Here is a 131,723-nt window from a genome sequence, read left to right as displayed (position 1 = left end):
TTTGTGAAGTATTCTCTGCATTTTCCTCATGCTTTTAGTGTGATCTCTAATTGCCTCTGTTAATCTAGCCAGTTCAATGTACTCTAACAGTTTGTCTTGCCATTCCTTTTCTGTTGGCACAATTCCCCCCCCCCCCCCAGTTTTTAGCAATAAGAGGTCTTTAAGCAGAGGTTGGGTTCCCATCCGTCAGGGACTCTATAGCTGAGATTCCTGCATTGCAGGGGGTTGGACTAGATGACCACAGGCTCCCCTCCAACTCTACAATTCCATGATTTTATAACTCAAAGGTGGCAAAATGTCTTGGGTTAGCCCTGCTTCTCAGGTGAAACTGTTAAGGAATTAGTGGAAAGAGAGGCAGGTTTTAATGAGAGGACCAACTTTCTCTGGGGAGGGTCTCAACATCCAGGCAAGTCCCCTGAAATATACTCGGAGTCGAGAGTGGATTTCATGCTCTTCATTCAGCTCATAGTGGTGAGGGGGAATGGAAGTTCCCCCAGAATGTCTGCTTTATATACATTATTTACACAATGGGCCCCAAGTGATTGGCTCATTCCGGGATTCTCCTGTAGGCCAATCAGGTTGCGGATTCACTTCCACCTGGAGCTGGATTGGGTGGGTCCTGTGGGCCAATCAGACTGCTGCATTCTGAATCCTGTTGTTCTAGGACCAATCAGACTGCTGCATTCTGGACCCTATTGTTCTAGGACCAATCAGACTGCTGCATTCTGGACCCTATTGTTCTAGGACCAATCAGACTGCTGCATTCGGAATCCTGTTGTTCTAGGACCAATCAGACTGCTGCATTCTGAATCCTGTTGTTCTAGGACCAATCAGACTGCTGCATTCTGAAACCTATTGTTCTAGGACCAATCAGACTGCTGCATTCTGGAACCTATTGTTCTAGGACCAATCAGACTGCTGCATTCTGAATCTTATTGTTCTAGGACCAATCAGACCCTATTGTTCTACGACCAATCAGACTGCTGCATTCTGAATCCTATTGTTCTACGACCAATCAGACTGCTGCCTTTTGGATCCTATTCAACTCAGTACATAACACCCCCAAAACCTTCACTCTCTTCAAATGCGTTGGCTAATTACCAGTTAAACGGAGCCCAGCTTCGCCCCCCCCCCCCGCAGGCTGGCTAGGATTTCTACGTACAGCTGCTCCTCAAGGCTCAATAGCAGCGATTGTCCCTGCCTGACATTTTAAGTCTTTCCAGCTGCAATTGCACAAAAAAGAAAAAAAAAAACGCCAGAAAAATGACACCAATTACATAAAAACAGGGAGGGGACGCAGCAAGATTTAAGTTTCTCTTATTCAACCCAGCTCCTCCCTCTCCCCTTCCTATTCCCGCAGGGGCCGAAGATTTTGCAGCTGGGGGAGACTCTGGGAAGCTGGGCCTTGACTCATTGTGGCTTGATTTCATAATGCATCAGACGTTCCTATACCAAAGACACATGTGCAGAAGTGCTGAGCCCCGGCCACGGGCGTTCCCCGAAACCTCTCCAGTCCCTCTCGGATCCTAGCCAGCATGCTGGTTCATGAGTTTTGGGTTGTCTGGAAATTCTGTTTACTTTGAAACTAGGAGTCAAAGGCGGCGATTCCATGCGTGCACTGACTTCTCAGGAATCATGCTGAGAATTTTGCTGCAGAAAAAAGAGGGGGAAAGATTCCTGATCCTCAAATTTCAGGTGCCTACTTAGTTCTGCAAATCCAGCAAGCTGCCTACCTGTTTATGGTGCTCCCAGAGAGCAGGAGCCAGAAGGCTTATATATCACTGCTTCCAGACCCTCCAAGTACAGTGGTACCTCGGGTTACATACGCTTCAGGTTACAGACTCAGCTGACCCAGAAATAGTACTTCGGGTTAAGAACTTTGTTTCAGGATGAGAACAGAAATTGTGCTCCGGCGGCACGGTGGCAGCAGCAGGCCCCATTAGCTAACGTGGTACCTCAGGTTAAGAACAGTTTCAGGTTAAGAACGGACCTCTGGAACGAATTAAGTACTTAACCCGAGGTACCACTATATCCCTATTTTCCAGGGACATCCCTGATTTAGAGAAGCTGTCCCAGTTTCTGATTTGATCCTGAAATTGTCCCGCTTTTCCATAGAACATGGGTAGGCAAACTAAGGCCCGGGGGCCGGATCTGGCCCAATTGCCTTCTAAATACTGCCTGCAGACAATCCGGGAATCAGTGTGTTTTTCCATGAGTAGAATGTGCCCTTTTATTTTAAATGCATCTCTGGTTTATTTGTGGGGCCTGCCTGGTGTTTTTACATGAGTAGAATGTGTCCTTTTATTTAAAATGCATCTCTGGGTTATTTGTGGGGCATAGGAATTCGTTCATTTCCCCCCAAAAAATATAGTCCGGCGCCCCACAAGGTCTGAGGGACAGTGGACCGGTCCCCTGCTGAAAAAGTTTGCTGACCCCTCCCTTAGGATGTCCCTATTTTCATTGGAGAAATGTTGGAGGGTATGGAGTTATCAGACCCCTGAGCCGTCTGAAGGCAATCCTGTATAGGGAAGGTTTTTTAAAAAATGTTCAATATTTAGTTATGTTTTTATATATGTTGGAAGCTGCCCAGAGTGGATGGGGCAACCCAGTAAGATGTGTGGGGCATAAATAGTAACATTATCATTATGGAATAGAACGTCCTTATTTTCATCAGAGAAACATGTGAGGATATGTATGGCCTCGGTCCAGTATATCTGAAGGAGCGGCTCCACCCCCATTGTTCTGCCCGGACGCTGAGGTCCAGCTCCGAGGGCCTTCTGGCGGTTCCCTCACTGCGAGAAGCCAAGTTACAGGGAACCAGGCAGAGGGCCTTCTCGGTGGTGGTGCCCGCCCTGTGGAACACCCTCCCACCAGGTGTCAAAGAGAACAACAACTACCAGACTTTTAGAAGACATCTGAAGGCAGGCCTGTTTAGGGAAGCATTACTGTATTTTAATACTTTGTTGGAAGCTGCCCAGAGTAGGCGGGGTATAAATAAATTATTATTATTATTATTATTATTATTATTATTATTATTATTATTATTATCTGCTGAATAAGAACTGTCTGCAGGTGATCAGCCAAGATGTGCACATCTTCTCATCTGAGGTTCCCGCTCTCTTAAAATACCAGCTTGGTGTTTATTTATTTACCGTATTTTTCGCTCTATAGGACACACTTTTTCCCCTCCAAAAATTAAGGGGAAATGTGTGTGCGTCCTATGGAGTGAATGCAGGCTCCTTGGCTTCAGCGATAGCAACGCAAAGCCACTGAAGCGCAGAGGGAGTGCTCCCTCCGTGCTCCGGAGGCTTCGCGTTGCTTTCGCTGAAGCCTGGAGAGCGAGAGGGCTTGGTGCACACCAACCCCTCTGGCTCTCCAGGCTTCAGGGATAGCCGCCTGAAGCCTCCGGAGCTCAGCGTGAGTTCCCGCTGCGCTCCAAAGGCTTCGGGTTCAGCAAAAGAATTCGCGCTGCGCTCTGAAGGCTTCAGGGATCTTTGAGGCTGGCAGTGAGGGAAAGCAGCGCTTCCTTTCGTCAGCCCCAAAGAGCAGGTCGAAAGGAACCCGAAGCCTCCGGAGCCCAGTGGGAACTCCCGCCGCGCTCCTGAGGCTTCGGGTTGCCTTCACTGAAGCCTGGAGAGCGAGAGGGCTCAGTGCACAGCGACCCCTCTCACTCTCCAGGCTTCCAAGGTAGCCGTCTGAAGCCTCCAAAGTGCAGCGGGAACTCCCACTGCGCTCCAGAGGCTTCGGGTGAACGCACCTTGACCGCACAGAATGCACCTTGTTTTAGAGGGGAAGAACAAGAAGAAAAAAAAAAAATCCTCTCCTCTCCGTTCCTCCTGCCGCTTCACTGAAGGGGTGCTGAGCAGAGAGGGGGAGAATTTTTTCCCCTTGTTCTCCCCCTCTAAAACAAGGTGCGTCCTATGGTCGGGTGCGTCCTAAAGAGCAAAAAATACGGTAATCCCCATTCTTTAAACTTTTACTTATTTGTCGGCAACATTTTTTCATCCTGCCCATCGTGTACATTGATCCCAGGGCCTTTTGCAAGCTTTAAACAAACAAACATAGAAATGCATAACATCAGAAATGAGCCTGAGGATAAAGGAGCCATCATTTTTGTACTAAGAAGAACGGACATCTGGTAACCATTCCCTCTTTGGGATCTAGGACTTCAATCCCGAAGCTGATAAGCCTGGTTTGTTTTATTAACCTGCCTTCAGAGTCGTCATCATGACCAAGCCACTTTGCCACTTTGAATCTGGTTTCATAACACATGTCTTTGGGAATTGTAGACAGCAGCATTCTCTTAGTACAAAGGGCAGAAACTGATATTGGAGGCACAGTTTTCTGCATCCCGAGAACGTCTGGTTTTAAAGAAAATATTATTTCAAAAGGCAACTTTCCCTAAGAAAAGGGGTGTGGAACGATGATGCCATGTTTTATGACCGATCCATTATTAAGTCCAGGGCAATATTTCAGAAAGCCCACAGTTAATCAAAGTCCAATTCTTCTCAGTAGATGGTAAGGACAATTAGTGCCTGAAAGGAAGAGTAAAAATCTAATTGCCATTCTGTGCGAGGGAAGGAACCAAAACATAAAATTCAGTGTCTATTTGGCTTGCATCTGCCTGTAGATTATTTCAGAAATTCCCAGGCTCTCTAAATACAGCAGACGTTTGTGAGCAACATTTGGAAACTTCCTCGTTGTTTGACGTAATGAGTTTCTTGATCTTCTAGGGTTTTGAGAGGTACTGTTTGAGAACAAAAATGGGGACATCAGTATACCCCCATCATTCTGCCCGGACCCTGAGGTCCAGCTCCGAGGGCCTTCTGGCGGTTCCCTCCCTGTGAGATGCAACGCTAAAGGGAACAAGGCAGAGGGCCTTCTCGGTAGTGGCACCTGCCCTGTGGAACGCCCTCCCATCAGATGTCAAGGAGATAAACAACTACCTTACATTTAGAGGACATCTGAAGGCAGCCCTGTTCAGGGAAGTTTTTAATGTGTGACATTTTGATGTATTTTTATTCTTTGTTGGAAGCCACCCAGAGTGGCTGGGGAAACCCAGCCAGATGGGCGGGGTACAAATAAAATAATAATAATAATAATAATAATAATAATAATAATAATAATAATAATATACAGTGGTATCTCGGGTTAAGTACTTAATTCGTTCCGGAGTTCCTTTCTTAACCTGAAACTGCTCTTAACCTGAGGTACCACTTTAGCTAATGGGGCCTCCTGCTGCTGCCGTGCAGTTTCTGTTCTCATCCTGAAGCAAAGTTCTTAACGTGAGGTACTATTTCTGGGTTAGCGGAGTCTGTAACCTGAAGCGCATGTAACCTGAAGTGTATGTAACCTGCGGTACCATTGTATTTGCTTAGGAGATAAGGAGGGGATTGGGGCCAGTATCCATTGCTCCTTAACCTCAGAAAAGCTCTGTTTTCCTTCATTCACTGCAGGGCTGTCTTAAGCATATCTGGCGCTGTGGTGCCAGAGTTGTCGACCTTTTTACGGTGCTGACGGCAGCTTTGCAGGGCTGGAGGAGGCGGGCGGCAGCTGGAGGACGGGAAAAGTGGCGCTGCTTCAGCGAGGTGGGCGAGCTCATGCCGGGAGGCGTCGCACGCAGCCTCCGCCTCTTCCCTGGTGCCCTCCAGAACTTGGCACCCTGGTGCCCCGCGCCACTTGCCTCTATGGGCAAGACGCCCCCGATCCACTGTCTTTTGGGATGTCACCAGACGGGGCCAACTTCACATTTCTGCAGCTGTCAGGGCTAAAAACACGACCTCATGACCAAGTCCCGGCTCAAGGCTGCTGCTTGGGAGTTGCAGTATTGTCAAATTTGCTCCTATCCTGCTGCTTATTGTGACAGAAGTGTTGGAACGTTCCTTTTGTATGCTTCGGAATAGCAGCTGCTGGAAACTGGGGAGACGTTTGCTGCATTTAGGTCCTGTTCATGGGTTTCCCATGGGCATGTGGCTGGCCACTGTGAAAACACGATGCGGGCCTGTTAGAGGGTTTTTTTTCACTGGTGGCAGATGACAGAGACTGTGACACCATGAGACACCGGTGTAAAACCAAAGCCAAATAAAGGGTTTATTTCAAAACAACTAACAGCAAAGCTTGTGGGTGTTTTTCCTGTAGGCAGAGTTCAAACTGCAGCTTTTCTCCTTTTGTAGCCATGGCCAGCTGCAACCAATCAGCCCAGAGCTCACAGAAACTGTTCTTAAAGGTACAAACATTCAATTTATTATAGATCATTTCCCATGAGAAATTGTATCCCATTCTGGGTAGTAAAGGTAAAGGGACCCCTGACCATTAGGTCCAGTCGCGGACGACTCTGGGGTTGTGGCGCTCATCTCGCTTTATTGGCCGAGGGAGCCGGCATACAGTTTCCGGGTCATGTGGCCAGCAGGACTAAGCCACTTCTGGCGAACCAGAGCAGCGCACGGAAATGCCGTTTGCCTTCCCGTCGGAGTGGTATCTATTTATCTACTTGCACTTTGACGTGCTTTCGAAAGGCAATCTGTGGGAAACTTGATGGCTCTTTGTTCTGATTCAGTAGGGAAACAAAGGTTTTCCCAGGAACAAAAACCCCACATATTCAGACATGGAACTTTAAAGCTCAGATGTGTGGCTAGAAACATGGCAAAAAAAGCCCCTGGCCTGATCCTGCAGGGCTTATGTTCTTATACATCCTTGTTCTGCAGGACACACACTAGTAAACTGGATAACCCTTATGGAAAAGAGGAGGCGGCAGAGAATTGCCGATGCCTCACCAGGGCAGGAGGCGGGCAGGTGTGGAGGACTCCCTGGTCCTGAATGGGGTAACTGTGCCACTGAAGGACCAGGTGTGGAGCCTGGGAGTCATGCTGGATTCACAGCTGTCCTTGGAGGCGCAGGTCAATTCTGTGTCCAGGGCAGCTGTCTACCAGCTCCATCTGGTACGCAGGCTGAGACCCTCCCTGCCCGCGGACTGTCTCGCCAGAGTGGTGCATGCTCTAGTTATCTCCTGCTTGGAGTACTGCAATGTGCTCTACGTGGGGCTACCTTTGAAGGTGACCCGGAAACTACAACTAATCTAAAATGAGGCAGCTAGACTGGTGACTTGGGGCGGCCCCCAGGACCACATAACACCAGTCTTGAAAGACCCACATTGGCTCCCAGTACGTTTCTGAGCACAATTTAAAGTGTTGGTGCTGACCTTTAAAGCCTTAAACGGCCTCAGCCCAGTAGACCTGAAGGAGCGTCTCCAACCCCATTGTTCAGCCTGGACACTGAGGTCTAGCGTCGAGGGCCTTCTGGTGGTTCCTTCCATGCAAGAAGCGAAATTACAGGGAACCAGGCAGAGGGCCTTCTTGGTAGTGCGCCTGCCCTGTGGAACTCCTTCCCACCAGATGTCAAAGGAAAAAACAACTACAGTGGTACCTCAGGTTAAGAACTTAATTCATTCTGGAGGTCCGTCCTTAACCTGAAACTGTTCTTAACCTGGGGTACCACTTTAGCTAATGGGGCCTCCTGCTGCTGCCGCGCCGCTGGAGCACGATTTCTGTTCTCATCCTGAAGCAAAGTTTTTAACCAGAGGTACTATTTCTGGGATAGTGGAGTCTGTAAACTGAAGCGTTTGTAACCCGAGGTACCACTGTACCAGACTTTTAGAAGACATCTGAAGGCAGCCCTGTTTAGGGAAGCTTTTAATATCTGAAGGACTATTGTATTTTAATATTTTGTTGGAAGCCACCCAGAGTGGCTGGGGAAATCCAGCCAGATGGGTGGGGTATAAATAAATTATTATTATTATTATTATTATTATTATTATTATTATTATTATTATTATTATTATTATCTTCATGCACCGTCCCGAGGCAGAAGGCGGCAGCTGTCACCAGCCTCTGACTGGATCTCAAGACAAATTGGCCCAGGTTGTGTGGTACTTCCTAGAGATTAGCTGGTTCCCTTCTTGAATGGCCAGCAAACCTTGAGATAAATAAACAAATCCTTTTAGAAGCTTCCTTTAAGCAGGCTTTGGATGTAAAGGAAACTCGTGAGACGATATCTCCGGTAATCCAAAAATCACTGAGGCATGGGCTCCTTTTGTAATCTGAGCCGCAGCAAATAAATGCGAGCGATGTACTGGTTGGGCTGGAATCTGGTTGACAAATAGTGCTGGTATTTGAGCCTAGGCGATACATTTTCCAAATACATAGTGTCCTTGCTTCAGTCCGAGGTAAAAATCTGCAGGAGTCCCTCCCCCCGTTCAGTTTTTTTTTTTTTTTTCTCTTAAAACCTCATTAGTTTGGTTATTCACCCATTCAGGCGGTGTTATAGATTTTGGAGAAAGACGCCCTAAACCTTAGAAAGTAATAAACGGTAGCATTTTGTTTAATTGGGATATGGATGAAAGTACCAGCTGCTAGGCCAGACAAGGAACTCCTGGCTTGGCTTCTGCAAACCAGCTTGGCTGGCCTAGCCAAAAGCAAATTTCTTAACATGACCAAAGGGGTCATACGAGAGACAGATGTTGCCAGGTGTGTTTGTTTGAAGTGACAGAAAGAGAGAGTTTTTGAGCAAGGGGTGCTGAGAAGAAGAAAAATACAAAAATTCCTTCCCGTAGCACCTTAAGAGACCAACCACGTTTGTTATTGGTATGAGCTTTCGTGTGTATGCACACTTCTTTAGATACCAAAGCTCATACCAATAAGAAACTTAGTTGGTCTCTAAGGTGCTACTGGAAGGAATTTTTTTTATTTTGTTTCGACTACGGCAGACCAACACGGCTACCTACCTGTAACTAGCCCTAAAACAGCAATTTAACACGAATTTTACTATCTAAGGAGACCGTTGATCCATAAAATGAAAGCAATAATCAATGTAAAGGTAAAGGTAAAGGGACCCCTGACCATTAGCGGTTTGAATCCCCGCGACAGGGTGAGCTCCCATTGCTCAGTCCCTGCTCCTGCTGTTGTAAATAAAAATATGCCCTTTTCCCTTATGGGGTATCCAAGAGCCCATATAGAGTCCTTACATAGGTTCCCTATTGGTAGGAGAAAATAACAGAGGCCAACCAGAGAATATTGAGAAGCAAAGCAGCTAGTAAGCTTGATCTTTATTGATCTGTTGCAACAGGGTACTCCCCTCACACGCAGGAGAGGAGGAGGACCCAGAACAATGGCGTGCAAGGCCTTATAAAGACTTTTGAAATTGCCACCCTGTAGATCAAGACCACCCCCAGAAACATTATGCATTCATCACAGAAGGGGTGTAACCTAAGACCACCCCTCAGATACATCCCACCTACATCACAGAAATTTAAATGTTGTTTTTCTCTTGTCCTTGTTTATCTCCTGTCTGGCAGGTTACTTGATTGGATTGCCTGGGGAGCCTGGCCATTCTTTTGTAGTGGTAAAATACTTATTTCCTGGGCCAGGTCACAGGCTCACACCTTTATTCAAACACAGATTAAGACAGGATTCGTGAAGGAAGAGACAATGGGGAGGCTTTTCCATTTTGACCATGCAGAGAAACATTTGCTCAGTTTAGGAATCAAAATGGTTCCAGGTTGGCTTTCCTGTGCTGATCTATGTACGTGTGGTTATGAACATTGCCATATATCTAAGACCATAACATTCCTATCACACTGCCAACCTAGCAGTTCGAAAGCACATCAAAGTGCAAGTAGATAAATAAGTACTGCTCCGGTGGTAAGGTAAATGGCGTTTCCGTGCGCTGCTCTGGTTTGCCAGAAGCGGCTTAGTCCTGCTGGCCACATGACCCAGAAGCTGTACGCCGGCTCCCTCAGCCAATGAAGCGAGATGAGCACCACAACCCCAGAGTCGGTCACGACTGGACCTAACAGTCAGGGGTCCCTTTACCTTTACCTTACCATAGCCCTCCAACATTTTCCCAATGCAAATAGGGACGTCCTAAGGAAAAGCGGGACATTCTGGGATCAAATCAGAAACTGGGATGGCTTCTGTAAATTTGGGACTGTCTCTGGGCAAGAAAAAGCAGCTAACGAATAATAATAATATTTTTTTGTAAACCGCGTTGAGTTGTTTTTAAAAAAACAATCAAGTGGTATATAATTTTTATGAAATAAATAAACAGAATATTTCAATAACGGCTGTAAATTTTTTCACTTGGTTTTCAAGAGTGCAGTTTTGTTTTGTTTTTTTATTGCCAGTCATGGTTCCTGCCCCTGCCTCCCCCGCCCCTTTTCAAACCCCAGGCCTGGTTCTCATCTTGCATGGGGAAATGGTTTGGCTGGTGGTTACCTCGGTTAAGTAAATGATTTCTTCCAGCCCAGATGATTGGCTGCTGCAGCATTTAGCAGAGCGTCCAACAGCTCTGCTGAGAATAATCCCCTCCTCCTCCTTCTTACTGTTGGAACAGCCCAAATGAAAATGTTAACTTGCTCCAGCTCATGAACAAACACGTGCTCACAGTGGAACATTGTGCCATCAGCCAAAAGAGAAGGAAATTAATCCCCAAGCCAGTTGACGGCTCGAAAAGCGTCATTCGGTGAAGTACTGATCTGCCAAACATGTGGCAGTGATTTCATTTTGCTTCCGCAAATCTGGCCTTTCTCACAATACTTTTAAAAATCACATCCATTGCCCACCTTTCTTCCAGGGAATTCACGGCGGTGAACGTGGTTTTCCCCTTTCTTCATTTGATCTCCAGAACAGTCCTGCGAGGTAGGTTAGGCTGAGAGGGACTTCTCGGTGGTGGCGCCTGCCCTGTGGAACACCCTCCCATCAGATGTCAAAGAGAAAACAACCACCAGACTTTTAGAAGGCAGTATACCTGAAGGAGCATCTCCACCTCCATCGTTCTGCCTGGACACTGAGGTCTAGCACCAAGGGCCTTCTGGTGGTTCCCTCTCTGCGAGAAGCCAAGTTACCCCAGGGAACCAGGCAGAGGGCCTTCTTGGTAGTGGCACCCACCCTGTGGAACGCCCTTCCACCAGATGTCAAAGAGAAAAACAACCACCAGACTTTTAGAAGACATCTGAAGGCAGCCCTGTTTAGGGAAGCTTTTAATGTTTGATGCACTATTGTATTTTAATATTTTGTTGGAAGCTGCCCAGAGTGGCTGGGGAAACCCATCCAGATGGGCGGGGTATAAATATATTATTATTATTATTATTATTATTATTATTATTATTATTAGTCTTGTGTGTGCATTTTCAGAAGCCCTTGGCTGTCATTTTCTCATGCTGGAGCAGCCTAAAGGGAGACTCTGGACCTTATGTTCCTGACTCCACAATGCGGTTCTCGGTGATCAATAACGCATCTATTCAGAGCCTGTATCATTTTAATTCAACGGGCACGTTTTGAGGGCCTATTGTCCCGATGAAATATCGCCGGCTTCCCAGGTGACGTGCCTCATTAGACATATTCACAAGTCCCCCTCAAAAACGAAAACACCAGCCACCGGCTTAGAAAACAGAAAATGTGCCCCCAAGCGTCAAAAGCCAAAATGGCCCAAGAACCAAGTTAGGTAGCATAGCATGACAATTTGTCCAGGGAACTTTGTGCCAGAATCAGAAAGAGCCTGAGCTTTGATCGAGATAGTCAAGTATTGTTTTTAAAAAATGAAAATAAGCCACCAACAAGCGCCAGACTCTGGTCTATTGTTGGAATCAAAGTGACTTTCCGTTCAGATTCTTGACCCCTGACCAGAGCGATCAGCTGGTCAAGCGGGGAACAAGGGCTTGTGGGGCCCCCGGAAAGGTCAGTATAGGCCACCATCAATCACCCGCGCTCTCCTAGAGGCTGCCTTACATGTCAATTGATGAAGTAATGACTATTTAAGGCACCATTTCTCTTTGAAGTCGGGCGAGACAGGCGAGGGCCAGGAAGCGATGGAAGGGCTTTGCAGGGCTTTGGCTAAATCTGGAATGCTTCGTTTTCTGAACACGTGGGGTGGGATCAGATGCTTCCCCTGTACAGTGTGCGAAATCCGCGCAGGAGACGCTCGGACGAGGTGCGAGAGGCATCTTGCGTATGCGCCGACAACGCCCGCACCCTCGCAATGGGTGGGCGAGACTGATTTATCTCCCTCTCAGTGTTGCTCTCCTTTCCCCCCTCTGGGCGCTTCCAGGCTGTCCCTATTTTTGCGCAGAATTCTAACGCGCATCGGCAAAGGCAAGTTGTGCGGTTAAAGTCGGCTCAGAGCTCCTGCGCAACAAACCCGCTCCTCCACCCAAAGGGTGGGCTTTTTTGGTGGTAAGGAAGGTGGCGAATGTTGCAGGAACACCCACCCCCCCCCAAAATCATTCAGTTTGTACAAACACGACACACACACACACACACACACACACACACACACACACGGCGCTTCTGTCATAAATTCATAGAAAATCACCCGTACATCGGATCTGTACTGTTCCACTTTTGTTTTACACCATGAAGGAAGGATTATCAAAGGGGGGAGACTTGACACAAGGCAGCCAACACGTCTGCAGCGAGCCCTACCCAGTTGGCATGCCAACCTTGATGGTCCTAGACAGAAGATCCTTACACTCACAAAGGACCCGCATATGGAAGTGGATTCAGTACGGACTGAAACATAGGACAGTGACCAGCCCTTCCCTCTGGGGGCAGGAAACAGCGAACTCCTCTTTGTCCTCAGGAATGTAATTTTGGGGAGGGGGAAAGGAGGAACCGGACAGGTGATAAGACACTCAGGTTAGCACCACAACTCCTCCCTGAACCCCTCCTCTTTGTGATGTGTCAATGATGTAGTCATGATGTAGTCTTAGGGGTGTAGCGTGGGGGATTGTTGTTGTTTAGTCGTGTCCAACTCTTCGTGACCCCCTGGACCAGAGCATGCCAGGGACTCCTGTCTTTCACTGCCTCCCGCAGTTTGGTCAAACTCATGCTGGTAGCTTCGAGAACACTGTCCAACCATCTCATCCTCTGTCGTCCCCTTCTCCTTGTGCCCTCCATCTTCCCCAACATCAGGGTCTTTTCCAGGGAGTCTTCTCTTCTCATGAGGTGGCCAAAGTCCTGGAGCCTCAGCTTCAGGATCTGTCCTTCCAGTGAGCACTCAGGGCTGATTTCTTTCAGAATGGAGAGGTTTGATCTTCTTGCAGTCCATGGGACTCTCAAGAGTCTCCTCCAGCACCAGAATTCAAAAGCATCCATTCTTCGGCGATCAGCCTTCTTTATGGTCCAGCTCTCTCAACCATAAAAAAAAACCATAAAAAGTTGGGTTCTCTTTTGTCCGGGGCTTCCATCTTGTTCCACCATGTGGCAGGTGGGAGTCCTGTCGCAACAGTCTTCAATTAAGACCAAGCCTACAAGCTGCTATTTTGCTCTGGTATTCCTGGCTGGTGTCCTTGTTTTTTGTCCAAGGGAGCCCTCAGATTTCTCCGTTAACATGAGGAAACATGCTAGAAAACATGGGGGTTATTTATTTCGTCTATATGCCTCCTTTCTCTCTCTCAAAGGAGCTCCCCTTCCTTGTTTAACCCCCACAACAACTCTGAGAGGTGGGTCGGGCTGAGAGATACAGCGGCTGACCCCCAAGGTCAAACCCAGTGAGCTTTATGTCTGAGCGGGAGAGTTGAACCCAGGTCTACCCAGTCCTGAGCTGACACTCTAAGAAACAGAACTTGAGCTCCACTTCTAAATACAGAGGCCTGCTGGCAAGAAAAAAGAATACTATGGTGATAAGGCTTCCTCGAGAGTCGGTGTTGAAAACAAAGGACTGTCAAGAAGACCGGCAGAGAGAAACTAAGAGAGGGCTAAATGCCTCAGGCGTTTGGGACACAGGATAGAATAGCTGTACTGACGGACATTGGGTTTAGGGACCACAACCGGGAAAGGGAGGGGGGGACTTGGAAATCCAAAGGGTGTTAAAATATAATTTGTTCAGATCTTGTTTATATGTTTATTTTTTGTAACCTTTATGGAAGGTGGGAAAATCGCGGAAGGGAGATTTGGGTCGACTTTAGGAATAAGGTTTAAAATTAACCCCAAAGTGGTCTTTCTTTTTAGATTAAATAGATATAAGATTTTAAATAAGTATTTGTTGAGCGGACAAAAATGAAGTTATAATACAGAAGGGGGAGGTGTGAGGAGGTCGGGGAAATAAGGTTCAAGAAAGAAAGGATCGGAATTATACTTGTTTGTTTGTTTGTTTGTGTATGTTTGTATGTTGGTTTGTGTTTATGTGTCTATAATTGGAAACCTCAATAAATATTATATCTAAAAAAAAAAAGAAAAAAAAAGAGCTGACACTCTAACCTCTGCACCACACTTGATACAAGATCATCTCACCTCCCTGCAAAGGAGACAGAATGAATGATGAATGAACAGGTCAGCTGCAAGCAGTCTCTTTCCTCTAAAAAGGGTAAACCATTAGGTCCAGTTGTGGTCAACTCTGGGGTTGCGGCGCTTTATTGGCCGAGAGAACCGGCGTACAGCTTCCAGCAGCGTACAAATAAATTATTATTATTATTATTATTATTCCTTGTTTTTTGACATATGCTGAATCACCACCTCTTTGCCAGGGATCGAACCTGCGACCTTCTGCATGCAAAGCAGTTGCTCTACCATTGAGCCACAACTTCCCCCCTAGCCTTGAACACAATCCTTTCCCCTGCATTTCTCTGAAATTCATCAATGAGTTACCAAGCAGCTTCCAGGCAGGTGGGATCCAGTCCTTCATTTCCCCCAGAGAACGGTTGATCTAGGTTCGGATGCCTTCCCCCAAGTCCACCATAGCTGTCAGCTTTTCCCTTTTCTTGTGAGGAATCCTATTCGGAATAAGGGAATTTCCCTTTAAAAAAAGGGGAAAGTTGACAGCTATGAAGTCCACAGGTGACAGCGATGCAGAACGCTTACTGGACGCATGTGTGCATCTCTTTTCCAACCCCAACAAATTGCGCCCAAGGGAACACCCAGCTGTTTAACAATCGTTGTGAGTCATGCTCACTCGCAGCTCACATGTGCATTTAACTGATCCAGGAACCCTTCCAACAGTTTACATGTAATAAAACAGCTTATCTGATGCCGTTGTGTTTTCCTGTTGTTTGGCAACAGCCTGGAGCCGTGTCTCCTCCAGAAGATGTTGGCTCGCTGCTCCTTCTCTGCAAGCTGTGGGAAATTCGTGACACAGTGATCAGAATACTGGGAGAGCACCAGGGAGGTCAAGGGTCAAGCCCCTGTTTATCCATAAAACTCAATGGGTGGCCATCTGTTTGCCTCTCTTTCCCTCTCCTCTCCTGATATAATTTTTCCCTAGCAAAGAATTTGAGCCAACTTAGGCCCATATAATGGCTTACAAAAGAAAGACACAGTGCCCAGAACTGGTCAGAGACGTTTGCAGAAAAGGAGGGTGAGGAGGAAGCGTGGACAAGGAGTTGAAGGTGTAAATTGGGGTGCAAAGGCTGCAGAGAGAATAATTGGGTGCACTCTTCTCACCTTGGATCAAATCTATGCTTCCAGGTGCCATAAGAAAGCTGCAGAGATAGCGCAGGATAGTGCACACCCCTCTTAAGCTTCTCTTTCAGCTCTTTCAATCTCTTTCAGCTTCTGCCTTCTGGAAGAAGGTACAGGGTTATAAAGGCCAGGACTAGCCGCCTGAGAAACAGTTTCTAACCAAATGTGATTTTGGTTTTAAACGCAGTGTAAGGTAGTCTCTTTGGGAGTAAAGGTAAAGGGACCCCTGACCGTTAGGTCAGAGGTTGCGGCGCTCATCTCGCTTTTTTGGCCGAGGGAGCCGGCGTACAGCTTCCGGGCCATGTGGCCAGCATGACTAAGCCGCTTCTGGCAAACCAGAGCAGTGCACGGAAACGCCGTTTACCTTCCCGCCGGAGCGGTACCTATTTACCTACATGCACTTTGATGTGCTTTCAAACTGCTAGGTTGGCAAGAGCAGGGACTGAACAACGGGAGCTCACCCTGTCGTGGGGATTCGAACCACCAACCTTCTGATCGGCAAATCCTAGGCTATGTGGTTTAGACCACAGCGCCACCCACGAGTATATTGTATTTAATTATGGGATATCAGAGTTTTTAGGGGGTTAACCAGGCTGGGATGGCTGGGATAGCAGGCTTGTTGGTTTTTGAATGTCTGAAGTAGATTTTTTTCAATTTCGTTGTTCTGTATGGGACAATGACGACAAACATTATCGTATTGTATCATATCGTAAAGGAGTGCATAAAAAGCTTCAGAAATGGCTGCTGGGCATCATAGCTTTGCTATGCCTTCACAGCTGGAGGCAGCGACACTTCTGAACTCTTCTGATGTTCTTAAATGGGGTTGGGAAGTAGTTGAAGGAGACAGGAAGGGGAAGTTCTATGGCAGGGGTCAGCAAACTTACTGCGCCTCCGGCCGGTGTCTCCAGCGCCAATCGCACGGTGGGGGCCGGAGGGTGGGGTAGCGCATGCCCATACGCGTGTACACACGCTATTTCTGGTGCACTACCGGGTCGGAGGAGCACCGTAAATAATAATAATAATAATAATAATAATATATATATATATATATATATATATATATATATATATATATATATAAAATTTATACCCCGCCCATCTGGTTGGGTTTCCCCATCCACTCTGGGTGGCTTCCAACAGAACACTAAAATACAATAATCTATTAAACATTAAAAGCTACCGTAAACAGGGCTGCCTTCAGATGTCCTCTAAAAGTCTGGTAGTTATTTTTCTCTTTGACATCTGGTGGGAGGGCGTTCCACAGGGCAGGCGCCACTACCAAGAAGGCCCTCTGCCTGGTTCCCTGTAACTTGGCTTCTCGCAGCGAGGGAACTGCCAAAAGGCCCTTGGTGCTAGACCTCAGTGTCCGGGCAGAATGATGGGGGTGGAGACGCTCCTTCAGGTATACTGGACTGAGGCCGTTTAGGCCTTCAAAGGTCAGCACCAACACTTTGAATTGTGCTCGGATACATACTGGGAGCCAGTGTAGGTCTTTCAAGACTGGTGTTATATAGTCTCGGCGGCCACTCCCAGTCACCAGCTTATGTGAATGTGCACGGACCTCCTCCGACCCAGATGTGCACCAGAAATAACGCTTGCACATGCACAAATAACACTTGTGCATGCGCACAAGCTATTTCCAGTGCTCCCCCGACCCGGAAGTGGGCAGCCGTGCAGCGCAGCGCTGGTAAGAGCAGGCAGTGGGGGTTACCGCTGGCCGGATTAACGAGTCCCAAGAAGAAGAAGAAGAAGAAGAAGAAGAAGAAGAAGAGGAGGAGGAGGAGGAGTTTGGATTTGATATCCCGCTTTATCACTACCCGAAGGACTCTTAATGTGGCTAACATTCTCCTTTCCCTTCCTCCCCCACAACAAACGCTCTGTGAGATGAGTGGGGCTGAGAGACTTCAGAGAAGTGTGACTGGCCCAAGGTCACCCAGCAGCTGCATGTGGAGGAGCAGGGAAGCGAACCCGGTTCACCAGATTACGAGACCACTGCTCTTAACCACTATACCACACTGGCTCTCAGTGAGGGCCTTATGTGGCCTGCGGACCTTAGTTTGGGACTGCTGTTCTAGGGGATTAATGTGGGGGAATTGTAGTTGGTTGGCAAATGGCATGAGCAGAGGTGCAGCCCCTAGTACATGAGTTTGACCAAACTGCGGGAGGCAGTGGAAGACAGGAGTGCCTGGCATGCTCTGGTCCAGGGGGTCACGAAGAGTCGGACACGACTAAACAACAACAAGAAGAAAAACGAGAGGGAGAGAGAGACTGCATTTGGTTTCCAGGCCTGCAGCTGTCAACCCCTAGCATTTAATCTGAGAATCCTATGGCACTGGGCAATTAATGAGGATCAAAGAATGCAGCTAAGAGAATAGTGAAGGCTAGCAAACTACTTCTAATCCACCAAGCAAGACTTGAGAGACCCCTTGCTTCTCCCCACCCCCACCCCTTTGGCTCCTGCAAACGCCCTCCAGAAATTCCTCTAGCAAAAATGACCATCTAAGAAGTAAACTGGAATCTCCGCCCGAATTATGTCAGAGCAGTCTACTAAGGGACCGAGCGCCACCTCGTGCTTGAAAGGAGAAATACCAGCAGATGATAATCACATGTCAAAAGGTTGCTGAAAGAACCGGCACGGTGTGAATGTGTCTATGGGTACTTTATTATCACATTTTTGTATTACATTAGATTGTTATAAGGTGTACATTCTTTGTTTCTTCAGCTTGTAAACCGCCTTGGGTCTTGTAAGATAGAAAAGCGGTATACAAATTAAAAGTGATGATAATGATGATTGTTATAAGAATTTTAAGGTCATATATTTAAAAAATTAAATGTTCATAACTGGATATATAAACCACATGTCTGAAACCCCATAGAAAAGGTCCTGAACAAATTGACCTCAAATATTTCTCTGCAAGGTCAAAGTGGGAAACCTCCTCATTGTCTCTTTCATCACAAATCCTGTCTTAAGGGCACATTCAAGATATGAAGAAGGTGTGAATCTGTGACCTAGATTCAGGAATTAAGTAGTTATAATATTTTGGAAATGCTAATAAATATTCATTAAAAAAGAGAGAGAGTGGCCAAAACCCAGATAATGCAATCAGGTAACTTGCCAGACAGGTGATAAACGAAGCACTCAGATTTCTGTTGTAGACCGCCTTTTCTGTGATGTATGCATCATGTTTCTGGGGGTGGTCTTGGACTCCAGGGCGGGCAATTTAAAATGTCTATATAAGGGTGGCCACACCTTGTTTCGGGGTCCTCCTCCTTCTCCTGCTTGTGAGGGGAGCACCTGTTGCAACAGTTAATAAAAATCATGCTTGCTGGCTGCTTTGCTTCTCAATATTTTCTGGTTGGTATCTGTTATTTTCTCCTACCGAAAGAGATCCTACAAAAGGACTCTATATGGGCTCTTAGGTACCCCATAAGGGAAAAGGAGCAGTTTTTCTTACTTATATAAATGATGATACACTAACAAATGCCATTGGCTTTTCGGTTGGAGGACGGAGGGGAGAAGAGGTTTCGGTGTGGGGAGGGCAGGGGCTCTCTGCAAAAACTCAAAGGCTAACCTTGGCCGTATCTAGGATTAAAATGCCAGAAAAAGCAGTGTAGTTTAACAGCACTGGTTGTGTTTGCATTATGCAGACCAGGGAATCGCCAGAGATATCGGTTCTTTGTCTAGAAAGAAATAGCCTGCTGGCCATGTGTATCTTATATCAAAAAAGTTTGTTGATGGCACCCTGTGTGTTTCCAGTTTCAGAGTCTCCAAAATCCTGGGAACAATGTGTGCCTCTAATCTTCTTTTCTTTGTTCATCCAGATTCTCAAATCAACAACGGCTTATGCATTTAATATCCTTTCTCCCTGGGGACAACCGCTAAATTCTCTGGGTCTAATGATTCCACTCCAATTTAGACGCCACATCAAATATTTTCCTCTAACATTCCCAATTGTAGACTATGGGTGTGTTGTTGTTTTTTTAAGGAAAACACCCAGCCCCTTGAATTGTGGAAGCTCACCCTTAACATGAACAAAAAGGCCGACCATATACTTTGTGGACTGGGAAGTAAGTCCCACTGAACTGAATGGGATACTAAACACGGATAGGGTTGTACTCTGAGTGCTTTAAAAAAAAAAAATTAATTAAGGACAAATTAGAAAACATACATATTTACAACAAAAGAAAATACAAAAGAAAAAGAAAATAGATATAACCAAGGAAAAAAGTAGAGAATACTTTGTCTTTTTTCATATTTACAGTTATTTATACCTCTGTAAAATGCTATTCACAATAAAGGAGTGAAATGAAAGATAAGATAGAAAAAAGAAGAAAAGAACAAACAAACAAAATAAAGAAGTAAAAGAAAAAGATCATAAGTGAAATTTTTTTAAAGTAGATAAGTATTCACTATACATAGCCGTTTCCCATCTATATTTATATTCAATTGTATAATTTCATCTTGTCCTTAGCTACCCTAAATAAAGTGGTTTTTTTAAAAGACTTCCACCATTTGTCTCATGCGTTTTTAATAATCCATTTGTCAGATCCTCTATTTTTCATATTTTCTCTTTGGATTTCCTTGATGTCTCACTTTGTATTTTTTATATTACGCACAAGATTATTCTAAACACAACCAGATTTTTGTAGTTGAGCCCTGGTTTTGTAAATAATCATTTAAGAACTCCCATTGCTTCATAACCGTAGTTTTGGATTTTCTCCTTATTATATCCATCAGTTTTGCTAGTTCTAGGTACTCGCAAAGGTTCCCCAACCATTCTCTTCTTGTTGGGATGCTGTCTTCTTTCCAGTAGCTAGCAATCAAAATTCTTGCCGCTGTTGCCGCGCATAGAAATAAGTTAGTTTTTTTCTGAGTGCTTTTGTTAAGTATCTGTCGAAACGGAATTTCAAAAGTCAAATATACTCAGAGTCGAGAGTGGATTTCATGCTCTTTATTCAGCTCATAGTGGTGAGGAGGGATGAAAGTTTCCCCAAAGTATCTGCTTTATATACATTATTTACACAATGGGCTGCACGGGATTGGCTAATTGCCGAATTCTCCTGTAGGCCAATCAGGTTGTGGATTCACTTCCACCTGGAGCTGGATTGGGTGGCTCCTGCAGACCAATCATACCGCTGCATTGTTCTAGGACCAATCAGACTGCTGAATTTGGATCCTATTGTTCTAGGACCAATCAGACTGCTGCATTTTGGATCCTATTCAACTCAGTACATAACAGAAAGTGAGGACGATGTAACGTTTCATCATTTTTATTTGTAATTGGCAGCAGTCGTTCCATCAGGCAGCAGCAGAGGGCGATGGGTCCTACAGGTCCTCTCCAACTTCTCTCCTGAAAGAGCCATTCCACCAGGCTATGGGATATCTCTAGATTGTTGGCACATCCATCGGTCTCAAGAGATAATGGAGGGCGCCTCCTGTAAACAGACTGCTGTGTTAGCAGCAGCAAAGTGGCCTCTCTGGGGCGCAAGCTGGGGCAGTGTGTCTGGAGGTCCCAGGCTGCCCAGGAAACAAGACCCCACTGTCTTCCCAGAGATATTTGTAAGGTGCTCTGGGAGCCTTTTTCTGTCTGAAGAGTGGAATGAAAATGCTAATAATAATTTGAATCCTCAATTTTTCTCTCTCTTCACAATTTGGCTTCATTTTCTCTCTTCCAGATTACCTCTGCCATCTCTCTCTGCCTGAAAATGAAGTAAATTAATTTTTTTTTTAAATAATCTTTATTAATTTTACAACATAAACAAAAAACAGACAAACATAACACGACTTCCCCAAACCTCCCCTTCACTGCATCCTTATTTTAAATTTTTTTAGCAATCCTTCATCCCTTTTTATATTTAATTCTCTTTAAAGCTTTTTTTAAATTTCAATTTTTACAGCTGTAATTCTTTATATCCAATCCCTTGACATCTTAACATTCCGAAATTTTACAACAATTTTTAAGATAGATTTTGAATTTTTTCCAGTCTTCTTCCACTGTCTCTCTCCTCTGGTCACGGATTCTGCCGGTCATCTCTGCCAGTCCCATAAATTCAGTCACCTTGGTCTGCCATTCTTCCAGAGTAGGTAATTCTTTAGTCTTCCAATACTTCGCCAAAAGAATTCTTGCTGCTGTTGTTGCGTACATAAAGAATGTTCTATCTTTCTTTGGAACCATTTGGCCTACCATGCCCAAGAGAAAAGCCTCTGGTTTTGAAGTAAATTAATTAATTAACAACAACAACAACTTATTATTTATACACCGCTCATCTGTCTGGGTTTCCCCCGCCACTCTGAGTGGCTCCCAACAGCATATTAAAAACACACACACAAAAAATCAAACATAAAAAACGTTCCTAAACAGGGCTGCCTTCAGATGTCTTCTAAAAGTCAGGTAGTTGTTTATTTCCTTGACATCTGGCCGGAGGGCGTTCCACAGGGCGGGCTGTCTAGGTTTGTCATTGCTTTTCTCCCAAGAAGCAGGCATCTTTTAATTTCGTGGCTGCTGTCACCATCTGCAGTGATCATGGAGCCCAAGAAAGTAAAATCTCTCACTGCCTCCATTTCTTCCCCTTCTATTTGCCAGGAGGTGATGGGACCAGTGGCCATGATCTTCGTTTTTTTGATGTTGAGCTTCAAACCATATTTTGCGCTCTCCTCTTTCACCCTCATTAAGAGGTTCTTTAATTCCTCCTCACTTTCTGTCAATGAAGTTGTGTCATCTGCATATCTGAGGTTGTTGATATTTCTTCCGGCAATCTCAATTCTGGCTTGGGATTCATCCAGCCCAGCCTTTCACATGATGAATTCTGCAGATAAGTTAAATAAGCAGGGAGACAATATATTTTTTTCTTTAAAAAAATAATATTTATTAAAGTTTTAAAGGTTACAAAAAGAAAAAGAAAAAGAAGAAACACCAAGTTAAACACAAACTTAACAACACATCACAATAAGAAAAAAAAGAATAAAAAAAGAAAAAATAATAATTATAAAACACAGAAAAATAGAAAAATAGAAACAACGAACCTTCCCATAACTTATCTTTCATTTGCTTGTTTCCTTGACCTCCTCGCGCCTCCCTTTTTTGTATTCTAGTTCGGTTAGCTATTTCAGCAAATCCTTTCCATCCTTCCCAATTTTTATCCAATAATTTATCTTAATATAATGTAACTTTACCTTTCCTCCTTTCATCCATTAACAATCTATTTTTACTTAGTCCTTTATAATATTTCTTCTAATGCCACATAACTTCATTCCAGCATCCTTCTAACATTCCTTAATTTTACAATGTTTCTGTAAATAAACTTTAAATTTCTTCCAATCTTCTTCCACTGACTCTTCTCCCTGGTCTCGGATTCTGCCAGTCATTTCCGCCAGTTCCATCTAGTCCATCACCTTCATCTGCCATTCTTCCCGGGTGGGTGGATCTTGTGTCTTCCAGTACTTTGTAATAAGTATTCTTGCTGCTGTTGTAGCATACATAAAGAAAGTTCTATCCTTCTTTGGCACCAGTTGACCAACCATGCCCAGGAAAAATGCCTCTGGTTTCTTCAGAAAAGTATATTTAAATACCTTTTTCATTTCATTATAGATCATTTCCCAGAAAGTCTTAATCCTTGGGCATGTCCACCAAAGGTGAAAGAATGTACCTTCAGTCTCTTTACATTTCCAACATTTATTATCGGGCAAATGATAAATTTTTGCAAGCTTGACTGGTGTCATGTACCACCTGTATATCATTTTCATTATATTCTCTCTTAAGGCATTGCATGCCGTGAACTTCATACCTGTGGAGCAGGGAGACAATATACAGCCTTGTCGTACTCCTTTCCCCTCCACCAATGTTGCCCTTCAATTAAAAAATAATCAGGGTGGTAGGTCAGACTGCCCCAAAGTGACCCAGTGGGCTTCATGTCTGAGTGGCGATTTGAACCCTGGTCTCAATCCAGGTCGTAGAACAGCACCCTAACGACTACACCACACTGAATTTAGGACCCATTTTTCAGTGCCTCTCTTGCTTTCCTTCATCTTGGCTCTGTGCGAGAGGCTGATGTTGCAAATGTGGAAAACAGGCTAGGAAGAGGAAACGGCTGTTACTCAGGAGGACAAGTTTAGACTTGCTTGTGCTTCAGCTATCAATTGTAATCAAACTCCAGCAAAAACTGCTGAGCGCAGAACCTTAAGCGGCAGGACCTAGGGGCCCACTTCCCCAGCCCTTTTCTTTTTAAATAGACCTTCTATGCAAGAAGCACTTTTCATTATCAAATCACATAACCAGCTGGAAAATTAGCCTTTCAGGAGTCCTTAAGCACCTGCTTCTGTTTAATGAGAAAAAACTGGCCCAGTCATCCCTGCAGAAGCTATTAAGCATCCCACAGCAATGTGGGCAGAAGGGGATTATTTCATTCCCTGCTCCCTTTCTTGTAACTCCTAAGTGCAGTTCATTTATTTAGGGTCTAGTATGGTTTCAGGTTGGATGGGGGACCGTGTGTTGAGATTTCTGCATCTCACGGGCTTGGACTACAGGTCCCTCAATAATTCCATAATTTTATATCCCACCTTTTCCCCAAGCTGGGATTCAAGGCAGCTCCCAGTGTTTAAACCAGGCTTCCTGAACCTTTTCCCCCCAGGTGTTTTTGGCCTACAACTCCCATGACCCCTAGCTAGCAGGACCAGTGGTCAGGGATGATGGGAATTGTAGTCTCAAAACTTCTGGAGGGATGAGGTTGAGGAAGCCTGGTTTAAAGTATCATAAAGGTAAAGGTACCCCTGACCGTTAGGTCCAGTCACGGACGACTCTGGGGTTGCAGTGCTCTATAGGCTGAGGGAGCCAGCGTTTGTCTGCAGACAGCTTGACTAAGCTGCTTCTGGCAAGCCAGAGCAGCGCATGGAAATGGCGTTTACCTTCCCGCCGGAGCGGTACCTATTTATCTACTTGCACTTTGACGTGCTTTCGAACTGCTAGGTTGGCAGGAGCAGGGACCAAGCAACGGGAGCTCACCCCGTCGCGGGGATTCGAACCGCCGACCTTCTGATCAGCAAGTCCTAGGCTCTGTGGTTTAACCCACAGCGCCACCCTTAAAGCATCACACAAAGTAATAAAAAAAAAGCTAGTTTGAAACAACAACAACAACAACAACAACAACAACAACAACAACAACAATTATTATTTATTATTTCTACCCCACCCATCTGGCTGAGTCTCAGCATCAGAAGCACATTTAGAACCACCAGGCAAAAACTTTCCTTTTTAACCAGGCTTTTCGTTGATTTGATAGACATTCTATGCCCTTTTAAAATGGGTGTGTGTGTGGGGGGGCGGGTTATTGGGTTGTTTTTGATATTTTGATTTTATTCTGTGAACCGCCCTGAGACCTCTGGGTATAGGGCAGTTTAATAATAATAATAATAATAATAATAATAATAATAATAATAATAGAACCAGCAATTAAAATGCAGTTTTGCCCTGAACAGCAGCCCATTGATCAGCATTGCTTGTACCTTAGTTTCCAAAGCCCTATCTGGACAGGAAGGTCTTAGCCTGCTGGTGGAAGGATAACAAAGAGGGAGCCAAGCTCACCTCTCTTGGGAGGGAATTCCACAATTTTGGAGCAACTACAGAAAAGGCTCCGCCTTGTGTCACCACCAGCCGTGCTTCTGATGGTGATGGGACTGAGAGAAGGTGCTAATCCAAGGATCTTAGCACCCAGGCAGGTTCATATAGGGAGATACAAGCCTGGGCCAAAGCCAGTTATCTGCCTAAATGTTTCCCCTCAAGTCAGTGAAACATCTGTACAATGTTAGGGCTGCACATCTGCACATAGAACCTGCATAACATAAAGTTAGCAGCCTTTTCCCTGACCCCTTCCCCTCTTACAGCTTGGTATGTAAACTGCTTTGCAAGTTTAAAAACCAGGCACAGGGCCTTCTTGGTGGTGTCACCCACCCTGTGGAACGCCCTCCCATCAGATGTCAAGGAAATAAACAACTATATGAGTTTTAGAAACCATCTGAAGGCAGGCTTGTTTAGGGAAGTTTTAAATGTTTGATGTTTTATTGTGTTTTTAATATTCTGTTGGGAGCTGTGCAGAGTGGCTGGGGAAACCCAGTCAGATGGATGGGGTATAAATAATATATTATTATTATAAATCATATAAGTGGCATAGAAGTTTTATGAAACAAACACACAAACAACCTTGGTATTACATGAAAGCATTTGTGAGCTTTTCACTGCCGCAGCCAGGATGCTGGTGTAAAAGGACTTTCGGTCTGGTCCTCTGAGACCCCTGTTATTTGTTTGATAAGATTTACACTGCTGGATTGTAAAAACAGCAACAACCTCAAAGTGGTTTACAACCCCCCCCCCCCATAAAATACACACAAAAAACCCATCTATTAAAACTTTAGCAAAAGCAATTTTAAGCTTTCAAAAAGAAAAGACTGAGAATAGATTGAAACTCCCATTGACTTTCTAAACATCTGGGTTGTTGTTGTTGTTGTTGTTTAGTCGTTTAGTCGTGTCCGACTCTTCGTGACCCCATGGACCAGAGCACGCCAGGCACTCCTGTCTTCCACTACCTCCCGCAGTTTGGTCAAACTCATGCTGGCAGCTTCGAGAACACTGTCCAACCATCTCGTCCTCTGCCGTCCCCTTCTCCTTGTGCCCTCGTTCTTTCCCAACATCAGGGTCTTTTCCAGGGAGTCTTCTCTTCTCATGAGGTGGCCAAAGTATTGGAGCCTCAGCTTCAGGATCTTCCTTTCAGTGAGCACTCAGGGCTGATTTCCTTCAGAATGGATAGGTTTGATCTTCTTGCTGTCCATGGGACTCTCAAGAGTCTCCTCCAGCACCATAATTCAAAAACATCTTTGTCTAAACAAAGATGGTTTTACCTGGCACTGAAAAGAGTACCGTAAAGACCTTTTCCTGATTCAATAGGCAGGGAATATAGGTGCTGAAACACTAAAAGATCAAGTTCTAACAAACGGATATGTGGTAACAGTGGAAGCTGTAGCATTTTGGGGATAAGGCGATCTCATAGGTAAACTGGTCCAAAATTGTTTGAGGCTTTATGTACTAATCGCATGGGTAGGCAAACTAAGGCCCGGGGGCTGGATCCGGCCCAATCGCCTTCTCAATCTGGCCTGTGGATGGTCCGGGAATCAGCGTGTTTTTACATGAGTAGAATGTGTGCTTTTATTTAAAATGCATCTCTGGTTTATTTGTGGGGTATATGAATTCGTTCATTTCCCCCCCAAAATATAGTCCGGTCCCCCACAAGGTCTGAGGGACAGTGGACCAGCCCCCTGCTGAAAATGTTTGCTGACCCCTGACTAACAATAATGCCTTGAACCTGGCTCCGTAGCAAATCAGGACCCAGTGCAGATCTCTGAGCACAGGTGTTACGGTCAAAGCTGAGATCCCAAACGCCTCCGTTTTGGAATGTTTCGGCTCCCGAATGCCAAAAACCCGGAAGTAAATGTTCCAGTTTTCGAACGTTTTTCGGAAGCCAAATGTCTGACACGGCTTCCGTTTGAGTGCAGGAAGCTCCTGCAACCATTAGAAGCCGCACCTCAGTTGTCAAACATTTCAGAAGCCAAATGGGCTTCCTGAACGGATTATATTCAACAATAAGGTTTGACTGTGTATGTTAACAAGGTGTGTCAGCAATCGTGCTGCAGCATTCTGCCCTAACTGCAGCTTCTGGAGGGAAACTCCCCATAGGGAGGAATATTCTTAAGTGTGCTATTTTGTTTAGTCGTGTCCGACTCTTTGTGACCCCCTGGACCAGAACACACCCGGCACTCCTGTCTTCCACTCATGCTGGTAGCTTCAAGAACACTGTCCCACCATCTCGTCCTCTGTCGTCCCCTTCTCCTTGTGCCCTCCATCTTTCCCAACATCAGGGTCTTTTCCAGGGAGTCTTCTCTTCTCATGAGGTGCCCAAAGTCTTGGAGCCTCAGCTTCAGGATCTGTCCTTCCAGTGAGCACTCAGGGCTGATTTCCTTCAGAATGGAGAGGTTTGACCTTCTTGCAGTCCATGGGACTCTCAAGAGTCTCCTCCAGCACCAGAATTCAAAAGCATCAATTCAAAAGTGTGCTATACTTCCCGCTAAATTCACTCTGAATCCATGTCCCCAACACCAGGGCCTTGATCTCTCTGGATTTGCATTGCCCTCCCAGCTCTGCAACAAAACCCACATTGTACGAATCGAAATCCTCTTAACCCAAGTAAGAGAGGTTTAACATGCTCTTCCTGCAATTGCAGTCATGGCGGGCACCTCCGATATGGAGCTGGGACGTGTTTTCACAGAGGAACGGCTGCTCACAAGTGTTGCCTCACTCGCTGATAGATGGAGTTGGGATTTAAGATGCTGCTTTGCATTTGGGGCTACTTTGAGACACACAGGTTGGTGGCAGCCTCCCAAAGGCGAACAACTTTGAAACGAGAGCAGTGCCTTTCATTTGATAATTCGCTACCAAGAGCATTAGTTAGCCTGCTGTCTAAGCAGTTCCAATTAGGAATCCTAAGGGAGGAACTCTCCTTGGTGCTGAACGTGCCATTTTCTATAACCAACTTCAGGGCAACTGTCTGTGCCTCTTCTGGCAGTTGAGGACTGGTTATTTCATTCGTAAATGAATTTTCTTCAAGCTGTAAGAAAAACCAAGGGCTTCCACTGAGCCTGCCGTTGTGAAGTATCTCCCTCGAACTCTGTGTTGGCTGCGTTGTGGTGGTCAGTAATGTCAGTAACTACATTCAACTGAGCCGGTAAGTCGATTCCATGTGGTTTTCTTGTAGATAAATGAAATGTAGATTGAGGAAGCAGACCAACTGCAAATGACCAAATACAGCCTTGTTCTCCATAGTCCTGATCTCCAAAACCTGCCTGTGATAAAACTGATCCAAAATGGTCCATTAGAGCTTGCTTGATCAAACAGTCAAGAAACAGTTGTTTGGGAGAGGATAGCTGCTCTTATTTTTGTGGGCATCGTGATGTGAAGTTGGAAACTGCACTCATCATCTTGAGGGCTTGCTAGAAAGATGATCTGAAATAATATCTCTGTAAAACCCACAGAGCAACAGTTTCCCCATCCACACAGATAGCTGAAGATCTCTTTGAAAATAAGAGATGGTCGCTGAAAATGGTTTATTTCCATGACTAGCCCACCCCTATGGTAAGTTCCCGGGCCAATACCAATATCACTTTGCCTCATTCAGTTTCTACAGCCTGGAGCAATGGGCTGGAATATAACAAAGAGGATATTTTTGCTGAACATACAGAAGAACTTGCTGGTGGTGCGAGCTTATAAGAGTGGGGTGGATTTTTGACGTAGACACTGAAGGGCCTCAGGTCAAGGATGCTGTAGAAGATTTCCTGAATGTGCAGGTGTCATTAGCACTTTTTTTGGGGGGGGGTAAAAAATGAGGTGCCGGTACTTGATGAAAGTGCTGCAGGTGTCAGCATGAAATGGTTGCCATGGGCATAAAAAAAAGAGGTGATAGATAGGGCAGATAATCAAAGCTGGAGAACTATATAGAAGAATTGTACATTGAAAATGTTGACTGTAAGAATAAAAGATTTTTTATATGTATAAATTAGTTTGGAAATGGTATTTAACACCACTCAGGTTAAATCAAATAAACAAGGAATATTTGGTGTTATGTTGGAGGGGATGCCAGGAAACAGGGAATTATGTTCACATGTGGTGGGGGTGTAAATATGTACAATTTTTCTGGCAAAGGGTGTTTAAGGAGATAACAGAAATCACTGGGTTAAAGCTGACCGAAAGTCCAGATACAGATAGGTAGCCGTGTTGGTCTGCCATGGTCAAAACAAAATAAAAAAATTCCTTCCAGTAGCACCTTAAAGACCAACTGAGTTAGTTCTAGGTATGAGCTTTCGTGTGCATGCACACTTCTTCAGATACACTGAAACAGAAGTCACCGGACCTTTCTATATAGTGAGAAGGTGGGGAGGGGTATTACTCAGAAGGGTGGTGGGAATGGGTGATTGGCAGATAGCTGCGATGAGCCTGTTGACGACTCTTAACGACTGCAATAGGTCTAACAGGAAAAAGCAAGGGGTGAGAAGGTGAAAAATGGCTTTGTCATGTATAATGAGATAAGAATCCAATGTCTTTGTTCAAACCAGGTCTCTCCATAGTTTTAAGTTTGGTGATAAGTTGCAATTCAGCAGCTTCTCTTTCCAGTCTATAGGTAGCATTATTATCAATTTATGATGGGGTGGAAGGTTCACAGGCTATGAAGGACTTGCTCACAAATTTATTGACAGCCGCACAAATTACTATAGCTAGGAAGTGGAAGGAGCAAGCGGAATATAAAATGGAAGAATGGTATGAAGAGGTGTGGGATTTATTTATCACAAGAAACTAGGGCCCTTGTGGGATTTGACATCTTTCCGCAGGGCCTGCAAGACAGAGCTGTTCCACCAGGCCTTTGGTCAGGGCACAGCCTGACTCCCTCCTTTGGCAATATTCACAGAACTCTAGCCCAATGGTTGCCATCAATTTGATTTGAATTAATTTTATAATGAATGATTTTAGAATGTTGTACTATTTTATTGTTGTTAGCCACCCTGAGCCCGGCTTCGGCTGGGGAGGGCAGGATATAAATAAAATTTATTATTATTATTATTATTCATAATAAATTAACATGTGGCATTAAGGTAGGACGGGGAATGTGCAGGAGGAATGATTTGGAGGAGATATGGAAGGTGTTTGTAGAATCAGTACTGTTGAAACGGAAAAGGGGTCAAACCATCGCAAGAGGTGTTGAAATTATGGGAGGTTGGATAGTTACAATGGAATGGTCTCAGCAGTGAGGTGCAGGTGTTTATTCTTATTTATTTATGATGATTACTTTGCCAAAAGAAATAGAAAATAGAAAAAAAGAGGTGGTGGTCCTTACCTCACAGAATCTTTCTGTGGTGGTTCCCCATTTGTGGACGTTTTCCCCAGGGATGTCCTGCGGGCAAGACATATATTCTGCCACTGAGCTACAGTCCTTTCTGCATCACACCTGGAGAGAATCGACCCATTCCACTTGTGATGTGCGTCCTCAGTTGACAAACCAGGTAGCCCCAAAGACCTTCACTTGCCACCCTCTCTGGCACCCTATCTGCACAATGTTGTTGTTGTTTAGTCGTTTAGTCGTGTCTGACTCTTCGTGACCCCCTGGACCAGAGCACGCCAGGCACTCCTGTCTTCCACTGCCTCCCGCAGTTTGGTCAGACTCATGCTGGTAGCTTCGAGAACACTATCCAACCATGTTGTCCTCTGTCGTCCCCTTCTCCTTGTGCCCTCCATCTTTCCCAACATCAGGGTCTTTTCCAGGGAGTCTTCTCTTCTCATGAGGTGGCCAAAGTCTTGGAGCCTCAGCTTCAGGATCTGTCCTTCCAGTGAGCACTCAGGGCTGATTTCCTTCAGAATGGAGAGGTTTGATCTTCTTGCAGTCCATGGGACTCTCAAGAGTCTCCTCCATATATTGTCCATTTCGGGTCACCCAGCTACTGCCACAGTGTGCTTTTTCTTGACAGATCAAGATGGACAGGTGACAACAAATGCTGCAAGGTTTTCAGCTGGGGCAATCAGAATAAGATCCTCTGTTTGACTACAGTGGTACCTCTGGTTACGTACTTAATTCGTTCTGGAGGTCCGTTCTGAACCTGAAACTGCTCTTAACCTGAAGCACCACTTTAGCTAATGGGGCCTCCTGCTGCCGCCGTGTGATTTCTATTCTCATCCTGAAGCAAAGTTCTTAACCCGAGGTACTATTTCTGGGCTAGCGGAGTTTGTAACCTGAAGCGTATGTAACCTGAAGCGTCTGTAACGCAAGGTACCACTGTATTGATTCAAAACCCTAAAATGTACAGTGGATGCTCGGGTTGTAAACGTGATCCGTGCATGATGCACGTTTGCAACCTGCAGCATTCACAACCCACAGCTGCGCATGTGCAGGTTGCAATTTGGTGCTTCTGCGCATGCACAAAGCGCAATTTAGTTTCAGTGGTCCATAACCCAAAAAAACACAACCTGAAGCGTCTGTAACCCGAGGTATGACTGTATTTTGTATAACTGACTTTTTATTTCTATTCTTTGTCTATTGTATTGTTGTTTCATTGGTATGGCCGATGGCTGACACAAGAAGAAGAGAAGAGTTTGGATTTGATATCCCGCTTTATCACTACCCTAAGGAGTCTCAAAGCGGCTAACATTCTCCTTTCCCTTCCTCCCCCACCACAAACCCTCTGTGAGGTGAGTGGGGCTGAGAGACTTCAGAGAAGTGTGACTGGCCCAAGGTCACCCAGCAGCTGCATGTGGAGGAGTGGGGAAGCGAACCCGGTTCCCCAGATTACGAGTCTACCGCTCTTAACCACTACACCACACTGGCTCCTAGATGCATAAATAAAGATTCATTCATTCATTCTTCACTTGCCACTAATCAGCCAGGAGACGATGGCCATTTCGTTGCAAAGTTCAACCTGCTTCATCTCAGACGTCTCAAGGTGCGCAAGACTACAGCCATGTACAATTCCACTGCCCTGCAAGATTGCTGTGGGGCTGTGGTGGGCGGCTCTTGGCTTGGCCCTGCTCCCTCTCCCAATATATTGCGCAGCCTTTAACGTCGGCCTGGTGGGACCTTGGACCTGCGACCCCTTCTTCTCCAAGGCTTTCCCCCAAGTTGCTGCGAAGCTTGCTATGGAGCGGATAAGGAAGGACCCATCTGTTAACTCTCCCCATCAGCTGGACTGCACGTTATGCGAAGAAGGCTGCCAAACTTCTAAAGCCTTGGCTGGATTCATTGGCTATGAAAAGCACCTGTCAGCTTTCATAGGTCCCCTGAATCCAGGCTACTGCGCCGCAGCCTCCCTGCTTGGCAGGAGCTGGAACAAAGCTGTGTTTTCCTGGGCCTGCGTCAGCGATGAATTGGACAGCCCAGGCTACCACCCTACTTTTGTAAGAACGTTGCCCTCTCCGCCGGGGATCCTTCTCTCCGTGTTGAAATATTTCAGCTGGGCTCATGTCGGCATCGTCTCTTCCCAAGAGGAGCTTTGGAGGGACACAGCTAACAAGTTGGCAATGGCACTGAGGAACCGGGGGCTCCGGGTGGGTGTCGTCACCTCGATGGGGAGAGGAGATGGAGATGCTGAAGGAACTTGGGCCAAGATCCAAGCTGCTGGTGACATTAAAGGTAAGGAGGGTGAGAACAAGCATTTGGCCCGGCGGGAATAGAGGAGGTTTCAGGGCGCTTGCAGACTGTCACAGTTTTGGGTGGGATTCAACAACTGTTTTACTTGCAGAAGACATCTGAAGGCAACCCTGTTTAGGGAAGTTTTTAATGTTTGATGTTTTATTGTGTTTTAAATATTCTGTTGGGAGCTGCCCAGAGTGGCTGGGGAAACCCAACCAGATGGATGTGGTATGTATGTATGTATGTATGTATGTATGTATGTATGTAAAGGTAAATGGACCCCTGACCATTAGGTCCAGTCATGACCGACTCTGGGGTTGTGGCGCTCATCTCGCTTTACTGGCCAAGGGAGCTGGTGTACAGCTTCCGGGTTGTGTGGCCAGCAGGACTAAGCCACTTCTGGTGAACCAGAGCAGCGCATGGAAACGCTGTTTACCTTCCCGCCGGAACAGTACCTATTTATCTACTTGCATTTTGATGTGCTTTCGAACTGCTAGGCTGGCAGGAGCAGGGACCGAGCAATGGGAACTTACCCCGTCGTGGGGATTTGAACCACCAACCTTCTGATCGGCAAGTCCTGGGCTCTGTGGTTTAACCCACAGCGCCACCCGCGTCCCGTATGTATGTATGTATAAATAAATAAATTATTACTGATGTAGAACAGAATGTCCCTATATTTATCTGAGGAATGTTGGAGGGTATGTTAGATAGACCTTTAATTTGACCCATTAAGGCTCTTCTGTTATGACAGAAATAATCCTGGGCTGCCTTATGTACCTTATACAGCTCTTGTAAGGACCATGATGTTTTACCTCCTCTGTTGGGAGTCATTATACCTGGGCCTTTGGTTTGATTCAGCAGCCTGGCTATTCTTAAAACAACTCTTTGATTTCTGTGCCGCAGTTATCATTTTGTGCATGCATTCAGCTCTCATCGGAGGAGAGGATCAGGCTACCTTGCTTACGAAGGCCCAAGAAATGGGTCTGGCTGACGGCAGATACGTCTTCCTGCCGTACGACACGTTGTTCTACAGCCTCCCATACCGAAACCACTCCTACTTCATTCTGGAAAACGACCGCTCCTTCCGGGAAGCCTACGACGCAGTGTTAACCATTACTTTGCAGTCCGGGGAGAAAACGTTTTATGAGGCGTTCGAGGCAGCGAAACGAAGGGGCGAAATCCCTCTCGATCTGGAACCTGAGCAGGTCAGGACTGCATAGAGCAGAAGGCTTTCATTTTGCTCCAAATAATAATAATAATAATAATAATAATAATAATAATAATTTATTCATACCCCATCCAGCTGGCTGGGTTTCCAGCAAAACATTAAATACAATAATTCATCAAATATTAAAAGTGTCCCTAAACAAGACTGCCTTCAGATGTCTTCTAACAGTCAAATAAGGTTGTTTATTTCCTTGACATCTGATGGGAGGATGTTCCACAGGGAGGGTGCCACCACCGAGAAGGCCCTCTGCCTGGTTCCCTGTAACTTGGCTTCTCGTAATGAGGGAACCTCCAGAAGGCCCTCGGCGCTGGACCTCAGTGTCCGGGCCGAACGATGGGAGTGGAGACGCTCCTTCAGGTCTACTGGGCTGAGGCCCTTTAGGGCTTTAAAAGTCAGCACCAACACTTTGAATTGTGCCCATAAACGTAAAGCTAAATAACATCCTGCACCCATCGTAATCATTCACGCTTGCCTTTTTCTGTAATCCACCTCCACATTATAACTGTAGAAATGCACTTGGCGGAGAGGAAGGGAGGACCAAAACCCAGGTGTCTTTGGCTGTGATCCACCTACTAAGGATTTTCCTGTCTTCTACCCCCACCAGACACAACTGACCACCACAGAAGTGATTTGTAGAATGAAAGGAAGGTCCCTTGCAAACCTGCTTTGGGCAACCTCGCAATAAGCACAGCAAAAAACCTTGCACTCCATTCAGGAGATACAGGAACATGAAATTTATTATGGTCAGAGACCAACTTGAGAAACACAAATGGAACCACAATCCCAATAGCAAAACAAACATTTAAAACAATATACAGCAATGGCTTTTAAGTTTAGAAGTGTGATAGGCATATAAACACATAAAAACTTTAAAATAGACTACCTTAGAGAAATGACCCAAAGTCGCCCGTGGATCCGGGTTTGGGAATTTTCTTAACAAACTAGATTGAATTGGGGGATGGTCTGCACCTACAGATCTGTGCACAGAATCTGCTTTTTCATCAAATTTGTGATCATCTAATAAATCATCATTTAATCTCCATCTAAAAGAGATTTGGCTTTCTTTTTGAAATTCCATAGTCAGGGAATTATGGTCTGAAAAGGTTCTGGGATTGATATCAATTTTTTTGACTCTTGTTTCCAATTCTTTGGAAATCCATACAGAGTCTATTCTGTACCTGCAGAATCTGGTGACATTCTGGGTCATCTTGTGGTTTTTGCGTAACAGGAGAAGATGGAATTTTTGCTTTACTGGGAGGTCAGCAAGCCTCACCATTCAGGAGATATTCTCTGTGCTTCCATAATTTTTGAACGCATTGGCTTTCCCCAATAATTAACCAAGAATGGCTGGAAGCCATTTCCAACACAGCACGTTGGCTTAGCTCCTTTTCCTTTCCCAAATAGGCAACATTTGGAGTCAGGTGGGAGAGTCGGGAAGCTGGATTTCTTTATTTCATAAAATATCTCCCCCATCCTTCACTTGCTCTCTCCTCCCCTTACTGGGCATTTGTGGAAGCAAAAGTCAGCTAAATGATATGATGGATGTCAGCTCTACTTTGCCTCTGAGCCGGACCATTTCCCAGGTTTTGGTAGGCGCTAAAAACCTGCTGTCTTTTCCAGGTCTCTCCACTCTTCGGCACCATCTATGACGCCATTTACCTGGTCGCAAAAGCTTTAGCCAAGGCCCATCAACAGGGAGCGACTGAGGTCTCGGGGGAAACGTTGACTCAGCATGTCAGAAACCTCGACTTTGCTGGGTTCAACCGCAGGGTAGAGGCTGACAGCAAAGGAAAACCTCTGGCCCAATATATCGTCCTGGACACAGACGGTAGAGGGGGCCATTTCTTCCCTACCTACTTGCTGGTGGCGTCCTCTGGCTTGGTACAACCCCTGGAAAGGGCAATACACTTTCCTGGAGGAAGCCCACCCCCAGCTGATTCCAGCTGTTGGTTCGATCCAGATGTTCCCTGCATCAGAGGTAAGTGGTGCCCGTATCGCCCATATCTAACATTCTTGCACTTTGTTGATACTCCATGTATCCATGTATCATTTTTACTACGTCTCTGGAGATATTTCAAACCATATAATATTTTTATACACACATAACTTCCCACCCCTCCTTTCCTGATGTTTATTTTTATTGCTCCGTTCCCCCCCTCTATAATTTTTAATTGAATTTTCTGTTTTACAATTTAGAATACTCATTTAAACATCCTTAAAATATCAGTGACTTCCCTTCTTCTCTTTCCGTGGTTCATTTTGCATAACATAAATCCCTGCATATTTTACATAAGCTAAAACCATTCAGTATTCCATTACAGTGGTACCTTGGGTTAAGAACTTAATTCGTTCCGGAGGTCCGTTCTTAACCCGAAACTTTTCTTAACCTGAAGCACCACTTTAGCTAATGGGGCCTCCTGCTGCCACCATGCCACCGCCACACGATTTCTATTCTCATCCTGAAGCAAAGTTCTTAACCCGAGGTACTATTTCTGGGTTAGCGGAGTCTGTAACCTGAAGCGTCTATAACCTGAGGTACCACTGTATTACATCCATCAAAACTTATTTACACTGTTGAATTTATCTTAATGATGCCCACATTTTCAAATAAACACAATTTCCCTCCATATATTCAACAAACGTTTTCCAATCTTCTTTAAACATATGTTCTTCTTGTTCTCTTATTCTATGTGTTAGGTCCAAAAGCTGCACATATTCCATCAGTTTCTGTTGCCATTCTTCTTTAGTCTTTCCATTTGGGGGCTAACAGAACATGGGCTGCAGTAGTGGCATACATAAACAGCCTTTTTATTACCCCCTTTTATCAGCTGTTTTAAAATACATACGTTTTTATTATCAGAGCCCGACAAGCAGGTCTGTTGAGTAGTCTCTCACCCTGGAATTTTTTACCTTAACAAGACGATCTTCTGGGGGCCGTGTACCAGAGGTGGGTGCCCGGACACTGAGGTCCAGCTCCGAGGGCCTTCTGGCAGTTCCCTCGCTGTGAGAAGCCAAGTTACAGGGAATCAGGCAGAGGGCCTTCTCGGTGGTGGCACACACCCTGTGGAACGCCCTCCCACCAGATGTCAAAGAAAAAAACAACTACCAGACTTTTAGAAGACATCTGAAGGCAGCCCTGTTTAGGGAAGCTTTTAATGTTTAATAGGTTATTCTATTTTAGTGTTTTGTTGGAAACCGCCCAGAGTGGCTGGGGAAACCCAGCCAGATGGGCGGGGAATAAATAATAAATTATTATTATTATTATTATTATTATTATTATTATTATTATTAGGACAGAGGCAAAAGTGGGTGGAGCAAGGAAGGTCAAACTTACCTGTTTGTTGTTGTTAAATGCATTGTCCAGCCTTCCCCAGCAGGTGTCACAACGGTTTCAACCATTTAAAGATCAGTATTTAAAAACATTTGAAACAAATATAGAGGCTTTATCTCAGATCTTGGACACATTTCTAGTCAGGCAAAAACACTCAAGGGGTGGCACGGAGCAGGGCTCAGGGGTTGTATAGCCTAGTGAGATTCTCGAGGGCCAAATAGAGAGGGCTGGGGGCCACATTTAGCCTTCAGGTCCTGAGTCCCTCTGCCTCGCCCAATTACAGATAGGTAGCCGTGTTGGTCTGAAGAAGTGTGCATGCACACGAAAGCTCATACCAAGAACTGACTTAGTTGGTCTTTAAGGTGCTACTGGAAGGAATTTGTTTTGTTTTGCCTCGCCCAAGTTTACAATACAGTGGTACCTCGGGTTAAGCACTTAATTCGTTCCGGAGGTCCGTTCTTAACCTGAAGACCACTTTAACTAATGGGGCCTCCTACTGCCGCCGTGCCGCCGGAGCACGATTTCTGTTCTCATCCTGAAGCAACGTTCTTAACCCGAGGTAATATTTCTGGGTTAGCGGAGTCTGTAACCTGAAGCGTCTGTAACCCGAGGTACCACTGTAAAGCAGATCTGGGGTATTTGAGGTGTAGATCTCCTCGCTGCTGACGGCTGTTGTGTATTTATGCTGGCTTCTGGCAATTAGAAATGGCCTGGGGAATACTTGGCTTATCCTATTAAGAAAAGAAAAGGAACTTAATATAATTGTTGTTTCCAAAGACAAAGGTGGCAGTCAAGAAACTGGGAGTGGCGCATAGTTCTTCCCTGGGGAGGGGGGGAGGGGGGGACAAATGACTTTCAGGCATTTTGTTTGCAGCTAAAGTTGGGGCGTGGGACACAGGTGGCGTTGTGGGTTAAACCACAGAGCCTAGGACCTGCCGATCAGAAGGTCAGCAGTTTGAATCCCTGCAATGGGGTGAGCTCCCGTTGCTCGGTCCCAGCTCCTGTCAGCCCAGCAATTCGAAAGCACATCAAAGTGCAAGTAGATAAATAGGTACCACTGCGGCAGGAAGGTAAACGACATTTTCGTGCTCTGCTCTGGTTCGCCAGAAGAGGCTTAGTCATGCTGGCCACATGACCTGGAAGCTGTACGCCGGCTCCCTCGGCCACTAAAGCGAGATGAGCGCCGCAACCCCAGAGTCGGTCACGACTGGACCTAATGGTCAGGGGCCCCTTTACCTTTAAAGTTGGGGCAAAAGTTAACGCCTGAACCTCCAGAGAGGGATTGCAGGGTCTGCAGGCAGAGAGGAGCCAGCTTCTGTCCTTGGCATTGCCAGGTAAAAGGATCTCCAGGGGGCAAGCGCTAGGCAAGACCGCTGCTTGAGAGGTTGCCAGCCAGAGTAGGCAATGCTTGCAATTATTATTCATTTATTAATGAATAATGAGACACCCCAAAGCTATTTGCAATACCTTCCAAGGAGCTCCTTGTGGTGCACATGGTTCTCCTCCCCATTTCAACCTCACAGCAACCCTGCGAGGCAGTCTAGGCGAAGAGATGGCAACTGGCCCAAGGTCAGCTTCATGGCTGAGTGTGGATTTCAACCCTGGTCTCCCAGGTCCTAGTCCAACACTCTAACCATTACACCACACTGTAGTAAGACAATCCCTGCCCTTGGGCTAAAAAAATCTAAAAAGGTACGGCACACGAGGAAAGAGGTGTGGGGAGGGTAGAGGAAAAAGTAAAGAGCAAGCTTCTTAAAGTCACAGTTTTTAGAATGACCACCTGGGATGGAAACAGTTCATGTAGCCCTGCCTTGACCCATCTCTTGTCCCTGTTACTTGTCTAGGTCTGGAGCCTCCCGTCGTGGTATTGATCCTGCTGCCGCCACTCACCCTTCTGCTCTTCGGGATGTGCCTGGCATACTTGATCAGGTAAGAGCTTTTTCTTCTCTTTCTAGTTTTGAAGAAGGCCTCTGCCTAGCTCACTGGTCAGGAGGCAAAAGCTTTGCGCCCTGACTCAGCTGACCAGCTCATCATAACATTTGAGCCATGATCTGAGGCAGGGTGGGGGGAAAACATTTTCTGATCCCAAGGGCCAAATTCCCTTCTGGGTGACCTTCTGAGGACCACATATCAGTGATGGGAGGGGCCAGAGTCAAAAGTGGGTGGGGTAATATATATAAGTGGGTGAGGTAATATATATTACTTTTGCACAGCAGACTCGCTTCTACACACACTTACACATGCCCCTCTGAAGGAATGGACGACCTTGGCTGTTCCAGTGGAGTTGGGATGATATGTCTGGGTCTTATCTTACCACACTCTGACGCCGCACAGACCTAGTCCGGCAACAGCGCCAGAGTGTGTTCTTGGAGTTGGTGACCTCTTGCTCCAAGATAAGAATATAGGAACAGGAATACCCTTTTATGGTCAGAAGTACAGGAAGGAAAACCCTTTTATGGTTAAGAGTACCGGAGCAGGAACATCTGTGATGTCAACCTTCGTGCACAAGCTGACGTGCCTGGATTCCTGGGGAAGGGGGGAGAGGGTGCCTGGAGGATATATATACTGCATGAAATTTCTCATTTCTTTGGACTTGCTGTGGACTGACCACACAAGTGCCTTTCTGCTGCTCCAGAGAGCAGAAATAAAGAACTCTTTCTCTGAACCAACCCTCGGTGTCATTTGACTTCCTTCCTCCCGTCTGGGAGCAACGCAAAGCCCACCAATTGGTAAAGTCTAATAAGGCTATACCTCTATTCTCCATCGAGACAAGCAAGAGGCATTGCCAGAGGTCAGGGATACCTTTCACTCAGGCAAAGCACTCCTGGAGGGTGCAAAGCTGTTGGAGAGAAAGATTTGGGAAAGAGATCCTTATTCTCTTGCAGCAGAGTTAGCGCAATGGCAATTGCTCCAAGAACATTAAAACCTGGTTAGATTTACATCTGCCCTCATCCATCTTTAAGCAAATGTTTCCCACAAAAATACTTAGGCTAGAATAAATCACAGACACGTAGCTTTGCGAGTAAGTGAATGCTTTACTCAGAGTTTCCGGAAGTTACCGAAAACAAGTCTCTATCCAAAGGCAGTAAATAAAAAAGAAAAAGGTTGCAAGTGCCCCTCCTTTTTTTGCAGTACTTGGTTTCCTTACAAAAAAGCACATGTAGTCTTTGGGTTAGCAAAGATGCAGGCTATACAATCTCTCTTCTGGATAGATTCAGTTCACTTGGTTTTTCCTGCAGCTGGGAGCCATTGACTGCATGTCTCCTTCTTTGCTTATTCCAGGAAGCACAAAGAGAAAGACAGATTGGGGGGGGGGGGCAGAGCCTGCTGAGAACCTGTAAAGCCACACCCACCTGCAACCTGATCTCTGGGCTCAGGTTAACTCTTTCATGCACACAAGTGTGAATCAGTAACTGTATGTAACAACAGAATCAGAGCCAATGAGGGGTGTCGCCTGAGGTGAGAGGGATAGTTGTCCTAGGGATATTTCTTCCTCATCCCTAGATACATGCATGATTAATAATAACGAGCTTTGTAAATTTATTATTATACAGGTAAAACTCGAAAAATTAGAATATCGTGGAAAAGTTCACTGATTTCAGGAATTCAACTTAAAAGGTGAAACTAACATATGAGATTGACTCATGGCATGCAAAGCGAGATATGCTTCTACTTCTCAGAGGTCCAATCTTGCTCTATTTGCAATCCTTGTTTTGCTGATTTCATTGAATATTCTAATTTTCTGAGATGGTTAATTTGGGGTTTTCATCAGCTGTACGCCATGATCATCACAATGATAACAAAGAAAGACTTAGCATATCTCGCTTTGCATGTCACGAGTCTATCTCATATATGAGTGTCACCTTTTAAGTTGAATTACAGAAATCAAGAAACTTTCCCATGATATTCTAATTTTTCGAGTTTCACCTGTAGAACAAATCAAGGCTTGACATATCTCACTTTGCATGTCATGAGTCTATCTCATATATTAGTTTCACCTTTGAAGTTGAATTAGTGAAAGAAAGGAACTATTCCACGATATTCTAATTTTTCGAGTTAGTCTACAGGCCTATAACCACAGGTCTCAGGGTGGTTAACAAGATTAAACCACAATATAAAAACATAAGTTAGATAATTTAACAGATGCAAAACAGGTTCTCAGCTTTGGCTGGCCATCCATATTCACATAGAATATCCATCTTGGTACAAACTTTGCGATCCACTCTAGCACAGAGTTCATTCAGGCTCCATTTGGTTTCCACGGCTCCTTTCAACCCAGCCATAGGCAGGAATCCACTCCATGTTTTGTCGACTGTCTATTCTGAGTCTACAGTCTTCAGTCTCACAAAGGGAGAGTTACTGGGAGGTCTAATTGGTTAATGACTGCAGACCTTGGGAAATAAATTGTGCTAACTAAGTGTTACGCGTGGAACAATTATGACATGCCAGGTGTTCAAAATCCTCTGACAATTCAGGAGTTCACCGATTTCCTGCTTAGCGCTAAGAAAAATAAGAGCGCTGAATCATTAACACATTAAGGTGAGCAAGCGCCCAGATCCAGTTCGTCATACTTCCAATGTTTGGCATTGGCCCTAAAATGGTCTAGGCCAGGGTGATGTTGTTGGGCTATAGCAGGGTTTCCCAAACGTGGGTCTCCAGCTTGTTCTGGACTACAACTCCCATCATCCTTAGCTAGCAGGACCAGTGGTCAGGGATGATAGGATTTGTAGTCCAAAAACAGCTCGAGACCAAAACTTCACTATGACATCCATCTGCATCCCTACTTTTGTACGAGGTCCCTGGTAGGTAATTATTATTATTATTATTATTATTATTATTATTATTATTATTATTATTATTATTATATTTTTTTTATTTATTTATTTATTTATTTATTTATTTATTTATTTATTTATTTATACATACCCTGCCCATCTGGCTGGGTTACCCCAGCCACTCTGGGTGGCTTCCAGCAGAATATTAAAATACAATAACCTATTAAACATTAAAAGCTTCCCTAAACAGGACTGCCTTCAGATGTCTTCTAAAAGTCTGGAAGTTGTTTTTCTCTTTGACCTCTGGTGGGAGGGCGTTCCACAGGGTGGGTGACACTACCAAGAAGGCCCTCTGCCTGGTTCCCTGTAACTTGGCTTCTCACAGGGAGGGAACCGCCAGAAGGCCCTCGGCGCTGGATCTCAGTGTCAGGGCAGAACGATGGGGGTGGAAACGCTCCTTCAGGTCTACTGGACCAAGGCTGTTTAGGGCTTTAAAGGTCAGCACCAACACTTTGAATTGTGCTCAGAAATGTACTGGGAGCCAGTGTAGGTCTTTCAAGACCAGTGTTATGTGGTCTCGGCGGCCACTCCCAGTCATCAGTCTAGCTGCTGCATTCTGGATTAGTTGTAGTTTCCGGGTCACCTTCAAAGGTAGCCCCACGTAGAGCGCATGGCAGTAGTCCAAGCGGGAGATAACTAGATCATGCACCACTGTGGCGAGGCAGTCTGTGGGAAGGGAGGGTCTCAGCCTGCGTACCAGATGGATGCGTACAAGAAAGAGCTTTCAGGTGTCACAAGAGTCTTCATTCCCAGCTGAAGAAAAACCTCTGGAGGACATAGGGTAGAGGAAGCTGTTGTAGAGGATGTTTGTTTGTTTGTTTGGGGGGGGCAAACTTGGATTCCCAACAAGACATCCCAGAACTGATGAGAGATAGACGATTGCAACAGCACAGCTTGATTGTATAGCCTGCATCAGTTTATCTGAGCAGTGTTGTGTGGGCCACTGACTGATAAAATTTAGCAGGTTTATTGAAACTGTGATTGACAGTGGTACCTTGGCTCTCAAACTTAATCTATTCCAGAAGTCTGTTCCAAAACCAAAGCGTTCCAAAACCAAGCGCGCTTTCCCATAGAAAGTAATGCAAAACAAAGCAACCCCAAAGCAGCAATTTTGCATGAATTTTACTATCTAACAAGACCATCGATCCATAAAATGAAAGCAATAATCAATGTGCTGTACTATAAAATCAGATTGATTATATTCTCTGCAGCCAAAGATGGAGAAGCTCTATACAGTCAGCAAAAACAAGACCTGGAGCTGACTGTGGCTCAGATCATCAGCTTCTTATAGCAAAATTCAAGCTTAAACTGAAGAAAGTAGGAAAAACCACTGGGCCGGTAAGATACAATCTAAGTCAAATCCCTTATGAATACACAGTGGAAGTGAGGAACAGGTTTAAGGATTTAGATTTGTTGGACAGAGTGCCTGAAGAACTATGGGTGGATGCTCGTAACATTATACAGGAGGCAGCAACGAAAACCATCCCAATGAAAAGGAAATGCAAGAAAGCAAAGTGGCTGTCCAATGAGGCCTTACAAATAGCGGGGGAGAGAAGGCAAGCAAAATGCAAGGGAGATAGTGAAAGATACAGGAAATTGAATGCAGATTTCCAAAGAATAGCAAGGAGAGACATGAAGACCTTCTTAAACAAGCAATGCAAAGAAATAGAGGAAAGCAATAGAATGGGAAGAACCAGAGATCTGTTCAAGAAAATTGGAGATATGAAAGGAACATTTCGTACAAAGATTTCCATAATAAAGGACAAAAGTGGAAAGGACCTAACAGAAGCAGAAGACATCAAGAAGAGGTGGCAAGAATACACAGAGGAATTATACCAGAAAGAAATGGATGTCTCATATACCCCAGGTAGTGTGGTTGCTGACCTTGAGCCAGACATCCTGGAGAGTGAAGTCAAATGGGCCTTAGAAAGCACTGCAAATAACAAGGCCAGTGGAAGTGATGGTATTCCAGCTGAACTATTTAAAATTTTAAAAGATGATGCTGTTAAGGTGCTACACTCAATATGCCAGCAAGTTTGGAAAACTCAGCAGTGGCCAGAAGATTGGAGAAGATCAGTCTACATCCCAATCCCAAAGAAGGGCAGTGCCAAAGAATGCTCCAACTACCGCACAATTGCACTCATTTCACACGCTAGCAAGGTTATGCTTAAAATTCTACAAGGAAGGCTCAAGCAGTATGTGGACCGAGAACTCCCAGAAGTGCAAGCTGGATTTAGAAGAGGCAGAGGAACCAGAGACCAAATTGCAAATATGCGCTGGATTATGGAGAAAGCTAGAGAGTTCCAGAATGACATTTACTTCTGCTTCATTGACTATGCGAAAGCATTTGACTGTGTCGAACATGGCAAACTATGGCAAGTTCTTAAAGAAATGGGAGTGCCTGATCACCTCATCTGTCTCCTGAGAAATCTCTATGTGGGACAAGAAGCTACAGTTAGAACTGGATATGGAACAACTGATTGGTTCAAAATTGGGAAAGGAGTACGACAAGGCTGCATTTTGTCTCCCTGCTTATTTAACTTATATGCAGAATTCATCATGCGAAAGGCTGGGCTGGATGAATCCCTAGCCGGAATTAAGATTGCCGGAAGAAATATCAACAACCTCAGATATGCAGATGACACAACCTTGATGGCAGAAAGTGAGGAGGAATTAAAGAACCTTTTATTGAGGGTGAAAGAGGAGAGCGCAAAATATGGTCTGAAGCTCAACATCAAAAAAACGAAGATTCCCAACACCACTGGTCCCATCACCTCCTGGCAAATAGAAGGGGAAGAAATGGAGGCAGTGAGAGATTTTACTTTCTTGGGCTCCATGATCACTGCAGATGGTGACAGCAGCCACGAAATTAAAAGACACCTGCTTCTTGGGAGAAGGGCAATGACAGGCCTAGACAGCATCTTGAGAAGTAGAGACATCACCTTGCCAACAATGGTTTGCATAGTTAAAGCCGTGGTTTTCCCAGTAGCGATGTATGGAAGTGAGAGCTGGACCATAAAGAAGGCTGATCGCCGAAGAATTGATGCTTTTGAATTCTGGTGCTGGAGGAGACTCATGAGAGTCCCATGGACTGCAAAAAGATCAAACCTATCCATTCTGAAGGAAATCAGCCCTGAGTGCTCACTGGAAGGACAGATTGTGAAGCTGAGGCTCCAGTACTTTGGCCACCTCATGAGAAGAGAAGACTCCCTGGAGAAGACCCTGATGTTGGGAAAGATGGAGGGCACAAGGAGAAGGGGATGACAGAGGACGAGATGGTTGGATAGTGTTCTCGAGGTTACCAGCATGAGTCTGATCAAACTGCGGGAGGCAGTGGAGGACAGGAGTGCCTGGCATTCTCTGGTCCATGGGGTCACGAAGAGTCGGACACGACTAAACGACTAAACAACAACAACAACAAGTACTATAAAATGAAGAAGACAGTATTGTAGATGATAAAAATTAAAATTATTCTTTCTTCTTACATGCACTGATGATAGTCATTGTTTGGATGGGGGGCTTTCATCCATTTCTGCAGTCAATCAATCAATCAATCAATCAATCAATCAATCAATCATTAGCTGAACTGGGTTCCACACAGTCACAAAAACAAATGAACAGGGGAAAACCTCAAAAACAAAAATGCAAAATTAATAGCAGAAACAAAAGCACCAAACTTAATTGGTTCCAGAAGTCGGATTGACTTCCGAAATGTTTGAAAACCAAGGCGCAGCTTCTGACTGGTGCAGGCACCCTGGAAACAATAGCCTACAGCTGCATCGGACGTTCAGCTTCCAAAAAAAAAGTTTGAAAACCAGAACGCTTATTTCCAGGCTTTTGGCATTTGGGAACCAAGGTGTTGTTCGAGAACCAAGGAAGTAGTAGCAGTAATAATAATAATAATAATAATAATAATAATAATAATAATAATAATTTATTATTTATACCCCGCCCATCTGGCTGGGTCTCCCCAGCCACCCTGGGCAGCTTCCAACAGAATATTAAAATACAATAACCTATTAAACATTAAAAGCTTCCCTAAACAGGGCTGCCTTCAGATACCTTCTAAAAGTTTGGTAGTTGTTGTTCTCTTTGACATCTGATGGGAGGGTGTTCCACAGCGCGGGTGCCACCACCAAGAAGGCCCTCTGCCTGGTTCCCTGTAACCTCACTTCTTGCAGCGAGGGAACCGCCAGAAGGCCCTCGGTGCTGGACATCAGGGTACCACTGTATTTCCCACAAAAACCCCATGGGTGTTTCTCCAGGGGAAGGGATTTCCAATTTTACCTACACGATTTGCTTCGATGGAAATTTGGAACGATCCGAGATACTCCAATGCTTAACCAAGAACTGAAATTGTCTGGAAATGCGGGGGCAAGCTCTCTGAGGCTGGTGCCATGTGAAGATCAAACACCTATTTAGGGATGGGGTTTGGGATGAGCTTTATTTATTCCAGAATTTATCTGTTTTGCAAAATCTGTACACCACTTGATTTGTAAAAAAAAATGCAAAGTGGTTTGTGGTGGTGGTGATGGAGCAATTAATGTCTGCTTGAAAGACACTGTACTTATATTAACTGAATCCAAATGTTTCCATCGAAAAGTACAATTTAAAAGGGGGGGATGCTTTAATTATATGCTTGTGGAGGAGAAGAGGACTGAGCAGTGATTCATGCTGGGGTGCAACAGCCTGGCCCAGGACTCCCCCAGGACTGATAATTTAGCTGGGCTTAGACAGCATCTTAAAAAGCAGAGACATCACCTTGCCAGCAAAAGTCCATATAGTTAAAGCTCTGGTTTTCCCAGTAGTGATGTATGGAAGTGAGAGCTGGACCATAAAGAAGGATGATCGCCGAAGAATGGATGCTTTTGAATTCTCGTGCTGGAGGAGACTCTTGAGAGTCCCATGGACTGCAAGAAAATCAAATCTATCCATTCTAAAGGAAATCAGCCCTGAGTGCTCACTGGAAGGACAGATCCTGAAGCTGAGGCTCCAAGACTTTGGCTACCTCATGAGAAGATAAGACTCCCTGGAAAAGACCCTGATGCTGGGAAAGATGGAGGGCACAAGGAGAAGGGGACGACAGAGGACGAGATGGTTGGACAGTGTTCTCGAAGCTACCAGCATGAGTTTGACCAAACTGCGTGAGGCAGTGGAAGACAGGAGTGCCTGGCGTGCTCTGGTCCAGGGGGTCACGAAGAGTCGGACACGACTAAATGACTAAACAACAAAGTGCATTGTGAGTGCTCCAATGATAAAATCATCCCCGATGCAGCCAAGTTAACTTCCCCCAGCAGAGTCAGATTCGACTGAGGCAAGTCCAAGAAGGGAGACTCAGGCTGGGGTGCGACATGAAGGTCTTCTGGGAAATGATATATAATGAGCTGAAAAAGGTATTTAAGTATACCTTCACTAAGAAACCAGAGGCCTTCCTTCTGGGTATTGTCGGCCAGAAGGTGTTAAAGAAGGACCGAACATTTTTTATGTATGCAACAACGGCAGCAAGGATACTCATCGCAAAAAACTGGAAAACTCAAGATCTACCCACACTGGAAGAGTGGCAGATGCAACTGATGGACTATATGCAACTGGCCGAGATGACTGGCAGAATCCGTGACCTGGGAGAAGAGAAGATGGAGGAAGACTGGGAGAAATTCAAGAAGTATCTACAAAAACATTGTAATTTGGTTGAATGCTAAGAAGGATGCTAGATTATAAAAAACTGGCCACCACTAAATTAGATTTGAAATTTGAAATGAAAAAAAAAAAAAAAAGGCTGGGGTGCGACAGGCAACCTTCTCTAAGCGTGGATAATTCTGCTGCACCAAAAGTAATACAGTGAACATGCCTGCCTAACATGAATAGCTTGGGAGTTACAGAGAGCCAGTTTTGGGGTTGGTTGAATGACCCGGTTGCACCCATGATGGAGGAATGACAAAGTTTCCCTTCCTAGGCTGATTGGAAGGAAAAAAGTGGATCACGCAGAGACAAGTCGGGCAGCCTCCTCTCCAAGGGATTAATTTGGACCCAGAGAGGGTTGGGGTTTTTCGGGGCTGGAGTCAGTCGCAGGTCAGTAATAAAGGAAGGAAATCTCCGTTGTCAATGAAATTAACTCTTTATTCAAGGAACAGCAACATGAAATTAAAAGATGCCTGCTCCTTGGGAAAAAAGCAATGACAAACCTAGACAGAATGTTAAAAAGCAGAGACAACACCTTGCCGACAAAGGTCTGTATAGTTAAAGCTATGGTTTTCCCAGTAGTGATTTATGGAAGTGAGAGCTGGATCATTAAGAAGGCTGATCGCCAAAGAATGGATGCTTTTGAATTATGGTGCTGGAGGAGATACTTGAGAGTCCCATGGACTGCAAGAAAATCAAATCTATCCATTCTGAAGGAAATCAGCCCTGAGTGCTCACTGGAAGGACAGATCCTGAAGCTGAGGCTCCAATACTTTGGCCACCTCATGAGAAGAGAAGACTCCCTGGAAAAGACCCTGATGTTGGGAAAGATGGAGGGCACAAGGAGAAGGGGACGACAGAGAATGAGATGGTTGGACAGTGTTCTCAAGGCTACCAGCATGAGTTTGACCAAACTGCGTGAGGCAGTGGAAGACAGGAGTGCCTGGCGTGCTCTGGTCCTGGGGGTCACGAAGAGTCAGACATAACTAAACGACTAAACAACAACATTCAAGGAACATACAACTCGGCTTAGTGGTCTCAGCAACACCCCTATGGAGCAGTTGCCAGGATTGAAGGTCTCTGCCTTCCACCCTTCTAAGGCTCCTCCTCTCCCGGAAGTTTCCCAAGCAGTCTCAAACTGTTTCTGTGCGCCCCTGACCTTCTCATTACTCTGCAAATTTTTGGAGACCAGGGTGTGGGCGCTTGTTACAGCAGGAGAGAGAGGCGATACAATAATCTTTATTGTCATTGTCCCATACAGAACAACGAAATTGAAAAGAAATCTACATAAGGCATTCAAAACCAATAAGCCTGCTATCCCAGCTATCCCAACCTAGTTAGCCCTCTAAAAACTCTGATACCCCATTTTTAAAATACAATATACTCCCATAGAGACTACCTTACCCCGTGCTTAAAACCAAAATCGCATTTGGATAGAAACTGTTTCTCAGGCGGTTAGTCCTGGCCTTTATGACCCTGTACCTTCTTCCAGAAGGCAGAAGCTGAAATAGATCATTTCCGGGGTGTGTACTATCCTGCTCTATCTCTGCAGCTTTCTTATGGCACCTGGAAGCATAGATTTGATCCAAGGTGGGAAGAGTGCACCCAATTATTCTCTCCGCAGTCTTTAAAACCCTGGACAGCATTGTTTTCCCCCGGACCGTGCAGCTCCCTGGATTTTCCAGCAGTCCCTTGACCCCCTTCTGTTTCAGCATCAGAGTCTGAACTGCTTTCTGTCACAGGCTCTTCCTGCTCACTAAACCCTGTTTCCCCATCAGCATCAAGGATCTCTTCCCAATCTTCCACTTCTGACCTCTCCTCAATGCCCCACCTTCCTTCTCTGGGGGTTTCCTGGGGGGGGGGGGATTCCACGGCTGGTGCCTCCCACTACTCCTCGTCTTCCAGCCAGTATCTGACAGTGAGTGCCTTTAATTCATTAAAGGATCATGGTACAGAAATACGCCTTTGCGTGAAGCTTGGGAAATCACGGTCCAGACGGTCTCCCGCCTTGTCCAGCCACCCCCGGCGATGGTTACGAAATGTAGGGTGTGTGCAGAAGGTGTTGCTGTTGTTGCAGCTGTTGCTTCTTGGCCCAGGAATGGTGCGTGCTTCTTCAGAGTGAGGGTGGTCCGGCCAGCATGCCAGAAAGAGTCTTGCTTCCAGAGTCAATACAATGCAGATCAGATGCTCTCTGGGAAACCACGAAATCACGTTCTGATTTACAGGAGGGATCAGGGCCTTGCAGAGCCAGGCAGAGGCCCGGGCCAGGTAGATAATGTGCCCCCCTTTTTTTACCCTGGGGATAACTGAAGTCTTATAAATAGGTAAGTATATAAATAATTTTCACAAAATTATGCTGACAAATAATTTTATTTCAAGGCTTGAACCATATCGGCATATAAAGACAAAATGGAAAATATAGATATACAATAGTGCTTTCTAAAAATACATAGGGAAAAGGATTGTGAATATGCTGGCTGAGGCCCCCTTTGGAATCGGAGGCCCGGGCCAAGTGGCCCATATGGCCCCCCCCCCCTCTGTCTGGGCCTGGGAGGGAAGAAGAAGAAGAGTTTGGATTTGATATCCCACTTTATCACTACCCGAAGGAGTCTCAAAGCGGCTAACATTCTCCTTTCCCTTCCTCCCCCACAACAAACACTCTGTGAGGTGAGTGAGGCTGAGAGACTTCAGAGAAGTGTGACTAGCCCAAGGTCACCTAGCAGCTGCATGTGGAGGAGCGGGGCAGCGTACCCGGTTCCCCAGATTACGAGTCCACTGCTCTTAACCACTACACCACACTGGGATAACCCGCCAGCCTTCCACATGCACCAAGATGGCCAAAGCTGTCCTAAGACCTTCTGACATCTCCACATTCATTCATTTTGGTCCTTATAGCCTGCTCAAGTGAATGAGCCAGATATCTTCATCAGCCACGGGTGGAGGCGAAATTGATCTGGGTTATGTAATTGGGTGACTGGCTTTTGGATTTGATTTACGAATTGAGATAATGACATGAGGTAGGTAGGAGCCCGCCACTCCCACTGAGTCTCTTGGGCTTGCTGATTGGAAGGTCAGCGGTTTGAATCCCCGGGACGGGATGAGCTCCTGTTGCTTGGTCCCAGCTTCTGCCAACTTAGCAGTTTGAAAAGCACACCAGAGTGAGTAGGTAAAATAGGTACTCAGAGCTGTCTTTTCCATTTGGCTGAGTGGTGCCGTGCACTGCAGCACCCGCCCAGCAGGGGCACCCAGCAGTGGGTCTTACTTACTTACTTACTTACTTACTTACATCAGGAATGAGCCAGCTCCAAGCGAAGGTTTGCAGTCAACTGCAGAAAGCAGCCAGGAACAGGGAGACTCAGGCATTAGTCAGGCAGGGGAGAGCCGGCAGCTGCAGACTCCGGCTCTTCCTGAGTGAGCTGATAAGGCAGTAGCTGAGAGCAAGCTAGAACACAGCCAAAGCTCACAGGAAGCACAAAAAGGCGTGAAGAGCCTCTCAGAAGAAGAAGAGGCTGGATCTGATCCACTCAGTCTGAAGAGTTGGCAATGGGAGGTCTGTTAGATAGGAAGCAAAACAAGAGATGTAAGGGTCATAAGTTCAATATCTTCTGTCATCTCTGGAAGGAGTCTTCAGAAGGGTCATGTTGAGTAATGATGCCGGAGGCTTGGTTGAAGCCGTCCAAAGCTATCTGTTTTGTTTTGTTTTTGCAATAAATCCTCCTTTTTAATTACCTACGCTTACTGTGTTATCAAGTGGGGAACCTGGACACCTGACACTTACTTACTTACTCACTTACTTATTTACTTTATTTTTTTCCAGTATTTATGTACCGCTTTTCACCAAAGAAAGACCTCAAAGTCCACCCAACCCCAGCTGAAAGGTGGTTACCCCGAATTATAGACTCTGTTCACCCCAAGGGTTCCATAATTTGACTGGGCCACCTGCCTACCAGACACCTTCCAGCAGACGCAATGTGAAGTTGACGTGATTTGCTACGATCTGTATAGATGGTTACAAAATATAACGATGCTCTCCTGGCTCCTTTTCAGGCACAGCGCCCTCTATCGCCAAGTCATCAAAGGGCCTAAGAAGTTACTGCTGACTCTGGATGACCTCACTTTCGTCAACGCCAAACTCAGCAGAATGGTAGGCAATCCAAGTCATGGAACAGCTGGCCCTGATTTTGCACCTAAGCGAAATCTGTTCATGGGGAGGAGTTTCCTCCCACCATTTTTCATTACACCGTCACAGGAGCTCCTTCTCATGAGTTATCTTTTCAGCTAAGTGTTAACTGCACATATTTTTTATAGCAAAGCAAAAATTGCAAATCCTGCAAGATTTTCCACTTGGGAGCCATTGGGCTTCTGGCAGCTGCCATCACCCATGGCAAGAGTTCCTGAGAGCTGAAATATTTCAGTTGGTTGTTCCACAGATTTAGTAAACAAAGCTGTGGTGAAGTTGGAATGGGATAACTGAGTTTTTTGGTCATTTCTTGATAAGCCATTGTCAAGATATCTGGGGGCAGTCCCACCATATGTGGGAAAAGTGCCTTTCCCCCCCACAGCTTCTCCAACAATTCTGAGAAGATTGTGGTGTCATATGGGCAGTTTGCATGGGGGGGGGAGTAGGTGGGTAGACTGACCCTCTGAGGAACTCTTGTCATGGATGATGGCAGCTGCCAGAAGTCCAATGGCTCCCAAGTGGAAAATCTTGCAGGATTTGCAACTTTTGCTTTGCTATAAAAATATGTGCAGTTAACATTTAGCTGAAAAGATAACACTGAGCCTCTTGGGCTTGCCGATCAGAAGGTCAGCGGTTCAAATCCCCGCGATGGAGTGAACTCCCGTTGCCCTGTCCCAGCTCCTGCCAACCTAGCATTTCGAAAGCAGGCCAGTGCAAGTAGATAAATAGGTACCACTGCGGCAGGAAGGTAAACGGCGTTTCCGTGCGCTCTGGTTTCCGTCACAGTGTTCCGTTGTGCCAGAAGTGGTTTAGTCATGCTGGGCACATCACCTAGAAACCTGTCTGTGGACAAACGCTGGCTCCCTCAGCCCAAAAGCAAGATGAGCTCCGCAACCCCAGAGTCGCATTTGACTGGACTTAACTGTCCAGGGGTCCTTTTCTGCACTAGAAATCATGACACTTTGAGGTGGGAGAAACGTTGACTAGCCATCTGACTTGCCATTGTGTCAACACTGAATCTGAACGAGATGTTCAGCCTTGATCAGTAGGATGTGCTCCTTGATTCGTCCCTGGCTGTGTTTCCTACTCACAGAGACTGGTGGTGGATAGCCTGAGCGATTCTAAGAGCAACTTGGAAGGTCGAAGCCTGAGATCTGCAACACATTCTTTGTCGGTGAAAAGCTCAACTGTGACATACGAATCTTCCAATGTAGCAATATACAAGGTAGTGGAACACTGATTAAATCTAGCCGTTCTTGGATTTTAAGGGGGTGGGTGTATCAGGATCCCCAAGTGATGCTGTTAAGACATATTTTTTTAAATGACATAGAATGACCCTAGAAATGCATTAGTCCCTCCAAATGGCCATAGAACAATGGGTATAAAATTATGACTGGTGAGGAATAGAATCGTAGAATTTTAGGGTTGGAAGGGACCATGAGGATAATCTAGTTCAACCTCCAGCAATGCTGGAATCATGTGATCCCAGGCAATCAGGAACCACATACTAGTCACGACGTCTTTCCCAGCGAAACTTGCAGCCCGTTTGTAGACGCTGCCTGGTTGCTGGGTAGCAAGGTAACACTCATCCAAGGGGGAAGGGGAGATTATGAAGGGAAACAATGTTTAGGTTGAGGGATGGGAGACCTTCTCTGTGGGGACTTTTTTAGGTTTCAGAAGGCCATCTGTCATGGGTGCTTTAGTTGAGTTTCCTGCATTACAAGAGGGTTTGACTAGATGACCCTAGGGGTTCCTTCTAACTCTGCAGTTCTATGGTTCTGTGAATTGGCTATTTGCTGAGCCATGTGGTGTAGTGGTTAAGAGTGGTGGACTTGTAATCTGGTAAACAGGGTTCGCTTCCCTGCTCCTCCACCTGTTGGGTGACCCTGGGCTAGTCACACTTCTCTGAAGTCTCTCAGCCTCACTCACCTCACAGAGTGTTTGTTGTGGGGGAGGAAGGGAAAGGAGAATGTTAGCCACTTAGGGTAGTGATAAAGTGGGATATCAAATCCAAACACCTCCTCCTCCTCCTCCTCCTCCTCCTCCTCCTCCTCCTCCTCCTTCTTCTTCTTCTTCTTCTTCTTCTTCTTCTTCTTCTTCTCATCAATGATTCTAGCTAATCAGAGATCCAAAACGAACACTCTTTTAGACATTCCACCACGATATCTAGGAAAACAATTTTGATTTTGATATATTGTCAAGCAACAACCCCCCTGTTTTCAAATCAGCCCTTAACCATTTGGAATTTGTGAAATCTGGAAACATGCAGCGTGTGAATCTGAATCATGACGTTTTGTAAACATTGCAAAGGGGTGCATACTTGTGTCTCAATTCTAGAATTAGCCTAGGGCCTTTCTTAATCATTTACTGACACCTTTTCTGGCCAGGGCGACTGGGTATGGCTGAAGAAACTGGAATCTGGAGCAACCAGTGACCTGAGACAGAGGACTGCCAGCTTGTTAAGCCAGGTAGGGATTGTTATTGAGCAAATGGTGACTCACATGTATACACGGAAATGCGTATTTTCTGTGTCTCTTCTGTGGCTGCTCTTAAGAAGGTTCATATAACACTTTCCTTCAATGCTTTGAAAAAAATGCATAAGGAGGAGTGACAGGATTAGTCCCACTCCCAGTAATGATGCATGCCATGTCTTTGCCCACCCTGCCCCGGCTGCTCACAGTGGTAACACTTCCACCCAGTCTGTGCATTCAGCCAGTGTGCAAAACACCTCTATGTGCATTCTGGTATCCATGCTTAGAGCTCCTCTAGCCCAACCACAAGGGAAAACTCTGAGCTCTTTGCCACATGGAGCCAATGCATGGATGGCAGGGGGGAGTGTCTGCTGCAGTGGCAGCAGAAGGTGTTGTCATGGAGCTAGCCTACATGTCCTTCATCCTTTTGTGTGCTGTTTCCCACTAAAAGAACACCATACCCTCTACCCCTATACTATGCAGAACTGAGTTTTAAACACCTCAAAACAGCAGAATGTTCATAAATATTCCACTGCTTCAGTTGAGCCAATGGCTAGGGAGATCTCATTCCAATAAACTGAAATAAGAACACCCACACATAATGTTGTTGTTTAGTCGTTTAGTCGTGTCCGACTCTTCGTGACCCCCTAGACCAGAGCACGCCAGGCACTCCTGTCTTCCACTGCCTCCCGCAGTTTGGTCAAACTCATGCTGGTAGCTTCAAGAACACTGTCCAACCATCTCGTCCTCTGTCGTCCCCTTCTCCTTGTGCCCTCCATCTTTCCCAACATCAGGGTCTTTTCCAGGGAGTCTTCTCTTCTCATGAGGTAGCCAAAGTCTTGGAGCCTCAGCTTCAGGATCTGTCCTTCCAGTGAGCACTCAGGGCTGATTTCCTTTAGAATGGATCGGTTTGATCTTCTTGCAGTCCATGGGACTCTTAAGAGTCTCCTCCAGCACCATAATTCAAAAGCATCAATTCTTCGGCGATCAGCCTTATTTATGGTCCTGCTCTCACTTCCATACATCGCTACTGGGAAAACCATAGCTTTAACTATACGGACCTTTGTTGGCAAGGTGATGGCTCTGCTTTTTAAGATGCAATGGCATTTTCAGAAGCTGCAGGTTATTTTACAGTCAACACTTTCAATGGGGCAAACCCAGCATCTTATTTACTTTATTTTTATCTCTCTGCCCAATTTAACAGCTCCAAAACATTACCCAAGCCCATCTTTGAATTCACAATTAACTATAGAGATGGGTCTTAGAGGAGGTCCATGCTGCAGTCACTTGACCTGGTCTACTGAGAGCAGCAAAGAGGGCAGCCAGCCTTTAATCTGTGTCGTGACCACTCAAGTTTATCATTTGCCATAAGCAGACAGTGGGACTAACTTTCAATTTTCTGTCGGATGATTGCATTGTTATCTTGTGTTGCTTTGGTTCAGTTGCATTATGCATTGCTGATTTTCTAAAATGGGAAGGTGGGAAGCAAGTGGAATAAACAACAAAATAAATACCACATGGAACTCCAGAAGTGCCCTTAAAAGTTTGCAGAATAATTGTGGAGCATACTGCATCCTTGCAGTCTTCATATCTGACATGTTGATACGTATATTTTGCTTGTGGGCATCTCAACCTGAGTATTAAAGAAAAGAAAGTCAGAGATCCCCAATCTCTCTTGCAATTTGCTCCTTGTGTCCCCAGATGAAGGATGTACGCCATGAAAATGTGAACCCATTTTTAGGCCTTTTATCTGATGGGGGTCTCTCTGCCATCGTGATGGAGTTTTGCTCCAGAGGGAGCCTAGAGGATTTGTTGCAAAACACAAACATAAAGCTGGACTGGATGTTCAAATCATCTCTTCTGATGGACTTAATTAAAGTAAGTTCTCTCCCTATCTTCTCTTTAAAAGACATCTGAAGGCAGCCCTGTTTAGGGAAGTTTTTAATATTTAATGCTGTATTGTTTTTAACACTTGATTGGAAGCCGCCCAGAGTGGCTGGGGAAACTCAGCCAGATGGGCGGGGTATAAATAATAAATAATAAATAATAAATAATAAATAATAAATAATAAATAATAAATAATAAATAATAAATAATAAATAATAAACAATAAACAATAAACAATAAACAATAAACAATAAACAATAAACAATAAACAATAAATAATAAATAATAAATAATAAATAAATTATTATTATTATTATTGTTGTTGTTGTTGTTGTTATTGTTATTGTTATTATTTTTATTATTGGGATAAAAAGGAAGGATGAAACCCTGTTCTATCAAAAATGCAAAATTGAACACAATGGGTCATACAAAGGGAGAGAATCTTTGCAGTCATATTGTTCTCAGCTCTGAAAATGAGCCTTGGGTTCTGGCCAGATCCTTGGAAGACTTAAAAAGGTCCTTTATGCAGAGTCAACTCAAGACATTTTGAGTTTTATCCAACTAAGTCCTGCTTTTAGTAGATGCTTTCAGTGGAATTCAACGTCAGGCTTCGGTAATTGTTCCATTCCCCTTTCCCTTCCTTGCACACTATTCTGAGGGTTCCTCTGCCCCTCCAGGGGGCGCAGGTGGGTAGAGAAATAGGGAAAGCCCCATTGCACTAGTGGAAATTCTTGCTCTGGTTTCCGCTAGTGCACTGGGTTAATTAACTCTGGCCCATTGGAATTAATGGATCTAAGTTATTCATGTCCACTCATTTCAGTGGGTCCCTCTGAGTATGACTAATTTTGGATAAAAGCCTTTGTATCCAAAGGTCATGAGTGCCAGTTAAATCACACTGGTGGCCAGTGTGGTGTAGTGGTTAAGAGCGGTAGACTCATAATCTGGGGAACCGGGTTCGCTTCCCCGCTCCTCCACATGCAGCTGCTGGGTGACCTTGGACTAGTCACACTTATTTGAAGTCTCTCAGCCCCACTCACCTCACAGAGTGTTTGTTGTGGGGGAGGAAGGGAAAGGAGAATATTAGCTGCTTTGAGACTCCTTCGGGTAGTGATAAAGCGGGATATCAAATCCAAACTCTTTTTCTTCTTCTTCTGTCAAAGGAAGAACACCCTGCTATGCATCGTGGGGACGGATGAACCGCAGGCTAATTTATGGGGTGTCTCAGAGGTCTGTAGCACACATAGCGTATTTTTTGCTCTATATGATGCACTTTCCCCCCTCCAAAACTTAAGGGGAAATGTGTGTGCGTCCTAAAGAGCGAATGCAGGCTGCACGGCTAAACCCAAAGCCAGAACAGCGAGACGGAGCACTGCGGAGCGCTCCGTCTCGCTGTTCTAGCTTGCGGACGGCTGCGCAAAGCCTCTGCAGGGCAGCAGGGTGCCTTCACCCCATTGTCCTGCAGAGGCTACAAAGGCTGTACGAAGGTGGGAGGAAGGCTGCAACACCAGTCCCACAAGCTCGGGGGGCAGCAGGAAGGCGCGCGACGCCTTCGCGCTGCTCCCTGACCTGGTTTTGAGGCTGGCAGTGGGGAAAAGCAGCGCTTCCCCCTCCAGCCCCCAAAACCAGGTCGAAAGGAACCGAAGGCCTCCAGAGCCCAGTGGGAACTCCCGCTGCGCTCCGGAGGCTTCGGGTGAATGCATCTTGAACGCACAGAACGCACCTTGTTTTAGAGGGGGAGAACAAGAGGGATTTTTTTTTTCCTGTTCTCCCCCTCCTATGCGTCCTATAGAGCGAAAATTAGGGTACCTCTGATCTCCAACAGTGGGAAATGGCCAAGGAGGAATCACTGATGGGCTGCCAAGACTGAGCCCCTAGACAATTGCCCCAAAGTCCTGTCTTGATCGCACCAGGGCAACTTCAAGGAGGCTAGGTCGGTCCATGGCAGGGAGGGTAGCTCTGTCTCGAGAGATTAGCCCAAACAGCTACAAATGGAAACTACAAGCTAAACACAGTGAAATTGCAATCACTAGCTTTCACCATCAAGCCCTGAATCTCACCGGCAGAGAATGCTGGACCAGGCAGGTCTTTAACCGGGGTTTATGTTCCTCGGCTCTGGCGATGCCCAGACTGAAGCACTTGATCCCTTTCCTTTTCAGGGAATGAAATATTTGCACCATCAGGAGATCCCCCACGGACGTCTCAAGTCCCGCAACTGTGTTGTGGACGGGCGGTTTATGTTGAAGATCACCGACTACAGCTATGGCGAGCTCCTGGCAGCACTGAGTGACCTAGGGGTTCAGCCCCCGGCAGAAGGTAAGAATTACCCGTATTTTTCGCTCTATAAAACGCACCAGACCACAACACACACCTAGTTTTTGGAGGAGGAAAACAAGAAAAAAATATATTCTGAATCTCAGAAGCCAGAACAGCAAGAGGGATCGCTGTGCAGTGAAAGCAGCAATCCCTCTTGCTGTTCTGGCTTCTGGGATAGCTGCGCAGCCTGCATTCGCTCCATAAGACTTACTTTTTAGGAGGGAAAAAGTGAGTCTTATAGAGCAAAAAATACGGTAATTGTCATGCTCTGTATGTTTGTGGTTTTGACCTTGGAAAGGGTCCAGAAACCTCAGCTGATGCAAAATGATGCTGCCCATCCATAATAATAATAATAATAATAATAATAATAATAATAATAATAATAATACTTTATTTATACCCCGCCAATCTGGCTATGTTTCCCCAGCCACTCTGGGCGGCTTCCAACAGAATATTAAAATACAATAGTCTATTAAACATTAAAAGCTTCCCTAAACAAGGCTGCCTTCAGATGTCTTCTAAAAGTTTGGTAATTGTTTTTCTCTTTTTTAAAAAAATGATATTTATTAAAGTTTAACAATAAAAACATACACAAACAAAAAACAAAAAGAAACAAGTATAATTTCAATCCTTATTTTCTTAAACCTAATTTCCCCGACCTCCTCATACCTCCCCCTTCTGTATTCTAATTTCATTATCTAATCAGCAAATCCATTCCCTTATTTCCCATAGTTTTTAATAATTCTGTTCTTTTTCCATAATCAACACCCCTGAAAACCACATAATTTTTAAACCCATGTCAATTCTAGCCTTCATTAATTTTATAATATTTATTAAGATAGTCTTTAAATTTCTTCCAATCTTCTTCCACTGTCTCTTTCTCCTGGTCTCGGATTCTGCCAGTCATCTCTGCCAGTCCCATGTAGTCTGTCATCTTCATCTGCCATTCTTCCAGAGTGGGTAAATCTGATGTCTTCCAATACTTTGCAATAAGTAATTGTTTTTCTCTTTGACATCTGGTGGGAGGGCGGGTGCCACCACCGAGAAGGCCCTCTGCCTGGTTCCCTGTAACTTGGCTTCTTGCAGCGAGGGAACTGCCAGAAGGCCCTCGGCGCTGGACCTCAGTGTCCGGGCAGAACTATGGGGATGGAGATGCTCCTTCAGGTCTACTGGGCCGAGGCCAGTATATAACCCTAGTTCTATCTGCATTGCTTTGCACTTCTTACCCACTGATTTTGAGGCTCAATTCAAGGTGTTCGTTTTCCCCTTAATAGCTCAAAATCAAGGGCACAGAACCTTTTTTTAGCCTGGGGGTGACATCCTCTTCTGAGCAGCCTTCCAAGGGCCACACACCAGTGAAGGGTGGGGCCAGAGGCACAAGTTGGTGGAGAAAGGAATATAAATGTCATCAGCTGATTTCTACAAACGCACTCCTCTTTGTCCTGCACCCAGGCAAACAAGGGCTTTTTTTTTCAGAGTTCAGTGACATATTGAAGTCAAGGCAAAAACACTCAAGGTGAGTGTGAAGCAAAGCCGGTGATGGATGTAGGCTGAGGTGAGAAGTCGTGGTCTGGGGACACTATCAAGGGCCAGGAGGAGAGGTCCAAAGGGCCACATTTGCCCCCTGGTTCTGAGGTTCGCCACCCAGCCCTGATTTCGCTTAGGATCTGGAACCTTAAAGGATCACTTTCTCTTCTCGGCCCCCTTCCGCAGGCTCTCTTTGACCTCTGAGGTCAGGCCTCCCCGTCAGCTGAGGAACAGGGCCTTTTTGGTGGTGGCACAGACAGCCTGACTTTCCCACCCTAGAAAGTCCTGCAGGGACCCATCACTGTACGGCTAGTTAGGGCGGCCTTTGGGAGAGGCTGAGCCAATAATCAGACTACTGATTCATTTATCTAACTCAGTGGTTCTCAAAGGGTGTGGCAAGAATTATTATTTTTTTTTAGAACCACTGATCTGACTGCTTATTCAAGTACTGCAATGTGTCATGTTGCTTGGCAATTTTTTGTTTCTGTGTTGTTAACAGCTCTGAGTTCACCTGAAAGAACTCAGTCCCTAGGATTCTTTAAGGAAGCCATGACAGTAAACATTTGGGGGGTAAAACTTAATGAAATTCTTCAGTGCAGATAGGGACTTAGTCTCTAATAGTGTCAAGAGACTTCACTACTTGCAGTCTAACACAGTGGTCCTTCCTGCAAGCCATAATAATAATAATAATAATAATAATAATAATAATAATAATACCAATCATAATAAATTTTATTTATACCCCGCCTTCCCCAGCCAATACTGAGCTCAGGGTGGCTAACACCAGGTATAGAAACAATTGATTAAAATGCAGCTTAACAACAAGATTAAAATGCAACATTAAAATGCAGCCTCATTTCAGTAGAAACCCAAATCAAAAACTTTTTGGGGGATGAAAATGTCAAATCTTCACCAAAGCCAACTATCCAGACTGGTCCTACGTGGGCCAGAAAAAACCAGGGAAGTCCCCAAATGGGAGTTCCATCACAGAAGGAGAAAAGAGAAAGGAAAGAGGGGAAGGCGATCAAGTTGATTCTGGATAAATTTATCTTTTTTCCTCCCAGAATTGCTCTGGACAGCTCCCGAGATATTGAGAAATCCAGCGATGTCCCCGAAAGGCACCATAAAAGGAGACGTCTATAGTTTTTCTATTATCCTTCAAGAAGTTGTTCTTCGGGGGCCCCCATACTGCATGTCTGAAATGTCAGCTGAAGGTGAGCATGATCCGCTCCTCCAGCCCCGGTATTTGAATGTGTGCAGCAAAATAGAATCAAACACACGCATTTGATTTGGCCGGCCAGTGTTGAAGACTAGGCTAGATACTTGTCAGTCTGCATTTCTTAGTGCAGAAAGTATTGATCTGATGTCTAGAGATCTTTCCTATTCTACTTAATTCAAGAGGGTTCTGGAAGCTTCTCTCTGTGAAAGAAACAAGCAGGAAGTTCCTGACGTTTGGGTTATTCCTTCCGAGAAGCTGAGTACAGCTGCTTTAAACTGGTTCTCTTATCTCTTCTGTTAGGTGATGCTGACTATAAAAGTAAGGCCAGAAGGAGCCTGGGTTTCACTCGTTCTTTTTCTATCTCTTTTCCTTCTGGTGTGGTGTTCTGTACAAAGTACGCTTAGTGTTAAGGTTTAGACTTATTATAAGTTATTGCAAGTTTCAGTTAAGTCTGCTGAAACTGGATTTCTTATGGACAGGGCCAATCCTGAATGTATTGGATTTGTGACCATGATGCTCATTTGCCTTCAGTAGCAGTAAAGCTCTGCTGGATGGAATATCAATTGCCTCTGGTCTACAGGTGAAACTCAAAAAATTAGAATATCATGGAAAAGTTCCTTTCTTTCACTAATTCAATTTCAAAGGTGAAACTAATATATGAGATAGACTCATGACATGCAAAGTGAGATCTGTCAAGCCTTTTTTTTGTTCTACAGGTGAAACTCGAAAAATTAAAATATTGTGGGAAAGTTTCTTGATTTCTGTAATTCAACTTAAAAGGTGAAACACATATATGAGATAGACTCATGACATGCAAAGCGAGATATGCTAAGCCTTTCTTTGTTATAATTGTGATGATCATGGCGTACAGCTGATGAAAACCCCAAATGAACCATCTCAGAAAATTAGAATATTCAATGAAATCAGCAAAACAAGGATTGCAAATAGAGCAAGATTGGACCTCTGAGAAGTAGAAGCAGATCTCGCTTTGCATGCCATGAGTCGATCTCATATGTTAGTTTCACCTTTTAAGTTGAATTACTGAAATCAACGAACTTTTCCATGATATTCTATTTTTTCGAGTTTCACCTGTATTTTTTGGGAATCCTGCAACATGTTTAAGTTTTTATTCTGCTGACTAGACATTGGAATCTGTTCTGGGTCAATGCTGAGTAGAAGTTCAATGACAATACTGATCCAAAAGAGGCAGTTTTATTTTGTTTGCACGAGGTGGTGCACTCATTGGTAGGGGTGCAGAACTGGATCAGGCCAGTCAACCAGATCCTTGTGCCCCCAGCACTCATGGGTCGACTCCGACAAGTGGACGCAGCCACCCACCTGTCAATTACTTTACATCATTATGACAACATGGGATGACTTCAAAGGTGGTGGTGGCAAGGAAAAAATATTCTAAGGAGGAAGATCTAGTTTTGGGACAATACTATTTGGTGAGATAGTTGTAAGGGACTGGGGGGTGGGGTACCAGGCTAGGGCATGCTGTCATTGTGAAACCCTCTCCTTGCTCCAGAAATCATCCGCAAACTGAAGAAGCCTCCGCCGTTGTATCGCCCGAGTGTTTCTCCAGAAAATGCCCCTCTGGAATGCATTCAGCTCATGAAACAGTGCTGGAGTGAGAGACCAGATCGAAGGCCAAGCTTTGATGAGATCTTTCAAGAGGTCATTCCTTGTTCCCATTCCATCAGGCTTATGCAGTTAAGAATGCATCTTTCTATAATAGCTGATTTCTGAGTTTAATATTTTGGGGTGGTTTTCATTCTACAGTAATACCTTGGTTCTCAAATGGCTTAGCTGCCTAACAAATCGGCTCTCGAACACCAAACCTGGAAGTACCGTATTTTCCCCTCTATTTTTCCCTCTACTTCAAACCTGGAAGTACCATATTTTTCCCTCTATAGGACGCACTTTTCCCCCTCCAAAAATGAAGGGGAAATGTGTGTGCGTCCTATGGAGCGAATGCAGGCTCCTTGGCTTCAGCGATAGCAACGCAAAGCCTCCGAAGCGCAGAGGTGCTTTTGCTGAAGCCTGGAGAGCGAGAGGGGTCGAGGCGCACTGACCCCTCTCGCTCTCCAGGCTTCAGGGATAGACGCCTGAAGCCTTTGGAGCGCAGCGCAATTTCCCGCCAGCTTCAGCAGAGAGGGAGAGCTGCACAGCGCCCCTTCAGCGAAGCGGGAGGAGAAATGGAAGGGGCTCCGTTTCTCCTGCCGCTTCGCTGAAGGGGCGCTAAGCAGAGAGGGGGAGATTTTTTTCCCTTGTTCTCCCCCTCTAAAACAAGGTGCGTCCTATGGTCGGGTGCGTCCTATAGAGCAAAAAATACGGTAGGCGTTCCGGTTTGCGAATGGTTTTCGGAAGCTGAACGTCCGACGTGGCTTTTGTTTGAGTGCAGGAAGCTCCTGCAGCCAATCGGAAACTGTATCTTGGTTTTCGAACTGTTTTGGGAGTCAAATGGATTTCCAGAACAGATTAAGTTCGAGAAACAAGGTATTATTGTATGTGCAGTTGTTGCAAACCACGCTGGTATTTTTAACGAATAGCAGTATATAAATATTTTTTATGAAGAATGAATGCATGAATACAATCATGGACATGATGAACTTCGATCCATTATTTTCAACAGGACTGCTCTGGGTATAACTTCACTGGATAAAACCTTATGCTTTCCACCCATCTGTTCTTACTTGTGCCTAACCTATTCTTTACCCAATCAGCTTAGTTTTCCTGAGTCAGCTGGAGAACTGAGCACCAAAGAACCTTGTTCTAATTCTCCAACCCCAGTTCAAATCCATCAATAAAGGCAAACGGACCAATATCATCGACTCCATGCTGCGGATGCTGGAGCAGTATTCCAGCAACCTGGAAGAGTTGATCCAAGAGCGGACAGAGGAGCTGGAGATGGAAAAGCAGAAGACGGATAAACTCCTGACTCAGATGCTTCCCCTGTAAGTCGAAATGTCAGGGCAATAACCCTGCCGCATGTAGGCTCTGCCCCAAGCTGCTTCCAAGTGGGGGAAAAGCGCTGCTTCTGCTGCTGCAGACTGGAGAGAAAGAAGAGAAGCGAGCGACAAATATTGGTCTGTTATGTACTGAGTTGAATAGGATCCAAAATGCAGCAGTCTGATTGGTCCTAGAACAATAGGATTCAGAATGCAGCAGTCTGATTGGTCCTAGAACAATGCAGCAGCCTGATTGGTCTGCAGGAGCCACCCAATCCAGCTCCAGATGGAAGTGAATCCACAACCTGATTGGTCTACAGGTGGATTCTGGAATTAACTAATCACGTGTAGCCCATTGTGTAAATAATGTATATAAATCAGATACTTTGGAGAAACTTTCATTCCCTCCTCACCACTATGAATAAAGAGCATGAAATCCACTCTCGACTCTGAGTATATTTCATGGTCACTGCCGCTTTAACTCTGTCACTTCAACCTTGCGTGAAATGGGAATGACCTCCAAGAATTCTGTATCTTCTGATATTTGCAAGCTATTCCAATTAAGTTAACTTAACATATTTAAATAAATAGTCTTTAAATTTCTTCCATTCCTCCTGGTACTCCTCCTCCTTCTGGTCACAGACTCTTCCAGTCAGGTCGGCTAGCTCCGAAAAGTCCATCATCTTCATCTGCCAATCTTCCACTGTTGGTATTTCTTGTCAGATAGGCTTAGGATTTAATTATGTAATGTGGTGAATTATTATGTTTAATGGCAAATTTAAGAAAGAAAGAAAGAAAGAAAGAAAGAAAGAAAGATGATAAGTGATTAAGTTAATTTTATAAGAATATTGGCTTTGGAAAACTGTTAACATGATATACATCGAAATTCAACCAGGGGGATACGAGGAAGTCACTTAACAATGTTACTAAGATTGGTTCAAATAAGGTTGAGATTTTTGTTTGTTTGTTTGTCTAAAAAACTTTTTGGAAAATTAATTTTTAAAAAATCAGAAGAATTCTGTATCTTCTACACTGGTCAAGTCAGATCTGGAGTCACAGGTGGCTTTAGGGGAGCACAACTGGTTTGTCCGTACTGGACACTGAACCAAGAGGGTGCTGTAACAATAATGTAGAATGGAAGGGGAGGAGTACCTGGATTTTAACATCGCACAGGGGTCTGCTGAGATTTTAAAGCCACTGCTGGGTGTAATGATCTCAGGCAGGCAAGCAAGCCCCCATAAGAATTAACGAGTCTGCGGCAGTTTTATGGCATGTTTATTTACAATTTATATCCGGAGCGTGGCTCCGAGCCTGCTGCTCTTTGCTACGAGTTGGTCACTCTGAGTCTCTGCCCCTTTCGCAGCACGAAGGGCGCCAAAGTCCAGTCCTTCCTCTCTTGTACTTCCATTGCATTTTAACGCTTTCAGCTCTTCTGGTTCAGGGAAAAGGTGGGTGAACTCCCCCCACTATCAAACGAAGATCCCTCCAAATGTTGCCTTTTCCCTGGTTGCATAGCAACCCCCTCAATATCATCTATCTCCTCCCCTCCCTCTGCCTGCAAGCTTTCCGAGTCTGCTGCTCTATCTGAGTCTGGGAACTCTCAGTGAAGGAGGCCCCGAACTAACCCATTCCTGCTCTGTCTGTGGCTGCAATCCCTTGTCTCCAGAGTCAGACTCTGGCTCCTTCTGTACTGGCATTCCTTTGTCTCCAGAGTCAGCCTCTTCCCAGGCATTCGATTCAGCCACGTCCCTGACACTGGGATATTTTGTCCAGCTCTGTCCATGTGCTGGGCCCAGGGTAACCCGAGCAGGTCCAGATCCAGTCCCGAATCCAAGGGTTCCGTGAGGAGTCAGTCCAACAGGGCCAAAGCAGGTCACAAGGCAGGAAGCCAGGCAGGGTCAGGCACAGGGTCTCAGGCAGGTTCTAGCAAACAGCAACATTGCTCCCGCAACCTGGGGCGGGGTCTGACAGCCTTTTATCTTTGTCGGGTTAGCAGCCGGTCCTGATCCCCCGGTGACTCACCTTCCTGTCTCGCCTGAAGGCGAGCACTCCTCCTGCGAGTACCCAGGTCTCTCCTTCTCGGACCTCAGTCTCTGCAGCTCGGGAGATGTCAGTGGGTTACTAGACCCAGGGGCCGCCTCAGCCTCTCCTGACCCAACTGGCAGTTGAGCAGCTGTAAGTGATTGCCCAGCTGAAGGCAACAAGGTCATCCCCGCATCTGGAGCCAGGGAAGGCTCAGGCCCCTGACTCGGCCCAGCTGGTGTTTGTTGCAGGGGAACCTGGGGCTCTTCAGAACCAGGCCCCAGACATGGTTTAGATCAGCGTTTCCCAACCTTGGGCCTCCAGCTGTTTTTGGACTACAACTCCCATCATCCTTAGCTAGCAAGACCAGTGGTCAGGGATGATGGGAATTGTAGTCCGAAAACAGCTGGAAGCCCAAGGTTGGGAAACACTGGTTTAGATGACACCTGAGACACCTCTGGTTCCGAGTCTGAGCCCGAGTTCCAGGCTATCAGAGTCCACCACATTTGAAGGAAGACATTGGCAAACTGAAACATGTCCAGAGGAGGGTGGCCAGCATGATGAGGGGTCTGGAATCAAAGTCTTGTGAGAACATGAGAAGGTAATTAGACCAGGCCAATGGCCCGTCTAGGCCAGCATCCTGGTCTCACCAGATGCCTGTGGGTAACCTACAATCAGAACTGAATGCAACAGTGCTCTTCCTTCCTACAGTTCCCAGCCGCTGATATTCAGAGTTGTGCAGGTCGAATAGAAATGCAATAATTAAATAATCCATAAACAGCCTGCCAAGACATCTCTTTAAAAAAAAAAAAAAAATTATTAAATTTCGCAACATACATTTATAGTATCCAATCTAAATTTATCACATATTTTCTCTTTTAGACTTCCTTCAACCTCTCTGACAATCATCCATTATTCAAAAATTTTAAATACGCATTTCCTAATTTTATATTGCATTTTATAAACCTTCACACACTTAGTTTTCATCAGTACAATAGTCCTCTATCATTTACAGAACTTCTTGAAATCCCACTAGCGTTATTTGCTCATCACATACACATTTCAGATAGTCTGAAAATTTCCCCCAGTCTTCAATGAACTTTTGATCTCGTATATATCTGATCTTTCCTGTTAGTTTGTCCAGTTCAGCATACTCCATCAGTTTCATTCTCCATTCTTCGAGCGTCGGCAGTTGTTCCTGTTTCCATCTTTGGGCCAATAATATTCTCACTGCTGTTACTGCATATTGGAAAAGTTTACAGTCCATTCTATTTATTTCATTTCCTACTATTCCTAAAAGAAAAGCCTCTGGTTTCTTAACAAACGTATATTTCAACATCTTTTTCATCTCATTAGATATCATTTCCCAGAAGCCCTTCACCTTCTTACAATCTCACCACATATGATAAAATGTTCCTTCTTTTTCTTTACATTTCCAACACTTATTACATGTTTTATACATTTTTGCCAGTTTCACAGGTGTGATGTACCATCTATAAATCATTTTCATAACATTTTCCTTTAATGCAGTACATCCCGTAAATTTTATACTTTCATTCCACAGTTTTATCCAATCATTAAACTGTATATTATAACCCAAATCTCTGGCCCAGTGTATCATAACCAATTTAACTTCCTCATCTTTTGTATACCATTCTAGCAAGATTTTATACATCTTGGACAAAATTTTATTTTCATTGTTTATTATTTCTATTTGAAATTTTGATTCTTTTTCCTCATAACCTCTTTCTTTTAAGTCCTTTTTAAACATTTCGTTAACCTGATAATAATGCAACCAATCATACACATACTCTTTCACTTCTTCATAGGATTTCATTTTCCATTTTCCTCCTTCCTTTATAATCAATTCTTTATATGTAATCCAGTTCCCCCTCATATTGACTTTCTTAAGACTCATAACTTCTAACGGAGATAGCCAGTGGGGAGTTCTTGATTCTAATAAACTTCTATATCTCTCCCATATTTCTATGAGAGATCTTCTAAAGATGTGGTTTTCGAAACCTTTATGAATCTTTCTTTTCTCACACCATAGATATTCGTGCCAACCAAATCTGTTATCAAAACCTTCTAAGTCCAATAGCTCAGTATTTTTTAACTTTATCCATTCTTTCATCCATTCTTTCAAGCCTTAGAAGATTCTGCACTTCCCTTCGCTCAGGTTGACATCCTCGTGTCGTTTCAGGTCGGTGGCGGAAACGCTGAAAACCGGGGCCACCGTTGAACCTGAGTATTTTGACGAGGTCACCATCTACTTCAGCGACATCATTGGCTTCACGACCATCTCCGCCCTCAGTGAGCCCATCGAGATTGTGGACCTTCTCAATGACCTTTACACTCTGTTTGATGCCATCATTGGCCATCATGACGTCTACAAGGTGAGGTCTTGGAGCACCTACTTTGGAGGAGGATGTGTGTGTGAGGGAAACATGAAGTTCTAGAGAAGGCTCCAGATGAAGGTGGAGTCTTAAGAGCCAACCGTACTTCTCCAGATGATCTGAGTGTGAGTGTTCAGGCTGGGATATAAGGGCCTGAGGGGGGGGGTCCTTCAGGTATCCTGGGCCCAAGTTGTGCAGCATCACAAGAACTTTGAACCTGGCCTGGTCGCCTATGAGCCTTGCTTGATGCAGATCCTACTGGTCCATGACAAGCCGCACAAGTGAGCATCATTTAGCCTTCAGTTCTTAGTCTACCCATCTGCAGTTCTAATTGCCCTTTGGGGAAAAACAATACTCTTTGATTTCCAGGTGGAAACCATCGGCGACGCCTATATGGTGGCTTCAGGACTTCCGAAACGCAACGGCCACAGACATGCCTCCGAGATCGCCAACATGTCCCTGGACATCCTCAGCTCCGTGGGGTCGTTTCGAGCGAAACACCTCCCCCACGTGCCCATCAGGGTACGGATGGGGCTGCATTCAGGTAATGGCATTAACCCTCTCTCTGCCTTACCTGGGCTTGCAGTGAAAAAAAGTGGAATTCTCAGTCTTGGGGAAAACAGGAAGTCAGGTTCTTGGTCCATCTAGTGCATGGGTAGGCAGATTAAGGCCCGGGGGCCAGATCTGGCTCAGCTGCCTTCTGGATCCGGCCCGCGGACGGTCCGGGAATCGCTGGGGATCTGATCGTTTGAGATGTGCCAGGGTGCACATTCAGCGGCCCCCCCCTCCCTCCCTCCCTCCCTCCTCCTGGCTTCTCCCTGCCCTGCCTAGAGCAGAGAGGAAGGGCGCTGGGCTTTGTTGGTGACAGCAGCAGCAGCATTAGCGCTTGAGTGGCCGCTGTTGTAAGCAGGCTCAGTTCAGGCTTTGTTGCTGCTGGCCCCTCTCCAGAGCCCTTTCGCACACCGCTCATCGTCCCGCCGCCACCGCCAGCCCCTGCCGCTTGCAAGACACAGGTAGGCAGCCACCGGGGCTCATCCACTGCTGTGGAGAAGGGAGGGGAGAGTCGTGAGGGGGAATGGCTTACCTGAGTAGAGTGGTACCTCGGGTTACAGATGCTTCAGGTTACAGACGCTTCAGGTTACAGACTCTGCTCACCCAGAAATAGTGCCTTGGGTTAAGAACTTTGCTTCAGGATGAGAACAGAAATCATGTGGTGGCAGCAGGAGGCCCCATTAGCTAAAGTGGTACCTCAAGTTAAGAGCGGTTTCAGGTTAAGAATGGACCTCCGGAACGAATTAAGTTCTTAACCCGAGGTACCACTGCAGAATGTGTCCTTTTATTTAAAATGCATCTCTGGGTTATTTCTGGGAATTCATTCATTTAAAAAAAAAAAAAAGTCCAGCACCCCCACAAGGTCTGAGGGACAGTGGACCGGCCCCCTGCTGAAAATGTTTGCCGACCCCTGATTCTAGTGCAACTGTCTGTTGTCTCCCGTATCTGTTCCCGTATCTGTTCCATAAGAACTGGAAATGCTGAGGAATTGAACTGGAGAGTTTTCTCTAAAGTAACTCTACCACCAGTGGTGTAGCATAGGTTGCCCCGGGCGGGCAAGGCAAGTATTGTGCCCCCGGTTAGGGCCAGGGGGCAGCAGCAATGGTGACAGGGAAGGGTCTTCCCAGCAGAGGGAAGCTGGGGAGGGGGCAGCAGCAGCGGCCACTTATTTTATTATTATTTATTTCATGAAATTTTTGCACCGCTAGATTGCTGTTGTATTTTTTCCCCAAAAAACCCCTCAAAGCAGTTTATTTTTCTTTTGAAATTTTGCACACACACACACACCCCAATTTTTCTCCTGGGGCAACAGCCCCTCTGGGCCGCCATGCTATGCCAGTGTCTACCACCATGCAAATATCTGAGGGTAAAGAGGGGTTTTCTACAGTGGATATGCAAATGCATGCTAGGATTTAAAATTGGAAAAAGATTGAAGACTCCTGCCGGAGACAAAGCTCAGGTGGGACCTGCAACATCGACAAAAAGCTGTTGGTATGTAGGGTGTGCAGTGGTGCGAGTTCTTGTCCTCTTTGGGCTCTGACATAACCAGCCAGAACTGGATCCACCAAGATTTCTTTGATTCAGAGGGGTTTTTTTCTGGGTGGGTGAGCAAATGCTCAGCTTGCCTCCCCATGTTGCCTCCCGACACGCTGTGGCTTTATCTCGCCAATGAAAGGAGCTAATTTAGAAGTATTCAGGCTGGACCTAAGCATGGAGAGAAAGCTGTGTGTGAGAGAGAGAGGGGGGGGAGAAGGGGAGGAGAAGGAGAAGAAGAGGGTTTGCTGGGCCTGGGGGTAACCCGAGCAATGCGGTGCAGGTCTGGTCCCGAATCCAAGGGTTCCACAAGGAGTCAGGCAGGCAGGAAACCAGGCAGGGTCAGGCATACAGCAGTGATGCTTCTGCAACCTGGGGCAGGGTCCGACAGCCTTTTATCTTTGTCGGGGTAGTGGCTGGTCCTGATCCCCTGGCGACTCACCTCCCTGTTTCGCCCAGAGGTAAGCACTCCTCCTGCGAGTACTCAGGTCTCTCCTCTCAGACCTTCATCTCTGCAGCTCGGGAGACGTCGGTGGGATACTAGACCCAGGGGCTGCCTCAGCCTCCCCTGACCCAACCGGTAGTGGAGCAGCTGTAAGTGATGGCCCAGCTGGAGGCAACAAGGTCATCCCCGCATCTGGAGCCAGGGCAGGCTCAGGCCCCTGACTCGGCCCAGCTGGTGTTTGTTGCAGGGGAACCTGTCCAGACTGGGACTCTTCAGGATCAGACCCCAGACTTGGTTCAGATGATGCCTGAGGCAAAGGATCCGGTGCAGACTGAGACTCCTCTGGTTCTGAGTCCGAGTCCAAAGCCATCAGAGAGATAGAAGAAGAGGAGGAGGAGAAGGAGAAGGGAGGAAGAGAAAGGGAAGGAGAAGAAGGAGGAGGAGTAGAAGGAGTTTCTTTTCCAAGCAGAGGGCCCCAGATGGGTGTTTGTTTGTCAAGACCTTGAAATCTTTGGCCTGTAGCCACCCAGCACTGCTCTGAGTTTCTAGGTTCCCCCTGGCATCCTCGATGGTTATTGCAGAAGATTAGCTAACATGCTACATCAGCCTATCCAGCGCTTCTGGCAAGCAGCCGTTGGGGTAAGGAAAAACAACAAGGACAAGTCCGTGGAGGAGAAACCTGACCTAATTAGACATCCAAGCTGCATCTTGGAAACCTGTTGCTCTCAAGAGTCGCCTGATGGAGGCTGTCTGGACAAGGGAGAACACTCCTGCACAAAGGGGTGGGGCAGGGGTTGATGGCTTGTTTAAAAGTTGACGTGGCATAGAGAAAGTGCATAGAGAAAAGCTTTCCTTCCTCTCTCATAACACTAGAACTCCATGAAGGTGAATGTTGGAAGATTGTTGTTTAGTCGTTTAGTCGTGTCCGACTCCTCGTGACCCCCTGGACCAGAGCACGCCAGGCACTCCTGTCTTCCACTGCCTCCTGCAGTTTGGTCAAACTCATGCTGGTAGCTTCGAGAACACTGTCCAACCATCTCGTCCTCTGTCCTCCCCTTCTCCTTGTGCCCTCCATCTTTCCCAACATCAGGGTCTTTTCCAGGGAGTCTTCTCTTCTCCTGAGGTGGCCAAAGTATTGGAGCCTCAGCTTCAGGATCTGTCCTTCCAGTAAGCACTCAGGGCTGATTTCCTTCAGAATGGAGAGGTTTGATCTTCTTGCAGTCCATGGGACTCTCAAGAGTCTCCTCCAGCACCAGAATTCAAAAGCATCAATTATTTGGCGATCAGCCTTCTTTATGGTCCAGCTCTCACTTCCATACATCACTACTGGGAAAACCATAGCTTGAACTTGACGGACCTTTGTTGGCAAGGTGATGTCTCTGCTTTTTAAGATGCTGTCTAGGTTTGTCATTGCTTTTCTCCCAAGAAGCAGGCGTCTTTTAATTTTGTGGCTGCTGTCACCATCTGCAGTGATCGTGGAGCCCAAGAAAGTAAAATCTCTCACTGTTGGAAGATTAAGGACAGACAAAAGGAAGGACTTTTTAAGATATGAAGCTCTTTTCAAGATATGAAGCTTCCCTAAATGTCGCCACCTTTCCTCACAAGGCAGTTGATCCAGCCCCTTCATCACTGTTTTCCTAGAATCATAGAATTGGAAGGGACATCAAGTCCAACCCCCTACAATGCAGGAATCTCAACCCATGACAGATGGCCACCCAACCCCTAAAATTGTATTCAGTGTCCCAAGTGCAGTCACCTCATAGATATGTATAACGGCAGTATAATTTTCAGACTGCCATGTGTGTTGTGTGGGTGTTCATAAGCACCTTATTTCTCAACATGGGGTTGGGGAGGGAACCCTGGCAAATGGTTTGAATTTTCTGTTTTCTGGACTACCTCTGGAAGGGATGAAGCTGTCACTCAGGGATAAGATAACAGAAAAACACAACTCGTCTGGTGGATTAGTTAATCAGATCTCCAGTCCCCCCCCAAAAAAGGGGAGGAGGCTGGGTGGTCCGAGACTTTGCCAGGAATTGTAAAGAGTTTCTAGTCTGACTTCCAGCCAGCGGTGGAAATTTGTACGGCGGCTTGAATGTTCACACACATTCTGAACAGCTGGTGTCTGCATTTGACATTCCACGAAATCTGAGTTGATATCCGAAAGCTGACAGTTTGGCGTGTGACGCTGTTTAGCATTGGAGAGCATTTAAGAGCTGCGGTGTTTAGCAGCTGAGAACATTTAACCGGTGACATGCCTGACGTGTGACAGACAGCAAAGTAGGGACAACAATTCAGAAGCGCAGGGTGCCTTCACAAAATTCATAGCCACTCTCCCCCACGGCCCCTTTTGAAATTACCCAACCATCAAAGATTAAACAATCATCTTATAATTATGCTACAATGATAATTGGGGGAAAGTATTGGGGGGGATGCAGGTGGCACTGTGGGTTAAACCACAGAGCCTAGGACTTGCCAATCAGAAGGTTGGCGGTTCGAATCCCCGCGACGGGGTGAGCTCCCGTTGCTCGGTCCCTGCTCCTGCCAACCTAGCAGTTCGAAAGCACGTCAAAGTGCAAGTAGATAAATACCTTCCGGCAGGAAGGTAAACGGCATTTCCGTGTGCTGCTCTGGTTCGCCAGAAGCGGCTTAGTCGTGCTGGCCACATGACTGTACGCCAGCTTCTTTGGCCAATAAAGCGAGATGAGCGCTGCAACCCCAGAGTCGGTCACAACTGGACCTAATGGTCAGGGGTCCCTTTACCTTTACCTATTGGGGGGGGAGTGGTCTATAAATGTAACAAACAAGGAGCTCAGAATGTCCCAGGTTCCATTCCTGGTGTTTTGGGTAGGGCTGGGAAAAACCTCTGTCTGAAGATTGCAGGCCGATTTACAACATTGAACAGTCCTCTTTTATCCAGCCCTTTATTCCAAACCATGGATTCTTGCTTTATTTTTAGGGTAAATGGACCTAGTTTGGTCTTAGAGCCCATGCTTTGCATGCAAAAGGCCCCGGTTCCAATAATAATAATAATAATAATAATAATAATACTTCTTCTTATTATTATTATTATTATTCATTTATTTTTTTATACCCCGCCCATCTGGCTGGGTTTCCCCAGCCACTCTGGGTGGCTTCCAACAGAAGATTAAAATACAGTAATCCATCAAACATTAAAAGCTTCCCTAAAGAGGGCTGCCTTCGGATGTCTTCTAAAAGTCTGGTAGTTGTTGTTCTCTTTGACATCTGGTGGGAGGGCGTTCCACAGGGCGGGTGCCACTACTGAGAAGGCCCTGTCCTTGGTGTCACTGGACAGGGCTGGAAAGACCCATGTCCAGAGCTGAAGACTTGCGCCCAAGATTATTATTATTATTATTGAGAAGACCTGGTGCTTGTGTGATGTCATGTGTGCGATGTGCGTTGTGCATGCGTGACGTGTGCGTGGTGCATGTCACATCGCCGGGAGGAGGCCGAGTGGGGAGCCCAGCGTGGAGTGGCCTCCTCTCTTGCGCTCAGGAGGAGCCAGTCACTGAAAGCACACCATTCTCAGCTCCACGCTTGACCCCTTCTGCCCCCTCAGCATTGAAGGGACCCCCCCCCACTCACAGATATTGAGGGGGCCAAAGACACCTCAGCCCATAGAATTGGCACCAGTGCCCGTGTCGAAACCAGGGAGATCCTCAGCCGGTCAGTGTTGGCATTAGAGGGCTAGATGGACTAAGGGTTCCTGTGTTTCAATATCTGGTGCAGCTCATATCCGTTCCACCTTCACCCAATGCATTTCTGTTTTCTAGGTCCTTGCGCTGCTGGGGTTGTGGGTCTCACTATGCCACGCTACTGTCTTTTTGGGGACACGGTGAATACAGCTTCGCGGATAGAGTCCACCGGGTTGCGTAAGTCTTCTTGGTGTTTCTTATTTGAGCAAATGCTGGCTTGGCCACAAGCACAGTGGTACCTTGGTTCTCAAACTTAATCCGTTCTGGAAGTCCATTCCAAAACCAAAGCGTTCCAAAACCAAGGCACACTTTCCCATAGAAAGCAATGCAAAACAGATTAATCCGTTCCAGACTTTTAAAAACAGCCCCTAAAACAGCAATTCAACATTGATTTTACTATCGAACGAGACCATTGCTCCTTAAAATGAAAGCAATAATCAATGTACTGTACTATAAAATAAATAAAACAGATGATGATGATGATGATGATGATTTCTTACCCGCACTGATGATAGTCATTGCTTGGCTGGGGGTGGGGGGCTTTTATCCATTCCTGTGGTCACACAATCAGTCAATCAATCAATCAATCAATCAATCAATCAATCAGTAACTGAACTGGGATCCACACAGTCACAGAAACAGATTAACTGAAAAAGCCTCAAAACAAAAGACGCAAAATAAATAGCAAAAACAAAATAACCAAATATAAGCTCCAAATGTCACCTCAGAACATTGCATTCGGAAATGGAAGGCTTGAATTACAATTGGCGGGGGGGGGACACAAATTCACAGAGCAACAGGAAACACAAGGGGACTGAAAATGGAGCTCATTCAGCTTCCGAAAAAGCTCGAAAACCAGAACACCTACTTCCATTTTTGCAGCATTGGGGTTCCAAGTTGTTCGTGAACTAAGCTGTTCAAAAACCGAGGTACCACTGTACTGAAAACGTTCTCATGCAAGGCCTCATGACGTTCTCATGCGAAGCAAGATGTAAGCCATCAGCCACCAGAAACTCAGTCAGCCTTCTGTTTTGGTGCCCGACCAGCGCGGCAGACTCAGTTAGCCAACAAACAATATTTTTGATTCTCAGTTGACGTTTGTATCCTGCCTTTCCGCCAGAGGGACTTGAGCAGCAAGAGAAATGCAATTAAAAACAGCCTTCACTACTAACCTCCAGAGGTAGCTGCACTACAGCTCCCATCAGCACCCCCTCCCCAGCACTGATGATAATAATAAGAAATAAATAAAAAAAAATTATTTATACCCCGCCCTTCCCGGTTCAGAAAACCAGGCTCAGGGCGGCTAACAACAAATTTAAAACAATTGATGCAACAAAAAACAGCATAAAATACAGTATAAAACGCGAATAACAATAAATTCAGAATTCAAAAATCAATTTAAGGGGGAAATCCATCCAATAAACATTAGATGATCACCAGGGCTAGCTGGCTAAATTAGTCCTATTTGGGCCAGCGAGGAGACCAGGGGAGAATTAGCTGTGGGATCCCAGAGCGGGTAATCTTCATAAAAAGGGGAGGGGGAGGGAAGGAAGGGGAATAAAAGATCAGGCTAAGTTCAAATTGAAAGCCAGGTGGAATAGCTCTGTCTTACAGGCCCTGTGGAGGAAGTTAAATCCTGCAGGGCCCTGGTCTCATGGGACAGAGCATTCCACCAGGGTGGAGCCATCACTGAGAAGGCCCTGGCCTTGGAGGAGGATGATCTGACTTCCTTAGGGAGTTGTAGTCCAACAACGTCTGGAGAACGGCAGGTTTGCCAAGGCTGCAACGGCGAATATCAAATGCAGCCCATCGGCAGCAAATTACAAGTGGAACGTGCTTCCACCGAAGGCAGTGATGGCCTCCAACTTGGATGGTTTTAAAAGAGGATTGGACCAATTCATGGAGGAGAAAGCTATTCGTAGAATTGTGAGGGGTCCAAGGGTCATCTAGTCCAACCCCCTGCAATGCAGGAATCTCAGCTCAAGCATCTATGACTGATGGCCACCGAACCTCTGCTTGAGAACCTCCAAGGAAGGAGAGTCCACAATCTCCCGAGAGAGACCATTCCACTGTCGAACAGCTCTGTCGGGAAAGTCTTCCTGGTGTTTAGTTGAAATCTCCTTTCTTGTAACTTGAAGCCATGGGTTCGAGTCCTATCCTCCGAAGCAGGAGAAAACAAGCTTGTTCCATCAAATAGAGATTACAAACTCAAACAGAGATTTCAAACTCAAACTCATAAGGATATGTATAACACAATACAGTGGTGCCTCGCAAGACGAAATTAATCCGTTCCGCGATTCTCTTCGTCTAGCGGTTTTTTTCGTCTTGCGAAGCAAGCCCATTGACGGCTTAGCGGATTAGCTCTATTAGCGGTCTAGCGGCTTTTAGTGATCAGCTGAGAAGCGGCTTATCAGCGGATCAGCTGTTAAGCGGCTTAGCGGCTTAGGAAAAGGGCGAAAAAAGCGGGGGGGAACCACGGGAACTCGCAAGACATTTTCGTCTTGCGAAGCAACCCCATAGGGAAATTCGTTTTGCGAAGCGCCTCCAAAACAGTAAAACCCTTTCGTCTAGCGGGTTTTCCGTCTTGCAAGGCGTACGTCTTGCGGGGCACCACTGTAATTCGTTACAGAATTAGACATAAGAGTTTATGAGTAGAGATAAGTTCATGTTAGTCCATAGTCAGATTCAACGTGAAGGTCTTACTTTCAATGATTGAGCAGAAGTCAATTATGGATCAGAAACCAGGACAGGGCCCTGTTTCGATGTATTCACCTTCATCAGCTAATTTTTAAAGGGTCGTGTAAGTTTGAAGAATTCGTATAAATATATCCTGTTATTTTCTACATTTCTCAGAGATAACAACTACGCGTGGGTAGATCAACGTGTATCTTCAGCTTTTCTGTGCATAGTTGTTATCTCTGAGAAATGTAGAAAATTTAAGTTTGTAATCCTTGTCAGAATACATACTTTTGAATGAATTAGTTTTTGTTACTATTGAGTATTGACCACTCCCACTACTGAAACTTATATTGGCCTGAGTTCTTGGTGTGCTTTTTTTTTTTTTTTGTATAGATGGGCAATTGGCTTGATCCCGCAGGCTCTCTTTGTGTTCTTATGTATAATTGAGGTAGATCACTCCGGGAGAATCGAAAAACGTTCCCAGTGAGCTGCAATAATTAGCTGTGGGGGTATGTGTGTAGTTTAACTGCTTTAGAATGTTTTGAATATTTTCATTGTATTGTAATTATATTGTTCTCTGGCTGTTGGCCATTCTAGGCTCCCTGGGGAGGACGTTGGGGAAACAAAGTGATTAAACCAATGCATAAAAACGATGTTAAAACCAATTTTTTAAACACATTTCAACTCGTTGGCCAAAGGCCTGTCTGAATGATTGAATAAGCAGCTCTTCCTGCCAGTGGAACGTCCTCAGAGATAGACTAGGCCTCTCTTGGATGGGGAAAGACCTGCATAAATCAGTGGTGGAACACCTGCTTTTCTGCCGAAGGCCCCATGTTCCTTCCCTGGCAACCCAAGGAAGTGATGAGAAAGTTTCCACGCCCAAAATCCTAGAGAGCCACTGCCGGACAGTGCAGGCAGCAGTGAGAGATGGAGCAATGGTCTGACTCAGTAAATGACAGCTTCTGAAGTTCCTACTAATTCCTGCCCCACCTCTATCGGCGCTTTTCGATAACAGGCACCAACGGCAGGGCCGGCCCAAGCCATTTTGCCGCCTGAGGCAAAACAAGATGGCGTCCCTGCCTCCTCCGTCGCCAGCCGAGGTGACTGGAGGCAGCCCAGGGAAGCAGTTGTGTGCTGAAGGCAGGAGGGGAGAGAGAGAAAAGCAAACCCTCCAACACGTCACGAATAAAAACCAGGACGCCATCTTCCTGGGCAGCACTCCTGCACAAGTCATTGAAATATACTTGGAGTCGAGAGTGGATTTCATGCTCTTTATTCAGCTCATAGTGGTGAGGAGGAATGGAAGTTTACCCAGAATGTCTGCTTTATATATATTCTTTACACAATGGCCCCCACATGATTGGCTAATTCCGGGATTCTCCTGTAGGCCAATCAGGTTGCGGATTCACTTCCATTTGGAGCTGGATTGGGTGGCTCCTGTGGACCAATCCGACTGCTGTCTTTGCCCAGGCACGTGGCTCTTTCTGAGTTGGTGGAGGAACCTTCCCCATTAGGGGGAGACTAAGATGGCGTTGGTTCCTTTCCACGGCCAAAGGAGCAGCAACAAAGACATGTGAGGGACGCCCCTCTCATTCCAGATCTGCCACCCCACCCAGCTTTTCTCCTGCCTGGCTCTGCAACTGGTGTAGCCGCTCTGTGAGTCGCCTACTGTGGTCCTCTAGCAGTTCAAATTGTTCCAGTAGCAGGTGCTGAGTGCTTTCCTGATCCTCAGATCCTAGCCGCCCCAGCGTCGCTGCAGACAGTTACGGCTTGCCACCAACTGCTCCAACACACAGCCACTGGTTCCATACACCACCAGGACTCGCCATCTCCCTGCTGAGATGCTGTCAGTCGTTTTGCACTCTGCACATGCTCAGAAACACTGGGCCCATAACCTGTCAGTGTTTGTAAAAAAAAAAGAAAAGGTTCTGACCTCCCTTTGTCTCCTCAGCCTGGTCCTCAGACCCTTGTCAGCATAAAAGAATCCACAAGAATATCCTTGCAGAGCACTTTCTGCTTTTATTCTTAAAAGTCTTTGTGCAAAAGCGACTGACCAACTGTACACACATCAACACAACCAGCTTTCACTAACCAGTTAACCAACCCAACAAACTAACTAACATTTCTCACTCTATATATACAACCCGGTGCAGGCCGCTGACTCATGCTGACCCTGCTTTTTAAGCATTAAAGAAACAGCGGCCATTTTAGCCGTGACACTGCCGCCTGAGACGACTGCCTCAGCGAGGTTGATGGGTGTGCTGGCCCTGACAGGTGGACTCCGACACTTGGAAACATGACAAAGATCTGAAGTTGAAACTTTTCTTCCTTTTCCCCCTTTTTCAAAAAAATAAAAATGGCAGCGTACAGAATCCACATCAGCCGAAGCACCATGAAAACCCTGAAGAGCCTAAACGAAGGTTATAAAGTAGAATTCAGGGGGAAGACGGAGCTGAAGGTAAGGAATAAGAGCTGGACGGAAACATCTGGCTGGAAGGATCTTGTCTCCTGCTTAACCCTCTTGCTTTGCCAAAGACAACATTTTTGCTTTCAGGGGAGTGATAGAGCAATGAGGGGCCATAGCTCAGTGATGGAACATATGCTTGGCATGCAGAAGGTCTCAGGTTTAGCCAACAACAGTTTCAGGCAGGGTTGCGCATATGCCCTGGAGAGATGCTTCCAGTCAGTGTAGGCCATAGGTAGGCAAACTAAGGCCCGGGGGCCAGATCCGGCCCAATCGCCTTCTAAATCCGGCCCGCAGACGGTCCAGGAATCAGCGTGGTTTTCCATGAGTAGAATGTGTACTTTTATTTAAAATGCATCTCTGGGTTATTTGTGGGGCGTAAGAATTTGTTCATTCTCGCCCCCCCCCAAAAATTGTCCAGCCCACCACATGGTCTGAGGGACAGTGGACCAGCCCCCCCAGCTGAAAAAGTTTGCTGACCCCTGGTGTAGGCTGACTCTAGACCATCGCTGTCAACCTTCTCTTTTTTTGCGGGAAATTCCCACTGTTGGTTAAACCACAGAGCCTAGGACTTGCCAATCAGAAGGTCGACAATTTGAATCCCCGCGACGGGGTGAGCTCCCATTGGTCGGTCCCTACTCCTGCCAACCCAGCAGTTCGAAAGCACGTCAAAGTGCAAGTAGATAAATAGGTACCACTCCAGCAGGAAGATAAATGGCGTTTCCGTGCGCTGCTCTGGTTCGCCAGAAGCGGCTTAGTCATGCTGGCCACATGACCCGGAAGCTGTACGCCGGCTCCCTCAGCCAGTAGAGCGAGATGAGCGCCGCAACCCCAGAGTCAGTCACAACTGGACCTAATGGTCAGGGGTCCCTTTACCTTTACCTTTACCCTTACCCTTATTCCAGCGCTGTTTCCCGCTGCTTCCCGCTGCTATCCCGGATTGTTAGATATCCCGTAGACTGTCCCCGGGACAGGGGAGGCTGCTGATCCCTTATTTTCAAATCTGAAAGTTGACAACTATGCTCTAGACCAGTGTTTCCCAACCTTGGGCCTCCAGCTGTTTTTGGACTACAACTCCCATCATCCCTAGCTAGCAAGACCAGTGGTCAGGGATGATGGGAATTGTAGTTCAAAAACAGCTGGAGGCACAAGGTTGGGAAACACTGCTCTAGACTGATTCTATTAGAAGGCACAAACACCAACCATCAAAAACAGAGAATGGCCACAGGTTGCAGACAGGATATCTGCTGTACATGCAGAAGGTTCATTTCCCAGCTTTTTATATATATATATATATATATATAGAAAATTTGCTCCAAAAACCAACAGTTCTGACATGGGCTGCCATATGCTCGGGTTTCCCCAGACATTTTTACCGATTTTCGGAAATTCCGCCCAGGCACTATTTCCGACAGATAAATCCCGGATAAGTCTGGGGAATTCTGGATGTATGGAACCCCAGGCAATAGGACCGAGGAGGTCTCAGGTTCAATCTCCAGCATCTCCTGTTAGATCAGCGGTACTCAACCTGTGGGTCACCAGATGTTGTTGGACTACAACTCACATCATCCCTGAGCTCTGGCCTTGCCACCTAAGGGTGATGGTAGTTGTAGTTCAACAACATCTGGGGACCCACAGGTGGAGAAAGGCTGTGTTAGATGGTCTTAGAAAGGAGATGATGGGGGAAAGCTTTGTTGGAGAACCTGGAGGAGCTTCTGCCAGCCAGAGGAGGCAACACTCAGTTTGGTGGACCGAAAGGTCCCTGGACTGGCAGAGATCAGCTTTAATATAATAATAATAATAATAATAATAATAATAATAATAATAATAATTTATTATTTATACCCCGCCCATTTGGCTGAGTTTCCCCAGCCACTCTGGGTGGCTCCCAATCAAGTGTTAAAAACAGTACAGCGTTAAATATTAAAAACTTCCCTGAACAGGGCTGCCTTCAGATGTCTTTTAAAGATAGGAGCTGATTATTTCCTTCACATCTGAAGGGAAGGCGTTCCACAGGGTGGGTGCCACTACCGAGAAGGCCCTCTTCCTGGTCCCTTGTAACCTCACTTCTCGCAGTCAGGGAACCGCCAGAAGGCCCTCAGCACTGGAGCTCAGTGTCCCGGGCTGAACGATGGGTGTGTTTAGGGCTTGAAAGGCCAGCACCAACACTTGGAATTGTGTTTGGAAACGTACTGGGAGCCAATGCAGATCTCTCAGAGATCTTTAAATGAGATGTAAGGAGAAGGAGGGGAAACTGGATCTTAGTCCAAGACATCTGCAGGTCACCAGGTGGAGGGAAGGCTGCTCAGCACGAAGTGTACATACAAGTGGAACGAATTCCTCTCATTCCACTCGGGATGGAGGAAAAATTCAATTCAGTTTGCATTTGAAGACCAACCGACTGAATATTTTGCTTGCCGAAATGATACCTGAACCAAAACACAGCCGTTCTTTGAAATTCACACCTCTCCGAATTTTGCAATGCAGTTCTTCAGCCAGATAATGTGTGCAAAAATGCACATTCAAGCGTGCTGTATTGTTTTTAATATTCGGTTGGAAGCCGCCCAGAGTGGCTGGGGAAACCCAGCCAGATGGGCGGGGTATGAATAATAAATTGTTATTTTAAAAATGCATCTAATAGTGACCATTACGTATAATATGGGGAAATGGCTTTGCAAAAACGGGTCTCTTGGGCCAAATTGCACAGAAGCGTATTTATGCCAGGGGAAATTTGCACTAAGAGGTTGATGAATTTTCACGTTGACTTAAAAAATTCTGCAAGCGGATGTAGAAATGGGGATCTGAAGGAAAGTGAAATTGACGGACTTGCCCCTTCCTATGCACCACATAAGGTGCCTTCTTCCTCTTCCTCTTCCTGCTCCTCCTCCTTCTGCACTTCTCCAAATCTGATCTGGAGGGTTGGGAAACCCCCAGGGCAGATCTGCAGATTGTGGGGGTTCCCGGGTGTACAGGGGGACTGGGGAAAATTCTGCCGCACATGCAGGTTTTGTTGTGCTTCTGCAGTTACTTTGCTGGGCCCAACACATCTGCACTTCCCAGTCGGAAGACTTCTGGTTATTATTTGCAAAAATGGCACTGACCATTCCAGTGAGTTTTTGATGGTCTCCCTTTTCCATGCTTATAGGGCAAAGGGTTAGAAGAAACCTATTGGCTGGTAGGAAAGAAGGGCTTCACCAAACTGTTACCACGTCCTCCTGAAGTGAAACCAGGGTGAGTACGGTTGTGGGCTTTAACAACAACAACAACAACAACACACACACACACACACACACATACACACACAAATACACAGTGGTACCTCGGGTTACAGACACTTCAGGTTACAGATGCTTCAGGTTACATATGCTTCAGGTTACAGACTCTGCTAACCCAGAAACAGTACCTCAGGTTAAGAACTTTGCTTCAGGATGAGAACAGAATCCGCGCGGCGGCGGCAGCAGGAGGCCCCATTAGCTAAAGTGGTACCTCAGGTTAAGAACAGTTTCAGGTTAAGAACGGACCTGAGTTCTTAACCTGAGGTACCACTATATATATATATATATATAGAGAGAGAGAGAGAGAGAGAGAGACTACCCCATCCATCTGGGGTTTTTCCCCAGCCACTCTGGGCGGCTCACAACAGAATATTAAAAATACATTAAAACATCAGTCATTCAAAACTTCCCTAAACAGGGCTGCCTTCAGATGTCTTCTAAAAGTCAGGTAGTTGTTTATCTCTTTGACATCTGATGGGAGGGTGTTCCACAGGGTGGGTGCCACTACTGAGAAGGCCCTCCGCCTGGTTCCCTGTAACCTCACTTCTCGCAGGGAGGGAACCACCAGAAGGCCCTCAGCGCTGGACCTCAGTGTCCAGGCAGAATGATGGGGGTGGAGACGCTCCTTCTGGTCTACTGGGCCGAGGCTGTTTAAGACTTTGAAGATCAGCACCAACACTTTGACATACTGGGAGCCAATGTAGGTCTTTCAAGACCCGTGTTATGTAGTCTTGGCAGCCGCTCCCAGTCACCAGTCTAGCTACCACATTCTCGAATAGTTGTAGTTTCTGGGTCACCTTCAAAGGTAGCCCTGGAATGAGTGAAATAGTTATTAATTATTTATTAACATTTATACATTGTAAACAAACAAACAAAACCCCTCAAAGCACTTAACAAAAAGAGAAAACTGTGGGCGACACCCTCTCTTCATGATCAGGGAGCCACAAAAAAGTGTATACTTTTTTGTATACACCGCATACTTTTTTTGTATACCGCATACTTTTTTTTGTATACACCGCATACTTTTGTAGACACCGCATACTTCACTTTTCCAAGGAATGTGGGCAAAAGTCAGATCCCTTAGAATGAATCTGAGCCTTGAGAAGCCCATAGAGCTGCAAGAGGAAGTAGGGAAGAGCATCTGTAATGGTTATAAGGGGTTACTTGCCGCCAGTTTTGGCTAGATTGCCTGGCTAACCATGCTTTGGCTGACAGCCCACACTCCATGGCCATTCAGTCGCTTGCAGAATCTGTCAGTGGGTGTTTCTTGAACCTCTTCCAGCATAAGAGCTGTTTGACGCCAAGTCTCCTCCTACTCTCCCTGCGCGGAACTCTTCTACGCAAGTAAGGGGAAAGCAGAGGTGTGCCTGCGCTTTCCCCACTGGTCTCGGGTGAAGAGTCTTGGAGACCTCTCTCCGCTTCCTCCATCTCCCCCCCTCCTCTACCAGTGTTGCGCTGAATTCCTTCCCCCCTGCTGGTCCCCTCTCCTGCATCGCTTTGGAGCCTTGCCTCCACTGCTCGTTCTGATGTCAGTTCCCTGACAGCATCGTTCTTCCAACTTCCTCCTTCAGCTCTATGTACTTTCTCAGAGAGTGAAAGCTCATTTCTACAGGGCGGTATGTGGCCACCATTGGCCCCGCCATTGGCAACCCCTGGATGAAGCAGCTCATAGACATTCCAAAATAAAGCACATAAATTCCTGTTATCTCGGGACAGGAAGTTCTGACTGCTGATTGTGCAAGCAGGTTTTTATACTAGGGCGGGTTGCTCTGGGCATGGGGAGCGAATGAGCTTCAGCTCAAGCAAGTCCTTATCGCCCGCCGCCCCGCATCAGAGAGGTGGTCTCCTATTTGCCGCTCATCTTTTGCAGCCAGCCGTGGCAGGACACAGTGACTCAAGAAATCAAAGCCGCCTTGAGGGATTCCAAGAGAAAGTCCACTAGCAAGCTCCACAAACAGTCCTGAAGAGACAGAAGGCAAAGAAGAACTGCAGGGAAATAGCGGTACCGTATTTTCCGCACCATAGGGCGCACCGGACCATAGGGTGCACCCAGCTTTTGTGGGGGGGGGGAATCAAGAAAAAAAAATATTTCCCCCCTCCAGTCCCAAAGAGCAGCGTACAGGCCGCACACAACCTCTCCCTGTCAGAGGGGTTGCGCGCAGCTATGGAACAAGCCAAGGCAGCAAGCGGGATGGATCCCGCTCGCTGTTTTGGCTTCCCCTTTAGCCCTGTGCAGCCTCTCCTTGCCGGGAGACGCTGCACAGGGCTAAAGAAGCCATAACCCCGTGCAGCCTCTCCTTGCGGAGGGGTTGCGCGCAGCTATGGAAGAAGGCAAAGCAGCCAGCAGGATGGATCCCGCTCGCTGTTCTGGCTTCTCCTTTAGCCCCGTGCAGCCTCTCCTTGCCGGGAGACGCTCCGCAGGGCTAATGGATGGATCCTGCTCGCTGCTTTGGCTTCCCCTTTAGCCCCGTGCAGCCTCTCCCTGCTGGAGGGGTTGCACGCGGCTATGGCACAAGTCTGTGTTCGCTCCATAGGACGCACACACATTTCCCCTCAATTTTTGGAGGGGAAAAACTGCATCCAATAGAGCGAAAAATACGGTAAATTCTGTTTCTTTTAAAGCCGTGGCTGATCACCACGATCCGGGCCACCACCTCTGTGCCTGCTTTGGTTTTGCTGCTGAGAAAGGTCTGGATGGAACCAGCCTGGAAATCTGTGTGCAGGATTCTAGCCCCGTGGCAATATTTAGGATTCCTGGGCTGGGGAAATTATGCGGTTTTAGTTGTGATTCCGGCATTGCAGGAGTTTGAGCTAGATGACATCGCCAGTGGCATCACATAGGGGGCATAGGGGTCCAGGGTCCGATCCCACGACTTGCAAAGTGTTGCGGCAAATCAGTCTGGTCGGAATGCTTGGAAGGGTTCCTATGTGCCCTGTTGCTTCCTCCGCATCTTAGCTTCCCAGCCCATTTAACCCCTGTGTTGCAAACAATAGTCAGTGATATCCAAGGCAACATGATGACCAAATACAACAACAACAACAACAATTTATTATTTATACCCCGCCCATCTGGCTGGGCTTCCCCAGCCACTCTGGGCGTCTTCCAAAAAAATATTAAAATACAGCAATACATCAAACATTAAAAGCTTCCCTAAACAGGGCTGCCTTCAGATGTCTTCTAAAAGTCTGGTAGTTGTTGTTCTCTTTGACATCTGGTGGGAGGGCGTTCCACAGGGAGGGTGCCACCACCGAGAAGGCCGTCTGCCTGGTTCCCTGTATCTTGGCTTCTCGCAGGGAGGGAACTGCCAGAAGGCCCTCGGAGCTGGACCTCAGTGTCCAGGCAGAACAATGGGAGACTCTCCTTCAGTCATGTCTATTTTGACAAGCAATGGCCAGCTGGGAGTCCCTGCACCCCACCTGCTACCTGATCCTTCTAATGGGAGACACCTGGGATTGGACCTGGAAACGTCTGCAAGCTGAGCCTAAACCATGAGCTATGGTCCCAGCCCTCAGGTGAAGACAAATTTCCTTTGGGGAAGACCTATGGCTCAGTGATGGAACACCTGGCAGATTGCCCCAGGTTCATTTCTTGGTGTCTCAAGGACCCCATCTGAAACCTTGGAGAACAGCAGACAGGCTAGACAGATCAGTGGCTTGGCTTGGGATAAGACAACTTCCTATATCCCTGGATTTTTGTGTGTTCACATCCAGCTCTAATAAAATCAATGTGTTAAAATACTTGATGGTTTTTGACGTTCTTTGACACCGTTTGACTGAGTGGTTTGCCATCTTGCAATCAATGTGTGACATGGTTAAAGGATTTTGTGTCCTGCTTTCTGCGTTGACCTGTTCAGCATCTGGGAGAAGCTACTGAGAATGAAAAGATTCCCGTTAAGAATCAGGCCAATGGCCCATACTGGATCAGGCAATGGCCTATCCTGTCCATCTACAGACTAGGACCGTCGTACCTACGGGACCACCTCTCCTTATATGCCCCGAGGAGGACCTTAAGGTCCACAAATGACAACACTTTGGAGGTCCCAAGTCGCAAGGTAGTTAGATTGGTCTCAACTAGGGTCAGGGCCTTTTCAGCACTGGCCCCGACTTGGTGGAACGCTCTGTCACAAGAGACCAGGGCCCTAAGGCAATTGACTCTTTCCACAGGGCTGGAAGACAGAGCTATTCCGCCTGGCCTTCGGCTTGGACTCACTCTGACTCCTTATATGGGATTTGGTATATAAATTTTCCCTTGGCTTTTTTGCTGGCCAATGTAGGACCAGCATGGATAGCTGGCTTGGGTGAATAGCTGATGTTTCCTCCCTTTATGTTCTTGATTTATGGGCTACTACTAAAATGGGGCTGCATTTTAAGCCGTATTTTAAGCCGTACTTTAATTAACTGTTTTTTTCTTTTTTTCTATTACGTTTTATTGTGATTTATATTTGGTGTTAGCCGCCCTGAGCCCAGCCCTGGCCGGAGAGGGCAGGGTATAAATAAAAAATTATTATTATTATTATTATTATTATTATTATTATTATTATTATTACCTGTGAATTTGGGTCTCCATCCATTTTTGGACTACAATTCCCATCATCTTTAGCAGTGGCCAGGGACGATGGGAATTGTAGTCCAATGTTTGGGAAACACCCATCTTACCTGAACATAGCAAAGGTCGGCACATCTCTTTCCACTAGGGGGCAGGCATGAAGCGCTTATTAAAATCCACATTAAATCTGTGTGTGTCTGTGCGCGAGAGCACATGTAGACAAGGCTCACATTTGTGACTTCCGAACGGGTGGAAATGGCCCAGCTGCCAAATCTTTTCCTTTTTAGATCCTCCACTCCACTCCCCTTCCAACTTTTCTCATCCCCCATCACATCCCTCGCTAACTTTGCCTGCTGAGTAACGCAGGCTGAACCCTTTTTAAAAAATCCTATTTAGAAATTCTTTACATTTCTCGGCGATGAGAAACGTCTTTCCAAGCTGTAAAACATCTGGAAGGCAAATGCCATATGGACAGCGAAGTCTGGGAGACTGGGCTGCTCTCGGCCGAATCGTAATCCGCTGGGGACCAGGCCATCAGCTCATTTGCAGTTGGCATATATATATATATCTCATTGAGTCAAGGCAGATCCAGACACCCAGTTATGTACGCTGCCAACCAATCTCTGCTTCTCTCTCAGCTGCATCCGAGTTCGATTTCAGCTCATTTATTCAGCCATCAATTGGTCATTTATTGGCTCGCTTTCTGCCAGACTCGTTTTACTGTAATGGACGTTTGATTTGAAGAAGGGAAAAAACCCTGGCTGATCAATTTGTATTCATTAATTCTTCATATTAAGACCATCAGCAGATTAAAAAACAACAACCCCAGAGCTGATTGATTGTATCAGTTGGAATCCATCTATCTGCATGAAATAATTCATAAGAGAATAACCCCTTGCTTGGAGTTTGATGATACTCACACCACAATTTAGGAGACACGCATTGCCTCTTCTAAAAAGAAGGTTACCGTATGCAGGGTGTTTTTTGGGGAGGGGGGGTTGTGTGTGTGCCACATGCATTACAAATAATTAAAATGGCTGGTTTTAAAAAATATAAATACAGTGGTACCTCTGGTTGTGAACGGGATCCATTCCGGAGGCCCGTTCGCAACATGAAAAGAGCGCAACCCGCAGCAGTCGCGATTTGCCGCTTCTGCGCATGTGTGTGAAGTCATGTTGCACATCTGCGCATGCGTGAGCGGCGAAACCCGGAAGTTACCCTTTCTGGTACTTCCGGGTCACTGCGGGACGTAACCTGAAAGAACGTAACATGAAGCAGACGTAACCAGAGGTACCACTGTAATAATAATCTCCTAGCTGATTCGGCAGGGAGACTTCCCTTGATCGAAATATTTCATTATATTGGAGGATGTGATCCTGTGCCCACTGGCCAAGGAAGAAGCCCCACTGAACTAAGTGGGAAAATGCCTGAGATGAAATGTTTAAAGTTGCAGCGCAAATGCTACAATCCTGATTGTCGCTTACATTTCATTCCTCTGATCTGCACAGGAAGCTATTTAACAGCTACTAGTGTATTGCTTGTTAATTTATAGGATTTTGTTTCCAGACCTTTTCTGCACACCTTCCAGCATGTCAATATCCTTCTTAAATTGTGGTGCCCAGAATTGTACACGGCGTTGCAGGTGCAGCCTCACCAAGGCAGAACAGAGGGGTAACTATTACTTCCTCTGAATAATAAACTGGATTTAAATAGAACATTGGGTCCCGAAGTAAACATAGATTTTCCCAGTAAACAAAGAACCTGGATCTTTACACATAAGCACACAAACACTTGTATAAGAGTTTCCTCCATTTAAATAAATAAACGGAGAAACCATTGTTAGATACCAGGAATTGTACATCCGAACGTTCGCACTCACCACAAAACTGTGGTGCAAAGATTTTTTGCTGGGACTGCAGAAGGAAACATCTGGGTTAAGAACACAGGGAGAATTGCAGGGTGCATGGCTTTTAAAAGGGATTTGGACAGGAAGGTGTGATGGTTTGAAGTGTGCCAGGAATATGGTTTGGAGTCTGTCCACAGCAGAGTTCACTGAGGAGGACAGAAGAACAGAAGCTGAAGGTTCAGGCAGAGGATATCGTCCGGGCAGAGCTCAGAGGTCAGGACTCTGAGACGGAGTGAAGACTTAGAAGACCGAAGCTGCAAGCCCTGCAAACAATCAAATTAAAAAATGGCAATGCAAAGCAAGGACCCCATTGGTTGGAAAACTCCACAAACTGCAGAGTTGCTTCATGCATTGAAATGAATCGGTGGTGTTCACGAAAAAGAATTTGTGTCTTGGGTTAGGACTTGGTTCGCATCTGAAGCTCACTTGGGCCAGCTACTCTGTGTGTGTGTGTGTTTGTGTGTGTGTGTGTGTCAGCCTAGCCTTCCTCGCAGGGTCGTTGTGACAATAAGCTCCTCTGCCTCCCTGTTTACATTGATCTCCTTGGTGGGGGGGAATATGGGATATAAGTGGAATAGTGAATAAGAAGAAAATGACTGGGCTTACCAAAAAAAAAGTCGGCATAACAGAATACCAGCACAAAGGCATTCAAAAACAATGCCCAAAGGATCAGCTTTATTTATTTATTTATTTATTTTATTAACATAGAAAATACATACATATACATTTACACAATACATGTACACAACACACTACCTAATTTTCATAACATAAAACATGCCTACCTTATACTATACATCCAGTAGTGATGTATGGAAGTGAGAGCTGGACCATAAAGAAAGCTGATCGCCGAAGAATTGATGCTTTTGAATTCTGGTGCTGGAGGAGACGGACTGCAAGAAGATCAAACCTCTCCATTCTGAAGGAAATCAGCCCTGAGTGCTCACTGGAAGGACAGATCCTGAAGCTGAGGCTCCAAGACTTTGGCCACCTCATGAGAAGAGAAGACTTCCTGGAAAAGACCCTGATGCTGGGCAAGATGGAGGGCACAAGGAGAAGGGGACAACAGAGGACAAGATGGTTGGACAGTGTTCTCGAAGCTACCAGCATGAGTTTGACCAAACTGCAGGAGGCAGTGGAAGACAGGAGTGCCTGGCGTGCTCTGGTCCAGGGGGTCACGAAGCGTTGGATGCGACTAAACGACTAAACAACAACATACTATACATATCTACATACCTACACACCTACCCCACACGGACACCCGCCAAGTGACTTGACTTCCAGCCGTTCTTGTTACGCTACTTTATTTTTCCAACTAGCTTAAATACATTTTATTATTTCTTTTATCTCTTCTCTTCTCTTAACTTAACTCTCACTCTAATCATTTTCTGGATTCACTCAGTATCTGTCAGAAATTCTACTTTTTCCACATAAATGTTGATGTATTCCTACTCCTTATTCACTTTTTGTACCATATCTCCTCTTATCCTCCCTGTTAGTTCGGCAATATGGAAGTATTCCATCATTTTAGATAACCAGTCTGTTTTAGTTGGGACGCTGCTGCTTTCCCCATTTTTGGCAATCAATAACCTTGCCGCCGTAATTGCATACATAAATATTGGTCTGACCGTTCTTTTTATTTCCTCTGACATGATACCTAGGAAAAAGGATTCTGGGTTTTTTTCAAATGAAAATCTAAATATCTTTTCCCGTTCATTATAGACATTTTCCCAAAATCCCACTATCTCTTTGCACTCCCACCACATATGTAGAAAGGTTCCTGCCTAAAGGATCAGCTCTAAAAGACTTTCGCTGGATGATAGGACATTCTTTATGTATGCAACTACAGCAGCAAGAATTCTTTTGGCAAAGTATTGGAAGATGCAAGAATTACCTACTCTGGAAGAATGGCAGACGAAGGTGACAGAATTCATGGGATTGGCAGAGATGACCGGCAGAATCCGCGACCAGGGGAGAGAGACAGTGGAAGAGGACTGGAAGAAATTCAAAATATATCTCAAAGACTCTTGTAAAATCGAGGATCGTTAAGATGTCAAGGGGTATGAATTAGAGAATTACAGCTGTAAACAATAATTTTAAGTAAATCTAAAGAGAATTAATAAGGAAATTGATCAAAGGGTTGCTAAAGAATTGTGAAATAAGGATGCAGGGAAAGGGAGGTAAGGGGAAGTCATGTTCTATATGTTTTTGTTCTGTGTTCTGTTTGTTTTGTTTTTGTTGTGATGTGTCAGAAAACTTAATAAAAATTATTTTTTTTAAAAAAAAAAAGACTTTCGCTGGATGGTTGTGAGCCAGTGATCCACTATCATTCGGCTCAGCCTACCTCAGAGGGTTGTTGTAAGGATCAATGGAACCACGCCAAGCATTCTGCCCTGAGCTCTCTGGAGTTGGTTAGAGCGTGATGCTGATAACGCCGAGGTTGCAGGTTCAATTTCCGTAAGGGACAACTGTGTGTTTCTGCATTCCAGGGGGTTGGACTAGATGATCCTCAGGGTGCCCTCTAAGTCTGTGATTCTATGATTCTGCGCTGAGAATTTGAAAGGAGAGTTGCTGTTCCCAGAGTGCAAATTCGCCCCACTTTTGCCTAACTCAAAGATGAATTGCAGGCTGTGATATTCTTTCAGAAACCTGTTTGAAACCTGGGAAAGAGAAATGTGTGCCTATGTATTAAAGGCCTTTGAAGATACAGTATGCTGGTACCAGACCCACACCTGACATTCAGGTGGGCATAGCTTGCTAGGTGTTATGTACTGAGTTGAATAGGATCCAAAATGCAGCAGTCTGATTGGTCCTAGAACAATAGGATTCAGAATGCAGCAGTCTGATTAGTCCTAGAACAATAGGATCCAAAATGCAGCAGTCTGATTGGTCCTAAAACAATAGGATCCAGAATGCAGCAGTCTGATTGGTCCTAGAACAATAGGATCCAGAATGCAGCAGTCTGATTGGTCCTAAAACAATAGGATCCAGAATGCAGCAGTCTGATTGCTCCTAAAACAAGAGGATCCAGAATGCAGCAGTCTGATTGCTCCTAAAACAAAAGGATCCAGAATGCAGCAGTCTGGTTGGTCCTAGAACAATAGGATCCAGAATGCAGCAGTCTGATTGCTCCTAAAACAAGAGGATCCAGAATGCAGCAGTCTGATTGCTCCTAAAACAAGAGGATCCAGAATGCAGCAGTCTGATTGCTCCTAAAACAAAAGGATCCAGAATGCAGCAGTCTGGTTGGTCCTAGAACAATAGGATCCAGAATGCAGCAGTCTGATTGCTCCTAAAACAAGAGGATCCAGAATGCAGCAGTCTGATTGCTCCTAAAACAAGAGGATCCAGAATGCAGCAGTCTGGTTGGTCCTAGAACAATAGGATCCAGAATGCAGGAGTCTGATTGGTCCTAGAACAACAGGATCCAGAATGCAGCAGTCTGATTGGTCCTAGAACAATAGGATTCAGAATGCAACAGTCTAATTGGTCCTAGAACAATAGGATCCAGAATGCAGCAGTCTGATTGGTCCTAGAACAACAGGATCCAGAATGCAGCAGTCTAATTGGTCCTAAAACAATAGGATCCAGAATACAGCAGTCTGATTGGTCCACAGGAGCCACCCAAACCAGCTCCAGGTGAAAGTGAATCCGCAACCTGATTGGCCTACAGGAGAATCCCGGAATTAGCCAATATACTGTATATAAAGCAGACGTTCTGGGGGAACTTGCATTCCTCCTCACCACTATGAGCTGAATAAAGGTAAAGGTAAAGGGACCCCTGACCATTAGGTCCAGTAGTGGCCGACTCTGGGGTTGCGGTGCTCATCTCGCTTTATTGGCCAAGGGAGCCGACGTACAGCTTCCGGGTCATGTGGCCAGCATGACTAAGTCGCTTTTGGTGAACCAGAGCAGCACACGGAAACACCATTTACCTTCCCGCCAGAGTGGTACCTATTTATCTACTTGCACTTTTACGTGCTTTCAGACTGCTAGGTTGGCAGGAGCAGGGACCGAGTAACAGGAGCTCACCCCGTCACAGGGATTCAAACCGCCGACCTTCTGATCGGCAAGTCCTAGGCTCTGTGGTTTAACCCACAGTGCCACCTAAAGAGCATGGAATCCGCTCTCGACTCTGAGTATATTTCACCAGGGATGGCCAGGTGGGCCAAATTTGGACCCCTGGTGGGGACAAAGCTGACCCACTGACTAGAGGTGCCACCCTAACCTTACAGCAGCAGTTCTCAACCTGTGGGTCCTCAGATGTTGTTTGACTACAACTCCCATCATCCCTGAGCTCTGGCCTTGCTAGCTAGGGGTGATGGGAGTTGTAGTTCAAGAACATCTGGGCACCCACAGGTTGAGAAAGGCTGCCTTAGAGGGTCGAGATGCCCCACTGCTGGTGTGTGTCATGTGAAACAAAGCCTTGCTCAAGCCATGTTTGGCTCTTAAAAATGACTCTGTCTTCAACCAAAACATATGTTACTGTGGAACTTAGGAAACTGCGTTATACAGAAAGAAGGTTCTTTTCATCATATGTGGTGGTCTTGCTGGAAGGTTAAAGCTTACTGGGAAATGATATATAATGAATTGAAAAGGATGTTCAAAATAACTTTAATTAAAAAAAGAAGCTTCTCTTTTGGGAATTATAGGGACAGAATTAGCTAAATTGTATAGAAATTTATTTATGTATGCTACTACAGCAGCAAGAATGCTACTTGCCCCAAAATGGAAAGAAGCAGAAGTCCCAGCAAAGGAAGAATGGATACAGAAACTCATGGAATATGCAGAAATGGCGAAACTCACCCGAAGAATAAGAAATCAAGATAACAAATTCTTTATAACAGAATGGAAATGGTTTATTGAATATTTACAGATAACTTGTAAACAGATAAAAACATTAGCAGGATTATCGTAGTTTTATAAGAGCATATATTTACAGTTGATAATTAAATGAGTAAGTTAAATGAATTTGGACATGCAGAAGATATGGGGGAAAAATTAATTTAGGGAACCGCAGAAGGAAGGAAGAGGGAAGGAAGTCAAATTTTGAAATGTTAAAATGGATTGTAAAATTAATGAAATGTATAAATTTGCAAAGTATAAATAAAAAACTTTTTTTTTTAAAAAAAAAAGGAAGATGCCTTATACAGAGTTAGACCACTGCCCCACAGTGCTCTCCAGGACTTCACACAGGAGCAGTCTTTGACCAGCTCCATCCAGAGATGCCAGGGATTGAATCTGCTGTGCAAAACAACGCATAGAAGACTATGGAACTCCTTGCCACAAGAGGCAGTGAGGCCAGCAACTTGGGTGGTTTTATGCATAGCTCAGTTGGTTAGAGAGTGGTGCTGACAATAATAATAATAGTAATAATAGTACTGTGGTACCTCGGGTTACGTACTTAATTCGTTCCGGAGGGGAGGTCCGTTCGTAACCTGAAACTGTTCTTAACCTGAAGCACCACTTTAGCTAATGGGGCCTCCCGCTGCTGCCGCACCACCGGAGCATGATTTCTGTTCTCATCCTGAAGCAAAGTTCTTAACCTGAAGCACTATTTCTGGGTTAGCGGAGTCTGGAACCTGAAGCGTATGTAACCTGAAGCGTATGTAACCTGAGGTACCACTGTAATAATAATAATAATAATAATAATAATAATAATAATAATATAAAATATTTTTATTTATACTCCGCCCTCACTGGCCAGAGCCAGGCTCAGGGCGGCTAACATCAATAAAAACACAGTAAAAACACAATAGGGGAAAGAGAGAGAGAAAAAAAACCCCAATTTAAAATACAGGTTAAAATGCAATTTAAAACGCAGCCTCATTTTAAAGTAGCCGATAAATCAAGACCATAAGGGGAGAGAAACGTAAGGGTCAGACTGAGTCCAAACCAAAGGCCAGGCGGAACAGCTCTGTCTTGCAGGCCCTGCGGAAAGATGTCAAGTCCCGCAGGGCCCTGGTCTCTTGTGACAGAGCGTTCCACCAAGTCGGGGCCAGTACTGAAAAGACCCTGGCCCTAGTTGAGACCAATCTAACCACCTTGCAACTTGGGAACTCCAATATGTTGTTATTTGTGGACTTTAAGGTCCTCCGCGGGGCATAATAGGAGAGGCGGTCCCATAGGTATGAGGGCTTTAAATAACAAGGTTGCAGGGGGTTAGATCCTCAAAGTCTCTTCCAACTCTAAAAAATTCTATGATTCTCCACAGTTGGAGGCTGCAATACTTCTGAGGTAATGGTAACGCGGGTGGCGCTGTGGTAGAAACCACCGAGTCTCTTGGGCTTGACGATCAGAAGGTCGGCGGTTCGAATCCCTGTGACGGAGTGAGCTCCCCTTGCTCTGTCCCACCTCCTGCCAACCTAGCAGTTCGAAAGCACACCAGTGCAAGTAGATAAATAGGTACTGCTGTGGCGCAATGGTAAACGGCATTCCCATGCACTCTGGTTTCCATCATGGTGTCCCGTTGCGCCAGAAGCGGTTTAGTCCTGCTGGCCACATGACCTGGAAAGCTGTCTGTGAACAAATGCCGGTTCCCTCGGCTTGAATGTGAGATGAGCACCGCAACCCCACAGTCGCCTTTGACTAGACTTCACCATCCAGGGGTCCTTTACCTTTACCTACTTCTGCGTACCAGTTGCTGGAGACCACTGCCCTAGAAATATGCTAGGAAAATGGAAAGCTGCCATAACAGAGCTGGACCCCTGGTCCACCCAGCTAAGCCCTCCAGGGAATGCTTGGATTTTGAGTCCTGCAACATGAGGAGCAGGGATATAATTCAAGATGGAAGGCACCTTGCTGTTGGCTTAAGGACAAACACTTAGTGACCTCTAGGATAATCCAGGCACAGGGGTTGAAGCTGGTACAAAAATGGTATTATAATTCAGTAAGGTTATATCATATTACAAAATCTGGAAGTAAGAATTGCTGGAGGAAATGTGGAGTGATGGGAACATACAGTCATATGTGGTGGGATTGTCCATTAGTTAATGAATTTTGGAAACACATTGGTATAGAAATATGGGGCATCGTGGGAAGGAACGTGGAAATAACTAAATTAATGGTTCTTGTTACTCAGTACTGTGTTAAAAACAAAAGAGGAAAGTAAATGGGTAAAATTAATGGTAACCTCAGCCAGACAGGTTATAGCGAGTAACTGGAAAAATGCAGAAGAGCTAGGGATAAACCAATGGAGGAAAAAAACTGAATAATATTATAATTTTAGAATACCTAACTGTGAAAATACATAGAATGAAAGGGTTTAAGGTCAGTGAGAAGGAGGAGGATTGGTTTGAGAAGATACTCAATTATTTGAGTAGGTTTGAACAATTTGGGGCAATTAAAATGTTAAAAGTTAAATAAACCTTGTGGAAGGAGGAGTGTTAAGGTATATAGAAGTATACCTAGGGTTAATTTGAATATGTTATTATTGAATATTATTGAATATGTATATTATTGAATAATGTATATTATTGAATATTGTACACCCAATGTATCAGCTGCCAGGGGGTTTCACTGTTTGTGTTTTGGCGGTTGGTAAAAAAATAAAAGTAAAAAAACAACAACCCCTTAGCGCATTGCGGGAGGGCCATGCTCAGTGGTAGAGCATCTCGTAAGAGCATAAGAGCAGTCTGCTGGATCAGGCCAATAGCCCATCCAGCCCAGCACCCTGTTCTCGTAGGGGCCAACCAGATGTCTGCGTGAAACCCACAAGCAGGAACCGGGCACAAAGGCCCTCTCCTCTTCTGTGGTTTCCAGTAACTGGCGTTCAGAAGCATGGCTGCTTCTAAGTATGGAGACAGAGCAGAGCCTCTTTTAAAGCCATCCCAGCTGATGGCCAGCATTGTCCCCTGTGGCAGGGAGTTCCATAGATTAACATCACTTGCATTGAGCAACTGCTGTCTGACCCTTATCTAGTGGAGTTTTTGCAAACTTCCCTTCATGCAAAAAGCCAGATCTTTGAGCGGGGGGTGGGGATGGGGGTGGAGAGCCCATTTGTTACACAAAACCTCCAACTTAGCTCTCATCTTGCAATCTGAAGGTTTCGTGTTTGAATCCCTCTTAGAACTGCCTTTTTTTGTTTTTTGTTTTGCTACTACAGACTAAACTGTTACGCTTGTGGAGCTAGTTTTGAATAACACACACACACACACACACACACACACACACACACACAAAATCCAAACACAACTGTTGCAGTGTTAGATTCCCTTTCTTTCCGCGCTGCGTGGGCGAAGGCACGAATTATCGCCAATTCACATCCCCCTTTGGACCATATGCTTTGGCTCTGTTGCATGGTGGGGCTGCTGTTCCTTCTCTCCAACCCCCTGACCCCCCCCCAACCACGCTTTAAGACGAACACGACTTGACCCAGACACCCACAGCCGCACACATCTGTATCTCAGGCAAGCGATCTCTGCGACCTCCAAGCGGCGACGTTTTGCTCGGGACGCACATCTGCAAAGAGGGAATTTCAGCTGGCATTCTTAGGATTGTTTGCCTGTGTCATTGTGAGAGAAGAAGTCCTCACCCACGCGAGATGCTCCAGGAAACTGGTCGCTGTAAAAATATTAGCGTTCGGAACATAAAGAGCAGCGCGCACACAGAGAGAGAGACACATGCTTCAAAATCATTACAGCGAAGCTCACATGCTTTGGAGGAGCTTCAGAGGATGAGTGCAAAGGAATCCAATCTATTGCAGGCTGATCTGCGAGGAGTTTCTTCATTCGTGAACTCTCTCTCTCTCTCTCTCTCTCTCTTCTCCCACCCCTCCAGTGACTTAACTTTCCTCTTGGCTTTCCGAGAGCCTCAGTCTGCTTGAATGCCGCAGGACGGCGAGACCCCCCCCCCCTTCAGGAGCGCCAGCGGTTCACTGGCCGAGCACCTCTGGCAAAGAACGGAGAGGGAGGATTTGACAGCGGCCACTTTTGCCACAACACTAGGTGAGTATGGCAGAGGATTTCTCTGAATAGGATCAAAGGGGAAGGGGAATCTCTGGTGGAAGGAACTCCTGGGAATTTTCCGACTTGTTCTGGATACTCTTACAGAACACGGCGTAAGAGAAACATCTGTTGCTCCCTTTCTGTTTTTCGTTCAACAGCAGGAAAAATAAAATAAAACTCTGGGGCACCGTCTAAGCAACATAGCTGTCAACTTTTCCCTTTTTTAAAGGGGAATTCCCTTATTCCGAATAGGATTCCATGCAAGAAAAGGGAAAAGTTGACAGCTATGCCAAGCAAAGGGCAGCTGTTTGCCAACCGATTAAGTTCCCATCGTGGGGCCGCTGAATGTTGGCTGAGAGCTGCGCTCTCATCCACAGTTCCTAGAAAGAAATTCCCATTTGGCTCAAAGGAACTGACTTTGGAGTAAACACACTGATGGCTGTATTGGATGTCTCGCCCGCTGAAATCAAGAGGGTCAGGGCTGCGATCCTATGCATGCGTTTACCTGGGAGTAAGCTCCACTGAAAGCAGGGAGACTTGCTTTTGAGGAAGGAGGGGCAAATCTGTTGATTGCCCATTCTTCCACATTTCTACATCAGTTTGTGAACGAAACATTAAAAAAAAAAAGCTCACAAAAATTCTCAGGCGAATTTAATGCACATCTCTCCTAATATAAAACAACATAAGATTTCTGCCCCCCCCCCATTACATTTTTGTGTGTTACTTTCACCAATACATTCATTTTCATGGACTCTTTACCCTAACACACACTTTTTGGGGGACACAATTTTGGGGGGGTTGGAGAACCTTGCTGAAAAATTCAGAGAAGTGCGGATTTTGAGGGATATTTGTGTGGTGCTTCCTTTAGGAAGTACAAATTAGGTAGGCTAAAAAGTGAACTGAACTGAATTTCTTCCCCATCCCTACTTCTGAGTAAACATGCACGAGATTGCACTATCAGGGTGGTTCAACTCGGCCAGGTCTCATCCTGTGCTTTTTACAAATGTGATAGAGGATGGACTAAACAAGGGTGATGTCATGGTTAGGACAACTCAGCTTGGCTCTTAGGGAAGGGTAGGGTTATTCATGCTGATGGCTGTTTTACACCGTGATTCATCCAGCCTCGTGATTAGACTGCTGTAAAGTGCTCTGTGTGGGGCTTCCCCTGGGGTTGGTCCGGATGCTGCAGCCAAGTTGCTGAATGGAGTACTTGGATGGGCAAATATCATGCCTGTGTTGGAGGAACGTCATTGGCTGCCAGATAGCTACTGGGATATGCTAGGGTTGCCATATTTCAAGAAGTGAAAACCTGGACACAAATGTGAATATTCTATCCATTTTTCAAGGACGAATCCCAGCTATTTCCAGGAAATTCTGGGCTTATGGCAGCCCTAGATATGTTCAAGGTCTTGCGATTAACGACTCAGGACCAGGTTACCTGAAAGATTCCCCTGCCATCGTATAGTGCTGCAAGATCACGTCGATCACCTGGGGGACTCTTTCTTCTTTCCATCTCTGGGCTAGTAGCATCCATGTGGCTGTTGTCGCAAACATAACAAGTCTTTTCTGCTCCTTTGGAATGTTGGTACCTATAATTCCTAATAGAAAAGCTTCTGGTTTTTTAACAAAAGTTATTTAAAACATTTTTTTCATTTAATTACAGTGGTACCTTGGTCCTCAAATGCCTTGGTATTCAAACAACTTGGAACCCAAAAACTGCAAACACGGAAGTAAGTGTTCCAGTTTGCGATCGTTTTTCAGAAGCCAAACTTGCTCCGTTTTGAGTGTTACGCTTCCGATTTGAGTGCTACACTTCCATTTTGGGTGCTACGCTGAGGTCTGTCTGTTTTTGCTATTTATTTTGTGGTTTTTGTTTTTGTGGCTCTTTTTGTTTTGTTTTTGTGACTGCGTGGAACCCAGTTCGGCTACTGATTGATTGATTGTGTGACTGCAATACATTGTTTATTGCTTTCATTTTATGGGCCAGTGGTCTCGTTAGATAGTAAAATTCATGTTAAATTGCTGTTTTAGGGGTTTGTTTTTAAAAGTCTGGAACAGATCAATCTGTTTTGCATTACTTTCTATGGAAAAGCATGCCTTGGCTTTGGAACGCTTTGGTTTTGGAACAGACTTCCGGATCGGATTAAGTCTGAGAACCAAGGTACCACTGTATATGTCATCTCCCAGAAAGCTTTTATCACCTAACATGACCACACTCTGGTTTCTCTTCACATCATATAAAACTTTCGCCTTTTACTTCTTATGTTCTTATGAACCAAAGCAGTGTGTGTGTGTGTTTGCAAAGAAGTGTTTGCCCTTCCAGCTCTGCAATTTTTACGATTCTGTGTTCCAAACATCTCATGGACTTCAGGTGTGCTCCTGAAACATCTCACATGCAAAGAAGACATGAGCTTTCAGATGCTAACTTGGCTTTCATCATTCACAATATACGTAACCACAGGCAGATATTTTGTGAAGGCTGCAATCCTATACATATTGACATGGAATCAATCCCATTCAAGTCTATGGTTATTGTGGGGTTTTTTACCCCATAGTAGACAAGTATGGATGGGACGCGGGTGGCGCTGTGGTCTAAAACACTGAGCCTAGGGCTTGCCGATCAGAAGGTCGCGGTTCAAATCCCTGCAATGGGGTGAGCTCCCATTGCTCGGTCCCAGCTCCTGCTAAGCTGGCAGCTCGAAAGCACGCAAGTGCAAGTAGATAAATAGGTACCGCTCTGGCGGGAAGGTAAACGACGTTGTGCGCTGCTCTGGTTCGCCAGAAGCGGCTTAGTCATGCTGGCCACATGACCCGGAAGCTGTACGACGGCTCCCTTGGCCAATAAAGTGAGATGAGTCCCACAACCCCAGAGTCGGTCATGACTGGACCTAATGGTCAGGGGTCCCTTTACCTTTACACAAGTATGGAGTTGCCTTGTAAACAAGGCATTTGATGAAGCCCTCAAGGAATGGATGCTTTAGCTGAGATTCCTGCAACACAGAGAGTTGGAGTTGAGGAACCTTGATTCTATGAATGGCTCTGGGAAGATGGGCAGAAGGGTCAATGGGACGAACCATTCCTAATAGGAAGATGGGGTCACCCCATGAAATAGTTGATAGTTGCATCACTTGGTTTCTTCGTGTCACCCCTAGGCGGCCTCCCTTTTTGGCTAATTCTTGACCGAAGTGTCCCGTTTGCTGTTGTTCTGTGGGCTACCACAGCTATTTCCTGTTTGGAGTATGGATGGTAAATGTGGTCTTTGCTGTCCTCCAGGCAACAGCCGTTGCAACGCGACTGTTTGACACATTTACGACCTCAAGCTGGCACATGGCTTATTTTATTTATTGCAGAGGAACATAAGAAGAAGCTGTCTTCTACTGAGTCTGGCAGTGGCCAATCCGGCTCAGTGTTTTCATCTGTCACAGAATGGTTGTGATTCTCCTGGGGTTTAAGCAAAGGTCTCTCCTAGATCTACCTGAAGATACCAGAAATTGGACCTGGGACCACTCAAGGCAGTAGATGAAGGCTACTTAGGCCTCCCATCCAGGGACTGGCTGCAACCAGGCCAGCACAGAATCATAAAATTATAGAGTTGGAAACGTCATCAAACACAACAACAACAACAATAATAATTTATTATTGATACCCTGCCCATCTGGCTGGATCCCCCCAGCCACTCTGAACGGCTTCCAACAAAACACTAAAATACAATCACCTATTAAACATTAAAAGCTTCCCTAAACAGGGCTGCCTTTAGATGTCTTCTAAAAGGTTGGTAGTTATTTTTCTCTGACATCTGGTGGGAGGGCGTTCCACAGGGCGGGCGCCACTACCAAGAAGGCCCTCTGCCTGGTTTCCTGTAACTTGGCTTCTCAACCGCCAGGAGGCCCTCGGCGCTGGGCCTCAGTGTCCGGGCAGAACGATGGAGGTGGAGACGCTCCTTCAGGTATACAGGACCGAGGCCGTTTAGGGCTTTAAAGGTGAGCACCAACACTTTGAATTGTGCTCAGAAACGTACTGGGAGCCAGTGTAGGTCTTTCAAGACCGGTGTTATGTGGTCTCGGCGGCCGCCCCCAGTCACCAGTCTAGCTGCCGCATTCTGGATTAATTGTAGTTTCCGGGTCACCTTCAAAGGTAGCCCCATATAGAGCGCACTGAAGTAGTCCAAGCAAGAGATAACCAGAGCATGCACCACTCTGGTGAGACAGTCTGTGGGCAGGTAGGGTCTCATCCTGTGTACCAGATGGAGCTGGTAGACAGCTGCCCTGGACACAGAATTGACCTGCGCCTCCATGGACAGCTGTGAGTCCAAAATGACTCCCAGGCTGCGCACCTGGTCCTTCAGGGGCACAGTTACCCCATTCAGGAGCAGGGAGTCCTCCACACCCGCCTGTCTCCTGTGCCCCAAAATTAGTACTTCTGTCTTGTCAGGATTCAACCTCAATCTCTTAGCTGCCATCCATCCTCCAACTACCTTCAGACAACCCTGCAATGCAGGAATCTCAGCGAAAGCATCCATGACAGATGTCCATCCAACCTCTGCTTAGAAACCTCCAAGGAAAGAAAGCCCATCATCTCCTGAGGGAATCTGTTCCCCTATCAAACAGTTTATACATTAGGAAAGTTCATCCTGTCGTTCAGATCCTGCCCTCCAGAGCAGGAGAAAACAAGTTTGCTCCATCTTCCGTGTGACGGCCCTTGAGACATTTGAAGACAGCTATCAAATCTCTCTTCAGCCTCTTCTTTTCCAGGCTAAACACATCCAGCTCCCTCAACTGATCCACATAAGGCTTTCTTATTGTTATTTTTAATTAAAAGTCACCACTAGGGATGGGGGGGGGGGGAATTCAGTTCAGTCCACATTTAAAGGCAAACTTACCTCATATTCACTTCCTGAAACAGTACGAGAACAAACGTTATCCTTCGAAATTTGCACTTCTCCAAATTTTGCAATGCCGCGCTCCAAAATGCGTACCAAATGCATTTGCTAGGGTAAAATGTGCATTCAGATGCATACGTTGGCGGAAGCAGCGTACAAAAACGCAATGGGTTCAGGAAGGTTGCTTTGCAAATATAGGGATCCAACACAAAATTGCATAGTCACTCTGCGTGGGGCTGCCCTTGAGACTGACCCAGAAACTCCAGCGGGTGCAGAATGCCGCGGTGAGACTCCTTACGGGGTCCTGGCTGCGAGATCACATTCACCTGGTGCTATACCAGCTGCACTGGCTCCCCGTGGAGTACAGGATCAGGTTCAAGGTGCTGGTTTAGACCTTTAAAGCCCTATATGGCCTAGGACCCTTGTACCTACGGGACCGCCTCTCCTGGTATGTCCCATGGAGGACCTTACGGTCTTCAAACAAAAACATATTGGAGGTCCCGGGCCACAGAGAGGTTAGGCTGGCCTCAACCAGAGCCAGGGCTTTTGGGGCCGTGGCTCCTATCTGGTGGAACGCTCTGTCCCAAGAGACCAGGGCCCTGCGGGACTTGACATCTTTCCACAGGGCCTGCAAGATGGACCTGTTCCACCTGGCCTTTGGCCAAGGCACAGTCTGACCCCTCCTTTGGCAATCCTCACAGAACTCTAGCCCAATGGTTGCCATTAATTTGATTTTGAATTGATTTTAAAATGAATTGATTTTAGAATGCTGTGTTACTTTTATTGTTGTTAGCTGCTCTGAGCCCAGCTTCGGCTGGGGAGGGCGGGATATAAATAAAATATTATTATTATTAGTAGTAGTAGTAGTAGTACTCTATGTTAAAGGTAAAGGTAAAGGGACCCCTGACCATTAGTCGTGACCAACTCTGGGGTTGCGGCGCTCATCTCGCTTTATTGGCCAAAGGAGCCAGCCGGCATGACTAAGCCAGCATGACTAAGCCGCTTCTGGCGAACCAGAGCAGCGCACGGAAACGCCGTTTACCTTCCTGCCAGAGCGGTACCTATTTATCTACTTGCACTTTGACGTGCTTTTGAACTGCTAGGTTGGCAGGAGCAGGGACCGAGCAAAGGGAGCTCACCCCATCATGGGGATTCAAACCGCCAACCTTCTGATCGGCAAGTCCTAGGCTCTGTGGTTTAACCCACAGCGCCACCCGCGCCCCACTGTATGTTAGGTCGTTCTAAAATTTTGATGAATATTCATGAGCCATTAAGACAGTGTGGTGTAGTGGTTAGAGTATCAGACTATGACCCAGAAGGCACAGGGTTCAAATCCCCTCTCAGCCATGATGTTCGCTGGGTGAGCTTGGGCCAGTCACTGCCTCTCTGTGTGACCCACCTCACAGGGTTGCTGCGGGAATTAAATCAATAGGAGGGAAACCATGTTTGCCATTTCCAGCTCCTTGCAGAGAAAGGTGTGATACAAATGCAATAAGAATAATAAAAAAGAAGACAGAAAATTATTTGCAAACTGATACGAAAATGTGGAGAATGGAAAAAATAAGAAAACAAGGGAAATTGAAACTTGACAATCACCGTTGCACATCATGGTTATTTTAACACACAGTTTTGAAGGATCTTGGGGGGGGGACCTACAAAGCCTGTTTTACTGGATACAACAGTGAGACAGGAAAAAATAATGAGTGTATAAGGACTTTGAGCAAGAAGGTCTCCGTCATATCACAACTTCCCGTAAAAGTCTATCTCCAATCTTTATGCTGAGTGATTTTACAGCAACCCCCACCCACCCCAATCCTTTGAGGTTTATACCATTCACTCTTTGGGTTGCTTTGAAAAGATATTTGGGGATTTTCAAGCAGACGCAGAAAAACCTAAAGTAAATACCCATGCTGACAGATCCCTTCTGATAAAACCTATGACTGATAAGTCAACCATTCCCCAAGAGCAAAGTCAGCTGACCAGGAAAAGAGTCTATTTCTTTTTTTTAAAGCCAGACCACTTACCCCAAACTTACCCCAAACAGCCAGGCTCCACCATTGCTGCCACCCCTTGTCCAGCACTGGGGACCCCATTGCTAGGTCTAGAGTGGTGGTTCTCAAACTTTTCTCTCTGGGGCACATTCATTATTGAGGGGAAGTGCGTGGAACAGGTCTCGGTGTTTCGATTTCTGGGAATGGAGTTGAGAGACGACCTAACCTGGGGAGAAAACAGCAAAGACCTGATGAAGAGAGCACAGCAGAGTGTTTTTCTGAGAATCCTCCAGAAAAACAATCTCTCAAAGGACCTGTTGATGGCATTTTACCATTGTACTGTGGAGAGCGTATTAACTTATAGTCTGTATGTGTGGTTTGGGAGCTGCACGGTCAGGGAAAAAACAATGGTGTCCAGGGTTGTAAAGATTGCGGAGAGAATAATTGGGTGCACTCTTTCCACCTTAGATCAAATCTACGCTTCCAGGTGCCATAAGAAAGCTGCAGAGATAACGCAGGACAGTGCGCACCCCGGAAATTATCTCTTTCTGCTTCTGCCTTCTGGAAGAAGGTACAGGGTTATAAAGGCCAGGACTAGCCGCCTGAGAAACAGTTTCTACCCAAATGCAATTCTGGTTTTAAACACAGCATAAGGGGTCTCTATAGTATAGTGTATTTTAAAATGGGGTTCAGAGTTTTTAGGGGGTTTTGAATGTTTTATGTAGTTTTTCAATTTCATTGTTCTGCATGGAACAATGACAATAAAGATATTGTGTATCGTATAACGTATATCAGAATAAAAAAAATGTTCACGCTACACCTAATTTTTGATTGATAAGAAATACATTTGAAAACAAACAAGCAAAGAAGCATAGGGTCCAAAGTAGGCATTAATTTGGCATCCTAGCCAATCCTCTGCCACAAGAAGGAATGGAAGAGACACTCAAAGTAGCTCAAATTTAAAAGCAAAGCTACCTAGCTTGCACTTTCAGAAACAATATGCTGAAACATGGCAAGGCTTTGAAATTCGAAATTCTCTGAATTTCGCAGTGCAGTTCTCCAGCCAAGTGATGTGTGCTAAAAGGCATAAAAGCGTACCTTAAGAATGCATATAGTGGCTGAAATAGCATAGAAAAATTGCATTATTTGGGAGGAAGTTCCTTTGCAAAGATGCACATAATAGACAAAGTGGTATAGAAATGTGTGCATTCAGTTCTCACTAAAATCCGGATGAATTTTCACGAGGAATATTTAAAAACAATTTTGCAAATTGACGTGAAAATGTGGAGAACTGAATTTAAGATTGGAGAAATGAGAAACTGAAACCAACCAATTCTCCCATCCGTATCCACTATTTGTTCTTTGTGATGCCTATCACAGCTTTCAAAAACCCGTTTCTTCCAACCCCTACCTTAAACAACTGGTTTGGTCTCTAACTTGGACTTCATTTTTCTCCCTCTCTACAGAGCCATGAAATTCTACCTCTTTCTCTTCCTCGCAGCGCTGAATGGAGACGTCTCAACCTTCTCAGCGATGGAACGGTCGCCCTGTGAAATTGTAAGAACTTTGGCAAAGGGTTCGAACCCAAGCAGGGCAAATCCTGCAAGAAGCTGGTGTAATGTCTTGGTTTCAGTAAGGCTTTTGACAACCCCCCCCCATGATATTCTCTCAAGGAAGCTGGCAAATGGGGGTCAAACGAGGTCATTGTCAAGTGGATTTGTAGCTGGTTGACTGACCGAACCCCAACAGTACTCACAAATGGTTCCTCATCAGCCTGTTCTTCATAAACAACTTGGATGAAGGAATTGAGGGGATGCTCATCCAATTTGCAGATGACAGCGAATTGGGAGGGCTGTAGCTAAGCCTGGCAGAGGAAAAACATACCTTTAAAGTAGTGTTTGAGTTGCATGGTCCTTTTTGCCAGCTTAAACGTACTGGGAGCCAATGTAGGTCTTTCAAGACCGGTGTTATATGGTCTTGCTGGCCGCTCCCAGTCACCAGTCTAGCTGCCGCGTTCTGGATTGGTTGTAGTTTCCGGGTCACCTTCAAAGGTAGCCCCACATAGAGCGCATTGCAGTAGTCCAAGCGGGAGATAACCAGAGCATGCACCACTCTGGTGAGACAGTCCGCAGGCAGATAGGTACCACTAAGGAAACCACAATAGATCACTTCAGTCATAGTTGTCTGCAGAGGATTAGCTGAGGGTGAGGGAGAGTTCCATAGTCTGATGTGGCCTGCAGCAAAAGCACACCCAGTGATATTCTGCTCTACAAATCCTGTCCGTAGCCACCTGAGTTTGTTGCCTTCCTCCTGTATGTCGCTGTCTCCCAGACTGAACTAAAGGCGCCCAGTCTCAAGAAGCTGTCTTTGAAGGACTCAGACCATGGATTCATCGAGGTTCCTATAGGCTACACTGGCTGGCAGCTGCTCTCCAGGGTTTAGGGCAGCTATGCCCTGTTAATGCTTTGTTCTTGGCCAAGCGATTCTAGCGTCTCTTCACTGGAACGAATCAAAGACCGAGCAAAGCTCTCGTTCTCCCGCCGTTGTTGACTGGGATCCTCTGTGAAGACGTGGGGAGGTCAGGAGATTCAAGTTTCGTTAAGCCGTCTTGTCTTCAAGCCAGAGAGCCAGCTGTAACATAAAGCAAGGAGAGACAGCCCTCTCTGTTGGCAGATCTTGAAATCATTCTCATGCTCTCCTGTGCCTTTCCACAAAGCTTCTTCAGAAGAGTTTCCTGTTGAATTTATGCCCCAAGTTGATCAGGGAATTTAGGGGTGCACGGAGTCTTCTTCAGCCAGCCCTGCTTGAAGAGTTAGTTGTACACAAACTCTGGAAATCCCATCTTTTGCTTGTTCCTGCTGGACAGGGAATCCATACTGCATTGCTGCCAAATGGTTGCATTCCAGTGTTTGCTGGGTTGTCTTCCCTTGTTTTTTGCAGACCTGATTTGGCCAGAGGAGAGCTTGAAAATGCATTTCTAGCCTGCACAAGGTTTGAGCTGCCTGGGCTTTTAACTGTACCTTTAATCAAAAGCTTCCTGTTTTCAGATTCGTTCGATTGCTTCCTATTACACTATAAGAAGAATGGCTGGAGGCTAGTAATAATTAACACACATATACGCCAGGGTGGAAGAGGACTAATTCAGGGGCAACCTGCCAACAGGAAACTTTTAATTAACATTGCTGGAGACCTTAGCTGAATAGGTTGTATGTTACAACAGGATTTGGGCCAAGGAGAAGGGCACTGCTGGTCTCTATCATGCTATATTAAGTGTGGAACCACCCTTTTAACCCCTGTTAATTGTGGAAGAGTAATCCCTTCACAGTGCCAACGGGCTCTAGCGCAGAAGCAACTGTGAGCTGTCTCCCGAGTCAGTGAGCCAAGCCTCTGGGGGGATGTGCCATTTGGGTGTAGCCTGCACTTCGTCCGGCCTGTTCATCTGCAGTTGTACACATCTTGCATTACTCACAGGCACGAGTGAGCTGGACATTGCTCAGCTCCTTCGAAAGCGTTCTGCCTGTCTGATTTTGTCCATGCTGAAGCACCAACAGATGTTTTGGGGAGGGTTTTCCCAGAGAACAGTCATTCTGAAGAACTCTCGCTCAGTTCTCCTTGGGAATTATAGGATTCCTGAATATTTGAGGGATCCGGGCTTTGCCCAAGATGGGTGGAGACAGCCCCGGGTTGTCTTGGATGAAGACACCTAGAGCAGGCATGTCCAACAGGTAGATTGTGATCTACCGGTAGATCACTGGACATCTGCAGTAGATCACTGGTAGATCATTGGCTCCCCCAAAGAAGCTGAACAACTGTGGCTCCCCTTAAAAAAGCCCAACATTTTACCTCCTCCCTGAAATAACTCAACAACTTCCCAAAAAGGGGGTAGATCACTGCCAGTTTTGAGTAGATCGCAGTCTCTTGGGAGTTGGCCACCCCTGACCTAGAGCAATCTGGGGCCACCAGCAGGTGGACTGAAAGAAGGATTTACCAGCTCCATCTAGTACGCAGGATGAGACCCTCCCTGCCCACAGACTGTCTCACCAGAGTGGTGCATGCTCTGGTTATCTCTCGCTTGGACTACTGCAATGCGCTCTCTGTGGGGCTACCTTTGAAGGTGACCCGGAAACTACAACTAATCCAGAAGGCGGCAGCCAGACTGGTGACTGGGAGCGGCCGCCGAGACCACATAACACCGGTCTTGAAAGACCTACATTGGCTCCCAGTACATTTCCGAGCACAATTCAAAGTGTTGGTGCTGACATTTCAAGCCCTAAATGGTCTCAGTCCAGTATATCTGAAGGAGTGTCTCCAACCCCATCGTTCTGCCCGGACACTGAGGTCCAACGCCGAGGGCCTTCTAGCGGTTCCCTCGCTGAGAGAAGCCAAGTTACAGGGAACCAGGCAGAGGGCCTTCTCGGTAGTGGCGCCCTCCCTGTGGAACGCCCTCCCACCAAATGTCAAAGAGAACAACACCTACCAGACTTTTAGAAGACATCTGAAGGCAGCCCTGTTTAGGGAAGCTTTTAATGTTTGATATATTATAGTATTTTATTATTTTTTGGAAGCCGCCCAGAGTGACTGGGGAAGCCCAGCCAGATGGGTGGGGTATAAATAATAAATTATTATTATTATTATTATTATTATTATTATTATTATTATTATGGATTCAACTATCTGCTCAGCAACAAAGCTGCCTTATACTGAGTCAGGCCATCGGTACATCTGGCCTGGCATTGCTTAACCTAAGTAGCAGCTACCTGCTTCCATAGCCTAGTGGGTAGCGCATCTGCTTTGCATGCAGAAAACCCAGGTTGGTTCCCTTCAGCTAGGGCTGGGAGAGATTCGGTGCTGGAAACCCTGGAGAGGTGCTGTCAGTCAGTGCAGGCAACACTGAGTTTCATTTGGTGGATGGTCTGTCTTAGCATTAGTGATGTATGGAAGTGAGTGCTGGACCATAAAGAAGGCTGATGGCCGAAGAATTGATGCTTTTGAATTCTGGTGCTGGAGGAGACTCTTGAGAGTCCTATGGACTGCAAGAAGATCAAACCTCTCCATTCTGAAGGAAATCAGCCCTGAGTGCTCACTGGAAGGACAGATCCTGAAGCTGAGGCTCCAAGATTTTGACCACCTCATGAGAAGAGAAGACTCCCTGGAAAAGACCCTGATGTTGGGAAAGATGGAGGGCACAAGGAGAAGGGGACGACAGAGGACGAGATGGTGGGACAGTGTTCTTGAAGCTACCAGCATGAGTTTGACCAAACTGCGGGAGGCAGTGGAAGACAGGAGTGCCTGGCGTGCTCTGGTCCACAGGGCCACGAAGCGTCGGATACGACTAAACGACTAAACAACAACAACAACTGTCTTAGCATGAAGGAATCTTCTCATGTTCGGAAGAACCTCCCCCTTGGGAAGTCTTAGAACCAAGCTGCTGATCAAAGGAACATGAGTAAGTTGAAAAAGTGATGGGCCCCTCAGAGAGGTCCAAAGCATTGCCTAGCCTCCAAATAGTTCCCTCGGCCGTTCCTGCGAGGGCTGGAGCCCATGCGAACGACACGCATCCTGTTTTCCTTCGGCATTCTTTCCTATTCCATATGGAATACCCCTGAATAGACTGCGGTCGCGGAGCCAAGAAAGAAAGGAGATTATATTTGCAAAGCAGAAGAGAGATCTGGAGAAACTTGGACGGGGTTCAAAAGGAATGTCTGGGCAGGAAAGGAGAGGGTGGTGAGAGGGGGAGCCCCCCCCAATGTGGAAAGAAATATAGAGGCTTTGTTTGGGAATTATGATGGGTGGGGAGGGTGCTCAGCAAAATCTCCAATGATAGATGCAAACTTTTTCAGCCGTGGGCCAGTCCACCGTCTCTCAGACCATGAGGTGGGCCGGATTATAATATTATTTTTTTTGGGGGGGATGAATGAATTCCTATGCCCCACAAATAACCCAGAGGTGCATTTTAAATAAAAGCACACATTCTGCTCATGTAAAAACACCAGGCAGGCCCCACAAATAACCCAGAGATACATTTTAAATGAAAGGACACATTCTACTCATGTAAAAACATGCTGATTACCGGACCATCCACAGGCCGGATTGAGAAGGCAATTGGGCCGCATCCAGCCCCCGGGCCTTAGGTTGCCTACCCCTGATAGATGCAAACAAGAAGGGAAGGGTGAGGAGCAGAGGTGGAAGGCAACCCAATGCAGAGAACGCTTACTCATGCTGGGCCTGGGCACTGAATGTGGCCCTCCAAGCCTCTGCGTCTGGCCCTCAGGACTCTCCTCTGGATGCACCCTTCATTGGCCCTGCTTTGCACCCATTTTTGAAAGTGTGCTTCTGGCTAAAATGTGCCCTTGAGCTCTGATAATACCTTTAGCTTCCCTGTATGCAGGATTGGGTATGTGTCAAAACAAGCCTACTTTACTAATACAGTGGTACCTTGGTTCTCAGACTTAATCCATTCCAGAAGTCTGTTCCAAAACCAAAGCATTCCAAAACCAAGGCACTCTTTCCCATAGAAAATAATGCAAAACGGATTAATCCGTTCCAGACTTTTAAAAACAACCCCTGAAACAGCAATTTAACATGGATTTTACTATCTAACAAGACCATCGATCCATAAAATGAAAGTAATAGTCAATGTACTGTACTATAAAATAAATAAGACATTATTGTAGATGATAAAAATTAAAATTATTTTTTCCCTCTTACCTGCACTGATGATAGTCATTGTTTGGATGGGGGGCTTTTATCCATTTCCACAGTCACACAATCAATCAATCAGTATATGAACTGGATTCCACACAGTCGCAAAAACAAATGAACCGAAAAAGCCTCAAAAATAAAAACGCGGAATAAATAGCAAAAACAAAAGCACCAAACTTAATCCGTTCTGGAAGTCCATTTGACTTCCCAAATGTTCAAAAACCAAGGTGCAACTTCTGATTGGTGCAGATGCCCCGGAAACAATAGCCGATAGTTGCAGTGGATGTTCAGCTTCCAAAAAACATTTGAAAACTGGAACACTCATTTCCGGGTTTTCAGCGTTTGAGAACCAAGGCGTTTGAGAACCAAGGTACCACTGGGTCCATGAATTTGTCTGATCCTCTTTTAAAGTCATCTAACTCTGTGGCCATCATAACTTCTCCTGCAAGGACATTACTGCATGCACGCTATGGAGGGGTAGCTCTGTTGGTAGAGCGTGAGACTCGCAGGGTTGTGGGTTTGAGCCACGCAATGGGCAAAACATCCCTGCATTGCAGGGATGACCCTTGGGGTTCCTTTCAATTCTACAAGTCTATGATCCCCATAATATTTTTTTTGAAATAATTTTTATTTGGTTTTACAGATATAGAATCATAACAGTACAATACAAAAATACATATCCTTATTTAGAGATTTCTCCTGATCTCTCGGCTTCCCACCTTCCCCTCCACGGGTCCTATTGTCATCCTTTTCAACTGCATATTATTTCATAATCCATATTTTATGTCTCTCCATTTTATCCATAGCATTTGCTACATTACAAGTGTTATCCAAGATAAATTATAAATGTTTCCCTTTCTTTATTGAAGTTTTGGTTTTCTTGGTTCCTGAGCTTTCCAGTCAGTCTCGCCATTTCGGCGTAGTCCAACAGCTTAATTTGCAGTTTCTCTCTGGTAGGGACTTTATCTTGTTTCCATTTTGGGGCTAGTATGTTGTCACATACATAATAAGTCTTTTCTGCTCTTTTGGAATATTGGTACCTACAATTCCTAATAAATAATGGGAATTTATTTATTATGGTCCCCATAATTTAATTCTGTGCAATGTGATGAGGTTCCTTCTTTCATCTGCCCCGAATCTTCCAACATTTATTTTCGTTGGATGGCTGTGAGCTGTAGACAATGTGAATGTCATCCTAGCTCATTCGCTCATTCCTCTCTCTCTCTCTCTCTCTCCTTTTTTGTAGAGAAGTATGGAGGCATTTTGTCACGGCAAAGATCTTCACCAGATACCTCCAGAGCTTCACCCAAATTTACGTAAAATCGACCTCTCCAAAAACAAGCTCCTGAACATCACAGAAAGTCCCCTGGCTTTTTACACCTCCCTCCGCCATCTAGACTTAAGTTCCAATTATATTGGTTTCATCGAGTCTGAAATCTTCAGAGATATGAGGAATTTGGAGGAGATCAACTTGGCCGACAACCAGCTCTACCAGTTGGCTCAGCACGACCTGTGGCTTGGCTTGCTCCCCCAAGTCAGAACGCTAGACTTGTCCCTCAACAGACTCTACAGTGGGATGGCTGAACATTTCATCCACAAAGCTCCTTCGCTTCGGCAGCTTTCATTGGCGCAGAACAGCATTATAGAAATTTCACAAAGGACGTTCCAGGGGTCTCCAGGTCTGGTTGAAGTGAACCTTCACAGCAATATGATCATGGAGATAGAAGAAGGAGCCTTTGAGATCCTGTCACAACTCTCCAAGCTCAACCTCTCTATGAACTCCCTCACCTGTATTGCTGGCTTCAACCTGAAACAGCTGAGAGTTCTCGATCTCAGCCGGAACAGCATCGAGACCTTCCATTCCACCAAATCTGAGGAGGAGTTCAACCTGGTTTGGCTGGACTTGAGCGAGAATAAGCTCCTTCGGTTCCCATTTCTCACGCAGGCAAGCAAACTGGCCTACCTGAATTTATCCAAGAACATAATGCAGTTTGTTATGGTGGAATCTCCACGTGATGACAATGATGGCGACTACGGCTGGATGGACACATCTCTTGGTCTTCAGGACCAGATTCAGAAGAACAGCACCAGCTCTCCACATCTGCCTGGACTGTTATATTTGGACCTGAGCTACAATGAGATCCAAACCATCCCTAGCGAGTTCTTTACTTTCATGTCTGCCCTTCAGGTTCTCAACCTCAGCAAAAACTGCCTCCAGACTTTCATGGCAAGTGCCGAGCTGGTCTCCTTGACCACCCTCGACCTCAGTTCTAACTCTTTGCAGCATCTGGATTGGGGTTTTGGCATCCTGGTCAACTTGCAGAAGCTCTTCCTCCAAGGCAACCGTCTCCAAGCACTGCCACCAGACATCTTTGCCAACCTCCCTCGCCTCTCACTCCTGAACCTCCGAAGCAACAATCTCTGTCTTTGTGGCTTCTATTCAGGGTTAGCCAGGAAAAGGCTCGCTGGGGAGGACCGCGGCTGCGTCTCGTTCGTTGACCTTCCTGAACTTCAGCACTTGTACCTTTCTGACAACAAGCTGAAGAGGATTCCCATGCATGCTTTCTACAGGACTCAACTCGTGGCCTTGGACCTCTCTCTGAACTGGGGACTCCACATAGAGCCCAAATCTTTCTCGGGCTTGGAGATGTCTCTAAAATATATGGATTTGCACGGGAACGGCATGACGTCTCTGAGCACCGACTTCCCGCTTTTCCCACACCTTGTATATCTCAACTTGTCAGACAACCGATTGAGCTGGTTGCCTGCTTGGTCTGAGAACTGCTGTGCCTTGGAAGTCCTGGATCTGCAGAACAACAGCTTCAGCGACCTCAAAGGTAGCAAGATCCCAACTTTGGAGAAGAACCTACGGAACTTGTACCTGGCGGGCAACCCACTCAGTTGCTGCGGGAACATTTGGCTCTCCCAAATGATCCACAGGGCCACTGTGGAGATCCCCAACTTGGACCTCACCAAATGTCAGTACGCCAAGAGCTTTGGCTACGAAGAAGAAATGGCGGTCAGGGACATCAGGCCAGAAGATTGTGAGAAGGAGGACCTCAAGAAGATGAGTGTCTTGATCTTGGTGGCAGCCGTCCTGGCTCTGTCCCTGGTCGTCGTCGGGGTGGGTGTGTTTTGCTGCTATCGCAGGCACATGTTTGGCCGACACTTTAAGGCATAGGTCTTACATCTGAGGTGGGCTTCCATCCCTACATCCCTCACCACTAGACGACTCACATTCAAAGGTGTGAACGGACCCCACTGAAGAACGTGGGAGGTGAGAAGATGAAAGCATGGTCTGTGGGATTACTCTGCGATGACTCATTCACACATGCAGAACAAATCTACTTTATTTTTCAATTAAAATTGTACATTCATCTTTTGAGCTGCTGAGCAATGGTGCACAGAGCACATGATCTCCTTAAATAATTTGAACATAAGAATATATGTTTACAGAACAGTTTGCAAAGGAATCATGTCAACGCTCTGGAACAGTCAAGTCCAGCTAGACAGGCAGTGCTATTGTCTTTTTTGGGGCAGAGAGATAGAGGCTGGCTGGGACCAAAAATGGACTCCAGGTGAGATGTGTGGCTTGGAAAGTGCAAAGCTACGAATGGGTCTTTGGACAGAGCCCCTGTCCTTGCCCACGAGCACCAAGACCTTCAAGTTCTTGTGCAGTTCTGGTTTAGAATGTGCTCAAAATAGATGCCCCCTCAGCTAACAGAGGAGCAGCATACATGCAAGTCCTCACTTGGTGACCAGGTTACTGAGAACCCCCCCCCAAAAAAACCCACCTCATTCAGGGATCCTCCAGTCATGAAGAGAAACCCAGCCATGAACTACCCACATTTCTCAAACTGTTGACACCTGGGACCCCATTTTTTTCTGGATTAGAATGGGAGGTGCATCAATCATTCTTATAATTAAGAAACCACCTGTATTTCCTCTCCCATCTATCACAGGGGTGGGAAATCTCAGGCTAAGGGGCCAAAGGTCCATCTACCTGGTCTTCAGAACTGTCTCCAGGCCACACACCCTTCTGAGACACAAGTCCTCTGCCCCAGCGCACATCTCCCACTTGCCCTGCTTCCCACCATCGTCTAATATTTTTGCCTCGCTGGAATGTGTCCTCGGACTCTGGCGATGCTTCTCGCTTGTCTGGATGAAGACTGGGGGGGGGGGGGTGAGCATGTGGAGTGTAGCATTCCCAAAGCAAGGAAGGATTGGACTCTGATTAATAAAATACACGCGAGGCTTGAGCAGCAAGACTCTGAGAGGAGGTGCCAATAATGATTCCTCTCCACCCCTCGGCCCAGGTCGTTTTATTCACAAAAGAACTTTTTACACAATGTTCGTAAGAACCAATCAGATTTCCTCTGAGCATTTAAAAAAAAACAACCCACGTGGGGACAAAGTTAAAGTTAAAACTACAAAGAGCTAATTTCCTGCTTGAGAATGCATAGTTCAGAGTATATAAAATAGGAAAGGAGGAGGAATGCTTTTAGGAAACCCTGGAGGTCATAAAAAGGATGGAGAACATTTACCATCTCTTTGTGATCTCTCTTCCTGGCCCTTAAGATTAACAAACTACATCAAAGTAACCTATTAACTTTATGTACTGAGGATGCCTGATGAAGCAACTGGCCTGTGTTTCAGAATGCTTATACGTGCCTGTCAGGTGTAGAGAAAGCAAATGGCAGAGGTGGAGAGGCCTGTGGGATTCGATCAGAAACTAGTGTCAATGAATCAAACCCAGTCAATGCAATGCTTTTGTTGCTGACACAATGGCTTGCTTCATATTTCATAATTCCTCATAGCAATCCCACCTGACCCCCACACTCTGGATATTTGCGCCCCCACAGTGGAGCATGTGTAGAATCTAGACTACTGTATAATGTTAATTGCTCCACCCATTCTGGCCCCTGGCCTTTGCCCACCTCTGGAATGCGGCCCCCATAAGGTTGCTCAGCACCCTCCTTGCAAAGGATGGGATACCCTGGTTAATCCTTCTGTCCTTCCTCTGCCCGGGTCAGGTTGGGCTGGGGTGCTGCCTGCTGAGTAGCCATAATGCTTCCAGAGGTTGTGGGCTCCCTTTCCTGGGAGGCCTTAAAGCTGAGGTTGGAGGGCCAACTGCTATGGTTGCTTTAGCTGAGATTCCTGCATTGCAGAGGGTTGGACTAGATGAGAGCCATCTTCAAATATCTCAAGGGCTTTCACATGGAAGATGGAGAAAGCTTGTTTTCTCCTGCTCGAGAGAGTAGGACTCGAACCAGTGGCTTCAAGTTACAAGAAAGGAGATTCCAGCTGTTTGATGGTGGAACGGTCTCCTTCAGGAGATGGTGGGCTCTCTTTCCTTGGAGGTCTTCAAGCAGAGATTGGGTGGCCATCAGTCATGGATGCTTTAGCTGGGATTCCTGCATTGCAGGGGGTTGGACTAGAGGACCCTTGGAGATCCTTCCAACTCTATGATTCCTAGACTTGCCAGCTGTCAGGTAGCCTCTACAAGGAATCCCTGGTACCGTTCCTCCCTTCCTTGAGAGATGATGTCACTGCCCATATATGGGCAGAGGAGGATGATGTCAGATAATGTCACTGCCCATATATGGGCAGTGAGGAGGGAACAAGGCTGGGCGGGGCAGTTTCCTAAGGCAGGGGTGTGGAACCTCAGGCCCAGGGTCCAAAAGTGCCTGTCCAACCCTCTTTATTTGGGTCACCCCCAAGCCATGCCCTTTACCAGCCCTGCTCCCACACCCTCCTGGGTTGTTTTTGCCAGGCTGGAATTTGTCCTTGAACTCAGAGAACAATCATTGATCATCTGGATGGAGGAGAGAGGCCACATTCTCTTCTGGGCAACCATCTGGGGGCCTCATGCCAGTGTTGGGCATTAGGGGGCTCAGAGGCAAAAGTGGACAGAGCAACAAATGTACTGTATTTTTCGCTCCATAGGGCGCACCGCACTATAGGGCACACCTAGTTTTTAGGGGGGGGAATAAAGGGGAAAAAATATTTTTCCCCCCCAGCCCCAAAGAACAAAGAAGCCAAGACAGCGAGCAGGATCCATCCCGCTCACTGTCTTGTCTTCCTCTTTAGCCGTGCGCAACCTCTCCAGCCAGGAGAGGCTGCGCACGGCTTTGGTAGAAGTCAAGACAGCAAGCGGGATGGATCCCACTTGCTGTCTTGGCTTTAGGCTGCAGGCTGCTATCCGCAAGCCTCCGGAGCACGGCGGGAACTCCTGCTGTGGTCCGAAGACTTGCGGATAGCTGCCTGAAACCTGGAGAGCGAGAGGGGTCAGTGCGCACCGACCCCTCTCGCTCTCCAGGCTTCAGCGAAAGCAACGCGAAGCCTCCGGAGCGTGGAGGGAGCGCTCCCTCTGCATTTCAGAGGCTTCCCGTTGCTATCGCTGAAGCCAAGGAGCCTGCATTCGCTCCATAGGATGCACACACATTTCCCCTTCATTTTTGGAGGGGGAAAAGTGTGTCCTATAGAGCGAAAAATACGGTAAATGTCTGCCTTTGAAGAATAGGCTGCTTCCTAAACACACAAACTGCTCTCTACCCCCAACCCAGGCAAGGAAGATGCATTATCCAAGCTGACACATTTGAGGCAGGCAAAAACACACCAGGCTGGTGCAAAGAATGGCCAGTGAAGACTGTGGCTGAGAGGGTCTCAAGGGCCATAGAGAGAGCTTTGAGGGGCCACAGGCTGGGGGCCCCCCTGGTATATCAAGAGGCTTACTGGATGGGCTGACCAGCATGTTTCGCCAGAGATTTTGCACGTTTCTGATCCTGCAAAATCGAGAGCTGGAGTTGTTAAAAATAAAAATGAGAGATGTTTGTTGACGCTTCGAAGCAATAAACCACAATGGACTTTTTACCTTTCGTTGGCCAATGCTGATCTAGTGTTTAGGAACGTAAGAGCAGGCTGGTGGATCAGGCCCATCTTGCCCAGTATCCTGTTCTCAAAAAAGGCCAATCGGATGCCCATGCTGGGAAAAGCACAAGCAGGAATTGGGCACCAGAGCAACTCTCCCCACCTGCAGATTCCAGCAATGGGTGTCAGAGGCAGGGGCCTAAGCTACTGAAGGTAATGGGGCCCTTTATATGTCCAGCTGTCCTTTGTCAACAACAAATGGTAGCTGTTTTTTGTGTTGAATATACAGGTGAAACTCGAAAAATTAGAATATCGTGGAAAAGTTCATTGATTTTAGTAATTCAACTTAAAAGGTGAAACTAATATATGAGATCGACTCATGGCATGCAAAGCGAGATATGCTTCTACATCTCAGAGGTCCAATCTTGCTCTATTTGCAATCCTTGTTTTGCTGATTTCATTGAATATTCTAATTTTCTGAGACGGTTAATTGGGGGTTTTCATCAGCTGTATGCCATGATCATCACAATGATAACAAAGAAAGGCTTAGCATATCTCACTTTGCATGTCATGAGTCTATCTCATATATGAGTTTCACCTTTTAAGTTGAATTACAGAAATCAAGAAACTTTCCCACAATATTCAATTTTTTCGAGTTTCACCTGTATGCTATATGGTACCGTATTTTTTGCTCTATAAGACTCACTTTTTCCCTTCTAAAAAGTAAGGGGAAATGTGTGTGCGTCTTATGGAGCGAATGCAGGCTGTGCAGCTATCCCAGAAGCCAGAACAGCAAGAGGGATCACTGCTTTCACTGCACAGCGATCCCTCTTGCTGTTCTGGCTTCTGAGATTCAGAATATTTTTTTTCCTGTTTTCCTCCTCCAAAAACTAGGTGCGTCTTGTGGTCTGGTGCATCTTATAGAGCAAAAAATACGGTAATTTATGGAACTAACAGATATAGAAAGCCATTTGCACATAACAAATAGGAGCAACACAAAACACCGTTGCTGTATGTAGGTTTTATTTTATTTTTTATCTTATATTTTGGAAATGTACATCCCAGCCCCAGACCCCATCACAAAGGATTTCGGGAAGCAGGGGTGGGAAAGAGCTCTTTCTGTCTGTCTGAAACCAGGGCGGCCAGGGACTGCTGTCAGCTAACCGTAAACCCAAGTTGATGGCACAGCCTGTGCCAGAAGTATGTCAAGACTGGGCTACCTGAACTGTTTCCATCCCAGCTGGTCTGTATAAGAACTGTGACTTTAAGGCTTCTTTCTTCGTGTGCAGCTTCTTTTTAAGTTTAAGGGCAGCTTGCCTTACTATATATACGATATATGATATCTTTATTGTCATTGTCCCATGCAGAACAATGAAACTGAAAAACTACATAAAACATTCAAAAACCCCTAAAAACTCTGAAACCCCATTTTGAAATACACTATACTATAGAGACCCCTTATGCTGCGTTTAGAACCAGAATTGCATTTGCGTAGAAACTGTTTCTCAGGCGGCTAGTCCTAGTCTTCCAGAAGGCAGAAGCTGAAAGAGATCATTTCCGGGGTGTGTACTATCCTGCGCTATCTCTGCAGCTTTCTTATGGCACCTGGAAGCATAGATTTGATCCAAGGTGGGAAGAGTGTACCCAATTATTCTCTCCACAGTCTTTACAACCCTGGACAGCATTGTTTTTTCCCTGGCTGTGCAGCTCCCAAACCACACACATAAGTTAGTACAATCTCCACAGTACAATGGTAAATGCCATCAACAGGTCCTTTGAGAGATTGTTTTTCCAGAGGATTCTCAGAAAATATAACCTCTGCTGTGCTCTCTTCATTAGGTCTCTGCTGTTTGCTCCCCATGTTAGGTCATCTCTCAATTCCATTCCCAGAAATCGAAACACCGAGACCTGTTCCACGCACTTCCCCTCAATAATGAGTGGCTGAATATTCAGTTTACATTTCCTAAAGTCCACAGTGATCTCTTTTGTTTTCTTTAAGTTAAGGAGTAAGTTGTTTGTCCTACATTGTGACATAAAGGTTAGAGTGTTGGACGAAGACTTTGAGAACCAGGGTTTGAATCCCCTCTCAGCCACGAAGCCAACATCCCTGGACCCAACCTACCTTATGGGGTTGTTGTGAAGATAAAGTGGGGTGGGGTGGGGGGCAGGAGGAACCGCCTTGGGCCCCTTGGAGGAAAAGACCACAGCGCCACCCGCACCCCCCTGCTGCCAACTGGAATAATGGAGCAGGTGGGGAAATCCCTATCTTTTCCCCACTGCCAAGCATCCCACGGCCTCTGAGCATCTTCAACCCTCATGGGACGGTTGCTGAGTCTTCCCACCTACACAGCACATGGGCTTATGGAGGGAATGGGGTTTTTTTTAAGAGCAGCCAATCCCAAAGGGATTGTGCAGAACAGATTGCGCAATGTAACTCATAAATTCTCTGTGAGGGAAGCCAGGCTGAGAGAGAGAGTGACTCAATACCATCCCACGGGCTCCAGTATTTGGGGGAAAAAACGTTTCTGAAACTGGATCTCGTGTGTTCAGATTCATAGCTCAAGCTGGAAAGTCACAAGAAAGAAAAAGAAACCACACATCTCCCTCTCTCTCTCTCAAAGGCTCCTTTTCTCCTTTCATTTAAGCAAAACAAGTTTCTAGCCCTTAAGGTGACAAGTAGAGCTTTGAAAGTGTTTGGGAAATGCCCGTGGTGTGGCCTGCAGTAGCACAGAACAGAACAGGGTGATGGATGTCTGGTGCATTACAAGGAACCAGGTAGGTCTATGGAGGATCTGTGGCCTGCCTCACAGGGCCGTTGTGTAGGGCATAATAATAATAATAATAATAATAATAATAATAATAATTTATTATTTACATCCCGCCCATCTGGCTTGGTTTCCCCAGCCACTCTGGGCAGCTCCCAACAAAAAATTAAAAGTACATTAAAAGTGTTTCCCAACCTTGGGCCTCCAGATGTTTTTGGCCTACAACTCCCATCATCCCTAGCTAGCAAGACCAGTGGTCAGGGATGATGGGAATTGTAGTTCAAAAACAGCTGGAGGCCCAAGGTTGGGAAACACTGCTAAAACATCAGTCATTCAAAACTTCCCTAAACAGGCTGCCTTCAGATGTCTTCTAAAAGTCAGACAGTTGTTTGTTTCCTTGACATCTGCTGGAGGGTGTTACACAGGGAGGGCGCCACTACCGGGAAGACCCTCTGTCTGGTTCCCTGTAATTTCACTTCTTGCAGGGAGGGAACCGCCAGAAAGCCCTTGGAGCTGGACCTCAGTGTCCAGGCTGAACGATGGGGGTGGAGACGCTCCTTCAGGTCTACTGGGCCGAGGCCGTTGAGGGCTTTCAAGGTCAGCACCAACACTTTGAATATGGCCAAGCACTTTGCCAGTTGAGCCTGCAAGGTGAATGTGAGGAAGATATAGCAGAGCAAAGGGCAAGAGGCCTGTTTGCAAAGGTGCTGAATTTTCTATCACACTGCACAATTCAAGCTCAAAGGAAGTTTGCCGCAGTTGCATTGCACCAGACCTTCGAAGTTCTGCAGGACCTGAGTTGAGCCTTGGCTGTGCGATGCACAGCAGACACAACAAAGCAATTAGCAAGTATTTTGGAAGCGCCTTTCCATGCAAGCCCGATAGCATCACTGTAGACGTGGGGCCTATCTCGAGATCTGAGCCCAGCACACGCGCAGTTTATGATCTGTATATCCAGCTATTGTTTCTCAGCAAACCGGATGCAGACGGATTGGGGGTGGGAGCTGGAATGGCATATGGTCCGAATTGTTCTCTTGGAAACGAGGACGGTGGCGGCAGAAAACATTCTTTGTTCCAATTAAAGGGAATGCTGCCAGCCAGACGATTTCCTTGTGATCATAACAACAAACAACAACAACTGGAGCGTTTTGTTCCAAGCATTTCGCCACATCATTTCGATCATCCTTACCCACACTTTCCTCTAGCAATTGTTACCTCTGCATTGAAAGCGAGAGGTCTGAAGCTCACCTAAAGCTACCATATTTTTCGCTCTATAAGACTCACTTTTTCCCTCCTAAAAAGTAAGGGGAAATGTGTGTGCATCTTATGGAGCGAATGCAGTCTGCGCAGCTATCCCAGAAGCCAGAACAGCAAGAGGATCGCTGCTTTCGCTGTGCAGCGATCCCTCTTGCTGTTCTGGCTTCTGGGATTCAGAATATTTTTTTTTTCTTTTTTCCTTCTGGGAAAACTAGTTGCGTCTTGTGGTCTGGTGCGTCTTATAGAGTGAAAAATACGGTACCTGGTGAGTGGTAAAGACAGACATCCAACTGAAACATATGTTGGAAAGCCAGTTTGGCCCTGATGCTATAGCAGTATCGGAAACACCCTTGCTGCTACAAGATTTAATTTCTGCAACAAAAACAAAGAACTCTACACTTGCACTATATAAAACCCTACTCAACAGAAAAAAGTATGATTTAGAATATGATAGACAAAAATGGAGTGAAGAGTTAGGGGTACAGATAACAAATGATATATGGGAGTCAAGTATGAAATCAACAGAAATAGCTTCTACGGATCTAAGACTAAGACTTATTCAGCAGAAAATAATATTCAGTGTCCATTGGACTCCAGCAAAACTTTACCAGAAGAAAATAACAAATGCAGACAACTGCTGGAGATGTGGAAGTAAAAATGCAAACATATGATGATTAACTGCCCAGTGATAAGATTATTTTGGTGCGAGGTGAGGATATATATAGCAAGAGTAATAAAAAGAAATTGTTATTTAGGGGATTTGAATTTAATTCTAAATTATATACCGGAAACATGGGAGATTACAAGGGGTCAAAAAAAAATGGATGTACTGTGCCGTATTAGAAGGAAAAAAAACTTGGTTTGATGAATTAGAAGAGCCGCAAAAAGATCCCATTGAGCACATGGATTGACAATATGGACAAACTAGTTACCTACGAATTGCATATCAACACAAATTAAGAATGGATAAATATGAAGAAATCTGGAAGGAATACTCAAGAGATAAGGCGGATAGTGGTGGGAAGTGGGGGGAGGAGAGAGAGGTGGGAAAATATTGTTAAAAAGGTGTAGTCATAGGTATATCAGTACTCAAATCTGAATTGTTAAATTGTGTTATTAGTGTTATTGTGGTTTTTGTTGTATGTGTTTTTTGTGGTTGCTGTTTGTATTGAAAAAATGATTTTTTTATTTTATTTTTTAAAAAGACAGACTTTGAATGGGAAATGCGGGCACCCTGGAAGGCTGCAGAGTGTAAATCACCTGGCAGATGATTTCTAAGACATTCAAATAGGGGCAGGCGAATATGTCAATTTCAGCTTCTCTCTGTTTCTCGTTTCTCCAGTCTTAAAGTTCAGTTTTCCACATTTCCACATCAGTTTGCCATTTTTTAAAAGAAAGCTCTCGTGAAAACCCATCAGTATCTTTGTGCAACTGTCTCCTACTATACACAATTGTAAGGGACGCGGGTGGTGCTGTGGGTTAAACCACAGAGCCTAGGACTTGCCCATCAGAAGGTTGGCGGTTCGAATCCCCATGACGGGGTGTGCTCCCGTTGCTCGGTCCCTGCTCCTGCCAACCCAGCAGTTCGAAAGCACCTCAAAGTGCAAGTAGATAAATAGGTACCGCTCTGGCGGGAAGGTAAACGGCGTTTCTGTGCGCTGCTCTGGTTCGCCAGAAGCGGCTTAGTCATGCTGGCCACATGACCCAGAAGCTGTACGCCAGCTCCCTTGGCCAATAAAGCGAGATGAGCGTCACAACCCCAGAGTCGGCCACGATTGGACCTAATGGTCAGGGTCCCTTTACCCTTTACCTTATACACAATTGCATAATATACACATTTTTGCAGAGCAATTCCCCCAAACGTAACTCAATCTTTGCATGCACTTTTTAGTCCTATGTGCATGTTTAGGCACCGTTTACTCTAGGATATGTGTATTGTAATAACTCGGCTGGAGAACATTGCACCACAAAATTCAGAGAAGTACGAATATCTAAGGATGGCTGTGCTTCTAATTTCACGTGTTTCCTTAGGAAAGGGCAGGTCAGATCAGTTTGCCGTTAAATGTGAACAGAAAGGAATTTCTCCACCGTCTCTACTCACAAACACCCCTCAAATACCTGAATATTAAGGTATGCACACAAACACAAACCCACCCAAAAGATCTTCCCTAAAATCTCCCCACCACCACCACCTTTGATAATTGGATAGTGTAGGGGAAATTTTTTGGCATGGTCCTAGCTTAAAGGGTGTTATTTGCAAGAGGGATCATTCTCTGGCATTCAGCTTCCTCTCTGGGTTCTCAAGATATAGCTGAGATGGAGGGTTGTTGTCTTGGTGGCGGATGCATTCTTAATATACTAAGAGCAAACTCATGCTGTGATCATGGAGCCAAGCAGGACCTGAGTTGAATGGCCCTCTCTCCTCCTACAGTTGTTCACAGGTAGCCTGCCTCCAACAGTGGAGGGTTGACTTCGCCATCCTGACTAGTATCCAATGATCGCAGTATCCTCCATGAATCCTCAGTCCAAGTTAGGGGCCAGTGCTACACCTTGTAGAATATTATTATTATTATTATTATTATTATTATTATTATTATTATGAGAATTCAGCCATTTGCAGGTTGAAACATTGCAGTTTAGCTATAGGTTTGCCAATTAGTTCAGCCCTAGTCTTAAGAATGGGATGCGGGTGGTGTTAAACCACAGAGCCTAGGACTTGCCGATCAGAAGGTCGGCGGTTCGAATCCCCGCAACGGGGTGAGCTCCCTTTGCTTGGTCCCTTCTCCTGCCAACCTAGCAGTTCAAAAGCACGTCAAAGTGCGAGTAGATAAATAGGTACCGCTCCAGTGGGAAGGTAAATGGCGTTTCCATGTGCTGCTGTCGTTCGCCAGAAGCGGCTTAGTCATGCTGGCCACATGACCCGGAAGCTGTACGCTGGCTCCCTCGGCCAGTAAAGCGAGATGAGCGCCGCAACCCCAGAGTCGGCCATGACTGGACCTAATGGTCAGGGGTCCCTTTACCTTTACTAGTCTTAAGAACAGAGTAATTGAATAGGCTAACTTTACTGACAGTTATGAGTATACAAATTCTATACACTGACTAAAATTTCCTTGACATCCATCAGATGCAAAGGACATAAACAACTATTTGACTTTTAGATGATATCTGAAGGCTGCCCCGTATAGGGAAGTGTTAAATGCTTGATGTTTTATCATGTTTTTAATATTCTGTTGGAATATCTGTTGGGGAAACCCTGCCAGATGGGCGGGGTATCAATAATACTACTTCTTCTTCTTCTTCTTCTTCTTCTTCTTCTTCTTCCTCTTCCTCTTCCTCTTCCTCTTCCTCTTCCTCTTCCTCTTCCTCTTCCTCTTCTTCTTCTTACAGTGGTGCCCCGCAAGACGAATGCCTCGCAAGACGAAAAATGCGCTAGATGAAAGAGTTTTCCATCTTTTGAGGTGCTTCGCAAGACGAATTTCCCTATGGGCTTGCTTCGCAAGACGAAACGTCTTGCGAGTTCTTGCGAGTTTTTTCCCTTTTCCCTCCTTTTTCTAAGCCACTAAGCCGCTAATAGCCACTAATCCGCTAAGCTGCTAATAGCCGTGCTTCGCAAGACGAAAAAACCGCAAGACGAAGAGACTCGTGGAACGGATTAATTTCGTCTTGCGAGGCACCACTGTATTATTAAATTTGTATATTGCCCCATACCTACAGGTCTCCAGACAGCTCACAGCATAAAATCCCAATATCAAAATACATACTAAAAATATAAACAAAAACAACCCCCCTAAAGCCCCCCTCTCCCCAACACATTTTAAAAGGGCATTGGATGTCCATCAGCCCAAGGCCTGGTTAAAGAGAAACGTTTTTGCCTGGCGCCTAAAGGTGTATAATGAAGGCACCAGGCAAACGTTCCTGGGGAGAGCATTCCACAGATGGGGAGCCACTGCAGAGAAGGCCCCGTTCTCGTGTTGCCACCCTCTGGACCTCTCGGGGAAGTGGCACACAAAGGAGGCTTCAGAAGATGATTTCAGGGTCTGGGTAGGTTCATATGGAAAGAGGCGGTCCTTGAGGTATTGCGATCCTGAGCCTGCAGTAGCTAAGACATCCCTCATAAGGCGAATCTAGGAACAGAACAGGCAATTTGGAGGCATACAGAGCAGGAAAGAAGCTCTCCCTCTCTCTCCTTCCCTTAAATATAATCACAGGAAAACGGCTTCTTGGATGGGACTAAGAATCATTCATCAATGATCAGCAGCGGCCTGGAAGGAATCTGGACTTTCCGTCACCGAATCTTATTGGGGAAAGGTCTGTTTGCAATCAGATTAAGTGCTTGAATTAGCTCACTTCCTGCTTCGTATTGCAAGTCTGAATACATAATTAGGGAGGAAAGAACTGAATAAGGCCGTGATATTGCAGCAGAGCTACTCCCGCCTCGGTTTCGCTCCCTAGCATCCGGGCTCTCTCCGTGCGAGTCAGACCCTGGCTAGCCAGCAGCCTTTTACGAGACGAGGTCATCCTAAATCGACGCTGCCTTTCCCTGGGTCACAGTGGGGTTGAGGCAGCTATGGGGGTGCCTCTGGAGGCTGTTGACACTGGCTTCAGAAAATGTGAAAGCCGGGTTGGGCTGCTGGGCTGGAACAGCCACCGTGCCAGACAGGAAGTCTGAGCGTTCCTGGAAGCAGTTAGGAGGGCACCAAGCTAATTCAAGCCAGAGCATGTTGCACAGCGTGGGTGCTGGAGAGGCTGTAGCTGGGCATGTGGCATTTTGATGCCACCTAAGCAGACTCCGGGGACGCGGGTGGCGCTGTGGGTTAAACCACAGAGCCTAGGGCTTGCCGATCAGAAGGTCAGCGGTTCGAATCCCCGCAACGGGGTGAGCTCGCCTTGCTCGGTCCCTGCTCCTGCCAACCTAGCAGTTCGAAAGCACGTCAAAGTGCAAGTAGATAAATAGGCCAATACACATGGGTATCCTGAGCCCTTGCCAACAGTCTGAGCAATCTGCACATTTGGATTACAGTGGTACCTCGGGTTAAGTACTTAATTTGTTCTGGAGGTCCGTTCTTAACCTGAAACTGTTCTTAACCTGAAGCACCACTTTAGCTAATGGGGCCTCCCGCTGCCGCCACCGCGCGAATTCTGGTCTCATCCTGAAGCAAAGTTCTTAACCTGAGGTACTATTTCTGGGTTAGCGGAGTCTGTAACCTGAAGCATCTGTAACCTGAAGTGTATGTAACCCGAGGTACCACTGTACAGCTCTTGGAATAACAGCATTTTAGGCTGAACTCAAATGACCAAGCAAATGTGGAAGATTTATAGTAGATTAACAGGAGATACACACACACACACACACACCTTTATTCCTGAAAGAAAGGCAAATTATTATTGTTATTATTATTATTATTATTATTATTATTATTATTATTATTATTAATACCCCACTCATCTGGGTGGGTTTCCCCAGCCAATCTGGGCGGCTCCCAACAGAATATTAAAAACACGATAAGACATCAAACATTTAAAAATTCCCTAAACAGGGCTGCTTCTTTGCTGTTGTTTAGCCGTTTAGTCATGTCCGACTCTTCATGACCCCCTGGACCAGAGCACGCCAGGCACTCCTGTCTTCCACTGCCTCCCACAGTTTGGTCAAACTCACATTGGTAGCTTCGAGAACACTGTCCCACCATCTCGTCCTCTGTCGTCCCCTTCTTCTTGTGCCCTCCATCTTTCCCAACATCAGGGTCTTTTCCAGGGAGTCTTCTCTTCTCATGAGGTGGCCAAAGTACTGGAGCCTCAGCTTCAGGATCTGTCCTTCCAGTGAGCACTCAGGGCTGATTTCCTTCAGAATGGAGAGGTTTGATCTTGCAGTCCATGGGACTCTCAAGAGTCTCCTCCAGCACCATAATTCAAAAGCATTTAATTCTTCGGCCATCAGCCTTCTTTATGGTCCAGCTCTCACTTCCATACATCACTACTGGGAAAACCATATCTGTTGTCCATGGTGTTTTCTTGACAGGGATACTGGAGTGGCTTGCTGGTTCCTGCTCCAGGTGGATCACGTTTAGTCAAAACTCTCCACTATGACCTGTCCGTCTTGGGTGGCCCTGCATGGCATAGCTCATAGCTTCTCTGACATTCAAGCCCCTTCGCCACAACAAGGCAGTGATCCATGAAGGAGGGCTGCCTTCAGATGTCTTCTAAAAGTCAGATACTTGTTTATGTCCTTTGACATCTGGTGGGAGGGCGTTCCACAGGGCGGGCACCACCACCGAGCAGGCCCTCTGCCTGGTTCCCTGTAACTTGGCCTCTCGCAGTGAGGGAACCGCCAGAAGGCCCTCGGAGCTGGACCTCAGTGTCCGGACTGAACGATGGGGGTGGAGACGCTCCTTCTGGTCTACTGGGCTGAGGCCATTTAGGGCTTTATAGGTCAACGCCAACACTTTGAATTGTGCTCGGAAACGTACTGGGAGCCTATTAAGGCAGTAGGAGGAATTATGCCTGCTGTCCATGGGAAAGAGGGAGACCCTGCTCACTGGCAAATTTGGTCCTTTCCATCTCTCGAGGTCAAGCTATCTCTGGCATTTGGCCTTCAGAGGGTTGGCAACAAGGAACACACCCTTTGGGGCTAAAAGGTGTCCTTACCTCTGTACCCAGTCTCTTTTTAGACCTCAATTTGGATACCTATCAATTATTACATGCCAAGTTGTCAGAAATGCATCTCAAAACCCCGAGAAGGTACAGTGGTACCTCGGGTTACATATGCTTCAGGTTACAGACGCTTAAGGTTACAGACTCCGCTAACCCAGAAATATTACCTCAGATTAAGAACTTTGCTTCAGGATGAGAACAGAAATTGTGTTCTGGCGGCGTGGTGGCTGTGGGAAGCCCATTAGCTTAAGTGGTGCTTCAGGTTAAGAACAATTTTCAGGATAAGAATGGACCTCCAGAACGAATTAAGTACTTAGCCTGAGGTACCACTGTACTTCCAAATGGCAAAATAAATAAAATAAATAAAGCCACTTTTTAACCGGAGAGCTTGCCAGCAACTACCGGCAGGAATTATCTCGTACAGGTTGGTGTTCCAGTTTCTCTCCATCAGAACCACCTCTGGGTCACCTGTGATGCTGTGTGCTGGGAGCGGGAGATAAACGGCTAGACAAACCCACTGGAAAAAAAGGAGCTGTTTGCAACACAAACAGAGAGAGAGGCCTATCTATCTCCAGTTATCTCAAGAGAGCGATAAAGCTGTTTAAAGCTGGACATGGCTGTGGTGGTTTAGTAAGACGGAGAGTGTTTAACCAATCGGGGCCACGTCTGATTCACTATTTTACCCCGAAAGGAAAAAGAGAAAATGAGGAAAGTGTGAGTCGCACGTGGACCTTGCGTGTGTGCGATGTGGTTCTTTGGTCTTAACGTTATGTTAATCACAAATTCCGCAAAGTTTTATAAGGCTGTGAATCATGGCAAAATATCCCAAGCAGAGAGGTTCTCCACCCCCCTCAGAGAGTTTATAACTCTCCAGATTCCTGGGGATTAAGATGCTCAGCTACAGAAAAATAACAGGATCCAGGCCTCTGTGGTGTTCGCAGGTTTCGAACAGGGAGGCTGTGGGTGAAGGCGTTTTTGGAAACCGGAATTCTCTGCTGTGTTTCCCTATGTAGAAGATAAGCCCAGTGGGAAGAAAGCTAGGCTGCATTCTTCCCTGACTTGCTACTTTTCTGTGCACAGGAAATAAATTAAAAATTTGTCCAGTAGCACCTTGTTGTTGTTGTTTAGTTGTTTGGTCGTATTCGACTCTTCGTGACCCCCTGGACCAGAGCACACCCGGCACTCCTGTCTTCCACTGCCTACCGCAGTTTGGTCAAACTCATGCTGGTAGCTTCGAGAACACTGTCCAACCATCTCGTCCTCTGTCGTCCCCTTCTCCTTGTGCCCTCCATCTTTCCCAACATCAGGGTCTGTTCCAGGGATTCTTCTCTTCTCATGAGGTGGCCAAAGTATTGGAGCCTCAGCTTCACGATCTGTCCTTCCAGTGAGCACTCAGGGCTGATTTCCTTCAGAATGGATCGGTTTGATCTTCTTGCAGTCCATGGAACTCTGAAAAGTCTTCTCCAGCACCATAATTCAAAAGCATTAATTCTTTGGGATCCAGCCTTCTTTATGGTCCAGCTCTCACTTCCAATACATCACTACTGGGAAAACCATAGCTCTTACTATACGGATCTTTGTTGGCAAGGTGATGTCTCTGCTTTTTAAGACGCTGTCTAGGCTTGTCATCGCTTTTCTCCCAAGAAGCAGGCGTCTTTTAATTTCATGACTGCTGTCACCTTCTGCAGTGATCATGGAGCCCAAGAAAGTAAAATCTCTCACTGCCTCCATTTCTTCCCCTTCTATTTGCCAGGAGGTGATGGGCCCAGTGGCCATGATCTTCGTTTTTTTGATGTTGAGCTTCAGACCATATTTTGCGCTCTCCTCCTTCACCCTCGTTAAAAGGTTCTTTAATTCCTC

The 131,723-nt window shown here is 45.9% G+C and overlaps 2 protein-coding genes across 3 annotated transcripts; both read left to right on the top strand.

The window, feature by feature from the left end:
- Positions 1–32,161: 32,161 nt before the first annotated feature.
- Positions 32,162–85,350, top strand: LOC309340620 (retinal guanylyl cyclase 2-like; the record flags this gene model as incomplete). Its single annotated transcript, XM_081859504.1, has 18 exons — positions 32,162–32,654; positions 33,558–33,859; positions 35,503–35,917; positions 39,058–39,142; positions 51,775–51,871; positions 53,001–53,132; positions 54,295–54,375; positions 56,080–56,256; positions 58,422–58,578; positions 61,170–61,319; positions 62,853–63,001; positions 64,118–64,281; positions 68,501–68,693; positions 69,063–69,237; positions 75,015–75,113; positions 79,979–80,073; positions 83,225–83,310; positions 85,225–85,350. 18 exons carry the CDS (start codon positions 32,162–32,164, stop codon positions 85,316–85,318), a joined length of 3,144 nt encoding a protein of 1,047 aa, XP_081715630.1. The 3' UTR covers positions 85,319–85,350.
- Positions 85,351–98,404: 13,054 nt separating this feature from the next.
- Positions 98,405–117,292, top strand: LRRC32 (leucine rich repeat containing 32). Of its 2 annotated transcripts, none has more exons than XM_081860369.1 (3): positions 98,405–98,751; positions 107,123–107,178; positions 113,570–117,292. In XM_081860369.1, the coding sequence occupies exons 1-3, from the start codon at positions 98,631–98,633 to the stop codon at positions 115,502–115,504; spliced, it is 2,112 nt and encodes a 703-aa protein (XP_081716495.1). In that variant the 5' UTR covers positions 98,405–98,630; the 3' UTR covers positions 115,505–117,292. The 2 variants fall into 2 exon arrangements, with proteins under 2 accessions (XP_081716495.1, XP_081716496.1); XM_081860370.1 differs by having other exon boundaries at positions 98,600–98,751; positions 107,088–107,178; positions 113,570–116,860.
- The last annotated feature ends 14,431 nt before the right edge of the window (positions 117,293–131,723 follow it).

The sequence above is a fragment of the Podarcis erhardii genome (genome assembly GCF_964252035.2).
Source record: "Podarcis erhardii genome assembly, chromosome: 4".
NCBI lineage: Eukaryota > Metazoa > Chordata > Lepidosauria > Squamata > Lacertidae > Podarcis > Podarcis erhardii.
Note: the sequence above shows the minus strand (reverse complement) of the source record. Positions and strands in the feature narration are given on the sequence as shown.

Bases quoted from the DNA above. Each gene is read 5' to 3' on its own strand.
- LRRC32 (XM_081860369.1), top strand. From the start codon at position 98,631: ATGCCGCAGGACGGCGAGACCCCCCCCCCCTTCAGGAGCGCCAGCGGT. The intron at 98,752-107,122 runs GTGAGTATGGCA...TCTTCCTCGCAG, and splicing joins CACTTTTGCCACAACACTAG to CGCTGAATGGAGACGTCTCA. The intron at 107,179-113,569 runs GTAAGAACTTTG...CCTTTTTTGTAG, and splicing joins AACGGTCGCCCTGTGAAATT to AGAAGTATGGAGGCATTTTG.